The sequence below is a fragment of the Phyllostomus discolor genome, chromosome 12 (genome assembly GCF_004126475.2).
Source record: "Phyllostomus discolor isolate MPI-MPIP mPhyDis1 chromosome 12, mPhyDis1.pri.v3, whole genome shotgun sequence".
Lineage (NCBI taxonomy): Eukaryota > Metazoa > Chordata > Mammalia > Chiroptera > Phyllostomidae > Phyllostomus > Phyllostomus discolor.
In genome coordinates this window covers 65,119,668-65,260,467 of record NC_040914.2, presented here as the reverse complement: position 1 = coordinate 65,260,467, position 140,800 = coordinate 65,119,668, and the positions used below count along the sequence as shown (strand labels likewise).

At 47.5% G+C, this 140,800-nt stretch overlaps 4 protein-coding genes and 3 non-coding genes across 10 annotated transcripts in view; 5 read left to right on the top strand and 2 right to left on the bottom strand.

The window, feature by feature from the left end:
- ST3GAL2 (ST3 beta-galactoside alpha-2,3-sialyltransferase 2) overlaps positions 1-40,497 on the bottom strand; it is a 42,852-nt gene extending 2,355 nt beyond the window's left edge. Inside the window, exons 1-6 of the mRNA XM_028501767.2 lie at positions 40,276-40,497; positions 8,099-9,482; positions 5,854-6,047; positions 2,666-2,845; positions 1,066-1,111; positions 652-771 (exon numbers count right to left, since the gene is read on the bottom strand). Of these exons, the coding sequence (XP_028357568.1) occupies positions 652-771; positions 1,066-1,111; positions 2,666-2,845; positions 5,854-6,047; positions 8,099-8,437 (879 nt within the window). The 5' untranslated portion in view covers positions 8,438-9,482; positions 40,276-40,497. The remainder of the gene's footprint in view (positions 1-651; positions 772-1,065; positions 1,112-2,665; positions 2,846-5,853; positions 6,048-8,098; positions 9,483-40,275) is intronic.
- An 11,812-nt stretch (positions 40,498-52,309) lies between these two features.
- Positions 52,310-69,263, top strand: FCSK (fucose kinase). Of its 3 annotated transcripts, none has more exons than XM_036012195.1 (23): positions 52,310-52,369; positions 56,046-56,150; positions 56,492-56,643; positions 56,757-56,807; positions 57,580-57,705; positions 58,017-58,089; positions 58,500-58,597; positions 58,972-59,052; positions 59,585-59,704; positions 59,881-60,052; positions 60,421-60,533; positions 61,393-61,494; positions 61,615-61,785; positions 62,272-62,336; positions 62,751-63,121; positions 63,795-64,005; positions 64,185-64,351; positions 64,439-64,660; positions 65,025-65,168; positions 65,328-65,447; positions 67,252-67,623; positions 68,137-68,360; positions 68,503-69,263. In XM_036012195.1, exons 2-23 carry the CDS (start codon positions 56,069-56,071, stop codon positions 68,587-68,589), a joined length of 3,324 nt encoding a protein of 1,107 aa, XP_035868088.1. In that variant the 5' UTR covers positions 52,310-52,369; positions 56,046-56,068; the 3' UTR covers positions 68,590-69,263. The 3 variants fall into 3 exon arrangements, with proteins under 3 accessions (XP_035868088.1, XP_035868087.1, XP_028390532.2); XM_036012194.1 differs by lacking the exon at positions 52,310-52,369 and adding an exon at positions 52,779-53,300; XM_028534731.2 differs by lacking the exon at positions 52,310-52,369 and having other exon boundaries at positions 56,025-56,150; positions 67,252-67,439; positions 67,524-67,623.
- Positions 69,264-69,556: 293 nt separating this feature from the next.
- Positions 69,557-95,121, bottom strand: COG4 (component of oligomeric golgi complex 4). The gene is made up of 19 exons (XM_028534733.2): positions 94,936-95,121; positions 93,224-93,306; positions 92,369-92,483; positions 90,073-90,247; positions 88,546-88,739; positions 87,056-87,161; positions 86,395-86,552; positions 85,413-85,468; positions 83,369-83,502; positions 81,191-81,309; positions 80,532-80,698; positions 79,532-79,697; positions 75,206-75,268; positions 72,604-72,720; positions 71,909-72,001; positions 70,989-71,072; positions 70,657-70,758; positions 70,309-70,437; positions 69,557-70,122 (listed from the first exon to the last, which is right to left on the bottom strand). The coding sequence occupies exons 1-19, from the start codon at positions 95,104-95,106 to the stop codon at positions 69,988-69,990; spliced, it is 2,367 nt and encodes a 788-aa protein (XP_028390534.1). The 5' UTR covers positions 95,107-95,121; the 3' UTR covers positions 69,557-69,987.
- Positions 95,122-95,351: 230 nt separating this feature from the next.
- SF3B3 (splicing factor 3b subunit 3) lies at positions 95,352-137,618 on the top strand. 2 transcript variants are annotated; one of them, XM_028534729.2, is made up of 26 exons: positions 95,352-95,484; positions 98,887-99,021; positions 100,715-101,041; positions 101,756-101,928; positions 102,490-102,631; positions 105,526-105,638; positions 107,763-107,900; positions 108,032-108,135; positions 111,394-111,559; positions 113,180-113,275; positions 116,567-116,639; positions 122,016-122,167; positions 122,412-122,567; positions 123,329-123,484; positions 124,042-124,185; positions 125,664-125,786; positions 126,475-126,629; positions 128,116-128,290; positions 128,827-129,032; positions 129,122-129,278; positions 130,530-130,655; positions 133,321-133,533; positions 134,071-134,169; positions 135,013-135,156; positions 135,762-135,866; positions 137,032-137,618. In XM_028534729.2, exons 2-26 carry the CDS (start codon positions 98,952-98,954, stop codon positions 137,170-137,172), a joined length of 3,654 nt encoding a protein of 1,217 aa, XP_028390530.1. In that variant the 5' UTR covers positions 95,352-95,484; positions 98,887-98,951; the 3' UTR covers positions 137,173-137,618. The 2 variants fall into 2 exon arrangements, with proteins under 2 accessions (XP_028390530.1, XP_028390529.1); XM_028534728.2 differs by having other exon boundaries at positions 95,378-95,683; positions 137,032-137,500.
- On the top strand, positions 101,332-101,411 carry LOC114488492. Its single transcript, XR_003683807.1, has one exon. It is a non-coding gene; the product is annotated as a small nucleolar RNA SNORD111 (small nucleolar RNA).
- LOC114488493 lies at positions 107,437-107,527 on the top strand. The gene has a single exon (XR_003683808.1). It is a non-coding gene; the product is annotated as a small nucleolar RNA SNORD111 (small nucleolar RNA).
- Positions 115,366-115,501, top strand: LOC114488487. Its single transcript, XR_003683802.1, has one exon. It is a non-coding gene; the product is annotated as a small nucleolar RNA SNORA21 (small nucleolar RNA).
- Positions 137,619-140,800: the final 3,182 nt, after the last annotated feature.

Here is a 140,800-nt window from a genome sequence, read left to right as displayed (position 1 = left end):
ATCCAGGCCTGGGCTAAGGACACGAGAAGGGAGACTGCTGCTCCCTCTCAGCTGTCCTTCCACCCACCCAATTGCTTCAAAAACGACGTCCCAGCTTAGAACCAGTTCAACCCTAATTTCTTATTCTTTCTCTTTTTTTGTTATACTTTGATTTGAAACTTGGTCAAGTACCCAATACCATACACTGAAGAATTTACTGGCAAAAAAAAAGTAGGTGTGCTGGGCGTGAGCACTGAAGTGCATAGCACAGTAGTAGTGCTGCCCACCAGCGAGATGCGGCTCCTTGAAGGACTAACCTCTGTGCTTAACACACAAACTGGTAGGCCTGGGCCCCATAGCTATGGGAGACAATCACACTATCTCCATGTTTTTAGTTACTTTATGGCGAGTAATATCAACTATGGTAGTATTCCATTTCCTTTGTAAATAAACTTAACTTTTAAATGAAGTGGTTTCAGATTTGGTAAAATCATTAAAGTAGTAAGTTTGGGAAATGCAGATCTATACTGCCTAAAAATGGGGGGAATCAAAGCCATTTGGCTTTTGCTCACAAAAGCACATGCCTTTTGAGGCGCTGCTAAGCTCCGAGGAGGGCTGCTTTCCTCCTGTGCCATGGGTCCCACTCTTTTATCCCCAGACTGGGCTACCCACCTCGTCGCACACATGCAGGGCAAAGAAGAGCACCAGCATCCCTGTAGAAGGGTACCGCCCGTGATGCTCTGTCCACCTGTCGTGGATGTATTTGAAGAAGGCTGGGTTGTAGATCTGGACCTGGATGGAGACAATATGACAGGCACATGAGGTGCTTTTGGGGTCCAAAGACTCAGGCCAGGCTCTTAGCAGCTTCTGCCGGTTACTCCACGCCCGCCCGAGGACCTATTCGTCTGTGTTCCCCGGTTCCTTGCATCCTCTGTGGAGGTCAGGCATACCAACAGATGGGGACACTGCAGGTTCTGGAAGGGGGCTAGGAGACGCCTGAGCCACAGGACCAGGCACACCAGGAGTCGAGCCTGCACTGTTTCCATGGAGGTGGGAATAAAGAAGGGGGCAGAGGCGGGAGCTCACCTTTTCTTTGTCTACCCGAAGGAAGGACTTCACTGGGGCATAGGTGCTGCAAGCAAGCAAATACAACAACAACAAAAAAGTCAGATGGCCCTGTGGGGCCCAGGGATGCCTTTCCTCCCACTCAGGCCTGAGTGATGACACCCTCGAAGCAGGCCCCCTGCTTCCAGACTGCTCTCCCACACACCACTGCAGTACCTCACTCGGAAACGCTGCCCTCCGGATAAAATAAGGATGTTTTAGACATGCATGGGGGCCTTCCATAATCCAGCCCCGACCCTTCTTCCCATAACTCTCTGCTGTCAACTCTCCGCTTGAATTAGACGATCGCCTCAAACACACTGTGTGTGTGCTCTTACCTGTGCCCACACTGACCCTCTTCCTCCTCCCTGTTAGCCAGCCTTGGCACCCATAACCTACACTCCCTTTTCTAAGAATATGTGGAATTTAAACTCGACAGCATTTATTTCAGCTTTTATGTCTCCTAAACATAAAGTCAGGACACTGGAACTTATACTTCTGTGTTTAAAAATACATGATGACCACAGGCAAAAGGGGTAAACAACCCTATTGTCCATCATCAAATGAATGAATTAACAAAATATGACATATGCAGTAAGCCTTTAGAATGAATGAAATCCTGATACATGCTACAACATGGATGAAACTAAAAACATTATGCTAAGTGAAATGTCAAATATAAAAGGACAAAAACTGCATAATTCCACTTATATGAAGTACCTAGAATAATCAAAATATAGACAGAAAGAATAGTGGTTATTCTGGGCTGGGGGGAAGAAGGTATGGAAAGTTATTACTTAATGGCTACAGAGCTTCCATTTGAGATGATGAAAAAGTTCTGGAGATGGGGAGGGGTGATGTTTGCACAACAGTGCAAATATACTTAATGCTACTGAATTGTACAGTTAAAATTATAAATTTTAAGTTACAAATATTTTGCTGCATATACATAAAACCCAGGGTGAGACAGGGCTGATCAGCGGCTGCCTTGGGGGTGGTATAGCAAGTGGGAGTGAGGACTATGGTATACAGGGGTATCTTTAGGTCTTTAGATTTTTAGATTAAAGGTGTTCATCTTTAGAATATGAAACTGTTCTAAAATTAATTGTGGTGATGGTTATACAACTCTAAATAGACTAAAAGCCATCGAATCGTATATTTTGTGTCAATTGTATGGTATGTGTGTTATATCTCAATAAAGCTATTAAAAAAATACTTGGTCTGATTGAATTTTCTGAGACTCCTGACTGTGCTGGGCAACAGGCCCAGAAGAACGTTCTCGGAAGGCAGAGCTCCCACAGTCAGGAGCCACCCCTGGAAAGGAGACTAAAACTAGATTGTTCTTTCCTCACCTTTCCACCACCAATACACTGGCTGTCGCCATGCAGGAATCGACACAGAACACGCTTGGGCCTCAGCTAATGCCCCACCTGGGGCCCTCCCTACGACTGCCTCCCTCCTCACCAGCCCCCCTTGGCCAAAATATTCTGTTACAGGGATTCTAAGACCCAGTCCCCAGGAAGACTCCTCCCAAGGTGGCCCTGTCACCCATACTGCACTTCCAGTCAGTGGGGCGGCTCACAATCGGATCTGCCCTGTGGACAGGGCGCTGGCGATCCACAGCAGGTCCAGGGCCTTGAAGGGCACCAGCACAAAGCTGACGTTGGCGGGCAGGTTCTTGGCGCTCTCGGGGTACATGAAGTGGTGGGTGGTCCGGCTGCCAACATCCTGCTCAAAGCCCACGGTTGGCGCCTGATTCATTCTGCAGGAACAAGAGGTTGGCGTGAGAAGAAACTGCCATAGAAACGGCACAAGAGTTTTAGAGGACAGCTTTGTGGTAATCATCAAAAATACAAACAGGTGTACATTTGATCCAGCAATTCCATTTCCAGAAATCCAACCTATGAAAATGGGTGCGTAAGTGTGCAAAGACATGTGTACAAGGATATTCACTGGAGTATCACAGTAGTGAAAAGTAGAACCAATCAAACAATAAAGAACAGGTTAATACACTTTGGCCATTCAAATACTGGAATACGGCCATCAGAATGAATGAAGTAGATTTACATGTACTGGTAAGAAATAAATCCAAGAGCTATTCAGTGAAAAAACCTAGTAGTGTGAGGTAACCCACTTTTTTTCTTATAATATACATCTCTTGAATATCTACCGTGTGCAGCAAGAGGGAATTGCAACCCAGAAAAGGGAAACTTAAAACTAGATAGTATATCATTTTTCACTAAAGAAAAAGTACTTTTGAATATTAATAGAAAATCTAGAATGGTATTAAAATCGTTAACAATTCTTACTCTCGGGAAATGGGGTTGGGGAAGAGATCATTCATTTTTTTATTGTGTACGTTGTTGTTTTTTTCCAGTCATATCTCACTTCTGTAAGGAATTGAGCAGGGTGGAGAAGAAGGCTTAAAAGGGATGGCCTCTCAGCTGCTGGGGTACAGGAGAGGGTAGCAGGCAGTGGAAGTCTTGGTTGGTGAGGCTTAGGTTGGCTGGGCCCTGGGCTCAAGTCTGCATCTTGTGAGGACTCAAGAAACAAACCTCATGTCACCAGAAATGAAGAGACCCAGCTGATCCTGCACATCGAAGGGCCACAGATGATGCCCCAGGTTGGCTTCTGAAGACAGCCCCCACTGCCTTTCCACGGAATCGGCAGCCGGGGCTTTCACTAAGTCCCTTCACAGGCCTGTCTGCCAGCACCACTGTGCCTCCCGCCCCTTGGCGGGCCCTGCTGCAGAGCCTCCACTCCCCCAGGTGCCCCCCACTTGCTGGGCAGGCACCAACTTTCAGAAGCTTGGGAATGAACCAAGTAAGAAGTTCAAAAGATATTTCACAGTCTCCAAGACATAGTGACAGGGGGGCACGGTGTACATCTGGAGACAGAATTTTGCTTTGAGGCTCTGCTTCATCATGGAGCAGCCAAGCCCTAGAAAGGGGACAGAGCAGGACAGAGAGGATGAGCTGTATCCCTGAATCTTAAGCGCAAAGCATTCTAGAATTCTACCTGCCCCTGGCTGCCTCCGGCTGCTGAAGAAGCACGTAGGGGCAGGAGCCGGGTAGATAGGCATTCGTGCTTAAGGTCTGGTCTCTGGTTGCCTCGTCCCTTCCGTTCATTCATGTATTTCTGGCTGGGCTACGATAGGCCAGGCACTGCTCTAGTTGTGGACCTGTCTGCTGCACAGTTACGGCAGGACCAGCTCCACTCCATTCGGAGATGTCGGCAAGGCTCAGAAGACATTTTGGAGGAGGAGGCTGCTGGGGGTGGGGACAATTGAGCCATCACATTATAACTCAGCTAGGTCCTCCCAGTGGGGTCTTATATTTGGTCCTGCTTGCAGGACGGGAGGCCTCCCCACCAGTTCCAAACCAAGATAAACTAAGAGTCACCTCCACTGCTAACTGGCCCTTTACAGGTCAGCAGACAGCCAATTACCATCTGAGTCACCCCTTCTACAAATTGATTCTGGGATCCACTGCAACATACCACATCTAGCCTGGTCCCTGTGAGGGAACACCTGTGAATTCCTCTGTGCAGCCTGGTCTGGCCAGGTGCCACCCAGGTGTCATATTGGCCAAGCCTTTTTTGCTTGTCTGTTGTGCTTCTATCCTGGAGCTTCCCAACCATCACCGAGGTGCAGATAGCAAGGCAAGGGAGGCGGGGCTTCAGGCAGTGTAAAACATGTCCCTGGGCTTCTTGAGTGTTCCAGAGCTGCATGGGAGTGACTCCCCAATGTCAGCCACTGTCTCGGAGTAAAGAGAGGTCCCTCTTCAGCTCCTACCTTGCCTCCCTTGCATTCTGGGTGCCAGCAATTGGACGATGAGAAGAATCCCAGGTGGCTCTGAGCTCCTGATGGGAGCCTAGCATCCCCCACCCTCTCCCACACCCCACCATTCTCAACATAAGAAAGGTTTTGCAAGGAATGTTAAAAACCTCAGAGACATTGCTGCCTTGGTGTTGCTATGGAGATAGCAACAGTTTCTAAGACGAAACCCTTCCTTCCTCCTCCTGGGAAACCTGGTCTTTTTGTGACGCTCATCCTAAGAGATGCTTTGTGAAAACCAGGCATTTCCAGTATCTTATTTTTCAGGCTCTTCCTTCAAGGAGTGGGGCGGCATCTCCTGTTCCCAGTTCTAGTGAAGTCGGAAAACAGGTTCAGAGCAGAAGCAGCAGCCTACGCTCAGCTCACAAGTGCACGCTTAGTCCCTGTTCGCCCCCAGACTCCTTGCCCTGCGTCTCTGTCCTTGAGGCACTCCGCCGACGTCTTACTGAATGAGTGAGACCCCACATAATGAAAACCTTGAGATGCAAGGGACAGAAACTCAGAGCAAGCACCAGACAGCTTCTTCTCCTGCCCAGGACACAGTCTTCCATGAGTCTTCCAGGAGGAATCGCCCGTGACTATTAAGCAAGATGCTGGTTTGGTTTGGGGGCCTCACCCCTGGCGCGACCACTGAGGGGGCCAGGCAGTTTGAAGGGCCTCTGGTGGGAGTTCTCACCAGCAGTCAGCCAAGAGTCTAGTTTCAGCTTTTTTCAGAGTACTTCAGAGCTGGAAACTGAGTACGCGTGTCAAGCAAAGCCTAGAATGGGAATTCTGCCTCCCCCTCTACCTGAACAAAGGTGAGAACCTATCACAGGTGGTTCTGGGTGTTAGACCTACAGTGACCCCAGCAGCTCCTACAGTGCCAGGTAAGGCCGAGTCGTCCAGGCCTCCAGAAGGCCTGTCCTGGGCCTACCCTTGGGCTCCCCGCGGCTCACCTCATGATGAAGTTGTGCCCATCCACATCTGGCCCGTAGCCAGAGCCCCGCAAGTTGCCAGAGTTCCCCACCACGGCACAGCGCCGGCACTGCTGGGGGTCCCGGAAGCGGTAGGGGTTCTCGCCTGGCACTATCTGGAACAGCTTCTCCAGCACCTCATTGGTGTTGTGTGACTTGAACTGGGGCTGCAACATCTGCAGAGGGGAGGGGAAGGGAGAAGGTGTACGCAGGGAAGGTCTCCTGCCTGCCTCCCCTCCTCCGCCCTCCCCCTCCAGCCACACAGGACTCAGCCACACGGGACTCCTAACCAGGCTGCCAGCGAGCAGGAATTTTCTGAGCAGAGGACCCTCCCCTCAACAACAGTGAAGCCTCCCTTTGAGCTGCTCTCATGCACTGGAGGGGGTTCAAGAGTCAAGGCACAGTCTCCAGGGACCTGCAGGAGTGTGCCAGGGGCAGAGAAACTTCTTGGGCGGGCTCCTTGTGCATGAAGAGCCCCTGCCTGTCTCCTCGGGGCACTTCTGGGTCACATAGAGGTCATTTCCAGGTGCAGGTTATGTGGGAAGTCCAGCTGAGCTGCAGGGGCTCACTCCTAATCGGTCTACAGGGGGTGCACCGGGAACTGAGCCTGCAGGCTTGGGGTGACAGAAGCCATGTGGGGCAACGTTCACAGGATGCATGAAGCCGCTCCCTTTGCCCCCTGGAGGAGGCAAAGAGGCACAGAAATTCTTTCAGTGCCAGCACAGCTGGTATAAAACCACATGTTCCCTGCATGCCCCCCACCAGTCACTGTGAAAAACCACAAAATGAGACCCTGGCAGCACTCAGATGCCTACGGGGCCAGGCAGATGCACACAGGAATGAAGTGACAGTTGGGACCTATGGCAAACAGGAGGAGGGCACACTTGTCAATAAGGGATAAGTAGTCAGTTGTTGGTGGGACTGAGAGCCCAGAAGGATCAAATTTTCTAATTTTTCAAGAGAAGCTGAAAATGTGGACTTCATGTGAGACATCCTGGTTCATAAATGCTGATAAGTAATGCAAGTATTTAAAAAACACTGAGTGGACTGGGCTTGGCCTACGGGCCACCAACTGGTAAGGTTAAAACTAGGGCTTTCAAGTACCCTGTGGTCTGGGCCATAACCCCTCAGGTTTGTGGCCCAGCAGGAGGAGGTGCTCAGGGGACAGAATACACGGAGGGGTGGGGTGGACCTGCTTCTCTGCTTCCTGAGCACAGGACAGACCCCTGGGAACAAGGACATGAACCCAGTGTAGAGATGGAGCTTAGCTCTGAGATGAGACTTCCCCAGTTCATGACAGTTAAAGGGGGTGACTGTGCGGGGCAGGGAAACAGCAGCTTCTGCTGTGTCTCGCCGAGGAACATGCTTGGTACTTAAAAAGCCCATCCTTGCAGGCAGGAGGCCTGGCTGGCCCACAGGGCTACCCCTGTCCAGCGTCCTGTCCTGGTTCTAACCGGCCACCACTGGGACCTGGGCCTTGGACCAGCCCTGTGCTCTCTCTGAACTTTGACTTTGCCCATAAAAGGCAGACTGTGACCATGAGCAGCAGGAAGACCCTTCAAGGCTCCAGGCTGTCATAGGAAAGGCCTGTGGAGCTCCTGGTGACCCCTCCGCTGTAGACGCCCACCCGTCCTTAAGATCTGACAGTCTGGGCCACGAAGCAGGATCTCTAAGTTGTTCTGATAAGCCTGCTCACTTGGGCTCATCCTCACAACTTCCCTGAATGTGAGGAGGCGGGGGTGGGGTGGGGGTGGGGAGCTGGACTTCCAGGCTTTCTCAATGGTCAGAAGATCCGGCAGTGAGGAGTCACATCCTTATACTGTAACATTCCCAAAGCTGAGAGCAGCTGCCTCCTTATAAACAGCAGGCCTTCTGCCTGTTGTCTTGGTCCTCACTCTCCACCCTGTTCTCACTTGGACCCCTTCTCTCATCTATGGCACCTGCCTGGTCCAGTAGGCATTTCTGGTCTAAGCTCGGCCCCTACAGGCACTAGGGAATGTTAGTTCTCTCTCCTTCCCTGCCAAAGCTCACTCTGCCCTTCAGAACCTGTGATCCCAGGAGATGGCTCTGGTTAAATGGGCCTCCTGCTTTGTCAAGGCTCTGGGGGCCAGGAGACGGACAGCCCAAATCCAAGAGGGGGCTCTAAGAGTGACTCCCAAATGGGGTAGGGGACAGACCCCTGGAGAGGAGCAGTAAAAGTAGGCAGGAGAGGCCACAGCTCTCTCACCATCCACCACCTCTGGACATCAGGGGGCAGATCCATGTTTTCTCGGGTCCAGACGGGGGAGATGTTGCTGTCGAAGTGGCTGTCAAACCAGTCGGAGGCACCGGTGTCGCCCATGCAGCGGCGGCAGGCACAGGTCTTGCCAGTGAGCCCCTCCTTGCTGAGGCGCTGCAGGCCAGCATAGCCAGGCACCAGTTTCACCCGATGGGTGCCCCCCAGGGTCCCCGAGTCCAGGTAGGGCAGGGCGGCCATGCTGTGGTGGGAGTAGGTGAAGAGCAGGGACATTATGAACACCAGCAGGAAGGCCACGGAAAGGAACCACACCCGCAGGGAGCACTTCATGGTGCGAAGCCCCTGAAGCTGGACACCAGCCCGGCGGGTAGCCGGGTGTCACTGTGGCCCCTCCTTTCCCAGCCCACTGGCAAACCAGCCACAGTCGTAGCCTGCCTGTTCTAGGGCATAAGGGCGTGTACTGCAGAGGGGACAGCAGCAGGAGTCCCAAGCCACTCCCTCTCTCAAGGTAAGGAGAAAGCACGTGGGCAGGAGTGGCTCCCCTGTCCCTGAGCCACTTGGGCCCCTGACTATGGCTTCATTGGGTCTCTCCGTCACTAGCTAGGCCACAGGTGCTCTGCCTCTCCTGCTGCCCTGGCAAGGGGGAGGTCAGTCCATTGCAGCCTTCTAGTCCATTGGGGTTGCTGGCTGCCAGCTCTGGGGGCCCCCCTCTTTGGCGGCTTGAAACAGTCCAGTCTGGAGTAGTCGGGGCCCTTGTGGTTCATGAGCAGACGCCGAGGCAGCCCCTCGTCCCCTGCAGCAGGGAAGCCTTTGAGCGCCAATCACAACGGCGAACATGTGGGCTTCAAGCAGTCTTGATTCCATGCAAGAGGCATCCACCCCTCAGGTGGTCCTCCCGGCCCAACCCCTCTGCCAGGGGAGGGGAACCGGGCCCCCACCCTGAGAGAAGAAACCAGGATGCTCTGTGGGTGTTACAAAACTGCTGTAGAGACCAAGATCCTTCTTGCGTTAGGTTCTGCTCTTCTGCTTCCCATCCGGGTACAGGTCCCTTCTTCCGACGGGCACGCCCCCAGCTGCAGTTTCGTAAGGGTTGGTAGAGCTTCTGCTGCAATGGAGTCCTCTGGGGCCCGGGCACAGCTGCTGCTCAGCAGGGCGCTGCTTTGAACGCAGTCTGGGTCAGCAGAGCGTGTGCCAAGCTCGCAGCCGGGGCCCAGGCCTCCTTCCTGGTGCTGCTGGCCCGGACTTAGAGGCCGCTCTGCCCATCCCTGCTCCCCAGAGGCCAGCAGTCCTGCCGTCTCACTGTTAGTTCCTGTTAGCAGCAATGCCCTGGCAGGTTCCCCTCACTTGTCAGGCGCCAGGCTGCCTCAGCATGACCCTGAAATTACAGAGAGGAAAAACAATATGCAGATAAAATTGCACACAGGCGCACACGTTCTCCTCCAAGTCTGCCCCCAAGTCCCAGAGGGACAGAGGTGGCAGTAGAGGCAATGCCCACATAACCACACAGTGGATAAAAGAAAGGGCTCTCGCCTCTCTCCACAGACAGCACTGTTCTAACTTGGGGCCTCAGAGGATGAGATCAGGCCACCATCCTCACTTGTTAGCTAGAAGGCAAGAATAGAACGTGATTTGTCTAGAGTCTTAATAAGAACAGGCCCTGGCTGCTGTGGCTCAGTGGACTCAGTGCCGGCCTGCGACCCAAAGGGTTGCCGGTTCAATTCCCAGTCACGGCACCTGCCTGGGTTTCGGGCCAGGTCCCCAGTTGAGGGCACAGGAGAGGCAACCACACATTGATGTTTCTCTCCCTCTCTTTCTCCATCCCTTCCCCTCTGTCTAAAAATAAATAAATAAATAAATTTTAAAAGAAAGAACAGAAGGTGATTTCTCTAGAGTCACTTAGCAAATCACCGCAAGAACCAGGTCCAGAAGGTCCCTATCCCAGTTCCCCTCACAGGGCCCCCTGCCGCCCCCAGGAGTGCGCCCGCCAAGGCACCGCACTCATCTTGGCCCTCCTCAGCTCCCTGCCTGTTTCCTGTAAGGAAACAGTCCTTTCATTTCCTTGTCGCTTGCGGAACACATTTATAATAAGCTCTTAATAGAATACTTTTTAAAAAACAGAAAAGTTCAGGTACGTGAGGTACTTCCAGGTGAAACCTAACTGAAAACCATCCCGGAGAAAATCTCGGGGAACTGAGGCGCCCGGCGCCTGTAAGAAGGCCCTTTCAGTGAGACGGGGGGGGGGGGCCCTGGCCCCCCTGGCCCTGAGGTCTGCCCTCTTCCCTCTCAAGGGCATATCACAGACGAGGCATTCCTGGGTTGGCTCAGTGAACCATTAACAACTCTAGCTCCAGTGTCAGGGAGAGAACATGACTGTCTGGACCCGGGGGTGCAGGCTCAGCACCGCCCCCACCCAGCCCGCCCTCGGGCTGTCTCCATTTCTACGTCTGGGATTAAATGAATTCCAGGGCCCCTGGGGGCACCGACAGCCTGAGGCCCTGTGCTGCCCTGGCTGACGAGAGCAGGCAGAAAAAGCTACTTGCCAGCTGTCTGGGGCTCAGCTATGAGGAAAGGAGCCAGGGTCACGGACGACACCACGAGTGGAGCCTCCGGGCCCTGGCCCCAGCACCAGGAGGGTTACTTATTCCTGGCTGCCTGCCTCTCCCCGCCAGCTCCTGCCCAAATCTGGCTAGCCCAGTTGTGGCCGGAGCCCTGGGCCTATGTCAGGGTCCTCTGGCTGCTGCCTGCAGCTGCAGAGAAGGCCTCTCCAACTCCTGTGTTCAAGCACCTCAGCTGCCCCATCATGGCAGCTCACATTTCTGGGGTCGAGCCAAACCACAAAGCTGTCAGGGAACGGAACCAGCGCGTTCCAATAAGGATGGCATCATTCAGGGGGAGGAGGAAGACTATGCTGACAGAAGTGAAGGCCATGATATCAAGAGTGGAGGTGGGATTTGAGTACAGACCTGGTTCAAAGCCTGTGGTTGGCCGGGGCACAGAAAGAGGCCTGAGAGCCTCCCTGAACTACCCAGAGGCTCAGGGGTAAGAGACAAGGAGACACAGAAGCTGGATCCCCAGGGTCAAGGGTGAAGCTTCAACCACACGCCTCACCCAGGGCCCCGGGCTCCCATCCACGGGGGCTCCAGCAGCACTGGCCATGGTGTGCTCCTTCCAACTTACACTGCCATTTGGCAGGCCAGACTCCAGGCGGGACACTTGGCTGCATGGTCTGTAGACAGGAAGCCAGGTCATAGCCTCTTCCAGTGCCCCTCTGCCTGTTCCCATGCCCAACATCTCAGGAAGAGAGCACCTGGCTCTGCAAGGCCCTGCTCCCAGCATTCCATGACCCGAGGAGGGCCAGCTGTGAGACAAGTGGCCCTAAGGGGCAGTGACATTCCAGGATGAACAAAGAACGGGAGTGAGGCACCTCGCCGGGGTGACCTTGTTTCTGGTAGGCAGCCCACAGCAGCCACTGCGGGCAGGGGCCAGGCAGGAGCTGGCCCAGGAGGCTCCAAAGGAAACGTCCCTTATCGGGGATGTCACAAGAGGCACCTGAGGTAACCGACTGCACTATTGAGGACAGGAAAAGCCCTACTTGCAACAATGTTTGGAAAGAGCACAGGAGTAGAGGAGCCAGCAAAAGCCCTGGCTTTGGGGACCCCGTGGCTGGGCTGTTCCTGGGAGCTTGAGCTGCTCAGCTTGCACTGAGTGCAGCTGGGGGCGCAGGGCTGTTGCTAACTGGGACTAGAAAAGATCAGAGGTCCCCAGACAGCGTGAAAACCAGCAGAGGTTGTCCACTGCTGGCCCTCACTGAGTGCTTTCACAGTCTTCTTTTCTCCGGGGAAAGCCCCATCCCTCCAGGTGCCCGCGGCCTGATTCTGGTTTCTCCCCTTCACAGCCGCTCTGGCCATTCATGTCAAGTCCGTGCATAAACCACAGCATGAAAGAGTCGGGATGGGGGAGCGCACATTTCGGCTCCAGGCCCCACCTCCGCTGCCCAAAAAGGAAAGCAGGCCAGCCTTCTGAGGCCCCCTGGGGCCAACGGCTGGTGAGCCTCCTTTACACATCCCACAGGCAGGTGGGCGCCCCCCCCACCCCGCAGTATGGTGGGGGACGGGACACACCAGCTCTCCCCACGAGGCACTGCTAGTCTTGTTTGTTTGTTTTTCATTATTGTTTTTATTGACAAAGTTTGTAGAATGGGCTTTTAAAACCAAAAGCCCATTTCTAGGTCTCATTTAGTTTACTCCACTCATTTGTACCAAGGGTACCTCTTCCTAATGTCTTAACAACTCTAGCAAGAAATGAGTCAAAACTGTGAAAATACCTGTTAACAGTCAACACGTGTTTACACAGTTCTGTTCTGTGATGCAGAGGTGTGTTTGTTTTAAACACCCAGCTGGTTTATCTGAGGTGACTACAGAGTGCAGGGCAGGGAAACTGCAGGGAGCCGAGGGTGAGAACACCGAACGCAAAGGAGGTCGGGAGGGAGGAGCCTGACCCAACCCGCTGGGAATGGTGAGCACGGAGGGCGCCCAGCGGAGGAGGCCAGGCCACCAAGGGCTCAGAGAGGATTAGGATTTACGGTGAATGTGATTGGGAGGGTTTTCCGAGGAGAGGAGCGTCATCGCCGGATGCGTACTTTACAATGCACCCTCGGAACAAGTGTTTTAAAACCAACGGTACCAGGAATTTGGAAAGGGTGTGGAGTATTAAGCACACTCATACACTCGCCAGTGGTGGGGGAATAAATAAACACAATGCTTTGGGAGATAATTTGGCATTAATTAATAAAGATGGACATGAGTATACTCCAATAGTGTTTTTTTAAAGAGGAATTAAAAATCATCTTTCTCACTGAAAAATGCAGCGACATTTTGTGTGGCAACTGGAAAGTTCTCTGCGTCATCCTAGGCTAATTTATTTTAAGACTTCCCATGTGTACAAACTTCCTCACATTGTAATTCCCCGAAGGTCTGGGTGGGAACGAGTGGTTTCTCACCCAAAGGCGGAACGGAATGGCTGGGCTGTGATTCTGTGACAGCCTGTGAGTGCAGCCTGCCTGTCACACTGAGCAGGTTTGAAGCTCAAGTGGAACTCCGACAACAGGCTCAACATGCCGTTTCATTTCCCCCCCGAATTTTACCCCCACATGGGACAATATTTCCCAATAACGTTTAATTAGTGTATTTTCCCAATATTGTTATTTTCCAAAAACGTTACTTTTCCGGTAACAGTTAATTAGCGTATAAGGAGATGCAGAAATCTCTCCATGTAAAGCCTGATGAGTTGTCACCTGTGTGCACACCTGTGCACCACGTGGAGCACTCCCATCACCCCAGGAAGCTCGCTGTGCTCTCTCCACTGGATCCCCACCGCTCTTCTGAGCGCTGTCTCCACAGACCAGACCCACTTGCTCGTGAACCTCACATAAACACACGCTGTGTACTCTCGTGTCCGGCCTCTTCTGCCCAGCTCAGTGCTTTAGAGATTTATCCATTAGTGTGTGTGTGTCAGAGATTGTCCTCCTGCATGTCAGGACATGTCACTGTTTCCAGTTTCTGGCTGTGAGAAATAAAACTGCCATGAGCTTCCTGTACGAGTCCTTTTGTGGACACTCCATCTCACAGCTCGTGGGTAAATATCTGGGAGTGGAGTTACCAGATCGTAGGGTAGGTGTATGTTTTAACTTTACTAAAAATGACTGTCTAGTTTCTAGAGTGGTTGTAGCATTTTACACTTCCATTAGTACTGTATGAGAGTTCCATTTGTTCCATGCCTCGATAGCTTCTCTTTTTAATCTCAGGTGTCCTGGTGGGTATACAGTAACCCCGGGTATCTCCACCACAGGTACATACGAACACGTGCACAGAGATGCAAGAGAATGCTCACAACGGTACTGGGCAACACCTGAAAACCACAAACAAGCAAACTGTCCACCAGGATGGAGTGGATAAATTGTAATACGTTTCTGTCACATGGTAAAAATGAATGAAGTCCAGTTTTAGACATCGACAGGGATGAATATGACCAAAAAACTACCATGTTGAGCAAAAAGAATAACTCATGAATAAATGCCTAAAATACGAGTTCATGAAAAGTTCAAAAGTACCCAAAGACAAGTAAGAAACTGTTTAGACTTCTATATGTAGATGATAAAACAATAGATAAAATCAAGGAAACCAAGCCAATTTCAGGAAACTCCTCTAAAGGGGAAGGAAGGTAGATAAAATCAAGGAGGGGCCCACAGAGGCTTAGAAAGTATTGGGTAAGGTATTAATTACTCTTATATACCCCTGATCAGGTAGCTCAGTTGGTCAGAGCATTGCCCCTATACTCTAAGGTTGCAGGTTCGATCCTTAGTCAGAGCACATATGAGAATCAACCAGTGAGAATAGAAATAAGTGGAATAACAAAACGATCTCTCTCTCCCTTTCTCTAAACAATCAGTCAATCAAAAAAAATCATATATGTGATATGTCACATGTTGAATGGGTATTTCATAATAAAATCTAATTTTTTTAAATATGAAAGCCCTGGCTGGCGTAGCTGAATGGATTGAGCACGGGCTGTGAACCAAAGTGTCGCAGGTTCGATTGCCAGTCAGGGTACATGCCTGGGTTGCAGGCCATGACCCCCAGCAACCGCACATTGATGTTTCTCTCTCTCTCTCTCCCTCCCTTCCCTCTTTAAAAATAAATAAATAAAATCTTAAAAAAATATTAAAACATTTTTTACGAAAAGATCAACTGTGGCTGCTGTGGGAGCCTAGCACGGAGACCAGAGAAGAGGGCCTGTAATATCCCGGGCAGTGCAGGTGGTAAAAAGGGGCTGAATGTGTCCTGAAGGATTTAACTGATGGGCTGGAATGGGGTGGAGGTGGGAGAGGTAGACCCCAGTCAGGGTGGCACAGAGGCTTGTGACCTGAGCGACCCGGTAGCAGGGGTGGCATCCACTGATACAGAAGAAACAGGAAAGGGATAATAAGTTTGAGTGAGAAAAAGCAAGAGTTCTGTTTGTGGCTTATTAAATTTGCAATGCTCTTTAGACATCCATGCGGAAATGGCAAGAGAAAATTGAACACATGTATCTGAAGCTCATGATGAGGCCAGAGCTGGAGGGATGCATTTGAGGGTCATGAGAGTTTATTTTTAAAACGACAGGACTGGGAGGAATTACCTAGGGAGGGTCTGACACAGATAAGAGAAGGTGGCCCAGGAGAGAGCCCTGAGGCACTCCAAGGTCTGGAAGAGGCCAGTAGAGAGACAGGAAAGAAACGGCCAGTGCAGCAGAGGAAAATTGGCCCTGTATCTAGGAAGCCAAGAGAAGAAAGTGTTTCAAGAACGAAGGAGAATTCACTGTGTCAATTTAAAAAAAAATGAATACAACATGACTGAGAACCTACTGTTCTGTGGTCAGACAGAGGTCAGCAGTGACCTTCACAATGGCTGACCCAGAGTATGGTAGGGGTGAAAACCTGGCTGGCTGTGAAATGGCCAAAAGCAGATGAAAAGGTGTGCAACATCATTAGCTATCAGGGAAACGCAAATTAAGACCACAATCAGGTATCACCTCCCAGCCACCAGGATGGCTATAACGAAAAAGGACATTGACAAGTGTTAGTGAGGAGCCCTCAGACAAGTCTGGTGGGATTATGAAACAGTGCAGCCACTCTGGCAAACAGTCTGGCAGTTCCTCAAAAAGTTAAACACAGCCCTGGCTGGTTTAGTTCAGTGGACTGGGCACGGGCCTGCAAACCAAAGTGTCCTGGTTGGATTCCCAGTCGGGGCCCATGCCTGGGTTGCAGACCGGGTCCCCAGCAGCAGGTGTGTGAGAGGCAACCACACATTGATGTTTCTCTCTCTCTCTTTCTCCTTCCCTTTCCCTTTCTCTAAAAATAAATAAAATATTTTCTAAAAGGTTAAACATAGAGTAATTACCATATAACTCAGCAATTCTGCTCCTAGGTATATACCCAAGAGAAATGAAAACACATGTCCATGCAAAACTTGTACACAAGCCCTGGCTGGTGTAGCTCAGTGGATTGAGCGCGGGCTGCGAACCAAAGCATCGCAGGTTCGATTCCCAGTCAGGGCACATGCCTGGGTTGCAGGCCATGGCCCCCAGCAACCGCACATTGATGTTTCTCTCTCTCTCTCTTTCTCCCTCCCTTCCCTCTCTAAAAAATAAATAAATAAAATCTTAAAAAAAACAAACTTGTACACAAATGGTTATAAACATTACATCAGCTCCGATGTGCAAACAACCCAACATTCCATCGACCGGTGAACTAACCAAGTGTGCACCACCCACACGCTGGGACCTTACTCAGCCGTAACGAGGAAGGACACACACGATGACGTGGATGAACCCTGAAAACACTGTGCTAAGTGAAAGAAGATAATCATAAAAGAATATATCATATGGTTCCATTTATAGGAAATGTTCAGAAGAGACAAATCTCTGACGTAGATTACTGGCTGCCTAGCGCTGGGGGTTGGGGGAAGTGGAGAGCATTTGCAAATAGGTAGGGAGTTTCCTTTTGGGGTGACGCAATGTTTTAAAATTGCGGTGAAGGTTGCATAAGCATGTGAATAGACGAAAAACCACTGAATCGTATACTTGAAATGGGTGAACTGCATGATACGTGAATTCTACTTCAATCAAGATGTTACCAAAGGAAAGGGAGCGGGATAAAGTGGACTGGAGGTTAAGTTGAGAGATACCGCAGAATGTTTGGAGAGGAACAAGTTAATGCCACAGGAGAAGGAAAGAATGGAGAAGCAAAGGCCTTGAGTAGCAAAGGGGCAGGAGCCGGCACCTACTCAGGCAGGGCCTACCTGTGAAACAGGAAACACAGCAGAGCACAGGGCACTGGAACACAGGGTGATGCATTTGGGGCAGAAAAATGAGAAGGGTCTTTTTATTGTTGAGGCTGCAAATTTACAGAGATCCGCTGTGAAACGGTTCTCTACGAGAGAAGGGTAACAAGGAAAATGTAGCGGGTGGCAGGGCCATGCTATGTATGGTCTTTGTAGGTTTGTGGTCAAAGGTTAAGCAAATCTGGTGAGGCCATTTTAACCATAAATGTCCCTTGAGTGGCTGGACGAGCTTGAAATACTGAGAGAGAAGAGAGGAACCAACGGCCAGAATCCAGAAGGTCAGGGGCAGCAAAGGCTCTGAAGAGTGGATAATTTCCCTCCTCCTAGGGCCTTCTGCCGAGCAGGGGATGCATGCCTGAGCAGACACAGGAACTAAAGGAAGCTAAGAGCCCTAGTCAGGTCACAGGTAAAGGAGAGGAGAAGCAGGTCTACGGGACTGAGCAGCAAAGGCCGCCCCCAAACAGGAGAGGCTAGGGCGGTTTTAGGGCCACTCTCTGGTCCGTTCCCAGGAGACAAGCCATCAGATTAACCTAATGGAGCACAGGATGATAGCACAGCCTCAGACCAGTGCAGCTGAACACGATCTTCTTGGCAGGCAGAGAAAAGACATGTCAAAACAAGGCGCAGAGGATGGGGGGTGGGATAAGGCGCAGGGACAGAGGCTGCTTGAATCTGAAAGGGATGGGGAGAAGAAAAAAAAAACCCAGCCCAAGATACCGATGAAGGCCACCTCTTTCCACCCACTGCCATGGAGCCTGAGAACATGTCCCAGAGCCACAACGTAAAGCCATCAAACCACGGATTATTGCTCCCACTGCATGATTTGGAGGGTGTGCACGAAAGTCCCAAGACGGGCTAAACGAGGTCGACTGAACAAGGTCAAGCTGAACGTCAGCCAGGCAGGAAGTGACGTAGCTTTAACGCCACTCCAGGTCTGGTGGTTCCAAGGCCCATGCTCTTTCCACAAGTGTCTACTGCCTTCCAAAAGGGTTTACTGTGCCCCAGATCCCTACCTGCCTAGCAACTCCCAGCCTCCTGGGTGAGCCAAGAGCAGAGGGCAGAAGGTGCCCTGGGGAAGGGGGCAGTGCCAGTCATTATCTTGAGGGGAAACCCGACAGCCCCTCCTTCACGCGTCTCAAACCCAGTGAGGCATGTCCTTCAAGTGGCTGAGAACCGGTTGCACCCCCTCCACGTGCTTAGCTACCTGAAGTCGTGGCACAGCAACGTCCTGGCAGCAGCCTCCCCCACAGACCCTCCAAGTTATCCCAGTGACCAGGCCTCCCTGTCCCCCAGTTAAGTCCCCTCAGGCAGCCTCTGCCTCTTGAGCCCTTGCCTTTGTGCCGGAGACCTCACCTTGCCCTGCCACCCAGTCTGAGATTGCAGCTCTGGTACTTCTGATGCTGCCCGTTCACCAGCCAGGAAACCAGAAAGCAAGAGCTAACAATGTTTTCCAAATCTACGATGGTCACTCTGGCTAACTGTCAATGAAGTCCTAGAGAAGTATTTATTGCCAGAGAATCCGTGGTGTACCCTAGGAAATGGGCTGCAAGGGGAGGATGCTGGGCTCTGAGGCATGAGTGGGCGTGGGCCCAAGGGAAGAACTAGGATGTGGGGTTGCCACTCTCCCACACCGGCTCGAGGAGCGCCGGTGTGGCTGGTTTGTGTCCAGGGATGTGCTAGGCAGACGAGGCCAGGCAAAAACAGTCGGGGAGAGAGGGAAAATTGGGGCAAAGAACAGAAAGTCAGTTAAAGAACAGCACCGCCTGTGATGATGGCCAGTGTGGCTCTTGTTAATCTCTGTGTCCTGCTGACTAGGTCTGTCCCGGCAATGGTCGATTTCTTACTTGCTTTTTACCCAATCTGGTAGTTTTTCTAACATGTGCATGTAAGCCATTACACGTACTATGTATTTGGACTTACGTTACTATCTTACTTCGTGTTTTCTCTCCATTAATTTTTCTTGAGGACTTCCCCCCCGCCGCTGCCCCCAGCAATCCAATGCTCTCCCCCTCCTACCACTTTTCCTCCTTCCTGTTTTGGAAATGACATTCCTCTTCTTTTAGTGTTTATCTTACAATGTTAGCACACGCGTACGTACATTTTGGAAATGAAGACTAGTGTTCAGCAGTGCTAGTCTCTGGACCAGGCAGAAACTTGGTGTGACTTAACAATGAAATTCTCTACTTTATTCTATCTTACTCTTCCTTGACAATGTGGTTAGCAATTTGTTTTTCTTTATAAATTAAAAACCAAATTAGACACTGGATTTTTGTGTGTTTTGCCATCTGTGGCAGATGCTGTTGGTTGCCTACCAGCAACCACTCCCCCTTCTTTCCTGCCAACAGAATCCTGATTCTGTTCAGACAGCAAAGAACTCAGTCCCAGGAGAAAGGGAAAGCCTGCTTAAAGCTAACTACAGTGAGCCTGTTCCCTTTCATCAGGAATTGCTCTAAGGATGGACCAGCTCAAGCCAATGAGACATGAGGAGATGTCTGCTGGGGTCTTCTTAGATTCTCCTAGAAAAGGAAGCACCTTAGACAGCTTATTTTCTTCTAGCATCTCCCTGCATGGGGAGCTATGAGGTGATGCTGTGATGCCTGGAGCAGCAGCAGCCATTTCACAACCACAAGGAGGCAACTCTCACACCCTGAAGATGGCAGAGCAGAATGGTAGAATGATTTGGAGTCTTTCGTGCCAATACAGGACCACTACCCCAGCCCCAGAACTTCTCGTTATAAGCTGGTTAAATATTTTTTAGAGTTTAAGTCACTGTGGGTTATTCTACTACCTGTAGCAGAAAGCATCCTGATATACTGTCTAGAGTTAATTAAATGTGCCAATATGTCAGTTTCTGTGCCCAATATTAGTGCTAGGAACCTGTTCCTTCTCCCTGATTTATTTTGTCTTCCTACTGAAGTGCACCTTCAGTAGCTCTTTTAGCAAGGGTTTGCAGGTGACAAAGCTGTCTTAGCGTGTCAAGAAACACCTTTCTTTTACCTCATTCTTGAGTGACAGCTGGATCTAGGGTTCCAGCCTCCCCGATACTCCTCTACCATCTCGGGCATCCAGTGCTGATGAGATGTCTGTCAGCCTAATTGTCAGCTGGTTGAATTCTTTTTCTTCTCCGGTAGTTTTTAATATTTTCTCTTTATTTTCATCTGCAGTTTCACTATTTTATGTCGGGGTATCTATTCTGTTTGGTGTTCACACTGTTTCTTCAGGTCTGGAACTCCTGCGGGGCACGGGCGGAAGCCCGTCAACCTGTGCTCCGTGTCTGTCTGCGCTGCATTCTAGGCAGACCCCTCAGCATCAGCTCCCAGCTCACGACTTCTCGGGGTCCAGGCTCCTAGAGACCTGTCTGTTCTTCCAAACTCAAATGACACTATGTTTCACTGCTAGAATTTTTTATTTAAAATTTTTAATATTCGCCCTGGCTGGCGTAGCTCAGTGGATTGAGCTCGGACTGTGAACCAGGCATCGCAGGTTCGATTCCCAGTCAGGGCACATGCGTAGGTTGCAGGCCATGGCCCCCAGCAACCATACATTTGATATCTCTCTCTCTCTCTCCCCCCCCCCGCCCCTTTCCTCTCTAAAAATAAATAAATAAATAATAAAAAAAATAAAGAAGAAAAGTCAAACTTTAAAAAAAATTTTTTTAAATTTTAATATTCATATATCCTTTTCTTTTCTCTTTCATAATTTCTTTCTTTAATGAATCACGTTTCCTTATCTTTTTGCAGATCCTAAACCTACTTTATATGAAAGACTTTTCTGACTGTTATTTTCATTTCTTCTGGGAGAAATTTTTGATTTTGTTCTTTTTTTTCCACATTAGTGTTTCTCATGTGTTTCTGAATTTCACTATGCAAGCTCCTCTTTTCTCTAGTATTTTACTTTTCTCTCCCTGTCAAAGGGTTCTCACCTTTGCTTCCCCAGGGCCTTTGGGTCTCCCAATCTAGAATAAAACCTTATGGCACCAGCTCTGCTTGCATCCAGGCTGTGAGGGCCCCAGGGGAGGGCTGGAAGCAACTTTTTTCCAGCCTATCTTCCCAGCCCTGGGTCCGGCAGTGAACTAGTTCTAATTCCACGCTTCATGTACAGCACTTCATAGCTCTGTTACCCCCGATTTCTGGCTACCTCTGCCTGCTTGCAGACTCGGACCAGTGGGCCTGCAGCTTCAGCCCTGCCCTCTTCTTTGTGTCCACGTCCCATTTGAAATCAAAGAGGTGTTTATCACATTGTGTGGGGGGAGGGAGGGGGTGCATGACTTTGTGTTTAGAATTTTATCTCTTTACGTATGACTGCTATGTGTTGAGAGTATAAATTTACAGTGCCATCTTGACAGGACGAGTTGGACTGAACCATTCGTACCAGGGAACAAGGGACCCCTGCCAGCACCGTCTCCAGGGAAGGCACATCAAACCACCTCCAGTGAGATTCACGGAACTCCAGCCAGCACACGGAAGCACGCAGACTGCGAGAGCCTGGGGTAAGCTGGTCAAAAGCCCCAATTAAAACAGCTCTCCCGCCCCCACCCCTCTCCACTTCAGTCCGCACTGCGGTGAGGGCAGGGTGGGCACAGGTGGTCTTAGCAACCTTGGCCGGGGAAGGCCACCCCAGCCTTCAGCTCCTCTTCCACGCCGCTTTACCGTTCCACAGGGAGAAAGGCATCTTGGCCACAGGGACACCCTTGATGAAAGGCCCAGCCGACTCTCCTCCCATCCCCACCCTGCCTTCAGCAGGCCCAGCCTTCAGTTTCCATTACATCAGAGGAGGAACGGGATCCAGAGCCAAACTCCAGTCCAGGCCGTCACCAGGCGACAAGCTGTTTTTCCTTCCAGGCCACGAATGTTTAACCATGAGGAAACCACCCTCTTCCTCTATGATCATCCCCACCTGCTCCTGCTGACCAGCACTCGGACTTCCAGGTCTCTGCGATCCACTTTCTGGACGCAGACCTTCCTCGTGGGAGCTGCTAAGGCACCTTGAAGGTTCTGCCCTCAGCCCCTTTTTCTTCTTTGCTTCTCTACTACGTACCCCTTTCAAACCTAACAGCCTGCCCTTCTGCCCTGGGTTCTAGACCCACGTTCTCAACTGCCTCTTCAGCACATCCATTCGGCACGTCAGACATGCACTCGCCACCTTCCTGCATTCAAAAGCATCCCAGATGGCAGTGGGTACCCTTATGCATGGGGTCAAGGTCAGGCTCCATAACACTTGCATCCAGAGATCCCCAAATCAGGCCACCCTCTTAAGCCTCACCTCTCACGATACCTTACCTTGTAAGGGTTATACACTGATTGGGACCATAGGCTAAATCTGGCCCATATATACAGGGTCCGGCAGAAGTAACGCCTACTTGAGTGTGGTTGGTAGGGTAATAATATGGGTGTAATGATTTAGTTCTGATTTGAACACTTCACCTAAAATGTCATATGGTGTGCCTGAGTGTGATATTGTTATTTTACAGAATTACATGCTTGTGATTTTGTAATAAAAATTAGGGGTGTTATTTGTGCCAGAACCTGTATTACGACCCTACACAGAACCTGAAAAGATGTGTCTATCTCCTCCACTTAAAATACAAACTAAGTGCAGAGATCATGTCATTTGTAATTCATCACTTCTTATCACTACAGGACCTGGCACTCGCCGACACGCAGAAAGCATCAACACAGATGTGTCCCAGGACCACCTCTCTATATAACCCCAGGGTTGTAACAACAAAAATAATGGCAATGGAAAAGTGCTTTGAAGCCATTTTTATAAATCATTATGTAAGTGTGCAGATGAAAGGGATCATGACATTTTGCCCCCACTCTTCCAGCTCTGACATTCCAGAAGTGAAAGCTTTCTCTACCTTCTCGTGGACTGCCAAGAACCATGAGGCCTCAGGTATGAACCCGATTCCACACATCGGAGGCAGTGGGAAAGGTACGTGTGTAAAAGCGATGGAAGCTGTCTGGGCTGTGGGAATGGACGGAGTGCCCCACTCTTAATATTCTGTCAGCAGGGACTCATTGGGGCTGCTCACGTGGAACCCCCTCTGGGCGGCCCCCCGGGCACTGCAGGCTGCTGGCTGCAAACCCTCCCTGGTCAGGACTCGTGGGATCTCCCATCTGTTCACCCCAGCTCACAGCCCCCTTCCAGGCAAACCTCCCCAAAGAAAACACCTAGAAAAACTTGAGTTCACATCACGGCACTGCCACTTGCCAGCTGTTAACCATTTAACCTCCCTGATCTGTGTCCCTATCTGTGAAATGGGAATGTCACCCATCTCGGAGGATTTCTGTAAGGATGAGAAGCATAAAGGATGAGAAGCTAGGGTCCCATGACCCTAGCTCAGTGCCTATGCTCCAGGTTTTCACACATTAAGAACCACAGTTTTGCCCTGGCTGGTGGGTAGAGCCACCTGGCTGGTGGCTCAGTGGATAGAGTGCTAGCCTGCGAACCGAAGGGTCACTGGTTCAATTCCCAGTCAGGGCACATCCCTGGGTTGTGTGCAATATCCCCAGTAGGGGTGCATGAAAGGCAACCGCACGTTAATGTTTCTCTCCCTCTCTCTCCCTTTCCCTCTGTCTAAAAATAAATAAATAAAATCTTTAAAAAAACCCCAAACCACCACCCTCAGGTTTGTTAGCCCCAGCCCCAGTTTGGGCAACTCTTGTGGGCTGGAGTCCCACGACCCTGAATAGGCATCACGGTTCCTCGGCACCCGGAGCCCCGCCCCAGCCTCCCCCAGGGCAGCGAGGCCGGGGTCTTGCAGCAGGGCCTCTCCCTTCCCCGCAGCGGCAGGCAGTGGCTTCCTGGGGGTGTGGTGGACAGCACAGACCTGAGGTTTCAGCGTCAGCTCTGCCCCAGGGACCCTCACCCCGAGGCTGCACAGAAAGGAGTGCCACGTCCATCTTGTGGCAGGGCTTGTGGGTCACAGAGCCTGTCACCTCATCAGACGACCCAGAGTTTGTGTGCCACGGTTTGGCAGAGTCTAGAACAGACTGTTAATGAGGGGCTTCTGCACAGGGTTGAAAGCCTCAGACATTAAGAGAAGCAGGAGACAGTGAAAGACCTTGAAGGTGGGAGACCGGGAAACAAATCTAAATTTCTTTGGGGACTTCTTTTTATTTAATTAATTTCCAGACAAGGGAGAGGTAAACAGAGGGAGAGAAACATCAATGTTCAGTTGCCTCCTGTGCACCCCCCAACTGGGGCCCTGGCCTGCAACCCAGTCTTGTGCCCTGACTGGGAATCGAACCGGTGACCCTCTGGTTCATAGGCCAGCACCCCATCCACTGAGCCACACCAGCCGGGGCTCTTTGGGGACTTCTAAAGAAAGCAGGGAGTGGGATAAGTGAATGGTGGCCCAGGGGAAACCAGAGGGGAATCTGGAGAGCTAGGGGTTTAGCCCTTACTGCCCAGCTCTGCCTCCCAGGGTCAGGGACCTGGGTGCTCACAGTCTGCTCTAGTTCCCTCGAAACACAAGGTTAGAGCACCAGGTGGCTCGGCTATTCATCCCCTTTATGATTTAGATCACACTCCTACTGCAGGCAGAGAAGATGCCCAGCCCTCCTCTTCCTCTGCCCGTCTAAATGTCTGGGCTATGATCTGCATCCCAAAAGAATAATGAGAAGGCGTTGGTTCAGCAACTATTTATCTCTACCCGGAGTGGCAGACAGCACGGGAGAGCCCCAGGCCTCCCCCTCCTTGTATGCAGCTACCTCGCTGCCCTAGAGCAGAGCCCTTCTTTCCAGGGCCTTGAAGCTCCTGCTCTGCTCTGGGCCTCTCCCCAGCCCCTCCAGGCTTCCCACCACCCAGGGGTCCCCGAGGAGGGCTGCCCTTCCAAGGGTGTCAGGGGGCAGCTAACCTCAGAGACGGGCATCCCAGGTCCCGTCTGTGGGCCTTGCCTTCTAAAGAGACAGGAGCTGGTGACAGGATTCCACAGCCCACCCCCGAGGCCTGCCGACGGGCACAGCCGGCCAGAGCACCAGTGGAGGGCAGAGGCGGGGCTTCCAGAAGAGGGGGTCAATCCTCGATTTACATACAGCCCCCTTGGGAAAAAGGATCATGGTCCCGGCCAAACTCACTCTTACCAAAGGGAACTCCCCTTTGTAACTCTTCTCAGAGCAGAGTTAATCCGTGGGTTAATCCAATCCTCCCCAACGCTGGCCCCCCAAACACACACACACACACACACACACCCTCCCTCCCCTGAGGTGGGAGGACCAGGGTGACCAGGGTGGGTCTAAGACGATGTGTAGAAGAGAGTGTCACTCATTCCATCACCCTGGTTGGAAGGGGGTTAAAGAGAAGTAAATGGTTTCTCCAAGTAACCTTCAGCCCTCTCGCCCCCACCTCGTGCACCCACGTGGCAGGGGCTCAGCCCATGAAAACACAGCCCAGCACACCCAGACAGCTCCCTGAAACACGCAGGGCAAGGCATGCAGACTGAGGAGGAAGCACGAGGGGCCGGAGGCAAAGAGCAAGTGCTCTCCTGAAGGAGCGGTGACTCATACAAGACGGCAGAGAGGGGGCAGGGCTTCCCCCTTCCCTGCAACTCCCAGCGGCCCTCTTTCTCCCAGCCCTTGGAGAGCAACACCAGGAATTCCCAAATCTGATCACTCCTGCCCTCACCTGGGGGAAAGGAACAGGACAGGTGTTTCTGCTTTCCGCCACCGCCCTCCTCTCTTGCCCCTTCCAAGCCTGGCCCATGACAAGGGGCTCTGCACTGGGCCCCCCTCCCTCTACCTGTCAGCACTGGAAGTCTGGCCCCCTGCCGGCGGCCAGGGCCCGCTGGAGCCCAGAAGGGGCTGACGGAGAAGGGCTGAGCCAGGGCACACGCGAGTCCTACCAACGCACACCTAGGGAAGGGAAGAGCTATGCTTCTAGATTACAGACCAGTCTCGGTGGCTCAAAACTCTAGCCAGGCCTCGGCCCAGGCCCAGAGTCGAAGGACTCGACCTAAAACTCTAGCATCTACCCTCCATGGGAAGGCAGGGGAGTATGTAAGGGGAGAGGTCATTACCCAAGCCCCAGAACTGTGACGTGCAAGAAGGAGGCCCTACAAGCAAGGTGACCGCTGGCCTCACTGGCAGGGAGGCCGCAGGGCTGGGGTCTGTGCAGTCAGTCGTGGCACACGGCCCAGCAGGAGTCCTGGCGGCAGGCCCCAGGTCTTCCTGGGGCACATCCTAGGATGGGCTTGGCCAGAAGTGCTGACACACAGGACGAGCTCCAGCCCCAAGAGGGCTGATGGGGCCTCTGGGACGTGAGAGTCCAACAGAGCCCCTCTCCCACCCAGCGGCTGGGAGTCAGGAGCAGTGCGGCTCCCTCAGCCGGGGCCAGTGTTCGCCTGCAGGGGCAGGTGAGAACAAGGCTGTCTGTCGTCAGCCCCAGCGAGGCCCCACTGGGCTGGTAAGACCCCTGGCTTACCTTTTCAGTCTTCATGGCCAAGCCACTCAAGTGGAACGTCTGCCAAAGCTCCTGGCACCACGCAATGCCATGAAAGCGACAACCAGGGCTGCAGGCAGAGGGGCCTGCTTTGCACGGGGCAAATTTCTCAGCAGGGCTTCAGCTGTGGCAGCGCAGGGACAGTGGACTGTGACTGACAACAACCTCCCTTCTGCTACCCCCACAATTCCCTGTGGGGCGGTGGTTTTTCTGACTTTTTTTTTCTGGCGACTGAACATTTGGTGTGAAAGGGGAGCGTCGTGCGTGCTGGAGGGCAGCGGTCTGGAGTGTGGAGACCTGGCTCCTGAGCACCACTCAAGCGCCGGACGGGATGCACCGGCTGGCGGGGGCCTGGATGCTCAGTTTTGCGGTCAGGTTCTTACCTACTTCCTTCAACTAGACTAGGTGACTTCAAAGTGCTTTTTAAAGAAACAAAACAATCTTTCCCCCGACTCATCCCCAAACTTCCATCAGCCAGGACAGCTTATCAGTTTCTAGCTTTGTGGCCAGTGGGAGCAAGGGACCAGGTGGGGAGACTTGTACAGTTCCTGCCAAAATCAAATGTTGGAGAACCACCAGCCCTTTCATAGCCCACTTAGCCCTTGTGGGCTAAGCTGGGGCCTGAGCACTGTGTCAAGAAATGGGTCCCAGAACAAGGATTACTAAGAATAAATGGCACTCCTACAAGGTATAATCATGTAGGTACCGATCCCCTATGCGGCCTAAGGAAGGAGCCACACTGCCCCCTCCAACCAGTGAGCCCTGGGTAGAAAGGAGGGTGGGACAGGCAGTCAAGCAGGAGGGGGAACAGCTGTCCTGGAGCGGATTCGTGGTGGGTTGTGTGCTGCGGGTGCCTTAGACCGGGAGACAGGTCGGAGCTGGGAGGCCAGAGACTCCAGGAGCAGAGGTGTGCTGGCCCCAAGGGCAGGTGTCTCTAGTGGGGTAGGGTATTTTAGAGACAAACCAGTAACCTGTATGTTGTGAGCCGGACTGTTTTTATTCTGCATACACTCTATCTTTAGCTTTCTTTTGTTCCTCTTTTATCTTTAGTCGTGTCTTTTGAAAAGGTCAGCCCGTGGCAGCTATGCTAATGGAAACCCAAAGGTGTCTGTGTCCACGCTTGGACCAGGAAATTAAAAGGAAGCAACGTCCCCTCTCTCCCCCGGGAGTTCAGGTGGAGACAAGTGAAGTAAAAAGATGGAGGAGCTCAGAGGCAGCCCTCTGCTCGACTGCTGTGTCGTCTGGACATCAATTTTCCAACGGAGATCTTGGAAGTTCCAGTTAGAGGCCCTGCTCCTGCCCAGCCTGGTGCTGGGTAACTCCCTGCTCCGACTCCTGCCCTGTGCCCCGCTCTTCCTTCTGTCACTGCTGTTCGTCTCCAGGACGGAGAAGGCAGGTAGCTGGTGAACTGAAGAACACAGCTGCAGGCTGGGTCACGCCCAACACACGCCTGCTTTCATTTCCCCTTGCTCTGGCTGAGCCATCTTCCTCTAAATTGAGGAGCTGATCATATGCCAGGACTGCCTCTGGCAGGGCCCCTGGGAGGAACAACCATCCCCAAGGTTGCTAGGTAATCCGCTTTGCCACCTCTGGAAAGCGGCGGTACCAGCTGCTGTGAGTAGGCACAAAGGCAGCCTTCCCCTTTCACTGCCTCTGACCCACCACCCCAGGGGGAAAGGAGAGGGAGAGGGTATGGGGCACGTGTGAGCGAGAGGAACCCTTCCCAGTCCCCTCAGCCATTCCTCCTCCCGGAGCTGGCCCAAGTTATATTTGCTCCCTGCAGAGATGATCCGACGTGACAGGCATTATTGTCGTCAACTCTGGGGAAAGCGGGAGGGGATAAATACAGAGACTGGGGTCCATTATGACGGTCCCCATGGAATGGTCTCTGTTGTCGGGCTCTATTATATACCTTTGGTCACATGGGGATGGCCCACACGATGGTGCTTGTTTGGGACACAGGTTGTACAGGGGCGGCCTGCGGCTGTGAAGGGGTGGGGCCAGGGCCTGCTTTCATGCCCCTGGCCTTGCTTGGTGAGACTGGGGTATCCCCAACCCAATATGTGCCTATGAGTTAACATTTTACCGCACACCCTGGACTAAACCTGGACGACCTCAACTGCAGGACTTGCTCTGCTATTTGCCAGTTGTGTCTTTGGGCAAATCATACCTCTCTGGGCCTCAGGCCCTCCATCTGTAAAATGAGCATGATAATGCCTGCCCTATTTATCTCGCAGTCCCTGCCAAGATGAAATAAGCAATGACTGTAAGCTGCAAAACACTATGTACCCGAGGTCCTACCGAGCTGCAGCCTCCCAGAGAGGAAGGGGGCAGGGACAAGAGCAGACGACGTGGCTAAGCCCAAGGGAACAGGGAGGTCTGGCCCAGGCTCAGGACACAGCCGCAGACAGAAAGAGGCAGAGTGGAGACCTCTGGGGGCTGAGCAAGAAGGGCAGACAGAGCACGCTGGTCAGTCTGGGCCGCCAGACAGTTCCGGAGAGAACTGGCTGTCAGCACATATCTGAGGGGCAGGAAGAAATGTGCCTGAGGAAATAGGTGGTCGGAGTGAAAGAGGACTTTAGCCCCCACCTCAGAAGAGCCCACCTCACTCCCAGGGCACCTAGGAGCTGGTGAGACCTGCCTGCCAGCTTCCAGGACATCTAGCACTTTGTTTACTTGTCGCTCAGATTCTCGATAGCCTGAAGCCCCTCACCTCACAGGGAGAGCGTTCCCTCACCTGCCCACAAGCCCAGGGAGTGACCCACCTGAGGCAAGAAGCATGTGTCAGACTGAACGCAAGATCTCCTCTGGCTAAACCTTGGGCCCGAAGCCCAGTGCTCTTTCTACAACACCCCACTCCTGGCTCTGCCGAGCTGGGTCAAATATCTGGACCCTCACAAATTGGGGGTGATGGGAACTGAGGCCAAAATCATGCTCTGTCTGTGCCGGAAACTAGCACCACTGTGCTGGGCACTCTGTTCCAAGGGAGAAGACGGAGCCACACACCTCTCCCCCACAGGAAACACTCCAACATAATCCAGAGAGCACAGCAGCCCTGGAGCTGCATCCGCACCCAGGCCCTGGCAGGAAACAACACACAGCAGGAAGCATTCAAGGAGCCAAGAAGATGGAAGAGACCGAGAGGGCACGGAGGCGGCATGAGGCAGAAGCTGGCCAGGATAGGGTCAGTGCCTCTTCTCTTTACTGGGACAGGTTAAGTAAGCCACAGTGAGCGTCTCCCCCATCTCAGACAGACTCCTGCCTAACACCAACCACCATGCAAGGGGCCAGGGGCCACCACAAAGAAATGGCATTTGCAATAGTCTGCCTATGTCAGCTCTCTGTTGAAGTGCAGGGGATGAACGGCTTCTTGTGGGTGGCAGCCTGGGTACCTGAGGGGCTCCTCCCTACAAGATGCTGCACATCATTCTGGAGAGAGCCCTCGGCCTGCAAGTCAGATGACCTGCCTTCTGTTCTCAGGATATACGGCAAACTTCTCAGCCGCCACTTCTGGGTCTGTAAATGGAATGACTCAGTGATTCTAAGTTCCATTCTACACTCTAGCATTTAGTTTTTAACGAGGTAAATTAATAAATGGCAATAAATCCTTATTAGTGTGTCTGCTGGGTGTTTCTGACGTGTCAGTCAGGCTGGGAGTCACCAGAAAGTCTCCCAGGGCCCCAATGCACGCCCTGCACTGCCTGCTGCCCCCATACATGGGGTCTTTAGACTGAATGGCACCCCATTTTCCTTTCGGGAACCATGTCTGTGCTGTGAAACGCAGGCCTGGCCAACCAGAGCACTGAACGCACCCAGCCACCACGCTTGGTTCAAAGTCAGGCATGGGACACAGTTCCCAGTGATCCCATGACTCCTGCGGGAATCCTGGCGAGGGTTGCTCAGGGGGTGGGGACTTGCACAGGCGGCGGGCACCTTCTACCACAGGGAACTGAATGGCGTCACCACGGAGAAGGGCAGGGTGACAGGGGTGTCGTCTGAGCCCCTCATCTTCTCTGCGTGCAGCCAGCAAGTCTCTCAGGCACGAGTCAACAGCTTCCCTTTTATCAAAGGGCACTCTAGATTTTTGGCCTTTGTAACTGAAGAAGTCCAACTGATACAATCTTGTACACACATATAACCATTTTCCATTTCCTTTAAAACAATTTTTTAAAAGCCACTCAAGACAGTATCGCTTGCTATCTGGGCAGAAGGGCTGCCCTGAACTTGTCCCTAAAAACCCCCTCCTTGAGAGGTCAGCCCAGCTTAGAGGCCCACGAGCCCACAGGAACAGGAGTGGCTCTGGGATTCCCAGCAGCGGCTGGGATCTGGGTAGGACCCAAGTCCCTCTTCAGCCAGAGACACTGCCCAGATGGGCAGATGGTGGGGGAGGCTCCAACGCACTTGGCTCTGCCTTCCTGGGAGGGCTGGGGTCAGCAGTGCCCACCATCAGAGCCCCCACCCACAGGGAAGACTACGCAGGGCAGGGTCTTCAGCTGAAGTTGTCAGGGAAGAGGAGCTGACCCTGGAGGACAAGGAATGCAGTGGAAAGTCAGGAGCCCAGGTTACATTACCTCTGGCAACGGATTTTGGGAGGAACCCTTTCCAAACCTGTTTCTCAGCCTCTTAAGAATGGTGCCTGGTTTTGCAAAGAATGCCTGACTCACCCCTGCCCTCCAGACCCATCTATCCCACTCATTTCTGGATGCTGCCCCCAGGTGACATACCTTAGAGGCACCCCAAAATACCTCAAACTCAATCTGCCCCAAACCAGACTCATCCATCCAAACCTGAAAGGTGAGAGTCATTCTCGGCTCCTTCTTCCTTCAGCGTCCTGTTCAGGCAACCTCTGACCAAGTCCACCTGACTTTTACCACCTGAACTGCTCATCTTTCTGCTTCTTTCCACATGTACCATCACCACATCATCCAAGGAACTGGCATCCTTCACTACAGTGGCCCTAGATCTACCCCAGAGACCCCTCCAATTCAATCTACTCAGGGAGGCCAAAGCGACCCGCACAAACTCCATCAGATCCCCGTCCCCACTCCTTCTCGAAAAACAGCTGGATCTCCCAAGGCTCTGTGACAAAGGTGGAACTCCCCAAAAGCCCCACGGCCCCAGGTCTGGCTGGCTGAGCGGCAGGTGACCCTGAGACCAAAATGGACCGACCGGGTCTGGGAGTTGCTGCTCTGCCTAGAGCCCTGGCCCCACCCTAGATGGCTTCCCACCCCGAGGTCAGGCGCAGAACTGGCTCAGTCTTGCCAGGACTGACCCTCCCCCAGTGCGGACCTCATCTGACCACAGATGGGAAGGGAGCTGGCGGGCAGGCAGGGGAAACCCAGCTGGGCTGAAGCCAGGGCCTGTGCATTTCAGGAAGGAGAGGAGATAGAGCAAAAGCAGCACAATAGACTGTCAGTGCCTGTGGGGCCGGCGGAGAGAAGGCAGCTGTCAGGGGGATAAAACTCAAGGAGTCTATCTCCTTCCTCTTATCAGACTGACCCTTGGCAGCCGGCAGCCTGCAGCCTGTGGAGGACAGTCATTAACAACCCTTCCCACACTTCTTGTGAGCACAGTCCTGTGTGACCAGTCCAGCCAGGGGTGAAATCCTGTGCCTCCCTCCCTGCCAGGGTGAGCCTCAAGGCCCGTCTCTGGACCAGACTACCCCATCTTACCCTTCCTTCTTTGGCCATGATCCAAGACACCTTACGCTCTGCCCAAACTCGTCTCCTCAAGGTCCCCAGTCATCCCCTGCCCTTCCAGCTCAGGCCTCTGCATCCCCTTCCAGCTCTGTTCTCAACTCTTAGCCAACCTGCCACATGTCTGTGCTAGTGACCTGGCCCTGTCCTCCCAAGATCAGCCTTGGCTTTGAGGGCAGAAAAAACCTGGCTAGAGCAGAGCCCAGGGCACGGGGGGTGGGGTGGGGACACTGGGAGCACAAAGGGATGGGAACCCTGTAAACAGTCACCCCAGGGCCTAACTGGTGGCACGCAGGAAGGGAGGAATGTAATGAGAGCCCAGATGGGCTTTCCTGCCTGAACCCGGCACACAGCCAGAGCAAGGGCTGAGGGCGTGCGGACAATGGGAGGCGAGGGGACAGCTCCGCTGGCGTCAGGGAGCCCAAGTTCTCCAGAGAGACAGCAGAGCAGGATGGCCGCCGATCAGCGCTTCCAAGCAGGTTAGGAGAGCGGTCAAAGTGATTCCCGTGGACGTCAGGACCACACTGTGGAATCCGGTGGCCCCAGCACTACCTCCCCTCTCAGATTACGGTGCGCCTCTGCCGGGTCTACCATGCATGGTTTGAGAACAAATCCCTGAGCGGGTCTTCAAATTCTGTATTCACAGATGAAGACCCTGAGGCCCAGAGCAGGGCAACAACTTGCCCTGGGTCACGCAGCACCAGCCTCCCTGTGGGTAGCTAGGGCAGTGAGAACTCTGCATGCATCCAAGCACAGTGGGCCTTGGACTATGAAAACCACGGAGGGGACACCTGATCAAACAAGCTGCTTCCCTTTCGCAAGAGCCAAACAGCCCCACCCGGAGTCCCTTGGGCCCTCTGCCAGCCCAGGCCTCACCTCGGCCTCACTCACTGCCAACAGAGGACCTGATGGCTTCTTTTCTTTTTGCAAAGCATGAACGGCAGGGCAGGCCCACAGATCTGGCCCAGGACGGGCAGGAATCGCTAGGATGGGCAGCCTGAGTGAAAGAAGACACCCTCTAAAATACATCACCCAGTTTGAGGGGAGGTGGGGTATCTTCTGTGTTAAGGACAGGAAATGCTACTTGAGAGACTAGAATTCACATTCACCCTAGAAGTTTGCTTTAGGGTCAAGCTGTGAACTGCTTTTCAGGACTGTGGAAATGCCTTCACCACACAGTTGCCACTTTGTCCTGTGGCTGAACCGGCTTCAAATAAAATTGCTCACCCTACTCCCCATCGCACAGCACTTTCCTATCCAAGGGAGTGCCAATGTTGGCTCCCCAGCGCTGGAAGGGCTGGAACAGGGTCCTCATTCTTCCCCTCACCCCCTTCAGGCTTTTCTGTCCCTGCTACCTGTGGTGCCTGGGGTCTCCTACTGAGCTCTGCTGGAGGCCCCCGGAAGCAGTCAGAGGCTCGACAAGCACGGATCCAGGGAAACACTGAACCCTCTGGGACAGGGTGGAACAGAGACAAGGCCGACCCCTGAAAACTCCCTAGTGGCCTGGCGTCCACAGGCGCACATGCCTCCCCCGAAAACCCAAGGGAGATGGGAGTGAGGAGGAGCTCAGAGGCCCTCTCCCCACTGTTGCCTCGTCCACACGCCTCACTCCCTTTGGCTGCCGTCTCCTCCACCTGCACAGCCGAAGCACGCGGCACAGGCCTGCTGAGACTGTCACTTCCTCCTGACTCTGGCTGCAGTTCGCCACCAGTATCAAATGACCGGTATCTTGTCTGTAACTAAACTTGAGTGGCAACGAAGAGTTGTGCAGAGCTCTACTTACGGAGAGGGGAGATTCCAGTTTCTACTAATGTCCCTTTGAAACCCAAAGGGACTCTGCAAAGGAAGGAGGGAGTGGGAGTGGAGGAGGAGAGGAAAGCTGTGGGGGCTATAGGAGCGGCGGGGGGTGGGGGGCTCACTCCACCCCGCAATTCCCTCACCTGTGCCTCTTCCGGTAATCACCTCTCAGCTTCCCCTCTTCACTACCCCTCCAAATTCCCTGTGGCCACACAAATAAATAACTTGTTGGTTTTCCCCCACCAGAGCAGTTCCCTGTAGACCTATTAGCTATTTGCATGTGCTGCTGATTTTCTCCCTCAGAGGCTGCAGATCTGCTCAGGCTGGGAGGCGGCTGCTGGCCGCACGGTGCTTGGGCTTTCTAGCTGAAGGGCTCCTTGGAGAAAAGCTGGAGCAGGGTGAGGACGGCTCTCTGGGGTCCCTGGGTCAGGCCCTGACACCACAGGGCCCCCTGCCTCCTCTGGAGCCCTGCAACTCAGCCCTTTTGAGAGCAGGAGGGCCCTCGTGCCCTAACTGTGCAGAGGTGGGGCTGATTTCTGGGTCCCTCTGGCCTGTTTCCTGCCCTGACCCTAGAGAGGAAGAGGACAGAAAAGGGAAAAGGATGCTAACAAACAAAGATTATGATCCAAGAAGAGAAATCCAGGACTACAAGACAGAGAATAATGCCGCTCCAGGCAGGAGACCCCGCCCCCTGTGCAGCGGGCTCCCCTCCCACCGCAGCAGCCAGCGCTGTCTGTCAGCTACCCTTTCTGGGATCCCTCACTGGCAGGGCCCCACCCCCCTGAAGGAAGCAGCAGGGTTGAGGATGCTTATCTACACTCTATCCCAGAACAGATACTCAACCGGCTGGGCTTTGACATTTCTTTTGTTTTAATATTACCGTTATACAAATACCAATTTAGCATTGATATAACAATTTAAATAAACTGTATTTTCCTCCAGACTTCCCTCGTCCCCAGCTCACCTCATTGCACATGGTAGTATGCTCTGCATTCATAGATGGCAAAACATCACGCATATTTGAATGCCAAGAGCTAGAATTGAAGGGAACAGTCCTCCTCACCCCAGGAAGATGACCGTCCCTCTGAGACTCTGTGGGGATACATTTCCCTTCAGCCTAGCTCCTCCTCCTCCTACCCCAGAGAGGACGTGGTCCCTTCCTCCCAGTTCCTGTTGGAAGAAACTTCCCCAGCTCTCAGCCAGAAAGTCCGGGCGGCTCAAAGACCAGCTTATGCCCTGGAGTTTTAGGATAGATCTGCAATGACAACACGAAAGCTCAATACACAATATGTTGTAATTACAATAATGAGTTATAGATAAGTACCAAGTGTTCTAGAGTGGCTGGTTAGGGACGCACATGGGCATCCCCGGTGCGCGCTGCGTGACTGGAGGTAAAGCCTGCTTTCCCCACACAGCAAGCAGAGTTCAGGCCGTCTCTTCGGGAAATGCCACTTGGAGATGTTTGTCCTGGTAGTAAGTAAGGACTTACTGTCGACAAGCATTCTGAGCAGAGAGAGAGGAAAGCCTCAAACTAAGGTCCCCGCTGAGCTGGGCCAGGCCCTTTAGTTGGCAAGGGCTTGGGTATGCGGAACTTGGGGCGGGAGGAGTTGGGACGTGGGAACTGAGAGCAGGGAAGGGGAAGCCCATCCGGGGCTGAAGTGTGATAAGATGTTCAGACGTGCTGAGCCTCCTCACGAAGCCCCAGCTGCTTTCTGGAAGTACAGGGCCCCCGGGGCTTTGGGTGCCACCTCCTCAGGGCTGCAGGCAGCCCTGAGGAAGTGAGAAGGAAGGAGCTCACCAGGGTTCTGGGTGTGCTGTCGGCGCCCTTCACACAGCGCCCTTCACACAGAGCACAGACACCTCACTTTCCCCTGCAAACTCTCCCTCCCCTGACTGCCCCTTTTCAGCTAAAGGAGCCAGCCTCCCCACTCAGGCACTGAAATGTCAAACCCCAGCCAATTACGTTTCTGTTCCAGAAGATGATACCTACTTTCGCAATCTCTCTAGAATCAGTTCCTTCTTTTCCATTTCTACTGCCAAGTTCCAGCTTTCACTAGGTCTCACCTGGACGCTATCTATAGTTTTCCGACACCTCCCTCCCTTCTTTTTTGGGCATCCCCTTCTGACCGCTGGTCAGCCATCCCCTGCTGCAAGTCTGCCCTCTGCCCGCTCAGAAACTTGCCAGGCCTAAGTGCTCCCTTTCCCGCTGGCCAGTTCAAGTCGTCCGAGCACATGTGTGGACTGATCTTTTGCAGTGTCCATTTTCTCTCCCTTGAACTCTTGTGTTCGGATATAGTCTGGGGGGACTACCCACTATGCCACCAGCCCTTCCGGGACCAAGAAAGAGAGCATGGCCCACGCTGGGCCAACCAGGCATTTCATCCCTTGGAGGTGAATCCCAGGTGGTGCTGACAAAATTACTGAGCACGGATGGAGCGTATTTATTCTGGGGACAGTGGTATCATGAAGAGGCTGGCCTTTGGTTGCTATGTACTCAACTTAAGACCCTGAAGGGGACCTGGGTCCTAAGTCATCTCATTGATTCTGGGAGTTCCCATAGCCTTCCAAGGAAGTTCTCTCCTGCCGAAGTCGGCCAAGTTGTTGCTTGTAACCAGACAGGACCTTCTCACTGGTTTCTGAAATACATCTCCTATGCTCCAACCAAAAGGGAAGACTCCCTAGAAGTGCCGTGATGGCCACTCTCAGCACCTGTTGGCCTGCACACCTCTCCGGCCCACAGGCACTACCGGAACTCACCTGCCCTTCCAGGGCCCAACCCAGAGGCCTCTTCTGAACCCTCTGTGGAGATGACGTTCACCTCCTCAGAATCTATAAGCCACTGGCCACCACTTCTGCCCTCCCCTGTAGCCACTGGTGTACTTGTCTCAGCTCCCTCCCAGGAGACAGTGACTTGGTCATTGTCTCTTCCACACCACCCAGCACAGTTCCAAGCTCAGTAAATTCATGAGGCTCTGGGGGCAGACAACCCAAGAGACAATGGAAGGTGTGCTGAGTAAGGCAGACCGTGAATGACAAAGAGCATGGGGTGTGCCGTCAGAAGGACCTGAGTTTGAATTCCAGGTCCTCCACTTACTAGCTGTCTGAGTTTGGGCAAGTTTCCAAAGTTCTCTAGGTGTGACCTCTTCGTCTACAAAACAGGGACAATATGCCAGCCTGACAATGTTTCTGCTATGAGGATCTCATGAACTAGCATGGCGAGCATCCGGCATGGTGCCTGGCTGGTAGAAAGTGCTCAGTGAACAGCAGCCATTATTCCAGCTGCTCTAGCTACTGGTTTAGCAGATGCTCCGTCTGCTAAAGGTTCGAATCAGGAGCCCTGGGGCCTGCTGTGTGACCCAGAATGCATCTTACCGCTCCTCAGTAACCCACCTATATCTATGTGTCTTATAAGCCCCCCGAAAAATAACAGGTAGGAAATGCTCCGCAAATTAAAAGCACAATGTAAGAAATTTCTTCCACTTTTCTAACTTTCAGGGATCCTTAGGCCTCCTCTCCGTGTGCAGCCACGGCAGGACTTCACCCTGCAGGAACCCCAAACTGCTTGGTCTGGGAGGCAAGGACAGGGCAGATGAGGGCCTGGTGCAGTGTCTACTTCCCCACGCACACGCCCCTCTTCCAAAGCCCCAGATCTTAAGCATCCTGCTTTTGTGGGGCCTTCCTTCAAAAACCATGGGGCAGTGTCTGCTGTGTGGTTACAGTGGGGCTGGGAGCTCAGGTACCCACAAGTCACCCCTACCATTCACCCAGCCAACACTGGGCAGCATGAGAGTGAGAGGAAAAAGCCAAACCAGTACAGCTGCAAGAATGAGACCGGGTGGGGACAGGCACAAGGTGGAAGGTAGTAACAGCCCTCTTAAGACTTTACATCTGCCTGGATTAATCCCAAGCAACTACTGACGGCCCCAAACTGGGGATTCTCAAAGTGTTCTCTCCAAGGAGCTGGGCTGAAGTGCAAATTCTAGACCCCACCCAGAGTGACGGAATGGGAAAACCACTGGAGTGGGGCCCAGAAATCTGTGCCTTAAATAGCGCTCCAGGGGATTCGGACACCTGGTCAACCACAAGGAATCCTGACCTAAACTCTTAATCAGAAGGCCCTCAAACATTTCCTGAACACCTACCACGTGCTAAGGACCAAGCCGGGTTGCGTTAGTTCGGAAATGAGGACACATTTGAAGAACCTCCACGGTCTAATAGGGGCCAAAATCAAGTACACAGTACACAAGGCAGGATGTGGTACAGAACAAGGCAAAGGAATCAGTTTCCCGCCAGTCTCCCCACACCCCTACCCCTCAGATCTTCTCTTGCCATGGCTGGGGAAAGGGGAACACACCCAGTGCTGTTCTCTTGAACTCCTCAACCACAGGTAGACAGATTTCTTAAGAGTGGTCCTTGCCCTGGGGTGTATCTCAGGTCCAAAGTCTTGGCATGTGGGAAAATGCTGCCATGCAGCCACGCCCCATGATCCCAGGGGCTTGGAAATTGGCCCTATCTGGGATTTGGGCTCATAAAGTTCATAGAGGGCTGTGAGCATGCCACAGCACATCGCAGCAATACAATCCCGAACGCAGTCACTCCCACGGGCCCCTGGCAAGCTTGCACACGAGTGTGTAGATGCAGACATAAACATACACAGAGACAGTTGGCCCCCTGGCCTCCCTCCCTCCATTCTCAAGTTACAAGGTTAAAGGCATCCTACTCTCAGCCAAGAGGGAGGGATGAGAGAGGGGATGCTGGAGCAGGGAACCATCTGGTTCAGATCAAGACTGCCTGTTCAGGACCCCAACACACTCCCAGAGCCTCCTGATGGCTCAGAGATTTCCCTTTCTCCCTCCACTTCCCACTGGGAAACTGAGCACTGGGCCAGAAAGCAATAACCCAAAGGCAAATCTGCTGAAGGAAGACAAGAAAACAAAAAACTGAATTATACAGACAAGTCTGCACCACCTCTCTGAGCCCTGGTTCTCTCTGTTCCTCAAATCCTAAACACTACAACTAAACATGAAATCACCGCCTACATCTACAGACACTGTGTCTTGGTCCACAAAGAGCTCAGGGCACCTGGCAGGCACGCTTTCCTGAACCGACAACCCCCTCTAAAGTTAGCAGCTGAAGCAAGATGAGGCCTAAGGGTGTGGTCTCCCAGACTCCTCTTATGCCACCATCACCACCAATGCCATCTCCAACGTAGGTGGTTCCCTCCATCTCAGAGGGACTTTGGAGACCACCAGGCATAACCAGAGGAAGGGACAGGGACCACCAACCAGCTTCTAGACAACTGTCTCAAAGACAAGACAGGAATGTGAGTTACTGGCTAGGAAGGACTGTTTCCCTGAACCCCTCTCAGCAGCTTTGGCCAAAAGTGGCTGCCAATTCCTTTCCACCACCAGCACTTCTCTCCCCTTTCCCCTGACACCACCTTAGACTGTTCTACAGTGTCTTACGCAGCTCTAAAGCAAGAGGCAAAATGAGAGGTGGACGCAGTTGGCAAGACAGAAACGGAAAGGCTAACTTGAGCAAACAAACAATGGGTGGGTGACTCTCTGCAGGCAGAGGGGGCCAGAGGTGGGCTATGGAGAAGGATGGGGAGCAGGGGAACAGAAGTGGTAGAAAACTAAAGGGGAGACTAAAGTGAGATCAGCCCAGAGCTGCAGCATGGGGCCGGGAAGTTTGGTCCAGTCACAGAGGTATGACTGGAAGGAAGAATACTCTTCCATTCTGAGGGATGGGTCCGGGCCAGACTCCACAGGAATGGGGCATGGCCTTGGCCAAGTTCCTGGCTTGTGCTGTGCCTCAGTTTCTCCAAAGTAGGAAGGCAGTCAAGCTCCTTAGGTCTTATCAGGGAGAACTGGGTTTTTGGGGGTGGCCAGGGGGTATTGCCAGGAAGGGGAAAGGGGAGAGGTGCTGATGGTGCAAAGACAGCTTCTCACCAGGAAAAGCGGGGCAAGGGGTCTCCAGATGGGGCAGAAACCAGGAATGGCGGGGTTGGGGGTAGAACTAGGTAATGGACTGGAAATCGGGACTGAGGCAGGGAGTGCCTTTCAGGGCTGGGGCTGAGGCTGGGAGCAGACTCCAAGGAGTGGAACAGTTGAGCCTGGAGGGCTGGGAGCGGTTTGATGTGCAGAAGCAGAAGGCTGGGATGGGGATTGAGGCCAATGCAAACGGACCCGCGCCCGCATGGGGGAACCCAGCGCCCCAACCCCGGGGAAGTTGCCGGGGTGGACCCGGCCGGTCTGGGCCCCTGGGCCGAGCCAGCTGCCGGCGCAGAGAGGTTCAGAGCAGCTAGGGGCCCCGGGCATCCAGCATCCCGCCCGCCCTCATCCCGCCCGCGCACCTCAATCGGCGCGGGGCGCCGCGCGGGCCATGCTCGCCACTCCGGCCGCCGCCTCCACCCAGGCAGAAAGCCACCGCTGCCGCCGCTGCCACCGCCGACGTCCGGACCCGTTAGCTCCGCTGCTCCTCGGTTCGCCCGCAGCGGGCCAGTCCCGCCCTTGCCTGCCCTGCCCTACCGGAGCGAGCAGCTGCCGCCGCCTCGGCCCGGCCCCTCCCCCCACCCCAGCCCGGCTCGAAGGGAAGGGTGGGGGAAAGGGGGGCGGCTGCCCCCTCCCCGTTCACATCCTCCGGTCTCTCCCCTCCCTCCTCCTCCCCCCGCGCGCGCATGGGCATGCTGGGATGTGGAGTCCAGCTGCCGCTGGGTCGCTAGGGGTGCCTCGCATCCAGAACTACCACCCCAAAAGACAATGCGCCTGCGCCCCAGGGGTTGTGGGCTTTGTAGTTCGGCTCGGGTTCTGGGGGTCTACTTCTCATTAGGGGATGGGGGGATGGGAGGATGGGAAATCATCGGTTCCCAGAAGGCCGGGCACCCAGCACAGGATGTGGAATGTTTGGGGCCCCGGGCCGGGTTGAGTATCTAGATTCCCAGGAGGTGTGAACTAGCCCAGGATGCCTCTCAGATGCGGCTGTGGCCAGCTGCGGCCGAGTGCGGCTGGAGGAGAAACCTCCGCCCCGCGAACCGCACTCGGAGCACCGTTTCCACTCGCGCTCGCGAAGAGCTATGACTTGAGGCTAGTGTGGCTTCATTCCCGGGCTCTTCCAGGCGGAGCTGCGGATGGGCTGCTACCTCGAGGCCCGAGTGGAGATCGCTTGGGTGGCTGCGTGGGCGTGGGGTTTTACCCACCGGGAATGGGGGCCCGAGGGTCTGTGGGTTTGCTGGAGCGCTCACCCGCTGGGGCACTTTCTCATTCCATTCTCATCTCTTTTTCTGTTAGATACCATCCGTTCCCTACTGTTTAGGGTAAAGTGCACACATTTTCAATATTTTTCTGTTTTCTCCTTTCCCCGCTTTCAATTCTAGCTCAAATCCTTTATGAAAGCCCAAGCTAACCTCAGTTTTACCCTCCACCGTTTCATCCCCTACAGCAGAAGAAGGGCCTGTAAGTCAGTGGTTCTCAACTTTGGCGTGTGTCAGATTTTCCTGGAGATCTTGTTCAAACACAGGTTACTGGACAACCCCCCCCACCCGCCCACACTTCCAGCCCCCACTTCTGTTCCATCAACTCTAGAATGGGCCTGAGAAGTTTCATTTTTAGCAAGTTCCCAGGCGCTGCTGCTGCTGCTGGGCTGAGGAACCACTTGGACAACTGTTTCTGTTGGCGTTGGTTGGGTAGGGTTCTGACAGAGTCAGCTCAGTGGAATCTGCTACTTCTGGGTGAGCTCTGACCTAAAACGGGGGTGGGGGGGTGGAGAGTGAGAGGTAGGGGGGTGGATTCCTGATTTGTCAAGTATCAGAGTGACTCACACCTACCCAGGTAGACCCTCCTTACCATCTGCTGTGCAGATGTTCTGGGAGCTACAGACCTCTGAAGGGGAAGCTTGGTGACCATCACCCTCAGCCACAATCCCAGACTCCTCAGCTATAAAGTGAGAAAGATTCTCTGCTTGACCAAAATTTAGCCAGGCTCTTCTGAGAGAGACCTCTTCCATACACCTCAAAATTACACCCTCCACACAAATTATTTCATCCACCCTCCTCCCCCTACATTAAAAGACTTAAAATAGCAGCTCAAGACCACATCCCTAGGATGACCTAGTCCCCTTTAAAGCCCCTGCCTGATAAAGCTCAAGGCTGCCGAAAGAATTTCCCATTTGTTCTAGCCAACCCTGCATGATAGGCTCCTGAGCACTTCTTTGAGCATTTACTAAAAAGGACTTATAATTGTGACTCCTTCCTTTGTCCCTTTGAGATGTATGTGTACCTCCTACAACTCAGGAGTGTCTCTCCCAAGGACCTGAAAGCCATTCCCTTGAAATGTAATCTCAGAAAGCAGAGGGCCTCTGTCTCCCGTCTCTGCAGGAGGTTAGAATCCTAACCTCAATAATTTCCAGCAAGCAGACACGGTTGGACTAATCAGCATTTACAGTGACCAACCCTTTGTAATTTTTCACTTCCCTGACCTTACTGAGCCCCTGCTCACCTCTTTACTCCCTCATTCTCCTTTTCAAATGCTCCTTCACCTCTGGATGAGTCCGAGTTGATTCAGTCCATGCTGGACTATCTTCCTTATTGCAATAGTTATTACGGGTTAAAACCAGTCCTTACCACTTTCACTAGTGTCTGCTTCATCTTTGACGAAGGGATATCTGCTCTGGGTCTTGGGAAGCCAGGCTCTAGCCTTCTGCCTATCCACCACGTGCCAAAAGGATGGGTGAGTTATCCCTACATCCCTGGGCAAGAAGCCACGTGACCACCAGAGGCACTGCATGCACCTTGGCTAAAGTTGACTCTGGAATGCTTTTCTGTCTCCTTTCGATTTGTGTTTGTCAGTCATCCTATCCCAGGCATATGCCCCAACCAGGAACCGAACCAGCAGCCCCATGCTTCACAGGTAGGCAATCAATCCACTGAGTTATACCAGCCAGGGTGATACAACACAATAATAAAAAAAAGATGAGATTCTGTCAATTTTTATTTTACTTATTTTTTAAAGGTTTTATTTTATTTGTTTTTAGAGAGAGGGAAAGGGAGGGAGAAAGAGAGAGAGAGAAACATCAATGTGTGGTTGCCTCTCATGTACCCCAAAGTGGGGACCTGGCCTGCAACCCAGGCATGTACCCTGACTGGGAATCGAACCAGTGATCCTTTGGTTCTCAGGCCAGTCCTCAATCCACTGAGCCACACCAGCCAGGGCAGATTCTGTCAAATTTTTAAAAACCACATCAAATAATTGCAATGTATGGACTTTATTTGACTCTTAATTCAAACAAACTGAAAAAAAAATTGTATCAGAATAGGGGAAATTTGAACACTGACCATTGGATACCAAATTATTATTCATTTTAAGTGTACTAATGGTGTTATGGTTAGTTTTGTTGTTGTTGTTTTTTAAATGTTTTTTTTAATTTTTATTTTTGAATATTTCATTTATTTATTTTTAGAGAGAGGGGAAGGGAGGGAGAAAGAGAGGAAGAGGAACATCAATGTGTGGTTGCCTCTCACATGCCCTCTACTGGGAACCTGGCCCACAACCCAGGCATGTGCCCTGACTGGGAATGAAACCAGAGACCCTTGGGTTTGTAGGCCAGTGCTCAATCCACTGAGCCACACCAGCCAGAGCATGTGTCTTGTTTTGTTTTGTTTTTTAAAGAGACCTCACTTAGTGATATATACTGACATCATATTTATAGAATGATAAGATATTGGAGTTTGCTTCAGAATACTCCAGGGATGGGCTCTGGTGGATGTCGCTCAGTTTGTAGGAGCGTAATCCCATAAAGCTCCCCATAAAATGAAAGGCTGTGGGTTTGATCACTGGTCAGGGCAAATACCTAGGTTGCGGTTAAATCACCTGTTGGGGTGTGTACCGAAGGCAACTGGTTGATGTTTCTTTCTCTCTCTCATTCTCTCTCTCTCTCCCCCCCTTTCTCTCTCTTTAAAAATGGAAAAAAAGTCCTTGGGTGAAGATTAAAAAAAGTAACAATAATCTAGGGTTGGGGTGAAGGTATAGATACAAGGTTGGCTAAACTGATAATTGATGGATGGATCTGGGAGATGATTGCTTGGAGTTCATTATAACATCTTTTTCTGCTTCTGCGTGTACTGAAGTCTTCTCTAGTAAAATGGTTTTAAATTTTTTTCAGTCAGAGTGTGACAGGATAGTTCAGAAACTAGGAAAATTCCTGGGTATGTGGAATAGAGAAACTGAGATAAGAAAATTAAACAAGGCCAAACAGTTTGAACAATTTACAACCAGCTGGCAAATCCCACCACCTTATCTTCCTAACCTATGGCACTTGAGAACAAATGGTTTATACCTCCCCTCCCTAACCAGAGAACAAACAGCTTAAATCATCCTGATATGTGTGTGTGTGTGTGTGTGTGTGTGTGTGTGTATGAGGAGAGGGGCTGGGGGGGGGGGGGAATAGAGAACAGAGACCCAATTAATGCCATTTGTGCCAGTTAAACCCAAGGACAGATGAAGTCAGGGGAACAAATAACAAAAACCCCATTAGAGCCAGACAGACCCAAGATAAAAGTAAAACAGTAAAGCAGACCAAAGAATAATCCCAATGCCCCTCCCCCCCCACCCCCACTACTCTCACCTTGATGCATCAGCATATTAAAAATGCACCTGGAAAGCTGATGAATGTTCTGCTGAAACCCTCCCCCAAGATTCTTACCTGCAGAAGAGAGATAAAAACCCACAGGACAAAGACTAGGGGCGGTCTCTGCCCTTTCCCCAGCACCAACTTTTTACTTCCTTCTAAACTCTAAGGGTCCCCAGGACACCTGCAGATAAGGGACAGCAGGCACAGCAGCTGGCCCCAGGCTTATCCCGCTCATCCCCATCCCATCTCCAAGGCCCCCTTCTCTCTGACTCCCCAGTGAGCTAAAAACAGCCCCACTCTGGCTGGCTTCGGTCACTGTGACCTTCCCTTCCCAGCGAGCCAACAGCAGCCCCGCCCCGGCTCACTCCTTTCCTATAAGGTTTCTAGGGAGCCCAAGCAGAGCAGCGCCTGGGCTCTCTCGTTAAGTCTGTGGGAAGCACTTCCTCCTTTCCCTGTCCCCAGCTTTAATAAACATCCTCTCAAAATCACCTGCAGGCGTGTTGTGAAATCTTTCCTCCACCAAGTCGGACCTGCACATTACAGGCTGGCCGGAGCCACGGTAACAAGAGCTCTGCCTACAAACCTACCTACAAACCAAAACCAACAACACCCGACAAAAACAAAGTCAATAGGAAAATGGAAGAAATGTATGCAATTGGTGTCAGAGGTAAAAGGCTAACACAAAGTGCTTTTGCAAATCAGTACGATGACCAAGAGACCAAAGAAGACTGAAGAGGATATCAACAGGCAGTTCACAGAAAAGGAAACACAATGGTTCTTACATGAGAAGATGCGAAGCTTCATTTTTAAAAAATGGTAAAATACATATAACATAAAATTTACCATCTTAACCGATTTGAAGTGTACGGTTTAGTGGCATTAAGTACATTCACACTGTTGTGTTACCATCAGCATGATCTATCCACAGAACGTTTTTCATCTTCCAAACTGAAGATCTGAACCCATACCCATTAAACAATAACGCCTCACATTCTCTCCCCCCTCTGTTCCTGACAGCCACCATTCTACTTTCTGTCTCTATTTGACTATGATATCATACAAGTTTGAATACAGCATTTGTCCTTTTGAGTCTGGCTTATTTCACTTATTATAATGTCCTCAATGTTCATCCATGCTGTGGCATGTGTCCGGATTTCCTTCCTTTTTTAGGCTGAATAATATTCCATTGTTTGTGTATACCGCATTTTACCCATTCATTCGTTGTCGGACACTTAGGTTGCTGTATCTTTTGGCTATTGTGCATAACCCTGCTGCAGACACAGGCGCACAACCATCAGTTCAACTCGCTTTCAGTTCTTTTAGTTATATACCAGAAGTAAAAATGCCAGATCATGTGATGATTCTGTTTTTACTATTTTAAGGAACCACCATAATGCTTTCCATTGTGGCTGTACCATTTTACATTCCCACCGACTGTGCACAAGCGTTCCAATTTCTCCATCCCCTCCAACACTCATTTACTCAGGGCTTCACTCTTAATAAAAGAAATGTAAATTAAAACTGCACCGAGATATCGTTTTTCACCTATCAGATTGGCAGAAATCAAAAAGCTTGATAACTATCTTGGCAAGAGTGTGGGGAACAAGGATTCTTGTACACTGCCAGTGTGACTGAAATAGCACAGCCTCTGTGAAGAACAACTTGCTAATAGCTTCAAATTACACCTGTACACACCATTTGATGTAACAGTTTATAAGAAAGTATCCTATTTGTATGTGTTCTTAGTTATGTAGAGAGATACATAGCTGTAACACCATTACAAAAAGAAAAAGAAAAATGATCTAAATGTTGACCCTAGCTGGTCTGGCTCAGTTGGTTGGGCTTTGTCCCAAAAAGCTAAAGGTTGCAGGTTTGATTCCTGGTAAGCACTCATGCCTGGCTTTTGGGCTCAGTCCCCAGTTGGGGTGTAGACAAGAGGCAACTGACTGATGTTTCCCTCTCACACCGATGTTTCTCTCTTTCTCCCCTCCTTCCCCTCTCTCTAAAAATACATACAGAAAATCTTTTTTTAAATGATCTAAATGTTGATGATCCCAATTAAAGATTAAATGAGTGGAATTGGGGAAGCTTCAATTGATGGTGTCTTTTTTATCATTACTTCATTGGATAGTAAACTATTGGAAAGGAGGGGACTGGCTTCTGCAGGTCCAAAGAGACCTTTAAGAATCTATTGATTAGACCTGGCGGGTGTGGCTCAGTGGGTTGAGCACCAGCCTGGGAACTGAAGGGTTGCTGGTTCAATTTACAGTCAGGACACATGCTTGGGTTGTGGGCCAGGTCCCTGGTTGGGATTGTGAGAGAGGAAACCAATCAGTGCTTCTCTCCCTCTCTTTCTCCATCCCTTCTCCGCTCTCTCTCTCTAAAAAAAAATATGCATGTATATGTATGTGTGTACATATATGTATCTGTATATGTGTACATGTATGTGTATATGTCTACATGCATATACATATATATCCTAAAGTGTGTGTGTGTGCATGCTTTGTATATACATATAAAATCAGTGAAAAGTCACTTGGCCTCTGGCAGGAGTCCCCATTGAATGGAGAATTGTCAGGCAGCTCAGAAAGTTTAAATGGCTTGTCCAAGGTCATCTGTCTAATATGTGCTACCTCATGGTAGGCACCATGAAATATACAGAAATCAAAGAATTGGACCCTACTTTCTGAGAGCTTGAGATCTAGCAAAACATTAAAAATACCAAACTTTTAAAATTGTCCTTTCAATGTTGATGGAGACCCTTGTTCTGGTGGATAAATTCATGCATGGGTCAGAAAAGCAGTTTCCCAAAGGACACACAAAATGACAGCAGACAGGTGCTCATTAAAGCAGAAGTCATCCACCCATGTGTGCTCCATCCTTAGTGCCCGGGGAGACTCATCTCAGAGGCCCCAGTTCCCACCTATGTCCTGTACACCGGAGCAGCCTTCTCCGAGTTGTGCCGCGTTACAGATCCTGAGAGATGCTCTTCTAGAAGAGGACTCCCTAACCTAGCGTGTTTGCTGAATGCTTTGTGTGTTGGCCTGCAGTTCTTCAGGCATGCAGGTATTTTTCCCCTGGCTTTGTCCACTGAGAAGGCCTGAGAGCAGTGATACCCCATTAGCACCAAGTACACTGAGCTTTTTTTTTTTAAAAAAGGAAGTGATAGTCACATAATATAAAAACCAACGTTTTAAAGCACACAATTCAGTGTATTTAGTACATTCACAATATTTTGTGACCAACATCTCTAGTTCTAAAACATTTTTACCAGAAGCAAACTCTGTGTATCCACTAAGCAGCCACCCCAGCCCCTGACAACCACTTATATGTTTTCTGCCCCTGAGGATTTATCCATTCCAGGCATTTTATATAAATGGAATCATACAATCTATGGTCATTTGCGTCTGACTTTTTTCACTTAGCATGATGTTTTCAAGCTTCGTTTGTGTGGTAACATGTATTAGTATTTCATTCTTAAATTAAATTTTTTTTTGTTTATCTTAGAGAGAAGAAGGGAGAGAGAAAAAACACATCAATTTGTTGTTCCACTAATGTATGCATTCATTGGTTGTTTCTCGTATGTGCCCTGACTGGAGGTCAAACTTGCCACCATGGCATTTCGGGACAAGGTTCTAACCAACTGAGTTACCAAGTCAGGGCTATTTCATTCTTTTTATGGCTGAATAACATTCCATTGTATGGAGACACTACATTTTGTTTATCGACTATATTGATTTTTAAAGTTGTAAGAAGAAAAGAAACCTATCTACCATTGTTTAATGATTGTGCACCCTCCCTGCAGCAACACTTGTTAACATCTTAGAGAACTCTCTGGGAATTACTGCATGAATTGTCTCACAGTCATGGCCATCGGGCTTAAGGGAAGAGGGGCCAGTTAATGGTAAGAGCATGTAATAGCTCTCCAGAAGGGGTTCACTGTTTGCGTATTCTTTCAAGTCTGTGTTTTAATTTTTTAAAAGATTTTTATTTATCTTTAGACAGAGGGAAAGGGAGGGAGAGAAAGAGAGAGGGAAACATCAATGTGTGGTTGCCTCTCATGCACCTCCTACTGGGGACCTGGCCACAGCAACCCAGACATGTGTCCTGATTCGGGAATCTGAACTGTGACCCTTTGGTTTGTAGGCCGGCGCTCAATCCACTGAGCCACAGCAGCCAGGGCTGTGCTTTAATTTTTAAAAACCATACTGGCTGTTTCATTTTCTCCTTGGAAGACCCAGCAGGAGAGTTTAATATCCTTTTTCCATTTTCTTTACCCAGTTTCTATCTCTTTGCCAGTCCTCCTATGGTAAATGCTGTTGGCCCCCGACTTTCCTTGTGTTGGCTGCTAATGGCTCACAGCTTCACCCTTCTCCAGAGAATGGTCCTCAGTCCACATAGTCCATGTTCCACTCAGAAATGCCTAGCAAATTACGCTGCTCTGTTTCCCACCTCGCAGTGGCCTACAGTACACAAATCTCCCTTGCTTTTGAGGGGGATAAGCCTTATGGTGCATTATATGTTCCAGAGCTCACTGTAGGATCAGACTGAGGCAACACTTAGATCAGGGGTGTCAAATTCATTTTCACGGGGGGGCCACATCAGCCTCGTGGTTGCCTTCAAAGGGCCAAATGTAATTTTAGGACTGTTTAGATGTAACTACTCCTTAACGGTTAAGTGAGAGCTTGGCGCTGCCACCAGGTAGAAACAAGGTGCTGGGCTGGATAAAACAAGGTGGAGGGCCAGATTCAGCCCACGGGCATTGTGTTTGCCACCTGTGACTTAGATGAAGCCATGTCTTTGCTTGGCTTCATCCCCTGCTCTATCCTGCTTTCCTCTGCTCTAAATCATTTGCACTGGAATCCCTGTCTCAGGCTCTGTATCTAGGGGACCCAATGTAAGATATCCCTGTGGGCAGCAGTCCTGGCTCCCAAGGGGATTTCCTGCTACCAGCAGCAGCTGCACATCTCATCCAGGGCCCTGCAGATTGGACCTCCTCCAAGAAGCCTTCCTGGGCCCTTACTCACTGGCAGCATGTTTGTTTAATAAGAAGGAAGTTGGGTGCTTACTCTGGCCAGGCACTGTGCTAACCCTTTTATGTGCATTAGCTCACTGAATCCTTCCAACAACCTAATTAGGTAAATACTATTCTATTCTTATAGATGGAGAAACTGAGGCTCACAGAGGGACAACGGCTTGCTCACACAGTAAGAAAGTAATGGGAACTGATTTTAAACCCTTGTATTTAACCACTAGATTCTACCCTATACCACAGACAACTTTGGAACATTTTTTATGGCTCCGTCTACCCTGCTGCAGACAGTAGGACTAAACACGGAGCCAAAAGCTTGGTGTTTTTTGTGTCTGCTGCTGACGGATTGCACTGAGCCCTTCCGCTTATCAAAAACTCTCCTCAAATATCTTTGCCTCTCAGTCTGAGAAGTCCATGTGGCCTTGGAACCACTCCCTACCCCTCCAGCTTGTCTTCCCAAGGAGGTGGGGTGAAGCTCTTGACCTCTGAGCTCCTTAGGGCGTGTTATTTTCCTTGAGCCCCCACCAAAGCTGTGGCTGTAGGCATCCGGCTTCCCACTCCACTGCAGAGAGGGGATCTGCATTGATGAGAACAGCAGCAGTGGGAGGCAGCTGGCTCATCATTTCCCCGGAGGCCTCCTGGGCTCACAGAAGAAAGCACAGGCACTGAAGTGTGGGAAGGAGGATGAGACCTGAGCCAAATGAAGAAGAGGAACGAGCCCAGTGGGAGAAGACCGAGGGAAGGAGAGAAATTTGAGGGAGGTAGTGAGGTGGTAGAAGCAGAGCAGGGGACTGCTCATTCATTCATTCATTCAACAAACTGTTTTAACCACCTACGATGTCCTAGGCACTGTTCTAGTAGGCAAAACAAAGACCCTGCTTTAACGCGGCAGCATGAGAATATCAACAACAAACAGAATCATAATATGTTCAACAAGAAACCTTTGTGGTCAGAGGCCTTCCTAAAAGAAAGGGTTTATTGAACCATATGCTAGCCATAAAAAGGACCACATCCTGGAACATACAGTCTAAACCAGCAGTAGCAGGCCTAGACGGAGAAGAATGTGCCCTCAGTCCTGGAACTGGGGGCGGAGGATCCTTCTTATACAACGGGGTTGGGGAAGAAAGATAGAAGTTGTTCTGGAAGAACTTACACTGGCTATATTTAAAGAGGGGTTCTGGGTTGGTTTGGGGCAACAAGTCAGAGAGCTCATGCATAAAGTGGATGAGGTGGCGGCTTGTGGTTCACTATTTTTTTTAGATAGACCCCGAAGTTCATTGCAAGTTGTAACTTATGTTCAGGAATGTGCACATTCCTTTGCCGGTTTTGGCCTGTGGCTCTGTTAACTGACTAACCTCTTACCTCTCTCTTCCTCCCCTTTGGCCTGCTATAAATTCATTCAGGATAACTCAGCATTTTTCTCTTGTCAAATGGTTAATATGTTCAGCATTTACCATGGAGTCAAGCATGTATTTTACCCTCACAACAATCTCAGCATTTGATATTATTATTAATCCATTTTTACAGATGGTGACAAGGAGACTCAGAGTAACCAAGTGACTGGCCAAGGTTACACAGGACTAGCGTAGGGTCCCCAGTCTCCTTTGAGACTGAAGGCAGGACCTCTCAGGCTCCCCTATTAATGACAGACTTGGAAAGTATGTTCTTGTAAGAAAAAAACAAACATACGGCTAAAGCTTAGGTTCTCCTTGCCTCTCCCCATTCCTAGCAGTCTCTGCCCCAGGGTGTGTTCCCTTCCAGTCCTGTTCCTGCACATACTATGTGTCCATGTACATTATTTTTTTTTAAGGGGAGGGTAAGTTATTTTTTCAAGATTTTATTTATTTATTTTTAGAGAGGGAAGGGAGGGAGAAAGAGAGAGATAGAGAAACATCAATGTGTGGTTGCTGGGGGCTGTGGCCTGCAACCCAGGCATGTGCCCTGACTGGGAATCGAACCTGCGACACTTTGGCTCGCAGCCCACGCTCAATCCACTGAGCTATGCCAGCCAGGGCCATGTACATTATTTTTTACATGAGTGGTTTCCCATACGTAGGGTTGGATAGCGTGCTTCCTCTCCCTTAACAAAATGCCTTGAACACCGTTTCCTATTGTACATAAAGTTCTACCTGGTTCTAACTGCTGCACAGTATTCCATTGTATGGATGTGCCTAGTTTATTTCTCCAGTACCCTAAAGAGAGAGTGGTTCCAATTTCCCACTATTACAAACACTGCTGCCATTCAAAACTTATCAAAAAGCTCCCTAAATCTTCTTTCCACTGCAGAGCCGGAAAGTTTCTCCCGGAAGGATCCCTGTGCTGAAAACCCCGAAAACATTACTAACTGCTAATCCAACAGTAGCCGCTTATTTTCGGTCAACATCTAGGATTCTCCTTTCCCCCACCTCCCAACCCGGATTTTTTTTTCCCTCCGGATTAAAGCAAGTGCTTCAGGTCCCGAAAGGGGGGGGGGGGGGGGGTCAAACCCAAAACCTGCAACCTGCTCTTTGTCTTTAAGACGCATTGGTTCCTCTGGGAGTTGTAGTTTTGCTGGCCAACGGAGTCGCCTTCTCGCTTCACCTTCTTTCCGGATCTGAAGACTGACCGCTCTTTCAGAAAGCGTTGTCCTGACTAAATTCGTCTGCCCTGCTATAGCGGGGAGCTTTTTTCCCCCGGAGAGGACGAGCCGGGGCAGGCGGAGGGGTGAAACTACATTTCCCAGGGTGCGCCGCAACGGGTCGCGCAGCCCCCGCGTTCGAGGGCCGGCCGAGCCTAGCGCCGGCGGAGTCAGGTACGTGGGTCTGCGTGAGTCTTTGCTTTCCTCGCCTCAGTACCCGGTCGGCGTTTCCTGGCGGATCCTTTCCCAGGCGCAGGACCGAGGCAGAGAGTTTCCAAGAACTCTGTTGGAGCCCTTGGGCGCCCGCCGGCTGTAGGAGGAAGGGGGAGTCGCCAGTCCTACTACCCTCTTGCTTGGGTCTTTCCATGGGAGTTCGCAACCTGGGAGCGCTGGGGGCAGGCGGGGAATACCGGCTCCAGGGTCTCCTCACCCCAGAGGCAGGTGGGGTGCTGAATACCGGCGCTGAGGATTTTGCTTTGAGGCCGATTTTCCTGCCCCAGTGTGCCCATGGGGGTCTTGTCACTATGCACAAATCTCAATTACACTAGTCGCCCCACCTTTACCCGCGGTTTTCCTTTCCACGGTTTCAATTACTTGAGGTCTTCCGTCTGAAATAGCAAATGGAAATTTCAGAAATAAACAATGCGTGTTATAAAATTGTCTGAAGTTCTGAGTAGCCCGATGACATCTCCCTGGACCTGCTCCCTCCTGCCTGGGGCGTAAATCAGCCCTTTGTCCCGTTTATCCAGGCTGTATAGGCTACCAGTTGTTTTGTCACTTAGTAGCCATTCTCGGTTATCAGATCCGCTGTCAGGTGTCTCAGTTCAAGTAGTCCTTATTTTACTTGATAATAGCTTCAAAGCGCAAAGGCAGTGTTGCTCAGGATTCAGATATGGCAAAGAGTAGCTGTAAAGTGCTTCCTTTAAGTGAGAAGATGAAAGTTCTGGATTTAATAAGGAAAGGAAACAAATCACATGCTGAGGCTGCTAACATCTATGGTAAGAACAAATCTATCAGTGAAATCATGAAAAAGGAAGAAAGTCCGTGCTGGTTTTTCTGTTGCACTTTAAACTGCAAAAGTTACAGCCACAGGGCGTGAGGAGTGATAAGTGCTTGGTTAAGATGAAAAATGCATTAAATGTGTGGGTGGAAGATATGAACAGAAAATGTGTTCTGATTGATGGCTACCTGTTGAGCCAGAAAGCATTGAGCCTACATGAAGACATCAGCAAGGGGTCCCCTGAAAACAGTGACACCAGGCCACTTACTGCAAGTAAGGTGGCAGAGTTGACAAGCTGATTAAGGAGAAAGGATACCACCCAAAACAAGTTTTCATAGGTAGATATGGTTGTTATTGTTAATGTCATCCCACTTCATTGCCACCTGTACGGAGCCCTTTACATGTATTTACCCCTTCTGTTCTTTTTTTCAGTCCTACACAGTAGGTTCAGAGTAGTGGTTAAAAGATTGGACTCTGAAACAGACGTGTGTGGGTTCACATTTGGCTCTGCCACTTGATAGCTGTGTGACCATGGACATATGACTTAATCTCTCTGTGCCTCAGTTGCATTAAAAAAAATTCTCACCCAAGGATATATTTATTGATTTTAGACAGAGAAGGGGGGAGGGAGGGGGAGAGAGAGAGAAACAGTGATATGAGAGAAGAAATATTGATCGGTTGCCTTCCACATGCACCCCAACTGGGGATCAAACCCACGACCTAGGTATGTGCCCTGACAGGGAATCTAACCTGCAGCCTTTTGGTGTGTGGGGTGTGGTTCTAACCAACTGAGCTACCTGGACAGGGCTGTGCCTCAGTTTCTTCATCATGTATTCTTTAGGATAAAGACATACTTCTCACACAGTAACTTAGAGGTTTGTACGGTGATTTTTCTTTTGAAGGTGCCAAAGGGGGATAATGTACTCTCCGTGTTGGTTGAGGTTCTTGCAGAAGCTAAGACAAAGGTAGGATTAGATTTATTGGGGGAAGGAAAAAGAGGAGGGAGCTGGAGGAAGCAGGGGAAGCTGTTCGTCTGCTCCCTGTGAAGGAATACCAGAAGTAGGGAGGGACGGGTAGGGAGGGTCTCAGACTGCAGTGTGGTTGTGAGACAGTGTCTGTTGGGTGCGTGGAGAGTCCTGGAGCCAAGATTGCCTGGCAGAGGATCCCCAAATTGCCAGAATGGCTCTGTCTTCGTGTCCCTGCTGCACTGAGTCATTGGCTGAGAGCTGTTGGTGGGAAGCATGTGAACAAGCTGGGAGCATCAGTCAATTCTACTTCCTGGCTCAGGAGGCCCGAGAGGGTTAGGGGTGCCAAAGGTCATGCAGGAAGGTGGGGGCCAGGCTGGACTCCCTTGAGGCCTCTTTACTGGGAAGGCCCTCCTGGGCATCCTGGGGAATGCCTTTGCCCTCAGATGTCTGGCCAAGATCTCTAGCTCAGGTTTCCCCTCTGGATTTCCCTCCTGGGCTGGGCAGGGAACAGAGCAGTTTCTGTTAGTGGCGGAGGCTTTCCCTGAAAGCTCGTGGCAGCGTGGGTGTTGCTAAGTGGTGGTGCCTGTCAACCTTAACCACAGGACTGGTGGCAGAGGTGTCTGGTCCAAGAAGAAACTTGCTGTGGTTCAGGTTTCCTGATGGCTTTGGCCGGGGCATGGGCAGGACGTGTGTTCTGGGCACCTCTAGGAAGGCAGGCAGCCAGTTCCACCATCTCTCTGACACTGAGCTTTGGGGGCTGGAGGAAAGAGGTGGGGGTGGGCCACTTGGTAGGACAATAGCTGGGACTCTGCCAGAGGTAGATGTCAGGGCACTCCTGGGGACTTGTCTGCCGAGGTGTTGGGCGGGGATGCCCTGGAGTCAGATTGGTCTTCCACCTGGCAGGAGAGAAGTGTTGGGGAAGACCCGAAGGGGTGCAGCTGTAGCTTTGGCCTCCTCTTCCCCTCACTTGCTCAAAGTGCCCTGGAGGAAGGTGGCTGGCAGGTAGGGCTGTAGCCTCTTTTAGGCTTAGAGCCTCTGGAAGGGGAGGTCCCCTCTGAGGTCCCTGGAGTGGGCGCTGTTGGCACCCTGGCTGGATCCCTTGAACAGGCTGGTACGCCCCTCCCACAACTGCCCCCTTCTCCAGGGAATTCCCTTCCACCTCAGGAGCCTGGGAGGTTAGGCCTTACCTCCTCCCAGGTCACAGCCAATGAACTGAGTGATGAGGGGCTGGTGGTACAGAAAGGGCAGCCCCTTTCTTTAAGGTGGGACCCACTGACTACCTCACCCTGCTCCTTTTACTTCCTCTCCTGAGGAAATCACATGCACCCAGAAAGAGAAACTCAAAGATATACTTAACACACGACATGGCAATCCCACAGTGAGGTACCCACCTGGGGAGATGAAGTCTTCCATTCACCCTGCATTTGCACGTGAATGTTGATAGCAGCTCTGTTCTTGGCTGTCAAAGCCTGGAAACAGCCCAGTGTCTGTCCGTCTGTCAGTGCACGGTTGGAGAAACAGACCGTGCAAGGTCCATGCAATGGAATGCTGCTTGGCCAAAAAAAAAGAAAAAAGAAAAAAGAAAAGAAAGAACTGATATACACAGCCAACTTGGATGACTCTTAGAGGCATTATGTTGAGTGAAAGAAGCCAATCTCAGAAGATTTCAGCTGTACTGGAGCTGTGAAGACAAGATCAGTGGTTGTCAGGGGTGAGGGATGCAGGAAAGCGTCACTGTAAAGGGGTAGCACATGGGAGTTTTTTGGGGTGCAGATGGTGGTGACCACAAGAATCTATACATGTGTTAAATTTCATAAAACTGTACACTGAAAAATCAATTTTAGGGTATGATAATTAATGTACACCCCTGTCTCTGCCTCAGGAAGCCCCTCAATTTTGTCCAGAATGGAGCAGCCCAAAGGGGTTGATTGGACGGTTGTCATCCTTACATGCCAGCACAAGGACAGCGTTGAGGTCTTCCAGAGAGGTAGGGGATCCTCCCTGCCCACTCAGCCCTAACTCCCACCACACCCCTATAACTGCAGGAGTCGGGCAGTCCTGGGTTCAAACCCAGGTAGCGCTTCTCCCTAGCCATGTGACCCTTAGTATACAGACACGTCATGTCACTTCACTGAGACTTGGTTTTCTCATCTGTAAAATGAATACTTGTACTTACCTCACAAAGTTGGGTAAAGCTCTAATGAGCGACTACCTGAAAAGCTACTGAGTCAAAGAAGATAAAATAATAATGATCAGTAGGTTGGCTTTAGGTGCTTGGGACCAGGGCTGGGAAGCTGAGGGCAGGGACCCGCCATGTTCTGACCACAGAGCTGGAAGTGCGCCAGAAACGAGAGCAGATCCCCGCGGGAACCTTGGTGCTGGCCGTGGAGGACCCCGAGACTCGTGTGGGCAGTGGGGGAGCCACCCTCAATGCCCTGCTGGTGGCTGCCGAGCACCTGAGTGCCCGGGCAGGCTTCACGGTGAGTGCTCACATTGTTCCTTTGGTACCTGAGCGGATTTGTGTCCAAGGTGCCATCCTTGGGCCCCTTCTGCCCAGGCCTCTGCCAACAGGGCTTTTTCACTTTTTCCACAGGTGGTCACATCCGATGTCCTACACTCGGCCTGGATCCTCATCCTGCACACAGTGAGTGAAATGCCGGGCAAGGTGCCGTGCAGAAGGCCGGTGCCATCGATCCTTGGGGCTGGACAGCACCTGCAGGGGCTGGGTGCAAGGTGTTCATTGTGCAAATCCAGACGAATCGGAATCAGAATTGATCCAGCTGTCCAAAAACAGGCAACTGGCTAAACATAAACAGCTTATCCTCCTGGTGGAATATTAGAGAGTGGTTAATAGGCCCGTCTAAGTCTGTGGGTTGCCTGGAAAGACACTGAGCAGCTCTGTGACTTGGGCAAGTCGCCTGACCCTTCTAGGCCTCAGTGTCCGCATCTGTGAAGTGAGGGTGGCGACGACACTCAGTGCCTGCTTCCGGCGGACATGCTGAGATGCTCCACTGAATGCTGAAGACGGGGCCTGGCTTTACGTAGTTCCCAGTTTTATTTCCCCAGTTTTGTGTGTGTGTGTGTGTGTGTGTGTGTGTGTGTGTTGACTTCCATTGTCGCTACCTTTTCAGAATCTCATTTTTGTTAAAAAAAATGAAAGAATATATGAACACAAATCTGAAAGGCTACACCTTAAAATGAGAGGAATGGTTATTATTCCCGAGGGGTTGTTGTTCTTTTTGCCTATCTACATTTTCTAGCCATTTACTATAATCATGTAATTGAAAAATACTACACAAGAAAACACTTCTTGAAAGTCCTGTAGCTTGATGACTTCCACCCTTGCACAGCCCATGGGGTGTCCTCAGGCTCTCTGTCCCAAGGGCTCTCTCACCTGTCCCTGCTTCCCCACCGAGGGCCGAGACTTCCCCTTCGATGACTGCGGCCGGGCCTTCACCTGCCTCCCTGTGGAGAACCCGCAGGCCCCCGTGGAGGCTGTGGTCTGCAACCTGGACCACTTGCTGGACATCATGAGCTATCAGGTGAGGCCAGCAGTGCCTTGGGGCCTTGTCCCCCTCTCACTGCACTGCCAGCTGTGGTCTGTCCTGGCTCAGACAGGAAGCCAAGGAGAACAGCTTTGGGGTTTGCCTAGAGTTAGAGCTTCAGGAAACTAGTGTTGGTAAAACTGGGGGAGGTGTGACCCCAGGAGGTAGGCAGGAGGGTCTGGGGAGACCCCTGTTCCCTCAGCAGCCAGAGTCTCCCTAGAGCATGGGGACAGGCTCTTGAGGCTGGGCTGTGGTGGCTGCAGAGGAAGGGCTGGGCCCGTCCACCAGCTGCACTCTCTCTCCCACAGCTGGGCCCAGGCTCCCCGCCAGGTGTGTGGGTCTGCAGCACGGACATGCTGCTGTCTGTTCCTTCCAACCCAGGTGAGCAGGAGAAGGCTTGGGACCGCCTCCCTGGCCACTGCCCAAGGGGGGCTGTGCTCTTCCAGGTTCACCATTTCTGGGCCCGGCCCACTGCCACGTTAGAAGGGAAGCTATAGGGTGTGGAGGGTGAAGTCCAGACCCGGAGGCAGGGCTTCCCCTGCTGGGCCTCCGTCTCCTAGACTGAGAATGGAGACACCAGCCCTGCCCCTTCTGCCCCAAAGGGCTGGGGTAGAACTTTGGGAGGGGAGGCGTTGTCATTCTCCCAGAGGGATGTCCACGTGGCTTGGAAACCATATTTTCCTTTTAGAGGTGCCCAGATGCCCCTCCCATGGGCTCTTGTTTTTATCTGGCTGGGGTCTCCCTGCCTTGGGCTTGGGCTCCAGGGAGCCTCCTGACTGCCCCACCCACAGGGATCAGCTGGGATGGCTTCCGGGGAGCCAGAGTGATCGCCTTTCCAGGGAGTGTGGCCTATGCCCGGAACCATGGCGTCTACCTCACTGACCCCCAGGTAGTGGCCCTGGGGCAGGGGAGCAGGCAGCTGAGCCGGCCTGCCGTGGCCTCCAGGTCCTGTGCTCTGCGCAGCCTCTTGCCCTGGACTTTCTGGTACAGTGGATTTGGCGGCGTTTCCTCCAGGGCAACAATGCTTGTACTCACTTATCTTTTGCCGAACTTGAATGACACATGGCCCTGTGCCAGGCTCTGAGCTTGGGCTGGGGCTGTGAAGACACGCAAAGCCTTCTGCTGTCGGGGTGGGACAGTGCCCCCTGGGAGCGTGCGGGCCCCTGTCAGACATGCATCCTAGGCTTCATTCGGAGAACACCCTTGCTGTGTCTGTTCCCTTCCTCCCTGCTCCCTCCCCTAACTGTTTTCTCCCCGACACAGGGCTTCGTTTCAGACATTTACTACCGGGGCACCGAGGCGGAGATACAGCGGTGCACCAGGCCTGATAGGCGGGTGCCACTGGTATGGCTTTGGGGACCCCAGGGAAAGGGAGGGTTTGCCTTCCTGTTTGGGGCAGAGCCCCATTGCTTCTAGAAGACTCCAGGGCAGGGTGGAACCAGAATCTGTGGTGGAGGACCAGGTGGAGCCAGAGTCTGAGGAAAGGGTCTTGTCCTGAACTGGAAGGGCTAGAGCCAGTGTGAGCAAGCTCAGGAATGCAGTTGGGAGGCAGTCTGAAACCCAACTCGGGGATCGCTCTAGAATGAAGGATGAGGATAAGAGGGGTGGTTAAGGGTCTGGGACCAGCCCACGGGGATGATGGAGAACTAGGTTTTGGAGGAGGCCTTAAGATTGGAGGGGGTTCCAGAAGGTGCCTTTCCGGGGGACTTGCCCTCCGGGAGGCCTGGAATCCAGGTGCCGGAGTGGCCCCGAAGATGAAGGACCTTGCCTGGTGGAGCAGCCAGCCTGGCCTGGCCCATCTTCATGTGTCTTTCCCACTCAGGCCCAAGCCTGGCCCCAGGGTACCCCCGCCTGATCCTCGTGGGGGCTCCTCCAGGTCTCTGGGATCGCCTTTTTCTCTGTGGAGACTGCTGAGCACCTCCTTGCCACCCATGTGAGCTCGCCCCTGGACGCCTGCACCTACATGGGCTTGGACTCTGGAGCCCGGCCTGTCCAGGTGACTGGGGGTGGGGCTGCGGGCCCTGGCCTTGGGGAGAGGCCCCGACACTGGCAACCTGGCTGTGTGACCTCAGGCTAGCCCCTTCCCCTCTCGGGGTCAGTGTCTCCGGGAATGGGACTGCTGTAGTTCACCTAGGAACCCCCTAATAGCTCTACTTCCCACCCTTGCCCCAGCTGTCTCTATTTTTCGACATTCTGCTGTGCATGGCCCGGAACGTGAGCAGAGAGAACTTCCTGGTGGGACGGCCCCCAGAGATGGGGCAAGGTGATGCAGACGTCGCAGGCTATCTTCAGGGTGCCCGGGCTGAGCTGTGGAGGCAGCTTCGTGACCAGCCCCTCACAATGGGTGGGTGCTGCCTCTCGGGTCTCTGGGGTGGGGAGACCGCAGGAGTGAGGACCTGCAGAATGAGGCTGCCGCCTGCCTGGTCCCTGGGCTCCTGGACCAGGCAGTTCCCCTCTCCCAACCCAGAGTCTTGACACTGCCTGCCCACCAAAGACAACTCTCCTCCTTTTGTCTCATTCCTGGGCTCCAGGCCCAGTCTTTCCATTTTCTAGCTGTGTGACTTTGGGCAGGTTGCTGAACCTCTCTGGATTTCAGCTTTCCCATCGGGCACTATGGGTTCATTGCCGTGCCTGCCCTCCCAGGCCTGATGGAGGCCTGGCATCAGAGCAGCCACAGGCATAGGGTTGGGGTCAGTGCTTGTATCTTTACAGCATATATCCCCGACGGCAGCTACAGCTACATGACCAACTCGGCCAGTGAGTTCCTGCACATCCTCACGTTCCCTGGGGCTCTGAGGGCCCAGGTTGTGCACTCCCAAGTAGAGGTAAGACCTGCCTGGAGGTAAGACCAGCAGAGGTGCCTTAGGACAGGTGGGACAGGGGCTCCTAGGAGGGAAAGGACTAGACCATGTTTGGAAGAGATTAACACCTATGAATGTAGGTGCTATTATCCCCATTTGACATGAGGCAGTGGCAGCTCAGATCGGTTAAGTAACTTGCCTGAGGCCACAGAGCCAGTAAGTGGCCAAGTCAGGATTCCACACCCAGGTCTGTCTGATTGAGAAGCTAGAGAAGACCCTATACCCTTTCCTTGGGGTCTGCTTGGGGAGACACACACATTTGAGGTGATGGGCCTGGGTCAGTGCCATGGTGCTGAGGAAGGGGACAGATAGAGTTCAGAGGTGGCCCTCAGAGTGGTGGGGGTTCCTGGACTCGGGGGAGGGGTTTTCTGGGGGAGCTGTCATCTGGTGGGACCTCTATTACTGAGTTCAGATTTGCTCTAGAGCAGGGGTGTCAAACTTGTTTTTACTGGGGGCCACATCAGCCTCAAGGTTGCCTTTGAAGGGCTGAAATAATTTTGGGACTGTATATAGGTAACTACTCCTTAACTGTTAAGAGTTGAAATTACTTTTGGCCCTTTGAAGGCATCCAAGAGGCTGATGTGGCCCCTGGTGAAAATGAGTTTGACACCCCTGCTCTAGAGGATTGCAGGGAGAGCGGAGAGCGGGCCTGTGGGGGAACAGTGTGAACAGGGTGAGATGAGAGCCGGCCCGAGGCTGGGGCCAGGGCCTGTGTAGAGAGGAATCTGGCTCCTGATGGGCATGGGCTGGGACCTTGGCTGTGGTGGAGGGTTGGGGCAGCCCCTGGCCCTGGGCCCTCACGAGCTTCTCCCTGGCTTCACAGGAGCCGCGGCTACTGTGGGCTGGGAGCTCCGTGATCAGCTGTCTGCTGGAGGGCCCTGTCCGGCTGGGTCCTGGGAGTGTCCTGCAGCACTGCCATCTCCGGGTGAGGCCTAAGAGCAGGGGCAGAGGGAGAGCAAGGCTCTTGGGGGCCAGGTCCTGTGTGTGTTGGGGGGCTGCAGGAGCTGCACCGTCCACTCAGGATGCCTGCCCTCTCTCCTGCCAGGGCCCCATTGACATCAGCACTGGTTGCTTCCTGAGTGGCCTGGACACGGCTCAGTCTGAGGCCCTGCATGGCATGGAGCTGCGTGACCTTGTCCTGCGGGGCCACCACTTGCGGCTGCACGGCACCCCTGTCCGTGCCTTCACCCTCGTTGGCCGTCTGGACAGCTGGGAAGTAGGTGCCACCCTCCATGTTCCCTCACCCCGACTTCAGGCTTTGGGGAGCCCTGGGGTCCCAGCTCAGCTCCCACTCCACAGCAGGGCTCGCTGAGTGCTGGCCCGAGGAGTAGGCCATGTCCGGCAGAGTATCACCGTGTCTGTATCTGCCCCCTTGTCTGCTCTGGCAGGCAGCCTGACCGGGAATTTTTAACCCCACTTTACAGGCCGGAGACTGAGGTTTGGAGAGGGAGGTGAGCAGCGTTGGGCAGCAGAGCCAGCTGTAGTGGTTTGGGCCTAGACCTGGGATTCTGCGCCAGGTTCCAGGCGCCTGGCCTGGAGTGCCGAGGCTCCAGGGCTTGCCACAGTGTTTCAGAACTTGCTCTCGTGTGTGCAAGTCTTTCCTCCTGCCCCTTCCTGAGCAGGTCGCAGCCCCCTGGTCTCAGTGTCCCTAACCCCTTCCTGTGGCCTCTGAAGCCCTGACTGCTTCCTCTTCTTTCCCCAGAGGCAGGGGACAGGAACGTATCTCAACATGCCCTGGAGTGAGTTCTTCCAGAAGACAGGCATTCGGTGAGACTGGTGGCCTCCACGGGCTCCGTGGGCCTCGCCAGCCAGGGCGGCTGCTGCTTGGGGGCTCCTCCCTGCCTCTGCCCCAGAGCAGCACCTACCCTCCCAGCAGCCCAGGGGAAACAGGGGTAGTTTTGGGCAGCCCGATCCTCCCCAGCACCCCCCCCCCACCCCCCCGCCCCTTCCTGGACAACTCCTAATCCCTGGCTGTGCTCAGCCTTTGGGATTTTGCTCAGAGGCCTGGGAAGGGAGGCAGGGTGGTTTGCCTCCCTCCCTAAACTGCCTGCTTGTGTCACCTCGAAGAACTTGTCCTGCCCTCGGTGAAGTAGCCAGCCCCCTGTTGACAGGTGGTTAGGGCTTGGTGAGGAAGCAGGAGTCCTGCTTCCATCCAGCTAATGCGCCTTCTCCCCACACCAGAAACTGGGACCTGTGGGACCCAGACACGTCCCCCACAGAGTGTTGCCTTCCCAGTGCTCGCCTGTTTCCTGTGCTCCACCCCTCAAGGGCCGTGGGGCCCCGGGACATGCTGTGGATGTTAGACCCCCAGGAGGATGGGGGTGAGGCCCTGTGGGCCTGGAGGGCCTCCTGGCGCCTGTCCTGGGAGCAGCTGCAGCCGTGTCTGGACCGGGCTGCCACACTGGCCTCCCGCCGGGACCTGTTCTTCCACCAGGCCCTGCATAAGGCACGCAGCGTGCTCGAGGCCCAGCAGGACCTCAGCCTGCGCCCGCTGATCTGGGCCGCTGTCCGTGAGGGTTGCCCTGGGCCCTTGCTGGCCACGCTGGACCAGGGTGAGTAGTCTGGATGTCTGTGCTGGGAAGTTAGACCCAGCACCACCTGACCTCTGGATTGATGACCTGAGGGTACTAGGGAGCCATGAGACTTCAAAGCAGGGAAGAGATACAGTGGAGCTTGCCTTTAGGTTTCTGGGAAGCCTCATCCTTATCAGTGGGGAGTTTTTGGTGAAAGGCTGAGGCCTGGTCATAGGCCTCTGAGTCCTATGAGCACCAGTAGTACTGGGTGCCGAGATGTAGGTGCCAGAGTCCCAGGGGGATGTGGCCGGCTCCACCGGAGGGCTCAGGCACATTGGCTGGGGCTCAGGCAGCACCTCATTGATGGTGCCAGTGACTGGAAAATCATCCCTATTGAAGTTGTTCTCCTACAGCCACACAGCTAGCTAGGGGTGGGGTTCAGACTGAACCCAGGTGGTTTGACCCCTGAGTCTGAGATATTAACCACTCTGGGCATCTTGGGTGGTGATGAAGAGGCACAGCTGGGCTGGGCTGGGGCTGTCAGGGCGAGCAGAGAAGTGGGGCGTGCATTTGCAGGTAAGGATACAGCCTGGGCAAAAGTGAAGACGTGTGAGGGATCTAGAGTGTCTGGGGACTGTTGCATAGTCTCTCGGGGAACAGGGCACCGAGGGTAGGTCCCAACCCTAACCACCCCTGGTCTCTGGTCCCTCAGTTGCAGCTGGCGCAGTAGATCCAGGTGTGGCGGCCCGAGCGCTGGCCTGTGTGGCAGATGTACTGGGTTGTATGGCAGAAGGCCGAGGTGGTTTACGGAGTGGGCCTGCTGCCAATCCCGAGTGGATTCGGCCCCTCTCGTACCTGGAGTGTGGAGAGCTGGCTGAGGGTGTGAAGGCACTTGCCCAGGAGCGGGACAAATGGCTGAGCAGGTGAGTGCTAATGATGTCAGAGCCCCCGAAGAAGCCCGTGGTAATCCTTGTAGGTGGGAACCCAGAGAGAGGTGGGGTGGGGTGATCTCGGGTCACCCAGGGCAGGCAGGTCCCCAAACCCAGGCAGTCTGCCTCCAGCCCGGGGCTCCTGCCGATACCTCTCCCTTCCCTCCTGGCAGACCGGCTTTGCTAGTGCGAGCTGCTCGCCACTATGAGGGGGCCCAGCAGATCCTGATCCGCCAGGCTGTGATGTCAGCCCAGCACTTTGTCTCCACACAGCCCGTGGAGCTGCCAGCACCTGGGCAGTGGGTGGTGGCTGAGTGCCCGGCTCGCGTGGATTTCTCTGGTGAGCCCCTTGGAGCGGGGTGAGGGTAGCCAGCCTGGAGCTGGGCTCTTAGCCCCGTGACCAGCTTAGTCTTGTCAACTGCTGCAGGAGGATGGAGCGACACGCCACCCCTTGCCTATGAGCTTGGTGGGGCAGTGCTGGGCCTGGCTGTGCGAGTGGATGGCCGCCGGCCCATTGGGGCCAGGGCTCGCCGCATCTCAGAGCCCGAGCTGTGGCTGGCAGCGGGGCTTCAGCAGGATGAGATGGCCATGAAGATTGTGTGCCGGAGCCTGGAGGACCTGCAGGACTACTGCCAGCCCCAAGCTCCAGGTCAGGGCACCCAGGACATCTGCCAGTAGGGATGGCACACACAGCTAGCTGGGGGGTAGGGGCAGAACCCTGAAGATCCTGCTGGCAGTGGGGGTCTGGCCCGAGGGCTATAGTCAGTCTGGTTGAGGAGCCCTGAGGTCACCTTGCCAGGTGCACGCAGGTGCGGGAGGTAGAACTGGCACAGTTGTCCATGTTGGGGAGCCCAGATGTCTTTTCGTGGCTTGGGGGTGGGGTCTGCACTGCTACTGGGCTTTTGTTCCCCACATGAGCCCCATGCTGGGCTGGGAAATAGTGGAGGTGAGGTGGTATGTCTTCTTCTGTCTTCGGAGACCAAATTCCTTGCTGGGTGCTGATCCTTCTGTAGGGGCCCTGCTGAAGGCGGCCTTTATCTGTGCGGGGATTGTGCATGTCCACTCCAAGCTCTCGCTGAGTGAGCAGTTACTGCGCACCTTTGGGGGTGGCTTCGAGCTGCACACCTGGTCTGAGCTGCCCCATGGCTCTGGCCTTGGTGAGTGGGCCCTGTACCCCTGTTGCCTACCACTCCATGCCCGCCCTCTAGCCTCGCCTTGCATCCTCCTCACTGCCTCTGCCCCAGAAGGCATGGGTGGGGCAGGGCTGGGCTGGGCAGGGCTGTTTCAGGCCTGACCCCTTCCTCCCTGCGGTGCAGGCACCAGCAGTATCTTGGCAGGCACTGCCCTGGCCGCCTTGCAGCGGGCGGCAGGCCGGATGGTGAGCCCAGAGGCCCTGATCCACGCAGTGCTGCACCTGGAGCAGATGCTCACCACAGGTATGGGGCTTCCCTGGCGGGACGGCGGTCACTGGCACTCACCCAAGAGCTTCCAGGAGCTCCTTGGGCTTGCAGACAGCCACAACACTGTGCTGCTCCTTCAGATGGTCAGAAATATTGAAATATTTCTTGAAATATTTCTTGAAATATTTCTACCTCAAAGAAGCTGACATTTTAGCAGCACCTACTAAGTGTCAGATTGTGTGCTGTACTTTTTATGTGTGTTAGGTACCTATGTTTACATGTTTACTCCTCATGACTTTGTCGCCATCCAGGGGTGTCTCTTAGGTTGGAGCTGGGGACAACTGGAGTCTGGAGTAGGGGACAGGACCTTCAGTCTACCTTTCCAGCCAACTTGCCTCTTCCTTGGGCTACAGTCATCTGTGCCCACCTCCCCTTCCTGCCAGCCACATGGGGGGCACTGCGGGCCCAGAACATGGCTGTGCTCACAGAGGCGTGCTACTAGCACCAAGCTTTACCCTCCTCTCGCCACCATGGCCCCATGGACTCCATGCACAATGGGGGGCAGCCAGTTTTGTCTGATCCTAGGATGCCGTGGCCACCCCAGGATGCCTGGCTTCATCCCCATTGTGATTCTGGGCAGGAAACTGTTACAAAGATGTACGGGTGCTAATTATGCTCTTTTCTGGTCCCTTTGCAGCCCACCTTCCTCCTTTCATTGTAATGACTCATCCCTTAATAGGTAGTTATTAGCAAGAGGGGCAGATAGGGAGGCCTTTCCAGTTTTCTTCTGAGATGTACGTACCGCTCAAATCCTTCATTTGGTCAATTGACAGCTATTGGAAATCCACTCAGTGCTGGATGTGGGGGATAAAATGAGCAAAAACAGGGCCCTTGCTCTCAAAAGTAGTATGGTCCATTGGGGACAGACAATCAATAACCATCTGAATACAGAATTACAAGCTGCGCTTGGTGCTTTGAAGGAGAGGCAGCCAGGGAGCTGACATTTGGGGCCTGCCATTAAACACCATGTTTTGGCTGTAAAGTTCCAGATGCCTCCTGCCATTTGCATTTTATATATACTTTAAACCACAGGTGACAAACACAAGGCCCACAGGCTGAATCCGGCCCCCCACCTTGTTTTATCCGGCCTGGCACCTTGTTTCTACCTGGCAGCAGCTCGGAGCTCCTTGCCCCTATTTAAGGAGTACATTTATACAGTCCTAAAATTACATTCGGTCCTTTGAAGGCAACCATAAGGCTGATGTGGCCCCGGTGAAAATGAGTTTGACACCCCTGCTTTAAACCCTTGTAGGCCCTTCCCCAAATATTAAGGGTCTGTCTCAGAACAATCTCAAGTTTTATTTTTTACAGAGCTGCAGGAGAAAAATAGACCCATACCTTTCATTACTAAAGCAAGATATGAACAAGCTCTTCCATTTGAAAAGCGAGGCTGAAAGCTTATTTCCAGAAATGCTAGGGTGCAGGGGTCAGTGAGGCTGCAGGAAAAGTCCTCTATCACCTCTCCTTGGGAGAGAGGTGAGTGCAAGGTCTTACCCTTCGATGTGGTTTACCTCGGCTCCAACTACACATGAGGTCTGCAGTATAACTTGGCCTTGTGCAACCCAAGCTCGGTTCTGGAATGAAATCCTTTCTCTTGCCGCGCTCATCCTGCTCCCAAGGATGGGGACAAAAGTCGAGACAGCTCACTTGGCCCAGCTTAAGTTGGGGGAAGCTGTCTTCCACACTGGTCCCTGCCAGGATGTAGGGGGCCAGGAGCCTGGGCTGGGAGAAGGAAGCTGGGTCGGATAGGCTCCAACAGTGATGGACCCTGGGCTCACAGGAGGTGGCTGGCAGGACCAAGTGGGTGGCCTAATGCCTGGCATCAAGGTGGGGCGCTCCCGGGCTCAGCTGCCACTGAAGGTTGAGGTGGAAGAGATCACTGTGCCTGAGGGCTTTGTCCAGACGCTCAATGACCACTTGCTCCTGGTGTACACTGGCAAGACCCGCCTGGCTCGCAACCTGCTGCAGGTGAGCCCCAGCCCCAGGAGGAAGGGAGGCAGAAGGCTCAGCAGGGCCCAGATCCTCATCACACCCCTACTGCCCCATATGCAGGATGTGCTGAGGAACTGGTATGCCCGGCTGCCTGCTGTCGTGCAGAATGCTCACAGCCTGGTGCAGCACGCAGAGGAGTGCGTGGAAGCCTTCCACCAAGGTGAGGTGCTCCTTCCACCATGGCGAGGTGCTCCTTTCCCGAGGGCAGGGCACCAGGAGTGAGTGCCTTGTCACTCATGCGTCTGAGGCCAGGGGGCTTTGCAGGCTTGGCCCAGGCCCTAGGTGTTAGGCCCCCAGGGACAGAGGCCTACCATCTGTCTTCCCTAGGGTCTCACTTAGGTGGGAGCCCTACCTCAGGACAATACTTGCATCACGGGGAAGGCCTCGAGCCCTACCTATCAAGAAGCAGGAAGAGGTTTGGCTCCATAACCGAGTGCCAGTCGGAGCTAAGCAGGGTTCCAAGTGAGTGGCTGTAGTTTACTGAACACTGCTGTGCACCACATCAGCTGCTCTGTGCGCATTAGCCCTCGGACAACCCTGTGAGGTGGTCTTCATTACTCCTGTTTCCAGCCTCTGGTTAACCAGTACCTCTTGGCACTTTGTCATCAACAAACGGGCACTGACAGAATATTCTGGCTTAGGCCTGCCACTCCCCTCTCTGCCCCCACCCCAGGAAGCCTGCCTCTGCTGGGCCAGTGCCTGACCTTGTACTGGGAGCAGAAGAAGCTCATGGCTCCAGGCTGTGAGCCCTTGGTTGTACGGCGAATGATGGATGTCCTGGCCCCCCACGTGCATGGCCAGAGCCTGGCAGGGGCAGGTGGTGGGGGCTTTCTCTACCTGTTGACCAAGGAGCCAAGGCAAAAGGAGGCTTTGGAGGCTCTGCTGGCCAAGACTGAGGTACCTGATGGTGCTGGGTTCAGGATTTGGTGAGCGGGTGGGAGCCTTCACTGTGGCCTACTGGCTAACCAAGGGCTGCAGCCTCTGGAAGGCCAGAGTTTTGCCCCGAGTCCTCTAAATACCTCTTGTCCTTTGCTCCCAGGGCCTTGGGAACTACAGCATCCACCTGGTAGAAGTGGATATGCAGGGCTTGAGCCTACAGCTGTTGGGGAATGAGACCGCAACCTGATACCCCTTCCTGTGAGGCCCGTCCCCATGCAAGAGAAAAATGTGGAGCAACAGCAGCCCCCCCAACCCCCTGCAGAGCACTCAGCCTCCCACTCCCTACCCACCTCTTTATGAATCTGCTCCCAAAGGAAGCTGACCTGAGTTTGGGCCCAGCCCCTTCTGAAGCCTGGTGAAACGGAGACCGTGCTAGGGATCAGGGCTGTAACCTCCTGGTTGACAGTGGCCTAGGCTTGGCCTCTGCTCCATCTGGACAGAAGGTCCTAAGCTCAGTGTCCCTTGTGGCCTTTACAAATCCCATGGCCCAGCTGGAGCCTTGACTGTTTCACTCTCCACGAAGGCCCTGGAAGAAGGGGACGACAGCCTGCCTTAGCAGAATGCTGGGTGCCTTGGGAAGGCTGACACTTTTGAGGCATTTCCTGTGTCCTTCCTTAGAGGCCAGCTTTTGCCTGAGTAGAGACTTCATATTTAACCTCCCAAGCTGACTTGCTGGGAGAGTGGAAGTAGGGGTGCGGTCTGTACCCATGTCTGTGGTGGCGAGCCAGTGCAGGCTACAGCCAGTCACTGCCAACTCAGACCTTACCCAGTAACGTGGACTGTGCCCGGTGACCCAGAGCCTGTGGGCAATAGGTTTTCAGGACCATGATCTTCTTGGAATAAAGTCAATCTGCCCTTCAAGGTTGTCCTCATAAAGCTGTTCTGTTTCTGCGGGAGGAATTCTCACCTCTCCTGGCACTGTGGGAAACTACCCTGGGGATGACGCAGCTTCTGGTGCTGAGGACCCCAGAGCGGGGGTAGGCTCTGGGATCGGATGAGTCACAACCTATCATGTGGGGCCTGGCAGTAGCTGTGTGCTGCTCTGGGTGTGGGAGGAGGCTGAGGCTTTAGGTGTTTGTTTTCTCATTTCAGTGCAACTGGTACCTGCCTTCCCCGCAGTACCCAGCCCTCCCTGAAAACAGCACACTGGCATCTCTCCAAGGAGTCTCCTTTAATCAGGGTGGTCATAAATATCACATCCTCCTCTTGGAGTAACCCTAATTCCCTAGGTTCCTAGATGCACCCAGATCCTTTAGCGCCTGCAGGGAGGCAGTCTGTCTGCTGCGGTGTCCAGGGATGACATCATGACCATCATGGACAAGGCTGGCCCAGGTTGACTTTTGTACCTCATCAGGAGTCCAGGGGAACCCACGTCTTGGTGGGGAGAGGCTGCTCCCAGAGCATCACTCAGCTAGGTCTGGGTGCAGAGACGAGTCAGTCAATGCCTTATTTCTGTTGTCAGTGGTGGAACGGTCTGGGCTGTTAGACCTCTCCCGGTGCCAGCGAGCCTTGCTCATTCCTCGGCTATGGCCACTTAAGGAACGGGCCCTGAGGTGTAATGGGCTGGGTGGGCTCACCCTGGCAGCTATAGGCGCAGCCTCTTGATGTCCTCGCCGCGGAAGTCGATGCGCAGAGCCAGCACCTGGCGTACTTCAGCAGGGGTGAGGCGCCATGTCAATGGGCCAGAGTTGGCGCCCCAGTAATCTAGAATCTCCGTCACCTGTGGGAAGAACAGAGACAGTCAGCAAGGAGGGGACTATCCTGAGAGAAGGCCTGGGCCTCCACCAAGTTCAGAGCTGTGGTGCCCAGAAAGGAGAAGGTTCCGGCAGGATCCAAATTTGGTTTATGCCTCTCGCCTCCCTGCCCAGATACCTTTCCCTGGCTAGGCAAAGGGGGCCCTGCATACCCGCTCCAGATTGAGGATTGTAGCCATCTGGGAGAGCCGGGCAAACTTGTCTCGGATGGTCCAGGTGGTCACCGTGGTAAGGTAGGCAATGAGTGACCTCAGCTCCTTGTCAAACTGCAGACCGCCCAGCTGCAAGGAAACACAAGCCTCGTCACTGTTCAAGGCTGGCCCTGTGGCCCATCAGAGCTTTAGGTGGTTGCAATCAGCTCTAAGGCCTCAGAAGCCATGGAAGGACTGGGTCTAGATATGCAGGGCCTGGGAGTAGCAAATAGGGTATGCAAGTGATAGGACTCAACTTCCGCGGAGGAGAAATGACACAGCTGGGGACCTGTGCTCCTTGGACCTTACCCGGTTGAAGGTGGACTTCAGCACCACTCTCTCCAGTTCCGCTGCCACAAAGCTGGTCATGAGGCTGGTCAGATTGTCATAGATGACTGGAGACAGGCTGGCCTGCACACAGAGGCTAGGCATCAGTGGGAGTCCTACCCACGCCTCTGCCTACATGGTGGGGTCTTTGGGGGATAGGGATGGTTACATGAAGCCATTGGGGAGCATTTCTACGGACTGGGACTTGGAAGGACTTTCAGGGTTCCCAGCAGGAGTATGATGAGGAGCTGTAGGCTGCTGGTTTGGGCAGGAGTGGGTAATTCCATAAGCTGGTCCCCAGAGCCCCTGCTCACCTTGAACTCTGCCATTTGCTGCTCCAGGTTAAGGATGAACTGTTGCACCCAAGGGTCATTGGCCTCATAGTCGTTGAATTCTTCCTGTTGTTAGGAAGTGAGATGGGTCACGGGGCTTCTCCAAGAACCATTCATCCTCACCCCACTTCCACCCCTCTAACAGAAGGGGTCCTTCTTCCCCTGTAGCTTCTGACTCATCCACCTTAAAACCAGCTCGGACACCCCAGTGGGCAGTGACTGTGCTGCTTCTGCAGCACCCTTCCCACTGGCAAACGGCCCGGGCTGTGGCCGTGGCTCACACAACATGGGATCCTGGCCTTTACTTACTCTAGCGCCTCATGTTCTATAAGAATAAAATCCTTAAGTTAAAAAAAGGCTAAGTTGATGATAGGTAAGGTAAAAAAACAAAGCCTCAATAAAAGAGGATGTATTCGTTCAAGGCAAACTCCCTGTGAATATTTTTCTGACCCTTCTGACTGTGAAACAACCTGTCTCCTGGGAGGAACCTAGGCCACAAGGGTGTGAGGGAAATGGGCCTTTGAAGCACTTAAGGACAAGTCTGTTTAGACCAGCAAGTTCCAACTCTCCTCATCTCATGTCACACATAAACTAATTACTAAAATTCTGCAGCACATCAAAAAATTCACTTTTTGCTGATCTGACAAAAAAATAGGTAAAATTTTAATTCATTTATACCAGATATCAATTGCTGTGTTAGCTGTTGTCATTTTTCAATTTGACAATCTAAGGTAGGAGAGGTCAATGCCCCTGACTCAATAGTCAGGTATTGTATGTTGTAAAAATTCTGGCGGCGCACTGGGGAACATCACTGGTTTAGGCAGCTGCACTGCCCTCCAGCTGAGGGCTAGGGGAACAAGGAGATAATCCTGTGCTCGGTGGCTGCCAGTGGTCAGGCTGACCTCCTCAATGTTGTGGGAAACAGAGAGAAAGGTGTTGATCCAAGGCTGCACCTGCGGCTTGATTGCTGTGTTGTTTAGCTCTGTCAGCCCTTCCTGCAAAGGACAAGGTGGAGACGCGTCAGACCACAAAGCACAGCTCTCCATGCCTTTCCTCTCTCCTACCCCATCCCCTGACTGCCAGGGCATTCTTCCAGATCTGAGACCATCTGCAGACTGTTTGAAGTGAAACAGAAAATGCTGATAAAAGAGGCCAAGAACAACCAGTCCTCTCCAGATCTATGCCAGCTGAGGTCCAGGTCAGAGATAAGGCCTAGAGGTTGGTGTGTACACTCTCAAAAGAAGAGACATTCTGAGTGCCCGGTACTGGCAGCACCTGTGCCTAAGGCCAAGCAGCGGGTCCGTGACACCACGTGGTTCCATTCCCTTAGAGCACCTTTCTCAGGGATCTCAACACAGTGGGGCCAAGTGGAGATTCCAGAAGACCAGAACGCTAGCCTGTCAATGTGATAACTGCACTGCTGAAGAACCAACGGGCCTTTAGTCTCAAGGGACGTGCACAGTTTCAGTGGCTTGCATGCTACCCCCGCACCCCTCCTCTCTGCTTCCTTATGCACATAGCCCACAGTAAGTCAGTAATACTCTTCTCAGCAACACACAGGCACAGGATTCGGCCAGCTGTTGAATCTGGGACTTACCTGCAAGAGGTCTCGAAATTTGTTGGACACGGCAGCCAAGTCCGAAAGGCAGCTGTCAAACTTGGCCTGGGCCTGCTCCCCTCCAATGCCCTGGCTGAACAGCTTGGTACAGTCGCTCTAGGGGAGAACACCAGTTTTCGGGTTTCTGTGCATGGGCCACAGGACAGTGGGGGGGGCAGCAACCTGCAACCAGCCATTTCTCCTACTTGGGCCTTCTCTGGGCACAGCTAAGGCTGATCCTAGGCAAGAGCCCTGGGTGGGTTTCAGAAACCTGGATTCTGTCCTGGTGGCTAACTGCCTGGCTCTGACTTCCCTCTTTGTAATCTGGAGGTACCAGTTTAAATTCAAAGGGCTGAATGTAATTTCAAGTCCTTAGCAGTTAAGAAGTAGTTACATTCATACAGTCTTAAAATTACTTCGGCCCTTTGAAGGCAACCACGAGGCTGATGTGGCCCCCTGGTGAAAATGCTTTAGAACCATTCCTAGGTTAAATCCTGGCTCAGCCACCTATTAGTTGAGTGACCTTGGTCAAGTGATTTCAAGTTTCTGAACTTCAGTTTCACTGTCTACAAATTCCTGATTCCATGGTGCTTGGATGAAATGATGCACAAAGTGCTTACTTAGCCCAGTTCCTGGCACATTGTGTACACTAAGGACATGCTAGCTATTGTTGTAACTCCTGTTTTAAATCCTGTCACCTGGCAGCCCAAGAGAGATCATCATGATCACAGGTAAAATTTATCTGTTTACGTATGCCAGGCCCTGTTCTAAGCACTTTGTTTTCATTAACTAAAGTACCTATCTTATGAAGTAGGTATTATTATCCCTCTTCTACAGATTAGGAAACTGGACACAGAGAAGTGAATAACCTAAAGCCACAGAGCAGGAAGTTGTGGAACTGGGATTCAAGGTGGGGATTCCGGCTCCAGAGAGCTTGTTCCTAATCCCCACACTACAACCCAGCTATACAGAACTCCGCAAGGGGAGCTGCTTGAAGCTCACCATGTTTGGGCTGCTAGCTGCCCACATTTCTTGTAGCCTCCTTAGAAAGTCTGCTTTTGGCTACAGCAGGAGTAACGTTGTGGGAGAGGTGCAAAGGGACTGATCTAGCATGCAGAGGTCCTCCAGTCCTGCAGCAGCTCCAATCTTTATTATCTTTAGCTGTTTAACCTCATCTGTAAAATGGACATCATGCCAGCTGACCTCATGGGCTGCTGATGGATTAAGAACACACGTGAAATGCAAATCTAAAGCGGGGAGGCCTGACCTTAAGTAAATCCTACCTGGTAGGATTTATGGGAATTGTTTTTTAGCTCATGGCTATCCCTTTTCCCTTCACTTGGCTAATTCTACCAGCTCTGTTCTGCATTCCTAGTATTTCCTAAAATTTTACTTCAAAATCCAACAGACTAAGTTAAAGATGAAGTCAGGAGTATAATCTCAGATGCCATGACTTAAAAACGACAGTCACCCTGTTGAGTACACACAGTATGACAGACACATTGCTACTGGTACTTTGTATCACTCTTATGTTACTGCACTCTAAGGCCCTTTTGGGGTGACTCCCTAATCTAGCCAGTTCACAGTACTACTGTCACCTCCCACCTGACTGTTCTCTCCGAGCACCCAGAAACCCGGTCAGTGCCAGGGCCTGCTTCCCTGTGTGCTGGCCCCCAGCCTCCTCAGCCCTAAAGCCGACACTCACCACTGGTCTGCACATTGAGCCCTGTGCTTCTGCAGCAAGGCAGCCTCCCCAGTACAAGTGTCACAAGGGAGGTAGGACCCTGGCCTCCCTCCAGTCCCAGAGGCAGAATTGGGTCCTTTGTCTTTTAGCACTTAAAGTGATTGGTCCATGAGGTTATTTGTAACTAGTAATACAATTTATTATCACTGCATCCTGCTCATGTACCAGGTGCTTTATATTGTCTTGTTCAATTCTCACAGTTGTCCGGTGGGGTAGAGATCATCCTCCCTGTTTTACAAATGAGGAAACTGAGGCTCAGGGATGTTACAGAAGTTGCCTCAGGCTATACAACTGGTCGGTGGTCAAGTGGAGATTTGAACTCAGGGTTATCTGACTTACAAGTGCAAACAATTTTCATTATACTATGCAGCCTTGCTTTAGAAACTGATAACAGCAACCAGCTTTACACAATGTTTGGTGATCCTGTCTCAACTTAATCTCTTATAAATATTATACAGGGCTTTATAGTTCTTACAGTGTTTTCAACCCTGTTTTTTATTAGGCTATCCAGCAAACCCGAAGTAGGGTGGAGATATGTACCTCATTTAACAGATGAGAGAACTATAGCTTTGAGAATTAAGGGATTTGCCCAAGGTCACGTGCTAATGTGCTAGAAGATCTAATCTGAACTCTGATCTTTCAAATCTTGGGCCGGAGCTCTTCACGTTGGTCGAGATGCCCTGTTACCCTTGACTCATTAGTCAAACACTAGTGAACCCCCTCGAGTGCTCTGAAGCAGAGCTGGCTCAATGCCAGGGCATGCACAGTCCCCGCCAGGATGAGTGCACAGGCTCCCTCTTGAAGTGAGGCCAGGGAAGGTGGCAGCGGCTAAAAGCTAACAGGCAATTTCCTCCATACCTCCAGGGTCTTCTTCAGAGTAGAGATGTTTTCACTGCAGATTTCCACGTTGTTCAGAGTCACCTGGGAGATGAGACAAAAGAGTGTGACTTCTTGCTCATTGGTGTTTGTGCCCAGCCCAGCGCCAGAACGGCTGGCAGCAGCTCTCCTGAGGCTTGAGGAGGGCTAGGGACGGCCCACAGCACTGTCATCAGGCAGGGCCCCCAGGTCTTGGGGTGGGCGGAATAGTGAACCAGGCTCGCCCTTTCTCCTCTGCCTGACGCCAAGGCAGCAAAGCCACATGACCTCAGAAGTAACGACCCAAGGATTCAGGTCTTTCCCCACGTGTTTCGGCACACAGGTCTGGGAGAAACCCTGAGGCTCCAAACCTCCACGTCCAGGTCAGGGACACAAAGGCTGACACATGTTAAAGAAATCCTTCCTGAGAGCCTGGCACCCAGGAAGCATTTTTCTCATCCAAATACCCTCTGCGAAACAAGTATTATCAAGCCAGCTCATAGATGGGAACAAAACTGCTTGGAAAGTGGAATGATTCCCCAAGGTCAGTACAGAATTCATTCAGCAAGTATTTACCTATCACCTGCTACCTGCCAGGCACTGTTCTAGGCACCAGGGAGAAAGCAGTTAACAAAACAGATAAAATTCACCCCCTCATAAACTTGACATTCCAGAAGGGAAATCTGATAATAAATATATGTATTTTATAATGCCAGGCAGTGATAAACATCATGAAGAAAAATAAAGTATGGTACACAAGACAGCAACTCAGACAGCGACAGACCACAGAGCTAGAGCCAGATTTAGAACTCAGGTCTTCTCAGTCTAGGCCAAGGGCTCCTTCTCTCATGATTCAGTGGACTTTTAAGCTAGGTGCAGAGATACCAATCATAAAAAGCAGCATGCGATAAAGTGATAATTAAAGCACAAACTGCTATGGACATTTTGGAGAAAGAAATGACATTTTGGTCTGAGGCATTCAAGGAAAGCTCCATGGCAGATTTGTTAACAGAGCTGAAGTTGAAAGGCTGGAAACAGCCCTAACTGGGTAGCTCAGTTGGTTAGAGTGTCGTCCTGATATGTCAAGGTTGTAGGTTCAATCCCTGGTCATGGCATGTACAAGAATCAACCAATGAATGCATAAATAAGTGGAACAACAAACTGATGTTTCTTTCTCTCTCAAATCAACTAAAATATTAAGAGGCTGAAACATGGCTGAGAGGAGACAACAGTGAGTACCTTTCTCTACCCCCACCAGCCTCTTTCTAGCCCACTGCTCAGTTCAATATTTTCCTAATGTCTCTCAGGATGATCTGATATTGTTTGTTTCTTGCCTGCCTTTCTCACTAGAATGACAGTCCCTGAAGGCAGGGATCTAGTCTGTCTTCTTTACTGCTGTGTCTCTAGTAGAGCATTGTTCAACAGAACTTACTTGATGATGAAAATATTCTAAATTTGAAGTATCCAGCATGGTAGTCTCTAGCCATGTATGGCTACCGAGCCTAGAAATGTGGTTAGTGCAACACAGAAACAGATTTTAAAATTTAAACTTAGCCACTTGTGGTTAATAGCTATTATACTGAATAGTGTAGCTCTAGAACCAAGAACAGTGCCTGAAGTTTCTCAATAAATATTTATTGAATGAATGAATAAATGAATGTGTTATGGAGAAGAAAGAACATAACCAAATGCAGACTGGCAGAAAACTGCAGGTGTTCGGGGATCAGCAGAGGCAGTGCGCAGACAAGTGTAGGAAAACGGTGAGAGGTACTGCTGCAGAGGTGCGTGAGGTCAGAATGGAACTTGGTGCCATGCTGGCCTGTGGACAATGGGGTGACACTGAGGATTATTTGAAGCAGGTGAATGCCCCAGGAGCACAGCTGTGGGGTGGGAGTACTAACCTAGAGGCCGTGTAGGGAAGGAACTGAAGTTTGAGAGGATCACCCAGTCTCTGAACCGGTGTGCTGGTGGCATGACCAGGGAGGCAGAGGTGATGCAGGGAGGAGCCAACTTTCAAGAGATGAGTTAGGAGTTTCGGGATTTCAGGGTAAGAGAAGAATCCCAGAACCCCAGGGGGTGGAGTTGAGGTTAGGATGTTTCTCTTGTCTCCCAAGAATGTTTCCTAACTGGTGTCCTGCAGCCGATACTGGAAGGTCACGCTGCTGACCATGCTAAGGCTGTGCTGTTGAGGACGGGTAAGGTTCAAGGCCTTTAACTAGCATGCCTCAACACTAGGCTGTGAACAGCTGCTCTGGGGAATTAACTGCACTGTCATGACAACTCAAGGATGAAGATGACAATATAAATGTTTCTAAGGCACTGAAAGGCACCAACAGTAATGTCAGGAGAGGAAAATGGATTTGGGTTCAAATGGTATTGATTTCAAAATTTCCTTGTACCGTCAGCCCCTGTAAGCAAGGACTCAATGGGCTTATCCCAGCTCACAGTGAATGATATGTCAGTGCCAGTGGGGAGTTCATCTTGACAACCAAATGAATCAGGGTGACATAAGAAATGGGCCCTGTGGTGGGAGTGATGACATTTTAAGTACTTGGCGTCAGAAAAACTAGAAACCTGTCATCAAGCATTCAGCATCACCTTTCTTTCTTTTTTTTTTACCCTCAGTCAAGGACATTTTTTCATTGCTCTTAGAAAGAAAGGAAGGGAGAGAGGGAGAAACATCAATGTGTGAGAGAGATGTCAATTGGCTGTCTCTTCGTACACGCCCCAATTCGAACCCACAACCTGCATATGTGCCCTGACGGGCAATCAAACCAGTGACCCTTGGGTGTGCTGATGATGCTCCAACCAACTGAGCCACACCAGCCAGGGCAGCATCATCTTTCTCATTTGCCTTATCTCCTGGGCCTGCAAACAGTGAAACTGCCTGAATGGGGGCAGCCAATGCACGAATGCATACAGGTATTAGCCCAACGGGGACTTGCAGGCCAAGTGGTGGACAAGAGGACGAGTGGAGGGTGGATCAGGGGGCCTTGAACAAACCGCCGGGCAAAGATGCCTAGTTTTGTTGTGGGAGGTTGCAAGAAGTCATTTCTGAGCAGAGAAAGGAAAGAATGAAATACGTTCTGTAAAAAATGGAATGGATGTAAACAAAAGGAAAAATTTAAGTCAATCCATGATCATATGAAGCTGGCTGCCAGACATTTTGGCCAAGTTCTCCCAAAGCACCATACTCAGAAGCAACAGTTTCTTGGAGCTGATACTTTTTTGGCAACAACCATGACATTCCAGATCGACAGAACCCCTGCCCAGGGAAAACATTCTCAATGACAAGAAGAGAGGGCGCTGCCTAAAGAGCCTGATCCCGGATCTGGCTGAGGACTAGTTACTGGGGTTTCCTTGTGGAGCTGGGATAGATGGTGGCATGTTTACATTTCTCTCTGACAAAGTAACTGCTCTGAACTCTTTTGGGAGTTAAGAATCTAAAATGCTAAGGACCCTGTTTCTAGAAAAAAAAAATACATGTATACACTTTTGCATCCAACCCCAGGGCGTTCAGAGACCCTGTCTGTGTACTGACTGAGAGCTCTGATATTGCGTCTCCTCCAGCCTCTGACCCTCAGGAGGCAAGAAGACCAGAGTCGGACCAACATAAGGGCGAAGCAGAATGACCTCTGGCAGCGCCGTTCCCATTTGTGCCAAGACAGCAAGTGCCAGGGAAGCCTGGATGTGAGCTCAGGACTCCTCTGTGTTCTTTTTAGCTCATCACAAACTAGCCGCTACCTTTTGTAAATCCTCTCACCCTCCCATGCTTCTCCTGTGCCAGCTATCCCACAACTGGGAAGACTCGTGGCTTCATCGCATCTGTCATTCTGGGTAGTTAAGGGCTTTAATAAGGTCACCTTTCTGAGAAAGCTGAAAGCCTAAGAAGTGTGCTAGAGAAACAGTCCTGGGAGGCTTAAAGCAGTGGCACCCCACCCATGCTGGGGGACTGTCCTCAGAGGAGCGTTCTGGGGGCTTGGCACACACACTCCAGCTGGTTCTGTGGCAGCTGCAAGCCAAGCTTGATGCTGGCTAGAGCCCTGAACAGCTGGGCAGTGCTGTTAGGAACGAGCACTCCCGAAATCTGGAACACCCAGGTTTCCAGGCAAGAAACAGTGCCTGTCCTTGCTCAGGCTCCTCAGAAATACATCCCTGGGTAAGAAATGGTTTCAGAACTTTTTAGAAGGAGCTTTTCTTAAAGGAGTTTTCCTTCTACACAGACACTAGAAGAAAAGGCTCCAGTTGAAGGCTATACTGTTGCTTAGAGGTCACAGTTTAACCTCTTGAAATTAACCAACCCAGCTCCCGGCCAGTGGGGCGACCTACCAGGAAGGACAGCTTGGCCTCGTCAGTACTCTCAATGCCTTTTGTGTCAAATTTGCCCTGCTGGAGACTGCTGTGCATGATGTTCACGGCGCTCGTCACCCCACGCTGGATGTCCTGGAAGGTGGTGGCGGGGAAGCCCATCCGCAGCTTGTTACACAGGACGTCCCTGGGGGGCAGAATGGCATGTGGGGGTGGATGGGGACTGACAGTGCTCCACGTGGCCTCCTGGACAGAGGACCAGAGGGCCCTCTACCCTGATCCAGCAGCACAAGTTGCTTTTTGCCGGGCATAACCAGTCCCTGAGACAACCGTAAGAGACCCTGAAGAGCCAGGGTACGAGAGACCAACACCCCTCGAGGGCACTGAGGATGAGCACAGAGAAGACCAGCCAATTCTTGTCTTCCTGTGAGGCTTTCAGTTATTACCACTGAACTCCAACAACCTCAGCAGTCCAGCTTAATGAAAGGGAGAGCTGAGGAAGAGCTGCAGAATGGGTTTTGAGACATTGGTTTCGGACTCTAGTCCATATTCCACCACGTATAAGATGTGGTATCTTTGACAAGGGATGGAATCTCCTTAAGCCCCAGTGTCCTCATCTATAAAACAGAGCTAGTAGTTCCTACCTCACAGGGTTGTTGTTAGGACTGAACAAGAGCAGGCAATTAGCGTAGTACCTGGCCTGTAGCAATGGTAACTATGATTGTTACTATTATAACTACTGCCTTCCTTCGTTTGAGCTGCCTGTTCTTCTGTAGGTCTGAGGGCCAATGACCCCTCCGATCCAGCCCAGGGAACAGAACAGGGACTTGGCCCATGAGCTATGTGGCTGCCGTGCAGCTGCCTGGAGTCAGGGATGTTGTGCTATGGATAAGAGGTTATATCCTGTATACAACTGAACTATTATCAAAAGGAAAAAAAAGGAAGAAACAAATGCACCTTAGAAGCAGTCACAGTTAGGACCCTTGTGCCTCTTGGAAACGAGAAAGAGCGGCAAGCACACCTGAAGTCGGACTCCAGTTCCGTGGTGGCGAGGTTGATCATGGCACAGAGACAGTCGATGCTGGAGCTGGACAGAGCCCGCCCAATGCACTTCTTAACAATGTAGAAGACGTCGTCCACCATGCTGGACGTCAGCTGGCCCTTCTCATAGGTGTCCAGGGCCACAGCCTACCCAAAAGGCAAAGCACCCGGTAAGGGCTCCAGTTCTGCATGTCACTGTTTGAGCTGGTTCTGGAACAGGCCCTGTTTTCTTTTCTATACCTTCCTTGTCCATGTTTTTCCCACAGGATTTATTCTGGTCACAGCTGGGGGCGGATCCTCCTTATTAAAATACCTCACTTCCCTATTGATCACTATGTTAAGAAATTAAGTATTGGTAACCCCTGCTTTGAGGACAAAGCAAAGGTTACCTGGGATGTAAGGCTTCGGAGAGGACCTTCTTTCCTGAGGCTCCTCACCCGCCTACCTCTAGGGAGGCAGGAACAAGGAGACTCCCTGCGGAGCTGAGGCGTTCTAACCATACCAAGTAGTGCCACTCAGTCTGCATGCATGGGTATTCTCAAAGCAGGACCAAGAAATGTGACATGCCTGGCCAATTCCTGCAGCCTGGCTTCTTGGACAGAAAGACCCCATTTCCAAGGGATGTGTCCTCCGTCCTACCTTATTCACAGTCTCCCTCATGAAGTACTCCTCCATGGTAATATATAAGCCAATCAGCTCCTGCATTGTGCAGCTCAACAGGCAATTATTGAGGAGTTTGTCCAGACACTTCTGGTGCTCTAGGGGACAACCAGAAAAGGATACTCACCTTTGTTCCTCAAGGGAAACAGATCAACCGTCTTTATTTTTTCATGTTCCTTTCTAGTCTTTACTTCAAATTTGTACATAATTTACATGGTGATAAGCATAGGTATGATTTTGTACTGTACTTTAAAAATTATATCATAAATATTTTCAGTGTTTATACATAGCATTTTTCTTCTTTTAGCTTATTTATTTTTAATCACTATGATATTTTATCAGGTAGAGAGCCTGTATTTTTAAAAACTATTCTCATATATTAAGACACCTTGTTATTTTCAAATATTCTGCAATTATTACAGATAGTTAGAAATCAGAATAATTGGAGATTATAGTGAACTTTTTTAAATAAAGATTTTATTTCTTTATTTTTAGAGAGAGGGGACGGGAGGGAGAGAGGAAGATAAACATTCACGTGTGGTTGCTTCTTGAGTGCCCCCTACTGGGGACCTGGCCTGCAACCCAAGCATGTGTCCTGACTAGGAATTGAACTGGCGACCCTTCAGTTCATAGGCCAGCTCTCAATCCACTGAGCCATACCAGTCAGGGCATATAGTGAACATTTTCGTACAAAGAACTTTTAACTTCTTTTTCATTATTTCCTTAAAATTAATTAGTAAGACTCAAAAGATGTAAGTTTTGGGCAAAGAATAAAATATATTGGGTATAATACATTTCATTCTCTAAATGAGTAAATTTCCCGTGATGATGGAAATTGTTCTATATCTGTGACGTCTAATATAGTAGTTACTATTGAACAAGTGAAATGTGGCTTATGTGACTGAGGATCTGAAATTAATCAATTTATTTATTTTTAGACAGAGGGGAAAGAAAGGAGAAAGGGAGAGAAACATCAGTTGTGGCTGCTTCTCAAGTACCCCCTACTAGGGACCTGGCTCACAACCCAGGCATGTGCCCTGACTGGGAATCGAACCGGTAATACTTTGGTTTTCTGGCCTGTGCTCTATCCATTGAATTTTTAATGTTATTTCATTTTAATTAAATTTAAATTGTTAACATGTGGCTATGGCTACTATATTGGACAGCACAGCTCTGAGTAGTGAGTTATAGTTGGTCTCAAGTCTCCAATTTGGGGAATTTTGTAATAGTTCCCCAGCAGGAATTAAATATTCTTAAAAACCTAGAGAGTAGATTTATAAATAAAATAGAACTGTGTATGGCCCTGGCTGGTGCAGCTCAGTGGATTGAGCACAGGCTAGGAAACCAAAGGGTCACTGGTTCGATTCCCAGTCAGGGCACATGCCTGGGTTGCAGGCCAGGTCCCCAGTAGGGGGCGTGTGAGAGGCAACCACACATTGATGTTTCTCTCCCTCTCTTTCTCCTTCCCTTCCCCTCTCTCTAAAAATAAATAAAGTCTTTTAAAAAAGAACTGTCACCGTTTTTTCAATGTATTTATCTCTTCAAAAATTGTGACTGAGAGAACTGAAACACTAAGGGAGAGGGTGAAAGCCTTTTTACACTATATACTCTTTTTGTGTACCCTTTCTTTACACTATACACTGTTTTCTCAATATGATACCTCGATACTACATTGAGGTATAACTTATGTACCATAAAATTAACCCAGTGTATGTATTCAATTCAATGATTTTTTTAGAAACTATAAAGTTTTGCAACAATTGCTATAATCCAGTTTGGAATATTCCTCTCTCCTAAAAGTTCCCTCATGAAGTTATACATTTCTTTCCTCCCTCCCTCCCTCCCCCCACCCCCACCACGTGCACATTATCACACACTGAAATACCAGTCCCTAAAACAAAGCTGGTCAGGAAAAGAGCAGAGGAAAATAATCTAATCATTCTGGGCATTAGCCTTCCTCCTCTATAAAGTGATTAGATGGCTTCAAAGGCCCAGTCCAATCCCTAAATTCGGTTAAGTCTAGATTTTCTCCTGGGAGTCATCTTTCCATAGATACCCCCACCTTATTTCCTTATTAAGAGATCTGTGGCTTAACTGTGAAAGAACAGTGCCAACCATGCCCCAGGCCTCCCAGGGAATATGGGAAATGCCTTTTACCTTGCTTTACTTCTTCGGAGGCCATGGAGTCTCCCACCTCAAAATCAGAGCTGATCCTCTTCCTGAGGAAGCTTAAGTACAACTCACTGCGGGCATTCATCAGGGTGACCTCAGTCAAGATGGGGTCCAGTTCCCTGAGACACATGAGGCAGAAGAAATAAGCAGGACACTGGATTCCCTCAGACAACAGCAAAGTCCCAAACGCTCCCTCCCCACCGGGACCAGGTTTGCCAGATGGTCATCCTGGCTCTGCTGACCCAATTATAATCAGAGACAGCTGTCAACCACATGTTCCACTTCCATGTTTCACCGAAATCACCTACCCCCTAAAATCCTGCTGGGGCTGAATAAGAGATTGGAAGGTGCGTTTTTGTTCGCAGTTTAAGAAAGCATTATCTATGCCTCATGAGAAAGAAAACACACCTCCCCCACTTCTAACTTAGCTGTGATGAGATTTTTGGGGACATGTCATTAAACTGTCCCACACCCATTCATAGCCAAAACAATCTAAAAACACAAAACAAAAACAACACTAAAGAAAAAAAAAACTGAGTTGGAGGACTCCACTTCCCAATTTCAAAACTTACTATAGCAATCAAGACAGTGTGGCACTGACATGGAGACACATCTACAGGCTGACTGAGAGTCCAGAAACCTTCACACTTACAGTAAACTGATCTCCAAGGGGAGTGTTAAGACAATTCAGTTAGAAAAGAAGAGTATTTTCAACAAATTGTGCTAGGGTAACTGGTATGTACATTTAAAAAGTACAGAGGCTGAACCTCTATTTCAGTTTACATACACAAATCGACTCATTTTCCACACTTAAGTCCAAAAGACCTTTTCAAAACATAAATCTGGTCGTATCATAATCAAGATTTCCATGGCTCTTAGGACACCAGACCTGGAATGGCCTAACGCTAAAACCTTCTTCAGATGCATCTCGTACCAGGCTCTCCCCAGCTCTCTGTAATTCAGCAACACAGGCTTTCTTCCATTTTTTCAAAAACAATGCCTTCTGCACACACTTTTCCTGCTCTACCTGGAACACTGTTTACCTCTTATTCCTACTTACTACTTTTAAGGTCTCAGATCTAAGGTCATTTCCTCAGGAATTTTTCCTTGAACTTCATCAGCTTAGATTATATTCCTTCATTAACCTGTTCTCCTGTGCCCTACCCTTAGTATGTCACAATGGTTAACAGCATGACCCCAGAGTCAGACTGCTTGGATTCTTTTCCTGGCTCTGCCCCTTTCTAGCTGAATGACCTTGGGCCAGTCACGCAACCTCTCTAGGCTTTGGCTTCCTCATTAGTAAAAACTGCTTATGGATTAAACCAGTGATCCTCAGCTGAGAGGACTCTGCCGGTGTCTGGAGACATTTGCAGTTGTCTGGAGTGTGTTATCAACATCTAGTTAGTAAAGGTCAGGGATGCTAAATATCCTACAATGACAGCACAGTCCTCTGCAACAAAGAACTACCAGCCCAAATGCCAACAGTGCAGAGGCTGAGGAAGCCTGGATTAAATGACTCAATATTTAAGTGCTTAGAACAATGTCTGGCACATGGTAAACATCACGGGCCAGAGATGCCACAAAGAAAGAACCAGGTTTGTTTTGCTCACTTTGTTTGCTGCCATGTTCCCAGTGCGAAGGGCCAATGCCTGCCATGTAACGTATGCGCAGTAAAAATTTGCTGGTTGAATGAATGCATTTTTATAATGTTTGGATTTTCTTTTAACATGCACGGATGATTTTTATTAGAAAATGTAAAAGTTTAAAATTTTAGGATAGTAGTCACCTCTGGGGGAAGGAGAGGAGAGTCACTTCGGGAACTTTAAAAGTATTGGTGACCATTTATTATTCTTTATGAACCATGTACTATATATACATGCTTTTGTTTGTATGACATAATCCACTAAAGAAAACCAACAGCAACAGATAAAATATTTTTAAAACACAGAGCACATTGTAACACTAGTTTCTGGATGATATATGACTGCCAATTCAAATACCTGTGGGCCAAAGAAAAGAGGATTATTACCTTGGTTCTATTTTTTCTGTGGCAGAATTTCTCAAGTTGCTCTGGACATGCCGAAACTGCAAAACACCAAAAATGTGAATTGTTTTCCCCACTTTCCCCCATCTGCCTTTTGCTGGTGATATCCAAACTTCTGGCATACAAGAATGTTTAGGTTTAGTCTGCTTAACAGGCAGATCAAAAGTAGGCTTTCAGGATGATGAGCCAAAGATTTACTTGATTTAGATGGTAAAGCTCACCTCTATTATTGCATTTAAAATGATGCAACTGGTGCCCCAGCTGGTGTGGCTCAGTGGATTGAGCACCACTAAAAGCAACAAGTTTGTTTGTGACTGGGCACACGCCCGGGTTGCAGGCACATGCCTGGGTTGCAGATCAGGTCCCCAGTTGGGGGTGTGCGAGAAGCAACTGATGGATGTCTCTCTGCACATTGATGTTTCTTTCCCTCTTTCTCTTTCCCTCCCCCTTCTGTAAAAGTAAATACAATCCATAAGGTTATGCTAATAGTGTTCCAATGGACTGCTGTCTAGATTGTATGGGGCTACTATTTCTAAGTCCTGCTCTTTATTTTCTCTACTCAAAGGAATAGGGAAATAAAGTTCTGAAAAAGCAAATGTTACTTTCAGCACTTAAGGGGACTAAGGAGAAATGTGAGCTGTATAACTTGACACTTAACAGGGTCTTCGCAAATAAAATTCTTATCATGCCACTGGAAAGCACAGTTGCACATTCTGTGATAAAGAACTGGTTTAATATTTCTGTGGTGCTCCTTTCAGGAAGCCCTTTCCAGTTCCTTCTCGACCTAGTACCGAGGCCATCGTCATCTTGAGAACACCTCAAGTCCTGATGGGCAAGATGCAGGCCGGTGTGCATTCGGCATTTAGTTTTCTTCTGTCTGCATCTTTTTCTCTTTTCCCTCCAGTTTGTTCCGTTCAGTGTTCCTGTTAATCCCGCTTCTAAACCACTTGTAGCTTCCCCTGCTCACCTGCTGGTGGTAGTTCCTCTGCTTGATGAACTTGTCTACCACTTTCTCCACCTGTCTGTCACATTCCACCTGCAGGTACTTTATCAGGGTATAAAGTCTCCCTGGCCCGTAGTACGTCTCCACTATTGGTTGGTGAGTTTCCACAATGCGGGCAATCCCTAGAAAGAAGAATGTGAGAGGGTTGAATTCCAAATATTCTTCCCACAAAATACACTCCTTTCTTCCTTCCAAGGCTGATCCAGGGTCTAACTCAACCCCTTTTGGTTGTTGTACCTCCTAAAATGAGTACAAATGGTTCTTGTCAGTGCTGGAAGTTGCTGAGCAAAACTGTCTGGTAAATATGCTCTGTGCCTGGTATTCCAGAAAACCTTTCCTAAGTTTCTATAGGAACATCTTTAAAAACCAGCATTACTCTCTTCCCAGTAATGTATTTTAATGGTTAAATTTATTCTTAGAGTTTGGTCTTGAGGGCTAGGGAGGATCAGACTAATCTCTGCTAACCTGATACTGAACTGGGAAGTTAATTCTCCAATAAACCAGTATACAGCAAAGTACAGGATTAAATTAAAGGCATCAGGCCGTGGGGAGAGAAGAAAGGCCAGGAAGCAGTGATCAGAGAGGACAATGTCTGAAGTCTCCCCGGGTGGAGAGAGCAGCTTGCCTTCGAACAGGAGAGTGAGCGTGTCTGCAAAGATGATCGCGGCTCTTCGGTCGCTCATGTCCGTCCCTAGTACCAACAGCAGATTCTCCTCAGCCTTACTGGCCACCTGAAGAAAAACAAAACAAAATAAAACACATATATTTCTCAGACCAAAGGCTAGCCTTAGTTTTTCAAAAAGAGTTCCCATCGCCTTGCCTTTCCCACAGCTCCCTGGTGCCTGACAGCTTTGGCAGCACAGAGGAACTTCACTGGAGAGCTCTGGGCTGTCTAAGCCTCAGGCAAGACAAGAAGCTCAGCACAGTGGTAGCAGCTCTCCTTCCACTCAGGGGCATAAATAATGCTTTTCTTCTCATCAGAAATATTGTACTGCCACTAGCCAAGGGAGAGAGCCCCCCATTTCAATAATCGTGTTAAGGTGCAATTCAGAGTTATCATTAATGGTGTTTCATTAAGCAGCACAAGGAATCTGGGCACTGCTGAAGGGGCCTGTAAAGGATTCAAAGTAGAAGCCATTTCAAGGTCCCAGATGACAAAGTAATGACTTAAAAAAGTACCACAGAGCAGCTGTATTTTTTTATTTTTAATTAATTATTTTTTTTAGAATGGGTAAAACACAAAGACTTAAATGTTCGAAAGGAACAGAAGAGTGTTTGGTAAACAGTGGTTCTTCCTCTCACCCGTGACTCTTGGTCTCCTAACCCCGTTTTACAGGTGGTTACTGTTAGCCCTTCCGGAAACACCCAATGCCTATGCAAGCGTACACCTTTATGGCCACACCCCTCACTTAAACAGGAACGGTAGCATACTGTTGACTTAACAAACCATATCCGTTAGAGAGTGAAATCTGTCAGCACATATGGGACTGTCTTACTTTTCTTAATGGCAGATGACGGCTCTATTAGAGAATTTCGGGGGAAAGGGCAGGATGCACTCCGACATCCAGTTTTTAAAAAATGACTATCTTCTGCTCACATGCCTGCTAGGATTTGCTTCTCTCTATCTAGGGTGGGGGAAGAGGGCTGAGACTTTAACTGGAGCCTGCTTCTTTTTCAGAATTTAACCTTAAGTGATCTAACTTGCTTCATGTCACTGTGGCTTATTCTGAGACTCAGTCCTGGTTATGAAGTCCTTGAACCACTAACTAACAACTCAGAATGCTTTTAAAAGAAGCCAGTTCCTGGCTGACACTTGAAAAGGTTAAGTCAACTTGTCAGAGAATTTGCATTTTAATTTTCCTTTACGTTCACTTGGTCTGTTGGAAATAAATGTGCACTGGCAAGTGTCTAGGCCATCCCTGGTACACAGCAGACTGGCAACAGACAAATGTTGAATGAATGCATGCATCCAGTCCTGCCAAGCTATAGCAAGAGCAGAAAAGGGGAGTCAAATCCAGAGGCGAGAATGTATCCACAGACACTGGATCTACTCAGTGCTCCAATCTGTAGGCAGAGAACCATATCATTATCCTGCCAAGCAATCAGGGGACATACCTGCTTGCAAAGGTACTCTGAGAACTTGCTTAATCCATCCTCATGCAAACCCAGTAGTGGAAAGATCTTGAAGAAGCGCTCCACCTGGGGCAGATCCCCTTCCTTAGTGGCAACAGCAAACTTCTCTGTTACAATGGCTTTGAGACGCTGTTCAGCTTCTTGCAGCAATTTCAGGTTGGCATCAATCATGCTCCCTGTGCAATGGGGAGAAAGTGAAAATTAATGCCACTTTTCATTAAAAAAAATACGTATTAAGCATTTACTCTAAGATACCATCCTAGCAATATGGATGATTAAAAGCTAAATCAGCCACCATCCTATCATCACAGAAGTTGTAATTGAGTGAAAGAGATAAGCTTTGTACACAAATAACTATACTAAAATTCAGTATATGATAGGTGTCATAATAAAGGTGCCCACAAGTCACATTTCTGGTTGAGCTAATCTGAAAAGCCTTCCTAAAGAAGGTGACATCCCATCTTTCAAAGATGGGCAGGATTTTGAGTCCTGCTCAATCCTTAGTGGATTGAGCACTAGCTTGCAAACTAAAAGGTCGCTGGTTCAATTCCCTGTCAGGGAACATGCCTGGGTTGCAGGCCAGGTTCCCAGTTGGGGGCGTGTGAGAGGCAACTGATCAATGTTCCTCTTCCTTTCTTTCTCCCTCCCTTCTCCTCTAAAAATAAATAAAATATTTTTTAAAAATTACAAAAAAATGATAGGCAGGATTTTGATACCTGAACAGGAAAGGGAATAAAATAAGCAAAGGAATATAAAGAGAAAGATAAAATGAGTATTTGCACAGTATTGTAAGTAGTACTATAGTTACGTGAGGATTTTCAACTATGTGGGAGGTTGGTGCCCCTAACCTCCATATTGTTCAAGGGTCCACTATATATGCTCTGGCATTTGGAGCTCAATAAATATTTGCACAATGCATGGATGTATGAGTGAACAGCATGAAATAAGGCTTGAAATAAACAAGGCTAGAAAGGGTGAGTTGAGATTACAGAAGGCCCAGATTACAGGGTTAAGAATTTAATTTAAGTAGGCAACATGGGCAAGTGGAAAGAACCCACTGGCCAGAGAACAGTATTTCTGGACTGTCTCCTTTTCCAGAAAATAGGAATAAGAACACTGCCCTGGGATGGTCTAGGCCCCATACAGGGTCTAATGCCAGATAGGGACATTTCCTGACAACAAATGCCCTTTTTGCTGTGACTGGTGTGTCTCAGTTGGTTGGGCATTGTCCAGCAAAGTGAAAGGTCGTCAGTTCGATTCCCAGTCAGGGTACATGCCTGGGTTATAGCTTTGGTCCTTGGTCAGGGTACACATGAGAAGAAACAGATTGATGTTTCTTTCCCTTTCTTTCTCCCTCCCGCCCCCCTCTCTAAAAATAAATAAGTAAAATTTTTATTAAAAAACAAACTAAAAAATCCCCCACAAATGCCCTTCTCCTGGTTGAGTGTGTCTACTTCAGATTACAGATGCTTGTAACTTAACTAGAGATCAACAGTCTGGGATGCTGACCTTCTTTGCCCTGTCGGCTGAGCTCAATGACTGACTTGTCTAGGCACAAGTAGCGATGAATGTGGGCTGCAGCCTGCTCATAATCTTCATTCCTCAAAGCAGTCTGAACGCCATCCATGCAGAACTTCAGGTCCAGGATATCATCAGCTCTCTGAATAGCTTGATAGAGGCGGTTCTGCAAAAAGACTTGGTGCTCAGAAACAATGTTCTGTTCTTTCAAAGACATCTCTTCAGAAGGTAGGGAGATTAAGGTTAACCATGTCCTTCACAGCCCTCACCAGCGAACTAAAAAACATGGCTATTCACAAAACTGTTGTTGCTAATGACCGAAACCCCTGACAAGTATTGTGCAATTTATGTGACCAGATCATTCAACTAATGGAAAAACAGGGATTATCTATATTTATATTTGGCTTATATTGTTAAATTTATTTTTTTGTTTTTTATTTTTAAAGATTTTATTTATTTATTTTTAGACAGGGGAAAGGAAGAAGAAAGAGAGGGAGAGAAACATCAACGTGTGGTTGCCTCTAACGTGCCCCCTACTGGGGACCTGGCACGCAACCCAGGCATGTGCCCTGACTGGAAATTGAACTGGTGACCCTTTGGTTCACAGGCTGGTGCTCAATCCACTGAGCCACACCAATCAGGGCCATATTGTTAAATTTATAATAGAATCAGAATGTATTTGAAATTTTACTTATAAACATTTTTCTTTTTTTTTTTTGAGTTCTGGTTCAGAAAGAATTCAGAGCCAAGACTCAAACTGTAACAAACGTTTATTTAGAAGTCACAGAGGGAGAAGAATTGGGCTCAGCAAACAACTTACAGAGGCAAAAGCAGCTTGGCAGAGAGAAAGGTAAAGATGATGAACCTGGAGCAGGAAAGAGAGGGATGGGAGAGGCACGGGCATGCTCCCTAGAGGGAGAGCTCCTGTATTTGACATTTTGGAAATGTGACATTGTAAACCAAGTTATAAGACAAATGAAATTCATGGAAAGTGTTTTTCTTTTATAATGAGCAAGAATGCAATACTTAAAAGTAACCTCTAATACATGAGTTGGTGTCTGTGTTGCTTAGTTTTGTGATTATTTTTGCAGAATCTGAACAAACAGATCAGGAAAAGTTATGGTATTTCGCATGGCACACGAAGGCGGAGAGTGACTTCTTCAAGAGTCCAGACTTTGTGCTATTTTGCTCAGTATGGTAGCCGCTAACCACATGTGGCTACTGGGAACTTGAGATGTGGCTAGTCCAAATTAAGGTGTGTATGCATAAAATACACACAGGATTTCAAAGATTTAGTATAAAAATGAAGATAAAATATCTCATTAATACCATTTTCTAGTAACTATATATTTAAATGATCTTGTAGATAATGAGTTAAATAGAGCATATTTAAAAATTGCTTTCATGTATTTGTTTAACTTTTTAAAAAATGGCTACTAGAAAATTTAAAAGTACATTTGTTGTTGGTATTAAATATCTTCCAATCCAAATGATTTTTATTTCATTTTCTTGTCTAATTGTCCTGGCTAGAACTTCCGGTAAGATGGTGAAGAGAAGCAGCAAGAACCAATATCCTTGTTTTGTTCCTAATCTCAGTGGGAAATCAACCAGTCTTTTACCAGTAAGCATGATGCTTTCTATGAGTTTTCCACAGATGCCTTTATCAGGTTGAGGAAGTTCTTTTCTATTCCAAGTTTGTTGAGTGTTTTTATAAAGGGTATTAAATTTTGTAAATTACTTTTTTTGAGTCTGAGATGATCACATGGTTTTTGTCCTTTATTCTACTGACATGGTATATTAGATTAACTTTCATACATGAAAGCAACTCTGCATTCCTGGGGTAAATCCCACTTGCTCATAGTATAGTCCTTTTTATGTGTTGTTGGATTCGGTTTGTTAGTGTTGTTGAAAGATTCTATGTCTATATTCATAACAGCAATTGGTCTGGAGTTTTCTTATGATATCTTTGTCTGGTTTTGGTGTCTTGTGTTAGATTTCTATTGGATGTTGCAGCTCTATTTTCTAATGTGGTGGCTTTTCTACGGTCCTCTTAACTCAAACATCAGCACCATAATGGGTTGGCTGGCATAGCTCAGTGGATTGAGCACAGGCTGCAAACCAAAGCATTGCAGGTTCGATTCCCAGTCAGGGCACATGCCTGGGTTGCAGGCCACAGCCCCCCAGCAACCACACATTGATGTTTCTCTCTCTCTGTCTCCCCCTCCCTTACCTCTCTAAAAATAAATAAAATTAAAAAAAACCCCACAAAACACTATAATGGGATTACCTTGGCCAGGTCAAGCTGACGAACTTTGCTGGACACATTCTCAGCTAGGCTGCAGGTAAAGGTGATCATTCCGGCTAGCTGCTTTGCATCACCTTCAATCAACTGCAGGTTGGGACTAGAGATAACACATTGTCAGCACACACACATATGTCCATAGTGGCAGAGAGTAGGAATAAGAGATGGAAGTGTTTTTGCAGATGGAGACTATGTCTTCTACTTCTTTTGTACCTCCCGAAATTCTTAGCTTAAATCACTCTACTAACAGCTTTTCTTCCCTAAGAGTGTTTTACTATAAACTCAGGCCTATGCTTAATAAACAATTAATTTCTATAACTACTAACAACACTGCTAAATAGGTACTGCCAAAGAATCAGCGAACAGATTCTCCAAATTGTTTTTTCCCTCTCAATTAATAAGTGAGCAAAAAATACACTAACCAACAATCTGAGAGGATGATGAGAACACAGAGCAATTTTTATGACTGGCAAATACACAAAATTTGTAAAAACAGTGGTTCTCAAACTTGAGCCATGTACCAGAACCTCCTGGTGTGCTTGTTAAAAATACAGATTCCTGAGAACCATCCCCAGAGTTTCTGCTTCCGTAGGTTTGGGGTGAGGCCCTAGAATTGCATTTCTAACAAGTTTTCAGGTAGCGTGGGTAATGTTGATACTGCTGATCAAGGTCACTTTGAAAACTACTTAACTATACCCTTAGGTGTCCACTTTACCTTGAGGAAATACTCCTCTGTTTCACACTCAACTGGCATTTTGTAACATAAAGTTAGGGAAAATAACTTATACAGTGGACAGCGTTGCAATTCCCAATAGCTCTTGCTGAGATGAACAGACTCACCCCATTCGATGGAGAGTGACCATTTTACTTTCAACGGTGCTTTGCTGTTCCAAAAGTGCATCTAGCTCTCTTTCCACCACTTTCTGAAACACAAAGAAACATCCTGTCATCAGAATGCTCAGAGGAACTCTAAGAATTATCTAACCCAACCACTTAGCTGAAGGGTGAATGCCATTTCAAATGTCTTCCTTCCTTCCACCAAGCTCCCTCAGAACATCAACAAACAATACATAATTTCTGCACTTATCACACTGCATAAGATTATGTGCATCTTATTTCATTTAGCAGAAACCACAAAGAAAACAAACCTTTATTCGATATCATTAGCATAGTGCCTAACACAGGAATGCCTTTAAAATACAATGGCTAAACAAAGGAAACCTCCAAAGTGGCAGTTACAGAAAGTCTCTCCATAGTATATAATTCTCTTTCAGCTAAGCCATTTACTGCATGACCTCAATTAATGTAACCTGCTTATGCTTAAGTTTTTCACCTGTAAAGTAGGGCTAGTAACAGATACCCCATAGGACTGTTGTGTGAGCCAAACAAGGTAACGAAGTGCTTAACACAGTATGTGACTTATGGTTCAATAACAGCCATTAATACTAGCTATACATTTCTATTAAAATAGTCCAGTAGGATCCAGACAGAAACTTCATTTGACAGTTATCAAATACAGAACTAATATTGCTCTGTCTGTAAGATTGACTTAATTTCCCCCCAAAGTGCCGACAGACTCAATGAATGCAAGCTTAGGAATGTTCAGTCAAGAGTACAGAATTTTACAGAGCACATCTTGCTGAAAAACATATCAGAAACTGCTATAGCTGGTGCACGTTAATTATTGAAAATATTCAAAAATGTCAACGATCCCCTCTTCTCCCGCTGAAACTGCCTTTTGTGCTCAACCTTATTTAAATGTTTGGTTTTAGGGAATAGCCACTAAATTTCTTGATTAGGGATTAGATCTCTTTCTTTTGACCGGCAGGAAACCCAACTGAATTTAAAAAATGTATTGACACAATCGGGTTGCCATAGAAAAGTGAAGGCGGCAGAAAGGAGATAAAACGTTAGGTGCTGAAAGGAATCCTGGCGAGAACAAAGTCCACGCCCCTCATCTGACACAATGGCAGTGGTACAAGAGATGAAGTGACTTGTCTAAGACTAGGCAATTGTGCCTGAGTCTTAAAACCTCACGCTTCTACAAAACTCTGCATTAAACCGAAACACTAAAATTATACCCCCAAGGCATCCCCTACAAGAGGAAGTTTTAAACCGCTTCACCTTTATTTGCAATGACTACTGGTTAAACAAGATAACGGGGTGAAGGCATTTCAGTTTTTAAACTCCTAAGCCAAAGCAAGAGAACCTTTATTCTTAATTTAAGAACCAGGAGAACTGGTTTATATTCTCAATCTACCTTTACTCCCGATGAGAGTGGGAGGCACCAAGTCATTAGAAGCAAGAGAAATCAACAGGGTCGGGGGGCGCATCAACCAGGTAACAGGGAAAACAAGCTTGGAAGCATCATATACAGTGAAGGGAGATGGCAGGTCCCAAGAACCACATTCAACTACACTCCTGCTTCTCCAGTAGGTGCTTGTTGTTTCCCTCGGCTGGGAGAGAGCTCTCCACAGCCCGGATTTCCCTGCTGGCGTCTCCTACGCCCACTGTCCCTGGATGCTTCTGAAATAAAGGCTCAGCCCTCCCACCTCCTCGCCGCAGAGCCGTTCGTACACAGCCTCCAGCTCCTGCAGCTCTGTCAGGGAGCGAATGAGCTCAGTGGAGATTTCGGAGCAGCGGCCTCCTCCCGCTCCCTCAGGCGGCGGAGGCACCCCTAACACCTTTTGCGGGGAATTGAGATCCGCCATGTCGGTTCCCATTCTGTGTTTCCGGCTCCGCGAGGTCCCCTCCTGTTGGCGTGCGGGTCTGTGGGGCTGCCCACGGAAGTGCCCGATGAACTCAATTTTTTAAATATCTACTTTAAAAAGTCTACCCATTTTCTATTCTTGTAGAAAAAGTGACGGCCATTAGGTATGTTTAAATAATTTCTAATTCGGGGTGGCTGTAAGACCGATGCGTTAAAAAATTTTATATACATTCTTCGGGCGCGGGTTGGGGCCTTTTCCGCCGCGCGCCAACCGGAAAGTCCCCATTTTGCGATCTGATGGCTGATGCCGGCGGTTTGGTGTTGGCAGTGGTTTAAACCTTGGAGGATCTCTGCATCCGTTGGATATCTACACCATCCTCCTGGCTGCAGGGTAAAAGGCGGACCACCCGACTTCCCCCGGCCCGTAGTGGCGTAGAACGGCCATATAAGAGTGTGCACGGGGTTTTTGCTGGCGGGGTCTCTGAAGCAACCTAGGCCTGGGAGATCTGGCCAAGAAACGAAGAGGTCGACGAGAACGTTTGGGGCGTGAAAACCGATACCAGGAATTATTCCCTGTTTTTGTGTACAAGGTGGGAAGGAGACCTGGCTTAAAATAAGCCTTTAGGGATTGCCTAGATTTTAGGCCCTGGCGCCACTACGGACTTGGGGGAGGTCTCCTGGAGATAGTGAACAACACGCGGAGGTGAAGGTGAAAAAAAACGCAGTGGTGTTAAAAGCGTAAATAACGGAAAGTCTTTGAAGCTAAGACCCTGTTTTGAATTTGCGTTTTGGTAGTTGATCAACTTGTTTTCCTCTTATCCTCAGTGTTATTTGCAAAATGGGCAATACTATCTTGAAGACTTCGCAGAGTTTAAATGCGATGATCTTCATTTGGCACAGGAGAAGGAATGGCGGGCGTGAACAATCGCACGCTATTTTTCTAGTAATCACAGACAGGGGAGAGAAATGGAGGAAGTCACAAAATTTACCAGGTTTTGGCAGTTGATCGTTCCTGGTGCATAGTTCTTGTAGTATTAGAGTGATCCGAAATGCATCTTCCTCCATTCCCCAAGATAGAATAGCTGGAGAATTTGGGTCCAACTGGGTTTGGGGAAAATGAATTCCAAGGATGGGAATGGATGGCATCAGTAAAAGAACTTAAAAGTAGGCTGAGTTCTTCAGCTATAAAGAATGAAAGCGTGGAGGGAGCTTTTCTGGCATTCAGAAGTGGCCAGTGGTTTCCTCTGCCTTTTTAAAGCAAACAAAACCCCTCACATTTTTTTACTTTTAATATATTGGGTTGGCCAAAAAGAACGATACCTTTTTTTCTGTAAGATGGCTCTAGTAGTGCTTAGTTGTCTTTAACAACTTTTGAAACAATTTTGTTAGATTGTATTAGGACAGCTGTCCTCGTATCAGTATACATTAAAAAAATAATTAGTGAATTTTTGTGCAGGCTTATTTTTTTTAGATTTTATTTATTTTTAGAGGGGGAAGGGAGGGAGAAAGAGAGAGAGAGAGAAACATAAATGTGCGGTTGCTGGGGGATGTGGCCTGCAACCCATGCATGTACCCTGACTGGGAAGTGAACCTGCGACACTTTGGTTTGCAGCCTGCGCTCAATCCACTGAGCTGCACCAGCCAGGGCTTGCAGGCATTTCAATATTGAAAAATATGGAATATTTTTGGCGTATTATGCTTCGTTGTGTCAAGAAAGGTGGACACACAATTAAAACGCAAAAAAAGATTTGTACAGTGTGTGGAGAAGGTGCTGTGACTGATCAAACATGTCAAAAGTGGTTTACGAGTTTCTTGTACTATTGATATTTGGGCTGAATAATTCTTTGCTTTGGGGCTGTCTAGTGTATTGGAAGATATTTAGCAGCACCCCTGGACTCTACCCACTAGGAGCCAAAAGCAGGAGACAGCCAACACTACTCCAGACATCCAAATCCATGAAGTTATTGATGAAAATAAAAAATGTGTCTTTTATTTTATGGGGAAAAAACCATATGGACTCTTTGGCCAGCCCAAGAGTTAATCTTACAACATGGATCAGGTTAACAACAGGATAGGGATTTCATTATCAATTCTGTTGTTGATACCTGCAACTTTAAAATTATGTTTGAAATTTTAAACCAGAGCAAGATGCCAGGGTGCAGATGTTTCAGTGTGTTTAAGAATTATGTTTGCTGCTTTTCAGTTGAGAGCAGTTACAACATACTCTCTGTTTTTGCCCCCCTAACTCGAAGCTGAGCACAGTTTTCCTTGGACCTATCGTGGTGTCTAAGCCTCTCTCTCTCCATGTGTTTTGTCTTGTAGGTCATTTCTCTCCCTTGTTTCACCTCAGACCTTCTCCTCTTTCCCTGTCATCTGAGAAGAACATTAAACATGTCCCTTAGTTTCAAGTAGGAAAGTTCATATCCATCTCCAACCTGGAGGATTGATCTTTTTCTCCGTCATCCTGCCCAGAATGATTATTATGCATAGAACATTCAGTTTTCTTCACTTAAAACTAAATTTGTATGTTAATCACACAGTGATTACTTGGATTGTTCAAGTTCCCCTTTTCATCTCTAAGTAATTGAGGTGAAATAACTCAGTTTGTTTTCCAGCAGTAACTGTATATAGGTGTAGTTTGGGGTAATTCTCTTAATGGTAGAGGGAAGTTTGTGCTCTTGAGGTCTTGTATGATGAAAAGAACTGTTCTGTGTTTGCTCCTTTGGGGGGCCTTCTGAAGTGGCAGGAATTCAGTTTTGTTTTTGTTTTTAATGGTGAGTAGGTATAAATTTTTAAATTCTAATCACTCAGATACAGAGCTATAGAAGAGATGCAAAGGAGAACTACACCAAGTTATCAGTTTTTATCTATTAGATGAGTAGAGGTCTGGTTGTGGTGAAATAGGGACTCTTACATTGTTGGGGCCGTAGGTTGATGAGTTTCTCTGAAAGGTAAGTTGGCAGTATTTATCAGAATTTCAGTTGTATGAATCCCTCAGTCCGTAATTACACTTTTAGGAATTATGGAGCTATAGTCATGCATGTATACGTGATCTATATATGAGTGATTTTCTTTGCAGCAGTGTTCATAATGACGAGATTGGGAACAACCTAAATGTTCATCAGTAGAGTGTTGGCGAAATGAATTCTGATATATCCAATCAGTGGAATGCTCTGTGGGTGTAAAATAAAAATGAGAAAGCCCTTTATTGCTGTCTCTAAGCTAGATAAAATAAAAAATAAATTGAAATATAACGTGAGTGTACAATACATAGGGTCCAGCCTTTACTTTTAAAAAGGAGATAAACTACAGTATTGTACATTTTTGCTTATCCATACAGAAAATATCTGGAAGGACCAGATAGATAGAGCTTTTTGCTGTGCTTTTGAATTCTGAATCTTGTGAACAGATAGCCTATTCAAATACAAGTACAAATAGACCTACTTAGCTTATGTGACAAAGCAAATACAGTGTTGCAGTAATGGTCCAGATCCTAGCTCCCAGCATTTTTACCACCTGCTACTGTGACCTCAGACACGGGATTTAATTTCTTAGCATTAATTTCCTCATCTATAAAATGAGTTTTTAAAAGATGAGTTTTAATATTAACTAGGTTTTGCATGAAATTAGAGCCAAAATGTATGTAGTGCCTGGCGTGTAGAAGGCACTCTAAATATGTTGTGCCTCAACGGCCTCAGTCTGTTTCTGCTGCCTTAAGCTAGAAATCCCTGTACAGAAATGTCTATTCAAACAGCAATTTCCCAGCTGATATTTTTCTTTTATGTGTTCTCAGCTTGCTTTGACTTGATACAATCAGCGCTTCGATTGTGGAGTGGTGGGTGGCTCAGTGTTGCCACAATGTTCCTGTACAATTTGACCTTGCAGCGAGCCACAGGTATCAGCTTCGCCATTCATGGCAACTTCTCTGGTAAGTTGTCCAGTTACTATCTTCTAAAGATAACTTTTTTGAAAAAAATATTATTTATTTTTAGAGAGGGGGCAGGGAGGGAAAAAGGAAGAGAAAAATCTATTGCTTGCTCCTTGTATGCACCCTGACCAGGGTCTGAACTGGCAGCGTAGGCATGTATCCTGACCAGGAATTGAACCAGCGACCCTTCACTTTGCAGGATGTTGTTCATCCAATGGAAGTACATGGGTCAGGGCTGAATATAACATTTTTATTTATTTTTTTAAAATTTTATTTTTTTATTTTTAGAGAGGGAAGGGAGGGAGAGGGGGACACACACACACACACACACACACACACACACACACATCAGTGTGCGGTTGCTGGGGGCCGTGGCCTGCAACCCGGGCTTGTGCCCTGACTAGGAATTGAATCTGCGACGCTTTGGTTTGCAGCCCGCGCTCAATCCACTGAGCAAATATAGCATTTTTAATATTACTAGTTTTATGCTTCATATTTTTCAAAATAAAAAATTAGAAACTTACGGGAAAATTTTTAATCATTAGAGAACACTAATTTCTATAATGTTTTATGAAATTTTCAGAGCACTTTGGAATAGATGGTTTTATCAATACACAAATGACCTTTGGAAAGTAAGGTGGCCTGGTAGGTGGTGGCATTGAGCAAATGAGACTGGGCTGGGATTGGGGAGGGTGGGATATGAGGTAGGATAGGAAGCCATTGAGACAATGAAGACCTGACGGGCCGGGGGGTGGTGTAGGAAGAGAGTGAAGGGTAAGAGTTTCCAACCTAGGTGGCAGAGAAAGTCATAGTAACATTGATGGCAGGCTAGTTGAGACCAGAGTGGGATTTTGGTCAAGGAGCAACTTAGTTGTTTTAAACATTTATTTTAAAGTTGATGCCAACTTATCCAGGTGGAATTATGTAGATGGGGACAAGTTGATTATTATGCATTTGGAGGTATCAGTTGCAGTTGAACTTTTGAAAGCAATTGAACTTTTTTTGGGTATCAGTTTAGAAATAAACAGTGTATTTTAGATAGCTTTAAAAGTTCTTTGAGACATTACATCAAACTGCACAAAATATTAATATGATTTCTTACAACAATAGCCTTAAAGGTAGATTAGAAAGAACCCTTGGAGATTTTTAATCTTATGACACTAAACATACATTAATACCATTTATGGACAGTGCTCAATTATATAGATTGATGGCAAATGTTGGCAAAATAAAAAGTTTTTAAAAAGTAACTTGTATGACCAATTTTTAAAAAAGATTTGTTTATTCATTTTTAGAGAGAAGGGAAGGAGGGGAGGGAGAGAGGGAGAGAAACATCAGAGCGTGAGAGAGACATCCATCAGTTGCCTCTCTCACACCCCCAGCCAGGGACCCTGCAACCCAGGCATGTGCCCTTACTGGGAGTCAAACCAGCGATCCCATGGTTCACAGGCCAGCACTCAGTCCACTGAGCCACACCAGTCAGGGCATATAACCAATTTTTAAAAAACTTTTATTTGATACCATTTTTGTTAGATCATTTTAGTTCAGTACCTTTTCAAATAGAATAAATTAAATTAAAATACTGAGCCCCTAACCTATTTAATTACCTCTGTCTTTTAGTTGCATGACTCATCCAAGTTACTTTTTGGATTAGTTCTGATTTCTCATGATCTTTGTTTTTTTTGTAATCTAGGAACCAAACAACAGGAAATTGTTGTTTCTCGTGGGAAGATCTTGGAGCTCCTTCGCCCGGATCCCAATACTGGCAAAGTACACACTCTGCTAACTGTGGAAGTATTTGGTGTTATTCGGTCTCTCATGGCCTTTAGGCTGACAGGTGGCACCAAAGACTACATTGTGGTTGGCAGTGATTCGGGTCGAATTGTTATCCTGGAATACCAGCCATCTAAGAATATGTTTGAGAAAATTCACCAAGAAACCTTTGGCAAGAGTGGATGCCGCCGTATTGTTCCTGGCCAGTTCTTAGCTGTGGATCCCAAAGGGCGAGCGGTTATGATTAGTGAGTGACTTGCTCTCTTGAGTGCTTCTCTGGCTATTATAGATTCTCATTTTGGGATGATAATGCTATGATCTGGGAAGTGTGTTAATAAATCATAACTGGGTAAAGTTTGGAGCATATATTGATTAACTCCATGGCTTAAAGTTTTTTCCTTTTAAAACATTGGAAAGTCTTAACATACCTTATCTACTTCTTGTCTAGTTGGAAGTAGATTGTTTCTTTATCTTTAAGCAAAAAGACAACAATGGGGTGATTTTATGTTATTAGACAGTGAATATGGTTGCTTTCATCAGCCTGAAGTGATGATTCCCATTCATGTCTCTTCTCTGACAAAGCTCTTGAAGAGAATTTTGTGTATCTGATCAGGCCTCTAGAGGGCAGCCCTCTTTGACCAGTCACCAAATCACTAGATCTAATCGAAAGAAGAAAGCTGGCAATTTTATGAGTTACTGTTTAGTTTCCCGGTATCATTAAATCTAGGGCACACTAAAAAATTTTGAAGTTATTGAGATAGTGTGGTCTTTCCGGGAAAGAAAGTGGGTATAATTGTGCTGTTGCCTATTTCAATGATAGAAAGCAAATCTAAGTATACTTGTAGAGTTTGGGCTGGCTCTTAAGGGTTTTCAGAAATAATTGTGATGAGAATCTAGCTGCTCTTTAAGCCCCTCTGTTCATTGTCTGGAACTCTTGTGTGTTTTGTCTCCTTCAACTCAGGCGCTATCGAGAAACAGAAATTGGTGTATATCTTGAACAGAGATGCTGCTGCCCGGCTCACCATCTCATCTCCCCTGGAGGCCCACAAAGCAAACACTTTAGTATACCATGTTGTCGGCGTAGATGTGGGATTTGAAAATCCAATGTTTGCTTGTCTAGAAATGGATTATGAGGTAATGGGGAGTGTGTATGGCGGGGGGGTCTGTTTCTTTCTCGCCTTTTTGTTTTTCCAGTCTACCTCAGAGCTTTCCTAAGGTTATTTTCTTCATTGTTTGAATCTCACATATGTGCTGCTAACAAATCTTTTCCATATTCCAAGTGCATTACTAAAATTTGTAATGTTTCAGAGCTTATCTGACTATCTTATAGCACTTTTATCTAATTTGAACAATCTCCCTGTGGAAACAGGGTATTTACTGAGAAAAGCTGCCTGAAAAAGGAGGTAAACTGTATTTAGGATATTTTTTTTCACAGGGAGATAATAAAAGGTGGAACATACCATTCTTCTTGAGTGGAAGGAAAAGATGAGAGCACCTTGATTCCAGAATTAGGAGACCTGGGTTCTCATTCTAGCTTTAACCTCACCTAGTAGTGTGAACTTGGGCAAACCATTTGGCATCTGTGGACCTCTGCTTCTCCATTTGTGAAGTGGAAGAATCCTGATGTCCTTTCCAGCTCTGAAAGTTTGATTTTATGGTACTGATGAGTCTTTGTGCCATTGTACTCCTCTGTAGGAAGCAGACAATGACCCAACAGGGGAAGCAGCAGCTAATACCCAGCAGACGCTTACTTTCTATGAATTAGACCTTGGTTTAAATCATGTGGTCCGAAAGTACAGTGAACCTTTGGAGGAACATGGCAATTTCCTTATTACAGGTACTTTTCTCTCAGACTTGCTCTGTACCATTTTGCCTGGTCCATTTTATGCCCGAACTTGGGAGGGTTTACTTAATAGGGTCTGGAAGCTAATTTATGTATAGTAAACCTGATTGATTACCTTCTCTGTATTTTGTCCAGGTTAGAAGTTCGTGTGATGGTTAACTTACCCTCTAATGGGGGCAGAGAAGAAAGAATGAGGAGAGTATTTGGCTAGGATTGTTTAAGATTTTATTTATTTATTTTTAGAGAGAGGAGCAGGGAGGGAGAATGAGGGAGAGAAACATAAATGTGCATGAGATGCATTGATCGGTTGCCTCTCTCACGTTCCAACTGGGAACCTCGCCTGCCACCCAGGAATGTGCCCTGACTGGGAATCAAACCAGGGAACTTTCAGTTCATAGGCCGGCACTCAAACCACTGAGCCACATCAGCCAGGGCTCAACTTGGAATATTGATTTCTGTTGGTCATTGTGATATTTTGACTGTAGTTAGTCTCTAATTCTCATTGAGAAAATAAAAACCTAGGTTTTTGAAAAGACAAACCCAGTAAGATAAACTATAAGTAAATTTTAAAACTTAGATGAATTAGAAATGCTTTTGAAAACTTATTTGATCCAAGAAGAAATTAAGAGCCTATGTAGGCCTAAAGAAATCGGAATAGTAGTCAAAAATCGCTTTCCTCCGAAAGACTTAAGGACCAGCATTTTCAGGGACCTTAAAATTTCTCCAGAGACTAGAAAAAGAATTAAAACTAATGTACCACTTTATGAACCTATTAAAACTTCATTGTCAAAACTGAGGAAGGAAACTAATAAAAGTTTACCTGTTTACAAAAGTATACATGTGATTATAGATACAAATATCTGTAAGTTTAGCAAATCAAATTGAACAGTGGTTGGGTGTTTTTTTTTGTTTGTTTGTTTTTAGTGGGGTTTTTTGGGGTTTTTTTTTTTTTTTAGTCTTTTTAAAAATATTTCTTTTTAGAGAGAGGGGAAGGGGGGTAGAAAGTGAAGGAGAGAAACATGGGTGTGAAAGGACACATCTGTCAATTGCTGCTAGTATGCACACCATCTGGGGGCTGAACCTGAAGCCCAGGCATGTGCCCTAACTGGGGATTGAACCAGTGACCTTTTGCTTTGCAGGATGATGCTCAACCAAATGAGCCACACCGGTCAGGGCACAACACCGTTTTAAATGCATCATAGCTAAGTAAGATTTTTGTAGGAGCTCAGAAATGTTTACCATTAGAAAATCAGCATCAATTTAATTCATTAAATTAAAACACTACAGGAGAATAGCTGTATTTGTGGTCATCTAAATTTTGGCAGACTTGGGGAAGACAGTAATTCAGTCCTTTCTGTTCTGAGCCATTTGTACTTGGATTAATGTCTAACATGAAGTATATTGGTTGATAGAGGATTTTAGAGAATAATATGACAGCATTTGTCTTTGAGCATTAAATCTTAGGAAGATACTTACTATATTATGCAGAAGAACCTTGGACATACTACCATACCTTTCATTCATGAGGAAGGCTTTATTCTTTCAACAAATGTTTCTTGAGTCTCTACAGTCAGTATGTGCAATGTCAGTCTACTGGATCCTGGGACTACAGTTGTGAAAATTAGATGCAGTGTCTCCCTTTATGCAAGATTGAAGTTAGTGGTGAATATGTATAAATAACAAAAAAAATTGTCATTTGCCAAGTGCTGTGACAGTGCAGAGAAGGGGTCTGAAACCCACGGAAAAGAAAGGAATTTGTTGGAGGAACTTTGGAGAAGGGTTCTGTAAGCTGAGATCTGAGGACTAGTTAGTAATTAGCGAGGTATAGTGGGGGTGAAGGAGGATTTTCTGTTATGGACAAAGGAAATAGCATAGGAAAGGCCCAAGTGAAAGAAAGAACATAATTCATTCAAAGAATTGAAAGCTCATTGTGAGTGGATCATTATGCTAAAGTCTGGGATAGAGGTAGTGGTGGAGTGGTAGCTACTGAAGGATTCTAAGCAGGGAATAATAACCTGAAGGTTATAGGCATACCTCAGAGATACTGCAGGGTCAGGCCCAGACCACCACAATAAAGGAAATATGCAATAAAGCAAATCATATAAATGTATTTTTCAGTGCATACAAAAGTCTTGTTTATACTATGTTTTAGTATACTAAGTGTGTAGTGGCATGTCTAAGCAGTGTACATAACTTAATTAAAAAATACTTCATTGTTCAAAAAAAAACTTTTATTATTACAAAGTGACCATCATCTGAGCCTTCGACAAGTTGTAATCTTTTTGCGGTGGAGGGTCTTGCTTTATGTTGAGGAAAACACAGTATCTGCAAAGTGCAATAAAATGAAGTATGCCTGTACTTGCTTAAATTTTAGCTAGTGGATTGAGGGATATTAAGACTGGTCAGGAAGGCTGTTTCACTAAATCAAGAGATTGATAGCATGCGTGCTGCTAAGGAGGTAGAATAAATAGGGCTTTGTGAGGGGAGAGAGTTGGCTTGGTCTTTTTATTGGTGGTATTTTCTAAAGTATGGAATCCAGGAGGTAGATAGGTTTGGGAAAGAACTTGAGGTTGTGAACACATTGCATTTTGAAGGTGCTGGTAGAATATCCATGTGATTGGATTATAGATCTGAAGCTGAGAACTGAGTTCTAGACTTAGAGCTAAAAATTTAGATTTATTGTCAGATATGTAGACAGGCTGAATCACGCAAACTGGCACCCTTTTGTTCTCTAGCATAACTTTCAGGGAAACGCGACACTTGGATTGTTTCTCAGCTTTAGGCCTACTATATCGTCATCGAGTTGTGCTAAGGAAAGAAAGAATTGAAAGCTAAATTGTAATTCATGGTTATTTGAAATCATTGCTAAGTTTTATTTTCATCGCCAGTTCCGGGTGGGTCAGATGGTCCAAGTGGAGTGCTGATCTGCTCTGAAAACTATATCACCTACAAGAACTTCGGTGACCAACCGGATATCCGCTGTCCAATTCCCAGGAGACGAGTAAGGTCTTTGTTTGCCATAAGAGATATTTGTGTTTGTGAAATGAACTTAGTTTTTGTAATCACAGTGTAGTCTCTTAGTTTATTTGTTATCAAGTTTTAGTTTCTTTGTAAATGTTATCTTTAATAAAGCTGGTACAATGTTAGTAAAAGCAAAATAAATTCCCAGGGAGTAGGAATTAAAAACTAGCACAATTTCCATTTCAGAGGAACCTGTAGACACAATCAGTTTGAAATTCTGGGAAGTGTTTAGTTTGAAGAAGCCAGGCATATTTGTTGGGGATAAATTATCTTTCAATCAGGGGTGTTCAACATTTTGGCATCTCTGGGCCACATGTTAAATATATTGTGACAGGTAATCACAAAATAAACTCATAATATTTTAAGTAAATTAACGATTTTGTGTTGGGTGGCATCCATAGCTATCCTGGGCCTCCTGCGGCCCATGGGCCGTGAGTTGGACACACCTGTTACCTTCCGTTACTCTCCCCCCATTCCAACATACAGAAAATTTTGAAAGACTAGGCCAGGGGATTTCAGTGTGCCTTTCACTTTGATTTACCAATTATTAATATTTTACTGCATTTCCCCTTTTCTTACAGTGTGTGTGTGCGCAAATGTGCATATAAACTTTTTGAGGCCAAACCATTTGAAAATAAGTTGTAGGCATCGTGACACTGTGAGAATTTAAGATCTTGGCTCCTAAGAATGAGGACATTTTTGTATATAACCTAACTACCAGTATCATGCCCATAAAACTTAACGGTTTGGGTAATATAATTATTTTATGTATATTTCAGTTTCTCATTGTTCCCAAAAATTCCTTTATAATCTACTTTTAGTCTCCTTTAGTTGAGAATATTTTCTTCTCATTTTTGTTTGTTTGGGTCTTACGATAACTGACATAATTTAAAGGGCTGGGCTAGTTTTCTTATACTCTGTCCCATAATCTTCCTCATGACAATATCCAGGTTAATAGTTTTGATAGAACTGTTATGGAGGTAGTGATAAATATTGCCCCCTAGATCACGTTAGGGGTACACAATGTTGGTTTGTCTCATTTATTGGTGATGCTAAATCAGTCATTTTGTTACATTGGGGTGTCTCTGCTGTTCATTGTGAGAATCTCGTGGTGAACTTTGAAACTGTGTAAATGACCTTTTCCTCAACGTCTTTTCACCCAGTGGTTTCCCCCTTAATTAGCTACTATTTTGATGTTGGGAAATGGTGTTTTATTGCTTTTAATTTTAACAGTTTACTATGGAAATGATGAAGCATACACAAAAGTGAAATATCATTAGCTTCTGTGTGCCCAGCTTCAGTAGTTACCAACACACAGCTAATCTTGTTCCATTTGGCTTCTTGCATCTCTCCTCTCAGCCTCAGATTAGGTTTCTTCTTAATATTAATTTATAGGTCCTGGAGTTAAACTTTTTAGGAGTTACTCTCTGGAGTACGTGGTGTCTAAGATTCCATCAATTTTAGAAAACCTGAGGAGAAATTTAGCAAATTAAATTCTTGGTAACGGGTAGAAAGTAATTTAGTTGAGTTGGTCAGACATTTATTGAACATCAAACTGCCAGGCATTGTACTTGGCTTTGGGGCTACAAAGAAGTATAAAACATGTTTTGCCCTTGGAGAGCTTATTCAAAGAGAGAAATAGAAGATGTTGGAGACAAAAAAATCCAAAAACCGTAGCCAAGGGAATGCCTCTTGGGAATCAAGGCAGTTGATGCAGCACAGGGCTGACGACGGGTGGTTTGGATGGTAGTGTTGGGGCTGTGGACGAGTTTTATCCATGGCCTGAAATGATTAGGTTTTAAAGTTTGTGCCCTTTTCTGACATTTTTTTCTGGAGATAGTTTTTTGCCTTACTGACCTGATTAGGCTGTAGAGTGGAATTATAGTGTTTTTTTCTAGTACCCAGGCTTTATTATATTCATAGCAGATAAGAATTCTTGGGTTTTTATTTCCATGGCTAGCAGGCTGCTCTAGGTCAGAGCTTGTACAGAGGGGCTCCAGGCGCCTGGGCCAGGGGTAGCCTGTGCAGTCCCTGTTGGACAGGTGCTGAATTCTAGTGTAAGGGTTCATTTCTAAGATGTTGGTTGTATATTTGATTTTTCTAGAATGACCTGGATGACCCTGAAAGAGGAATGATTTTTGTCTGCTCTGCCACCCATAAGACGAAATCGATGTTCTTCTTTTTGGCCCAAACTGAGCAGGGCGATATCTTTAAGATCACTTTGGAGACAGATGAAGATATGGTAAGCAGACCATGTTCAGAGGGGGGTAAAGACCAAGTGCAGTATTTTATTTGCTACTCTGCGTAATACTTCCATGACCTAGCTTTGCTTCATGCCTACACACTAGACTTTTTTTTTTCTTTTTATTCCAGGTTACTGAGATTCGGCTCAAGTATTTTGATACTGTGCCTGTTGCTGCTGCAATGTGTGTACTTAAAACAGGCTTCCTTTTTGTAGCATCAGAATTTGGAAACCAGTGAGTAATCCTTTTATTACCTTAGTTCACCCTGGGTACGGTAACAGTTGCAAGAAGGAGATGTGGCTTCAAGGCCAGGGAGCTTTTTAAAGAACCCTTTAGCTCCGGCTGGTTGGTTCAGTTGGTTGGAGTGTTGTCCCATATATACGCCAAAAAGGTTGCAGGTTTGAGTCCTGGGCAGGGCATACACCTAGGTTGTGGGTTCATTTGACTCCTGGGATTGGCATGGATACAGGAGGCAACTGATTGATGTTTTTCACATCGATGTTTCCGCCCCCCCCCCCCCCCCCCCCAATCAATAAACATATCTTTGGGTAAGGATTTTAAAAAATGTTTTTGTTTCTTTAAAACAAAAGTTTTGCCTTTTCCTTTTACATTTTTTCTCTTGATTATTTTCTTCTACTTCAGGGGCCTTGCTCTATACCTGTGGGTGACTGCACGGCTTTAGAAGTGATCTCCTGAGCTTTTTGCTGGATATTTTATTGAATAAATATTGAACTACTTAGTATTAAACAGATGTTCCACAAGTATGTTGCTTGTACAAATCTAAAGAGAAGGAAAGAGAAAGCCAGTATAAGGATGTGTTATTGAGGTTCCTGCTGTGGGCCGTGGGAACTCAATTCCAGGAGGACCTGTTGAGCATGAAGCGGATTGCCTCTCAGATTACCTGTCTGGAGGTTAACATCACCAGTTCCTCTCTCTTGGGTTCAAGGTTCCCTGGGGCCATGAACTCTGTCAGACAACCTCCCATGGGGTAGAAGTTCTTAGGACAGAGTAGAAAGAAAGACTGCTGTGTACAGTTGGGATGTTGATGAGTGAGATGTGTTTGATTTTGTAAGAAGTTACTCATTGTGCTGCAGCTGAAATTTTGAAGATGTGAGAGTGGCAGTTTGGGGCAATAGAAACATGCTGTGGTGTTAGGTCATTTAATCTGTACAACAACCTATTTATCAGTCAAACACTAACTTACTATTTGCTAAGTTCTAAGCACTATTCTAAGTAATTTACAAATATTAATGCATAGCATTCCCAATATTACAGTACCATTATACATGTATCCCATTTACAGTTTAGAGAACTGGGTTACAGAGAATTGAAGAAACTTGATCACACAACTAAATCTGATTCAGACCCAGACAACCTGATTCCCAAAGTCCCTGCTCTTAAGCACAACATTCTAATCTCAGAAATTATTTACAGTGTGATTCAGCCAAAGCCACCTTTCCTGTGATCTTGATGATAGCCCATTTTCTTCATTTATTAGACACCAAAAGTATCTTTGACAGGTGGTCTTTATTGTCTGCACATAGGTATCTTGCCTGAATAAGGAGCTCATATTAATTTTTTATGTGTATGTTGTTTTCTCAATGCTTTTTGTAAATGGTTGTAGGATAATAACCCTATTTGCTTTTTCATAGTTTAGCATAGACTGTGATGTGTTTACCAAAAGTGTTAAATGCTGAGGTTTATTATCTTGTGTATTTAGTCAATTTGCTTCTAAGAAGCTGTATTGGATATTGTTCAAAGTGCTCTGTACTTAAGGGCCAGCATATTACTTAAAGAATAAATATGATGAGTAGTTTGGTGTTCTATATTATTTTATTTTTAAATTATATATTTTTTAATTTTTTAATTTTTTAAAGATTTTATTTATTTATTTTTTTAGAGAGGGAAGGGAGGGAGAGGGAGAGAGAGAGAAACATCGATGTGTGGTTGCTGGGGGTCATAGCCTGCAACCCAGGCATGTACCCTGACTGGGAATCGAACCTGTGACACTTTGGTTTGCAGCCCGCACTCAATCCACTGAGCTACGCCAGCCAGGGCCATAAAATTATATTTTATTGATTATGTTATTAGAATTGTCCTGATTTTTCCCCCTTTGCCCCCCTCCTCCCAGTACCTCCCACTCTCTCAGGCAATTCCCCCCACCATTGTTCATGTTCATGGGTTATGTGGGTAAGTTCTTTAGCTGCTCCATTTCCTACACAGTACATCCCCATGGCAATTCTGTAACTACCTATTTGTAATTCTTAATCCTCTCACCTGTTCACCCATTCTCCCACATACCCCCTCCCATCTCTTTACCTTTAACCTTTGGCATTTTAATTATGATATGTCTCAAAGTGGGCCTCTTTGCATCTGTCTTGTTTGGGACTCTGCTTCCTGCACTTGCATGTCTATTTCCTTCACCAAATTAGGGAAGTGTTCTTTCATTATTTTTATCAAATAGATTTCCAATTTCTTGCTCTATCTCTTCTCCTTCTGGCCCCCCATGAAGAAAATGTTGGATTGCTTAAGGTTGTCCTACAGGTTGCTTATACTATCCTCTTTTTTTTTTTTTTCATTCTGTTTTCTTCTTATACTGATTGGTTGTTTTTTGCTTTCGTATGTTCCAAATCATTGCTTTGATTATCAGCCTCATCCACTCTACTGTTGTTTCCCTATAAATTGTTCCTTATTTCAATTAGTGTATTCTTCTTTTCTGACTGGGTTTTTTATGCTGTTGAGGTCCTCACTAAGTTCCTGAGCATCTTTATAACAAGTGTTTTGAACTCAGCATCTGACAGATTGCTTATCCCCATTTGTTTAGGTCTTTTTCTGGAGTTTCAATCTTTTTTCATTTGGCCCATGTTCTTTGACGCCTCCTTTTGGCAGCCTCCCTGTGTGTGTTTCTGCATATTAGGTAGAACTGCTATGACTCCATGTCTTGGTCATGTGGTTCAGTGTAGTAGGTGTCCTGTAGGGCCCAGTGGCACAGCCTCCCCTTTCACCCAAGCTGAGTAGTTGAGGTGCACCCTTTGTATGAGTTGCGTACAGTCTCCACTTCCAATTGAAAGCCTTGGTTGCTGTTGGCAGATCAGTGAGAAGGATTTACTCAGCCCAGTCAGCTGCAAGGATTGGCTGTGACCACTGACCACCAGCCTATGCTCTCTGTGGATCAGCTGTGCAGGGCCAGCATGGTGGTGCTCCAGAGTGGTCTAGCGGAGGCCCAGTGTTTATAACCACTGTGATGTTGAGGTTCTTTCACTGTACCACTTGGAATACAATAGTCTTAGTTTTTTTTTTATCCCTTTTCTATTTAAGAAAGAGAAAACTCAGGTAAGCAGAGATTTCAAACTACTGATACTAACTCAGAAATGCATGTTGTAATTTGGGTTAGATATTTATAAAATACTTTCATGAGCATTAATGTTCATGTCAAACAGTATCTTCAGACAGAAAATACTTCTAACTAAAGTCTTGTTTGCTTCTCTCTAGTTACTTATATCAAATTGCACATCTTGGAGATGATGATGAAGAACCTGAGTTTTCATCTGCCATGCCTCTGGAAGAAGGAGACACATTCTTCTTTCAGCCAAGACCGCTCAAAAACCTCGTGCTTGTTGATGAGTTGGACAGCCTCTCTCCCATTTTGTTTTGCCAGGTGTGAGTCTTTCCAGTCACCTCCACAGTGAGCAGTGCCAGCCAGTTGTTTTGAATCTGAATGAATTTAAAGTTTCAGTTCCAGTTAAATCAAGGTTTAGTCCAAGCACCAGGTTTGTCAGCACGTCTTTAGAATTACCAGAGTTGTAAAGATGAAGCGGCTTAAGGTAGAAGTTGGGGAACTAAAAACTGTTGTATAAATTCTTGAGCTTGTTTGTTTGTTTGTTTATTTAAAAAACCCTCATGTTCAGTGTAAAAATTCAAACCATACAATAGGTTAAAAATAAAAGTCTTATCCCCAGTCTTTTCAACCCCCACTCCACCGAGGCTGCTGCTATTGACCACTTGTGTTCGCTTCCAGGCATAGTCTCTGCATTTGTAAGCACACACACGTACATAAAACAAACGTGTGTGTTATAGTTTTCTTCATAGTGTAAACGGGCTCAGGTACTTCATAGAATTCTGAAATTGACCTTTTTAGTGTAGTGTATGAAAACCTATATTTATCTAATTTTTAACACTGATTTCCTCCTTAAAATTCTTCAGAGATACCTGGGATCAGTCAGTAACAGGCACTTTTTAGTCACATCTTCCAGGAGGAACCTGGGGTGACTCTGGATGGGGATTGTGTCCCCTACTACTGACACTCAGCTGAGCAGGGATTTTACCGTGCCTTTACATCCTGAATTCCCGGGGGTCGAGTGGCCATTAGGGATCTCCTACCCTGTCTAGTTGGTCACACTTCCAGTGGGAGAGCAGTTTGCTCGTGGGGTGCTGGGGAAACAAATCAGCATTCAAGCACTCTTCCTAGTAAAATTGATCGTTCTGAAATTAACTCCTTCTGTTGTTTATTTCTGAGAAAGGGTCGTCCTCAGGGCAATAGAAATTAAGTATTAAAAGATCTGTGTGAAGGCTGTGTTCAACTGACAGGCTCGTCAGTGTTAAAGTAGGGCACAGAGCTCCGTAGACTGTCAAGAGTTCTCATTTAACTGTCCAGTTTGAGAAAACTACAAATCAGATGACTGAACCTCTTTCATATGTTGACCAACAAATAATTGTTCTGGAAACCAGCAGCTAGATGTCTAGGATGCCAGCAAAAGAACGTGGCTTCCCCAGTGGGTGGCGACCAAGTGCAGTTACCCATTGGTTGGTGACATCATGGGAACATCTGTAGACAGGGCATCCGTACACATGTACAGTGTTATAGTAGATTTAATAAATACAATTTTAAAGTAATGAGGGGAATAATTGGAGGTATTTGTAAACTTTTGTGTTACATAAATAAGATTTTACTGGTGAGAAAGTCACAGAGACTGAGAAGATTATAGTTTGTATTTTATTTGGGAGGAAATGCTAAATTTCAGTTAGAGATTATAAAATGCTTCTATCACTAACTGTAAAAAAAATTCTTTGCTAGCTTAACTGATACAGCCTTTTGTTGATAAAACCTGTCTTCCAACTGGTTTGCTTTTGGGAACATTTAGGCTTTTTCCTTCATATCCTCAAGGCCAGTAGCCAATATGTAACAAGCTTATAAACTAAAACAGGGTTTGCTCTCTGACAATAATCAGGGATCAGCGTGAAAACTTAGCACAAGTAGACTTATTTTTTTTCCCTGCAGATAGCTGATCTCGCAAATGAAGACACTCCACAGCTGTATGTGGCCTGTGGTAGGGGACCCCGATCATCTCTGAGAGTCTTAAGGCATGGACTTGAGGTAAGATTGGAATTTCTAGATCATCTGCAGAGTTTGGAGGGAAGCATTGATAAAGCAGCCTATGATTGACTCTGATGAGATCTAAGATAAATTTAATGTTTCTATGAAAGAAAAATGTTTTCTTTTCCCTCTATTTCCATGAAGTTTTAAGTTTAAATGTCCTATTCCTTAATATGTTAGCACAAGCATATTTTTTTTTAAAGATTTTACTTATTTATTTATTTTTTAGAGAGGGAAGGAAGGGAGAAAGAGAGAGAGACATCAATGTGCAGTTGCTGGGGGCTGCGAACCTATGACACTTTGGTTCGCAGCCCGCGCTCAATCCACTGAGCTACGCCAGCCAGGGCAATCATATTTTTTAAAAAATGGCAAATGGGGCCCTGGCTGGTATGGTTCACTGAAAGGTCACTAGTTCAATTCCCGGTCTGGGCACATGCCTGGGTTGTGGGCCAGGTCCCCAGTTGGGGGTGTGTGCAAGGCAACTGATCTATGTTTCTCATGCACCTGTTTCTCCCTTTCTTCCTCCTTTCCCCTGTTTTTAAAAAAATTAAAATTTTTACAAAAAACAAAACAAAACAAAACAAAATTGGCAAATGGAGATGAAAGTCAAAAAACATCTCTATTGGTTCCAGGCTCACTAGCCTTAACATGGAAATTATGTTTTCAGACTCTTAACATTTTTAACTACTATATATTCTGTGTATGTATTTTTATATCTTATAAATTTATTCCTCATTATGATGTGTTCTTAAGTCACATCATATTTAATTTTTCTTCCCTCTTCCACTAAAGTGGATGGATCAGAATTTATTTAATGAATGCTTTATGCTGGACATTAAAAATTATCTTTTCAAATGACACCTTATCCTCTTGATGCTAGTGTTGACCTTTTAGCAAATGCTTTTTTTTTTTTTTTTTTAAGATTTAATTCTTTTTTCAAAATTTAAACCTTGGAAGCTACAGAGCAAAGCATGTGTATATATGTGCATGTCCATTTTTTTAAAAAAATGTTGTATGTTTCATAAATTTAAAAATTTGGACGTTGAAAGCAGCATTAGGAACATTCACTGACTAGAGCAAGACTATGGCATGGTAGAGAAAGGGTTTTTAGAATATGCACCACTTTAAGGGATCTGGAGAAAGCCATGTCCACAAGCCACATAAAAGGAACAGTTAACGTCACCACCTGGGGAAAAGAGAGTCATGCACTGCTGGACTCTCAGGGTCTAGGGAGAGTCAGGCCCCACCAGGAAATCCTCTTGTGCTAGCTTTGCAGGGTGCCCCCTTTGGGCATTTCCATGGACTGTTGCAGGAGAAAGCAATGAAAATTTTTCTGTGCATTTTGCTTTCAGAGCTTGGGACTGGCAAACTATTGGTTTCATTGTCTGTTTTTGTAGATTTTTATTGGAACACAGCCAAGATGACCTTGGTTTTGAATTCTGGCTCTACCAGTTAATAACTAAACTTTTTTAGGTAATAGCTTAACTAAACTTATCTTTCCTCTTCTGTAAAAATGAGCTTAATGGCACCTGCCTTAAATAATTGAAGTATGAATTAAGATATGCACATAAAGTACTTACCTCAAGGTCTGGCATATAATTGTTCAGTAAATGTTTGCTATTATTGCTATTCAGGGAATTTGCCTTTTTTTTTTTCCATGTGTTTAACAAATTTTTGACTGTCAAAACATTCATTAATCCACCCTGGCTGATATGGCTCAGTAGATAGGTGCCAGCCTTCGAACCAAGGGGTCGCCAATTTGATTCCCAGTCGGAGCACATGTCTGGGGTGCAGGCCAGGTCCCCAGTAGGGGGTGCATGAAAGGCAACCACACATTGATGTTTCCCCCTCTTTCTCTCTAAAAATAAATAAATCTCAAGAAAATTAAAAATAAAAACATTCCTTAATCCACCAAATTCTTAATCCAAACCCAGTTTGGACCAATAGTTCTTGATTAGTTACTATTCATTGGATGGTTTCTATTGAGCTTCTGATGAAAGCTAGCATTCCTCCAAAGATGCATATATGCATTTACAGGAAATTTTGTGTACAGTATAAGAAACAAAGGACCCAATTAAGAATTATTTTTGCCCCTTTGAAAAGCACTCACTGGGCCTTTCACTAGTGACCCACTGAGCCGTCAAGAAAGGGCACAGTAAAAACACTGCTTTTGGGTGAAGTGGCAGCGTGTCGTGTTGTTTCGCTTCAATCAGTGGTGTGACAAGGGAAGAAGAAGAAAAAGAATTATTTTTAGTCCCCTACTCCTACCACTTTTTTCCATATCTACAAAGACATTTTTTCGTATGCTGTACACCTGAAACTAATACAAAATAATATTGACTGTAAACTACAATTGAAACATAAAATTTAAAAAATCCTTGTTGTTGAATATTCCTTTGTTATGTGTATTTGAGCCTTGTCTGGCTAGAGGATGGTCTCAGTTAAATAGGGTGAGTGTCAGATACTACATTTGATAGAGAATGTAGCATATCTGATATGTACATTTTATTGATGAAATCTTTCAGGACTCTCCTGTACCATGGTCAGGTATTCCTGCTGCTGTTGCAATAGCGAACTAAGAGAAGGGTAATGTCTTTCATGAATATACTTGAGTGTTTCTACAAAATGTAGTTATGCAGTACAAATATATTAAGCAGTCTAATTTATTGTCTCTAGGTCATTTAAAAACATTAAATTTTTTATTGTAGAACAGCTTTGGATTTACAGAAAAATTGCAAGGATAGTATAGATCAGGGGTGTCAAACTTATTTTCACCAGGGGCCACCTCAGCCTCATGGTTGTCTTCAAAGGGCCGAAACAATTTTAGGATTGTATAAATGTAAACTACTCCTTAACTGTTAAGGAGTTGAAATTACATTCGGCCAAGAGGCTAGGAAAGATTTTTTCCCTAAAGGATGTAGCATTTGAAATGGTCCATAAAGAGAGATGAGACTTGGCTTTTGGGAGCCAGGGAAAGAAATGGAATGCTCACTCAGATGGTCTCATTCCTTTCCACATGCTCTCTTTGAGGGGATGCAGGCATGCCATACCCAGAGGAAGCATATAGTTTTGGCTACAACAACTACCCTCCCAGGTGTTTCATCATTTCTTGCTAGTCTGTCATGGGTATTGCCAATACTCCCAGCCTTTTTGGCTCTTATGTTCTTTTTTTTACTAGATAGTTACATTCTTTTAATCTAGCATACATTGTGAGCACTGCCTTTGGGACTTTACTGTCAGAGAGCTCAGTGCCATGCTCACTGATCTGTGGTTCATCTCCTCTCCTGTCAGGTGTCAGAAATGGCTGTCTCTGAACTACCCGGTAACCCCAATGCTGTCTGGACAGTGCGCCGGCACATTGAAGGTAAGGAACCCTTTCCCAACAGTCAGAAGGAGGGTCTGGGTGCCATTAATAATGAAGGCTTAAGAGGCTACATTCATAATATTACTATATCACTTCAACCAGCACCATATACTAGAAACTTTCTGGCCGGATACTATGTTTTGAGGTGCTCCCAATCTGGATGCCTTCACTTACTACTTTCTGTGCAAATGGGTAATATTTAGTACACACACACTTTGGTATCATTGAGCTTTCATGTGTAATGTTCTTTGACCGTATTCATCTGTAAGACACTGGTTCCATCTGTGTAAGAGGTATGGTGTGAGGGAAGGTTTTTGCTTTATTTTTCTTCAACCATGCTCTCCTATTGTGCTGAAACCACAGTGAAATTGATCGTTATTCTACATGTTAGGAAATTTGGTAAGGCTTGTTAATTAGTCCTGCTCAGTAGGCGTAGTTGTGCTGAAGGAAAGTGGAGATTGCATAGAATCAGAATTTTGGAGTGAATGGGAAAGGGGTGGAGGAAAGAGAGGGAGTCTGAGCTCCTACATGAAAATGGTCACCTCACCCTGTGTGCAAATGCTGTGTGCAAATGCATAGTAGTGTAACAGCAGGAGAGTCTTGTGACAACTGAATTTCAGTCCCTTAGAAATAAAACTCAATTCCCATTTTCCCTTTGATTTACTTTGGGCTGTAGGTCATTTCTATTCCAAGACCTCATTTTCCTCTTCTTCCCTTAGGAATGTAGGACTGATGAGTAAGATCACCCTGGCCCGCATACAGCGCTTTTCCAAGAAAACAGCTGGATTTATTCCTGATACTTAGATGTTGTCGTGTGGAACAAATTTAAGGGAGCTGGGAAATGTGTAGGAGGGAGACCTCTTTCTGTTAGCAAACACATTTTGGTGGATTTTGTTTTCAAGTAGGCACTGGAATCAAGTCTGAGTTAAGAAAAAAATAATGTATAGGAAATCAGGTTAATTTTAGCTGAGGGTAATTAAACCACTGATTTTGAAAGATTCCCCTGCTACATGTAATGTCATAAAAAACTGGTGAGTGTTGAATGTTCACCTTTAGCTAGTGGCTCTTTGACTTAATGGCTCTTGAAAACATTGCCTAGATTGTTTGAATTAAAGAGATCCTTTGAGATAAAAACTACTGTGCTTCCCTCCCTTGTTTGTGTATTTTACTTAAATTGTTTTAAAATAGGTTTAGATTTGCAGGAAAGTTACTGCCATTTTTATTAAGGCAATAATCATAGGTCAACTGTCCCCTGATAGTTCACCACGGTTACAGAAATTGAAAGTCTGAATTCCAACCCAGCACTCAGTTGACTGAGCCTGCAGTGGGAGTGTGGTTCTTGCTGGTTTTGTTAGGATAAGTTCTGTACTCTCTTTCTGTAGTCTTCTGAGTGCCCACTGTGTGCACAGAGTAATTAAGAAAGGTCCCTACTTTCAGAGCACTTGCCGTCTAAAGTATACCAGACCATTGTGTGTTTTGATGTGATGAAAGGCACAAACATGTTGCCAAGGAGGGAGGGAATGGGCATGTGTTTGCGAAGCAGGGAAGGCTTTTTGGGCAATGTTTGATAAGTTAGTGATAAGCAGTATGGTGTATGATGGAACTTACAGCTGAAAATTTTTTTCCTCTAAACACCAAAGTCTAGGCAAAGTCTACATACTGATAAATTTTACTCTCTAGAAACCATAATTTGGGTTATTATTCACAAAAACAGATCAGGTTCTATCTGTTCATTCTCTTTCCAGATACCCCAAGTTACTCTTGAGTGAACAACCCACATGCCCACACATGCTACAGTCTTCCAGGCAATTACTAACCTTGGCTGGTACTTGGCGATGCACACTACCAATACCAAGCCTTTTTTTCTCTTCCACAGGTGGCTGGTGAAGGTGCTGATCACCACAGGTGTGTACTTACTGCTAGGGTCTACCATGGGGTCTTAGAGTTTACCCAGGGAGAGGGATCCACACAAAATACTGAGGCTGCCCTGATGGCATCTTTCAGAGGGTAACTTTGCAGTTGGATGTCCTTGTGCATTATAATAATGCACACCCATCTGCCTGTATATTAAATGGTCTGAGGCAGGAATCAGCTTGTCTTATTTTCCCTTATAGAATGTGGAAAATATGACTGATTTGTCTTTAAGCTGAAAGAGCTTGTAGCTAGAAACCTTAGCTTCATATTCTCCCTTGGAGGGTTGTTGTTTTTTTTTTTTTTTCTTTTCTTTTTATGATTTTATTTATTCATTTTTTGAAAGGGGTGGGGGCGAGAAACATCAGTGTGTGGTTGCCTCTCAAGTGCCCCTGCTGGGGACCTGGCCCACAACCCAGGCATGTGTCCTGAGTGGGAATCAGATCGGTGACCCTTTGGTTCATTGGCTGGCACTGAATCCACTAAGCCACACCAGCCAGGGCCCTCTCCTTTGGAGTTTTGTGCATTCCAGGTATACTAACTTAAAAGATTGGACCCTAGAGAAAACTCCTACCCCTTTTTTGAGTATAATATGAGGCAAGACAAACACTGAGCAGTCTGGGTATAAAATGAGAATGAGGGCTTAAGTCATGTGGACGGTCACTGACTTTGGCCTTTTGAGTGGGCTGTTTATTGAGCCTCAGCCACTAAAGACGGGGGAAGAGGAAGAAGGTGTCCTCTCTGTTGGGGTGCGTCAGCAGTACTCAGACAGGTAGAAGTCCTTTTTAACTGAGCAAAGATGCATTCTCAGACCCTAACAAAGTCTTCACTGAGGTATGAACTGATATTTCATATGAAGCTTGCTGCCCCTGGACAAAGGCAATCTGGTTATTTATAGTTTGTAGTCATTACTTGACTGGAGCTTGATTTTGTTCTGAAGTCCAACTTTTAGCCTATAACCTCCTTAAGACACAAGAGCTACTAATCTGCTGCAGGTCCTCCTTGCCGTAAAACAGAAAAGGTATAGGTTATGATGTGCTTAGTATTCACAGGGTGTAATGGCTATCTTGAGAAAATCTGTGATGTTATGCAGCTTTCAGGTATTAGTCCTTGCCCTACCACTTGTTGAATTGCCCAGCACATGTTGAGTTGCCCTATTTAAATCCACTGAACAACTCTTTATTTGGTACAGAGGGAAGATAAGGGACGCAGGTAGTCCTCCCTTCCCCCACCCTATTCTCTTACGTGTGAGTTAAAAGTTGTATGGTCTCTTTTCTGGAAGCCCCCTTCTCCTCATGACCAAAGGAAGAGACAGGAAATCCCAGATAGTTACAGCCCTTCTTGGTTGGGCTTTAATTTGCTCTGGCACAACTTTTAAGGTATTAGGTTTCAGTAATGAGAACATGGGAAAGTATACAATATTCATATAACATTAAAATTAAGCAGTTCCTGTTTTTTTACACACCAGAAGTATCCAGTTCAAAAATTGAGAGCTGGCATAAAGCTTCCAGGTCTGGTGTTCTATGGAGAAGGACCATGGTTTTGTTGTGCACGGTACAGACGGCTGTTCAGGGCCAGCTGTGTTATGCTTAGACTGAGTGAGTGTGAACGGTGCTGTCTTAACAGCCCCATTGTGTAAGGTGTCCCCACAGCATTTGATACAGGTTTATAACAAAGTAATATAAAGTGAGGTATCTGCTTGTCCACTGTCACTCCTTATGATTTGGAAATTGAGTTCTTAGTCTGGATTCCCTGTATAGCCATTAGATTACACCCATTGGGAAAGATCTTTGATCCTTACCTTTCAGCCACCTAGTCAGTACACACATGTATTACTAACAAGCAAAACAGTACTTACCTATGTGTGAGGCAGCTTCACTAATCACGTTTATTTCTATATATCTCTGTTTAAAAGTGCTGATTGCAACCCACCAAACTGATTGTATGTCCTGCTAATGGGTCAGGACACAACTACTATAGGCTGCAGCAATAATACATCTTCACTGGGTACTCTCTTTTTAAATAAAGAATACTGATTCTACTGAACTAATCCAGTAATTTTTTTTTACGTTTTATTTATTTTTAGAGATAGGAAGAGAGAGAAACATTACTGTGTAGTTGCCTTTTGTGGACGCCCAACTAGGGACCTGGTCCACAACCTGGGCATGTGTACTGACTGGGAATTGAACTGGTGACCCTTTGTTTTGTAGGCAGGTGTTCTGACCACTGAGACACACTACCCAGGGCTAATCCAGTAACCTTGGTTCAGCTGAACCACTTTGAGATTGTTCACAACCCAAACTGTGTCCTTGATTGTGGGTGGGGTGGATCAGCCTTCAGTCCTTTAGTTCTCACAGAGGCTGGGATTGGGTAGACAGCTGCTTCTGTTAGTGTCAGGTAGCCACTCCCTATTTAGTACCTTGTTTACCTGTCATTCTGTCCCTTGTTTACCTGGTGTCCTCAAGGGACAGAAGGGGGAATTCGATAAAGAAAATTCAAGTATAAAGTAGGAAAATCTTAAAAAATGCTCCTTTATTTAGTATTTACCAAACTTTATGCTGAACATTGTGCCAGACGTGGAAGACACACAAAAGCTGTTTTATGTTGTAGGATGGAATGTATGGGAAATCAATGGCCTTTAACTGTGGGATCTGCATGAGAAACTTTTGAGTTTGCCTGTATACCTCAGGTCCGCTGACTTCCTTGAGAAACTCATTAGTGTTTGTTTATCCAATTATATTTAATTATATGAAAAGCAAATCCTAATAAGATTGCTCATGACTACTGAATAGTTGTATTTTAAATAGTGAAAAACTAGAGAGGTCAAGAACTGACAATATAAACAATTTCCCCTCCCTACTTCCTGGTTATCGAGTGTTCTAGAGAGGTCAAGGACTGACACTATAAACAGTTTCCCCTCCCTACTTCCTGGTTTTCTAGTGTGCTTATGTCATTTCTATTGGGACATCGGAGGACTCTCAGTTTCCAACACTAGAATGACTTAGTCTTATGGAGGCTTCAGTAACCTGTTTTATTTATTACGTCTTGTGTTCCCACATAAGCTTTATTTGGGAAAAGGTTGTGATTGACATCTGGAAAAACAAGTTTAGTTTTAGTGTATGTTAGTATTGTACTATTCAAATTTTCTTCATGACTCTGATTCCCTTGCTTTGTTCTCTTGCATTTTTCCAGCTAATGTCTCAAGAAAATACTTGTTTTCAGAGGCATTTGATGTGGGCTTATCTACTCAATGTATTTAGGCATTTAAGGAAACAAAGCATACTTGTAGGCTCCAATGACCCTCACGTACCTTTTGGACCATCCCCTGCTGTTTGTCACATGACTCTGATGACTACACATAGAAGTGCCTTGGAAGGTTTCCGAAGAGAAAACTTAGTGTGTCTCATTTGGCTTTGTAACTAGTGACTTACTAGCTAACCAAGTCCTTTCTTTTTCCTTTTTCAGATGAGTTCGATGCCTACATCATTGTGTCTTTCGTGAACGCCACGCTTGTGCTGTCTATCGGAGAGACCGTGGAGGAAGTGACTGACTCCGGGTTCCTGGGCACCACTCCAACCTTGTCCTGCTCCTTGTTAGGAGATGATGCCTTGGTGCAGGTGAGGATTCTCAGAGAGCTGCTTACCTCCTCAACTTACTTGGTTCTTTCTTTGCCCTCATTATGTAGGCTTCTGTGTTCACCTTAATGAGCTTTTTGAACTTCTTTAAAGATGACTTTGCCTGGGGCCTAGCAACTCTTTTGTCATTGACCCAACTAGTGCCTCATGGTGACGGAAAGATCTGATAAGTGTGAGGGTCAGTGCTGCCAGATTGCTGAAGGCAGGTTTCCTTGTGTTACTCCAGGTGTATCCTGATGGCATTCGGCACATACGAGCAGACAAGAGAGTCAATGAATGGAAGACCCCTGGGAAGAAAACAATTGTGAAATGTGCAGTGAACCAGCGACAAGTAGTGATTGCCCTGACAGGAGGAGAGCTGGTCTATTTTGAGATGGATCCTGTATGTTATACTACCATTTACTATGGGACTTGTGTAGGGTCCAGAGGTACAGATGGGAGCTATAGTCCAGCTATCTAGATTGTATTCACAAGAAGGAGAGTTGTCCTTCTTGGACAGGAGGGGAAGTGTCCACAAGCCAATTTGAAACTTTATCGGGGGGAGTGGGAGGTAGGTTAGTTAATGTCTTAATTCTAATCGGAGTTATGAAATCCCATCTTATCAATGAAACACTTGCATCTCCTGCCCTTCACACTCTACTTTTCCACCAAATAGTTGCCATAGGATTAATTTCTGAAATCTGAATCCATTTTATAAATTTTCTTACACTTTTTTAAATGGAAGGATGTTGTGTATACTTAATTATGCTCTCAGGAGGTTTGTGGATATGGCCAGTTTAGAGTCTAACTGTACCCGTGATTGAGATTTCTTTGTTTTTATTTTCCATATTTGAATTCTGTTTCACCTAGAGTATTCATATGAACAGATGAAGTTTTATATATTTTCATTTCCTGAGAGCTAGTTTGGCTTAGAAATTTTGTGGTACATTGTACTTATCAAAGTTCTCTTGATTCTCTTATCAATAATTTTGCTTCCTATTAACCTGTAGAGAATCTCAAGTAGAGAAATTCGTGGTCATTGATTATAGTAAGAGGAGTGAGAGGAAGCAAAAAGGAACTTAAAAGTCCTCCTCCTTTCGCTGGGCCCATGGTTTGGGTGTGAGTTAGAGTGGTTTGTGACCTCTCTTGTTTCCACTCCCGTAGTCAGGACAGCTGAACGAGTACACAGAGCGGAAGGAGATGTCAGCAGACGTGGTGTGTATGAGTCTGGCCAATGTGCCTCCTGGAGAGCAGCGGTCTCGCTTCCTGGCTGTGGGACTGGTAGACAACACTGTCAGAATCATCTCCCTGGACCCCTCAGTGAGTGTTGCCCTCCGCTTCCGAGATCTTCCTGTTGGAACCTGAGTACCTGGCCCACTTCTGGTGGCTGTCTCTGAGATCCGCCGGGCTGGGCCCTGAAACCTACACCTGTTGCTTCTGGATATTGTAGCAGCACATTTCAGGAGTCTTCCGCAGTGCTTTAAAGATGCTGGTCTGAGACTTCTGAAAACTTCGTTGGCTTAAGCCTTGACTCTCTTTAATAGTTTTTTTAAAAATCCCAAGGCTGTCTTGTAGGAAAGGACCTGGACTGGCTCCAGGGCCTTAGATGACTTTTATGGAGGAAGTGCCCTTTGCTTATGTGCTTTACCCCATTATTCACTTTGATTTAAAAAAAAAAAAAGGAAAGTATGATCCTCTGCAGAGCTTATTTTTAGATTCAGTTTAGCTAGTAACCCACTACTCATTTAGAATTCACTCCTCGGGTTTTCCCCGTGCACAGGAAAGTTGTTCTGTACTCCTAGAATTAGATTTCTCTGGGTAGGTTTTTCCCCCAAATTAGGCATTTATGTTTTATTCTTCTCTCTTTTCTCCCTTAGGACTGTTTGCAACCTCTGAGCATGCAGGCTCTCCCAGCCCAGCCTGAGTCCTTGTGTATTGTAGAAATGGGTGGGACCGAGAAGCAGGATGAGCTGGGTGAGAGGGGTTCTATTGGCTTCCTGTACCTGAATATTGGGCTGCAGGTAAGAAATCCACAGAGGCACATTATTGCTGTCAGGTCTTCTTTAGGTTTTGTGCTGCTCTGTGTTCTCGTTTTTCAGCTCTAATTAGAACAAATAAGGATTAGCAAAAAGTATTTTCATAAAGAGTCTGATAAAAATGGACTGCCTTCACTACTCTGGGTCAGGACTAGGTGAGGTCTTCAAGAGTTACCTTAGTTCTCTCAATATGCAGCTTTGGAAACTAATAACCTCACAGTTCCTAATGGGCTCCATTAACAATCAAGGACCTCTAATGTTCTCTGGTATCTGAACAGCTGAGCTCTTTGTGGCATGAAAAGCAGTAACTTAAGGATCAGATAGCATCAAGGTTTTTGACCATGTACATTTTATTTTCTTTAATAATGATTATTTACTCAAAACACATAATCTAGCCCAGGTACTTTTTGCTTTTTAACTTTACTTCCTAATTTAGAAATTGTCAAAATGGCACAAAGTTAGAAAGACCAAGTAATTAATCTCTCATACTCATCACCAGTTTTAGCAATTATCAACTTTGGCTCTTGTTTTATCTATCCCCCCTCTTCTGGAGTATTGAAAGCAAACCCAACAGTAATTCTTTAATGTCATGTGTTGCCTTGTCCTTGTTCCAATTTTTTTTGTCCCCCAAAATGTCTTTATATTTGATTCTGCTCAGGATCTACATAAAGATGTGTAAAGTTTGCATCTGCTGATGCAAACTTTTAATATTTTTATTTCTTTTAATAACTTCCCCATGCTCATTTTTGTTTTATTTTAAAGATTTTATTTATTTTTAGAGAAAGGGGAAGGGAAGGAGAAAGAGGGAGAGAAACATCAATGTGTGGTGACCTCTCATGCACCCCATCTAGGGACCTGCCCACAATCCAGTCATGTACCCTGACTGGGGATTGAACTGGTGACCTTTCAGTTCTCAGGCCAGTACTCAATCCATTGAGCCCCACCAGCCAGGGCTAGAGACCACTTTTAACCATGCATGTATTTTATTTTATTTATAAAAGAGTTTAAATTTTTTTTAGAGAGGGGGGAAGTTAGGGAGAAAAAAGGAGCGAAACATGTCAGAGAGAAACATTGATTAATTATCTCTTGTAAGTGCCCTGAACAGGGACCAAACCCACAGCCCAGGCATGTGCTTTAACCAGGAATTGAACCGCTGACATTTCACTTTGTGGGACAGCGCTCCAACCAACTGAGCCACACCCATTAGGGCAGAATTTAACATACATGGTGAAAAGAGGGGAAAAAATTTAAGGATATACAATGAAAAATACGTGTGCTTTTTCATTTAGTGTATGCTCTATAACTATTAGAGTGAGTGATTTGTTGAGAGAATGAATGAATGGCTGATTGTTAGGATATTCGTTAAACCAAGTCATTTTCTTCTATCTGTACTTAGTATATAAAGTAGCCAAGAGAACTTGCGTCATGGATAGGTTTAACCCTTGCCCCTTCTTTGTTGTTAGAATGGTGTGCTGCTGAGAACTGTCCTGGACCCTGTCACTGGGGATCTGTCTGACACTCGCACTAGGTACCTGGGGTCCCGTCCTGTGAAACTCTTTCGTGTTCGGATGCAAGGCCAGGAGGCAGTAAGTAACGAAAGGGGGCAGGCAGCGTGTTTGGTTGTGAGTAATACCAGGTGAGGTAAATCCTCTTGCTGTCAGCTTTACTTTCATTTCAGCCGTACGTAGTTAGTTTGACATCAGGTCTACCTTGGTGGTTTTATTTCATTCAGGGTTGGAAGTTTTGGGTCCCTTAATATCCAGAGTTTTTTAAATGGGGTTCCGTAGCATTCTTAATGATTTGGTTATAGGTAAGTTGGGACCTTGATCCCTTCAGTCCTCAGGCTGGATGAATGGAGCAGCCTGAGAGTTGGCTGGATGAATACCTCCCATCCAGGGCAATCTTGTATCAATGTCATGTTTTAATATGTAATGAGGAAAGGATCTTTATGACTAAAAATATTAGTGTTTCTGGGTACTCTGCTAGTTCTTTACTTGTTCCTGCATTTAATCCTTGCAACGCTCCAGCCTTGTGATAGTATTCCCATTTTGCACACCTGCAAACAGGCTCAGAGAGATTGAGTGCTTACACACTTTGAACAAATAGTAAGCTATACTGCCTCTTCTGTAGGCTTCTTGTTCTTCAGGTAACCTTTTAGGTTCCTAAAATTTATTGGGGTATTCTGCAGTCTGAAATTTGGGGGCAGGGTGTTTACTCAGTGTACTACAGTTGCATCTTTCCCAAGCTTATTGGAGGTGCTTTTTCTTTCCTTAGGTGTTGGCCATGTCAAGCCGCTCGTGGTTGAGTTACTCTTATCAGTCTCGTTTCCATCTCACCCCCCTGTCTTATGAGACCCTGGAATTTGCATCTGGCTTTGCCTCTGAACAGTGTCCTGAGGGCATCGTGGCCATCTCCACCAACACTCTGAGGTGAGAGAGTCCCACAGTTGAAGCCCGGTAGGAAGCCTTGGACTGCTAAGGCTTGGACTTCGGCAGAGTTTTGGAAGAAGTTACAAAGATATGGCAAAGAGCCGACTAGTGTGTTGCAATTGAAACCTTTATTTGCCTCAGGGTTTAAGTATCTGGTAGCTAAGTTTCGGTGTTTGGCGTTTTAGCTTCTGACTAGATTTTTAGGGCCAAGTTTTAAAAGTTAACAGTACAGTTAAGTGTTCTTGAGATTTAAGGATTTTTTGGTGTGTGTTTTTTTTTTTAAGATTTTATTTTACTTTTAAGAGAGGGGAACATCAATGTTCAAGAAATACATCCATCAGTCACCTCTCACACACCCCCAACTGGGGACCTGGCCCACAACCCAGGCTTGTGCCCTGACTGGGAATCCGACCGGTGACCTTTCAGTTTGCTGAGCCGCACCAGCCAGGGCGTAATTTAGGGTTCTTTTTTTTTTTTTTTTTAAGATTTATTTATTTTTAGAGAGGGAAGGGAGGGAGGGAGAGAGAGACAGACAGACAGACAGACATCAATGTGCGGTTGCTGGGGGTTCTGGCCTGCAACCCAGGAATGTACCCTGGCTGGGAATGGAACCTGGGACACTTTGGTTTCCAGCCCACACTCAATCCACTGAGCTACGCCAGCCAGGGCCTTTAGGGTTCTTGTTTTGCAGTGCAGGGCCACTGGATTAGCTTTGGAGCATGATCACTCAACCTCTTCTCACTCTGTCTTGTCACTTGCAATGTTACATCTTAAATTTCAACCTCAATATAAATTGGTTTAGGCTTTTTTTTGCAAATTGACAGACTATAGTTTACACTGATAATGTTGGCGTTAGCACTATTTATATTGCAAGCTAGAAAATAACCTGTTTAGTTTGACTTTCTCAAGTTTTTGGATGGGGGGTTGTTTTTTTTGTTTGTTTTGACTTTTTAATGCCCCACCCATATTGTTGATGTCCTGGTTATAACTATTGGCTCTTCACCATGGATTCATGGATTTAATAAAGCCTAGGTGATGTTCATTCAGGAGGCCATTTACTTGATTTTATGAAAACCATCAGCACAAATACCACATACATATCTTCAGGTAATTGCAGTGCGTCACAATAATTTTGAAATTGGTGCTCTTTATTTTAGGGTTTGTCAGTCATAAAGAAGAAATTTTAACTTGTCACTATCATCACTGGAGTGAAAAAAAATTCCTTTGAGGATTCTAATGTGGGTTTCACTTGAAAACTAGGATTGTCATGAAACACAGTGGTGGGCTACTGCCAAAGTGGAGAGCCCTTCCCTGTCTTTGTCTCCTGTGCAGAATCTTCTAGATTGTCTGTTGTTTCATGTTGCCTAATGCCAACATTAGAGTTTTAGGGATTGATATGTTTGCTGTTACCATTCATGGATCACTTGAACACCAGATTTAGATTCTGAGTGAGTGACCTATTAACTCCCCATTCTTTTTGACATAGGATTTTGGCGTTGGAGAAGCTAGGTGCTGTCTTTAATCAAGTAGCCTTCCCACTGCAGTACACACCCAGGAAATTTGTCATTCACCCTGAGAGTAACAACCTTATCATCATTGAGACTGACCACAATGCCTACACTGAGGCTACAAAAGCTCAGAGGAAGCAGCAGATGGCAGAGGTAATGAAACTGACCTTCAGGGTTTGGTTAAAAGGTGTTAGTGTGAAATTGTGTTGAAAGTTTAAACGCCTGTAATTATTATTATTTGGTATATGTAAAGATCCAGGCTCTTTCGGGGTCCTTCAGACAGCCCTTTGCCAAAGTCCTTGGCTTTTTAGGCTTTCTTGTGACCCAGGGCTAATACACTGACATGGGTTTATTCTGTATTTAGCCCCCTCTCTGGAGCAGAGTTCTTCAGTCCTTGAGCTACCAAAAGAGTCTGTTATGTGTGTTCTAGATGGCATTTGGGCCCAAAGGAGATAGCTTTCATATTCCCCACAACACTGGCTGCTTTCAGAGTCATTTCCGAGCAAAAGACAAGTGTCCCCAACCATGTAAAACTGTATCTGGTCTGGAAGAGAGGAGACAAGTAGATCAGCAAGATGGGTTAGGTAGAAAAATGGTGTTTTCATTTTTATGTTTCTCAGACAACTATTCACCTATTTGCCACAGCTGATATCAGGTGGGGTTTTGTTGTTGTTGTTGTTTTGATTTAGGAAATGGTGGAAGCAGCAGGGGAAGATGAGCGGGAGCTAGCTGCAGAGATGGCAGCAGCTTTTCTCAATGAAAACCTTCCTGAGTCCATTTTTGGAGCTCCCAAGGCTGGCAATGGGCAGTGGGCCTCTGTGATCCGAGTGATGAATCCTATTCAGGGTAATACATTGGACCTTGTCCAGCTGGAACAGAATGAGGCTGCTTTTAGGTAAGCAGTCCAGAACATCCAGGGTTGGGAGGCTAGAACAGGGATTCTCTGGGCCGTGACTAATGCCTAACTACCTCTTCTTTATGCAGTGTGGCCGTGTGCCGGTTCTCCAACACTGGTGATGATTGGTATGTGCTGGTGGGCGTGGCCAAAGACCTGATACTGAACCCTCGATCCGTAGCAGGGGGCTTTGTTTATACCTACAAGCTTGTGAACAATGGGGAAAAACTGGAGTTTTTGCACAAGGTAGGAATCAGCCGGTGGTTCTACTGAGTCGTAGATCCGACTAGACTCTCACTTTTGCATAAGTTGTGGGTCAGGTCTTTTGGCGACCATTTTTGGAGCCAAGTCACTGATTGTGATCCATCTCTTGGTAGCACATGGAAAACGCTGCCCCGGCTCTCACGGTCCAGTGAGGCTTGGCTGCCCGTGAGTCCCACAATGAGCCTATGTGCTAACCACCCGCAATGGGGAAGTAGGTGCTCACTGAATTAGCTACTTGTTCACTAGTCTTACTAAGCAGGCAGAGATTTGTGGTCAAAATTCAGCAGTTTAAAGAGTTACTGCTCTCTGGAGAGTTACTGTTTAACGGTTGCTGAGTTTCCCTTCGGAAAGGCAAAAAATGCTCTGGGGTTGGATGGTGGTGATGGTGGCACAGCAGCGTGAATGTACTCAATGTCGCTGCATTGCCTACTTCAAAATGGTAAATTTTATGTTACTATATTTTACCACAATTTTAAAACTAAAGAAAAAGAATTCCTGTTGCCTGTCTCTACAGTGACAGTACATGAGTGTGGCTCCTCTAATCCTCCCACAAGGAGAATGCTGTCTATTGTCTATGAAAGACAATATTCATTTGTCATTGTCTATGAAAGTCTATTTATAAAGACTTTATTTTTAGAGTGAGGGGAAGGGAGGGAAAAAGGGAGAGGAACATTCATGTGCTAGGGAAACATCAGCCAGCCACCTCTTGCACACCCTCAGTCAGGGAGCTGGCTCCCACGTGTGTGCCCTGAATGGGAATCAACCAGCCACCTTTTGTTTGTGGGACAATGCGCAGCCCACTGAGCCACACCAGTTAGGGCGGGAGAATGTGTTTTAGGAAATAATTGTGTCTCCCTTGCAGTTGAGATATCACTAGCTCTCCTTTCCCATTCCTCCAGAAACTGCAGTTACTTCTCATACTGAGGCTTCACTGTTAGTTAATGGTGCCTGTTGAATTAGCATGGGCTTTGAATCAGAGTTCACAGGGCACCAGGACTTCTTTTAACTTGGGGCATTGATCCACTTGGCTGGGTGAAATGCTGCATGTGGGATCTGTTTACCCAGACATCCTGTTTCATAGAAAGTGTTGTATGTGCAGTTTATTTCCTTGACGAGCAAAAGATGATCATTTGCTGTCTGTCTTCCTGACGGATGCCTGTGGAAGGCATTTTGGGTGGCGGAGGTGGGGCTCACATGTTCTAATAGCTGCATTACCCGCTTTTCCTCTTGCAGACTCCAGTGGAAGAGGTCCCTGCTGCGATTGCCCCATTCCAGGGCAGGGTGTTGATTGGTGTGGGGAAGCTTCTGCGGGTCTATGACCTGGGGAAGAAGAAGTTACTCCGAAAATGTGAGAACAAGGTAAATATACTAGAGAGCCCCGGATGTAGTGGCTCTGTACCTAGTGAGGAAGGGGGAGGCCGTGGCAAGTTTGTAGGCAGTAACTGTTAAAATCAGGTCTTCATCAGGACCTTGATGTAATCATCCAGTTCCATTTCAGAGTTAGGCCCCTGAGACTTGAGAGGGGCCTGAGTAGATGGGTTTCTTGACTTCTTTAGACTAAGACCAGATTTGTGTCCTGCTTGCTTCTATAAGGAATTTGTGAGACTGAGGCATATACCTCCTGTATAGGCATACCTTCTTTTATGGCTCTTTGCGTGTATTGCATATCTTACAAATTGAAGGTTTGTGGTAGCCCTGTGTTGAGCAAGTCTGTCCATGCTGTTTGTCCAAGAGCATGTACTCACTTTGTGTCTCTGTGTCACATTTTGGTGATTCTTGTGATATTTCAGACTTTTTCATTATTATTATATCACCTACAGTAATCTGTGGTAAATGATCTCTGATGTTACTCTTGTAATTGTTTAAGGGCCCCGTGAAACATGTCCATATACGACAGCTAACTTAATTGACACATTCCTGTTCTGACCACTCCCCTGACTGGCCGTTCCCCTGTCTCTCTCTCCTTTCTGTTGGGCTTCCCTATTCCCTGAGACAGCAATATTGAAATTAGGCCAGTTCATAACCCTACAATAGCCACTTAAATGTTCAAGTGAAAGGCAGGGTCCCATGTCTCAATTTAAATAAAAAGCTAGAAATGATTAAGCTTAGTAAGGAAGGCATGTTGAAAACTAAGATGGATTGAAAGCTTGGCCCCTTTTGCCAGACATCTAGGTTGTAAATACAAAGGAAAACTTCTTCAAGGAAATTCAGAGTGCTGCTGCAGTGAGCAAATGATAAGAAAGCAAAATAGTCTTATTGCAGATACAGAGAAAGTTTTAGTGATCTGGATAGAAGATGAAACCAGCCATAATCTTTCCTTAAGCCAAAGCCTAATCCAGAGCTAGGCCCTAGCTCTCCAGTTCTGTGAAGGCTGAAAGAGGTGAGGAAGCTGCAAAGGAAAAATTGGAGGCTAGCACAGGTTGGTTCACGAAGTTTAAGGAAAGAAGCCATCTCTGTAACAAAAACTGATGGAGAAACTATAGCAAGTTATCAAGAAGATCTAGCTAAGATGATTATTGGCGTGGCTAAACAACAGATTTTCAGCGTTGGTGAAACAGCCTTATCCTGGAAGAAGGTGCCAGCTAGGACTTTCGCGGCTAGATAGACGTCAGTGCCCAGCTTCAGAGGACAGGCAGGCCGGCTGTCTGGTTGGGGGCCAATGCAGCCAGTAACTACATTGAAGCCAGGGCTCGTTTACTCTGGGGCCCTTAAGGATTATTCTGAGTCTGCTCTGCCTCTTTGTAAACGGAACCAAAAAAGCCTGGATGGCAGCACATCTGTTTATAACATGGTTTACTGATTTTAAGCCCATCTTGAGACCTACTCCTCAGAAAAAAAGATTTCTTTCAAAATATTAGCTGTTCATGGACCCAAGAGCCCTGATGGAAGATGAGATTAATGTTGTTTTCATGCCTGCTAACACAGTGTCCACTCTGCAGCTCATGGAACAAGGAGTAATTTCAACTTTCAAGTCTTTAAAAAAATTATTTTTATTTCAAGTGGTATTATTTAAGACAGATTTTGTGAGGCTATTGCCATAGGAAGTGATTTCTCTGGTCGATCTGGGCACAGTAAATTAAAACGCTCTGGAAAGGATTCACCATCAGAGATGCCATTAGGAACATTTGTTACTCATGGGGAGAGGTCAAAATAGCAACATTAACAGGATTTTAGGAGAAATTAATTTCAGGTCTTATGGTGGACTTTCAGGGGGTTAGGATTTCAACGGAGGAAGTGACTACAGATGTAGACATAACAAAAGAATTAGAAATGGAGCCTGAAGATGTGAATGAGTTGCTGGAATCTCACAGTAAAACTTTAACAGATGAGGAGTTGCTTCTTTATGAATAAGCACAGAAAGTGTTTCTTTTCCGATGGAATCTAGTCCTGGCGAAGACACCGTGAAATAACAAGGGATTTAGAGTATTGCATGAACTTAGTTGTTAAAGCAGTATCAGGGTTTGAGAAGACTGACTCCAGTTTCTACAGAAGTTCTCTGGGCAAAGTGCTGTCTAACAGTATTGCCTGCTACAGAGAAATTGTTCGTGAAAAGAGTCAGTCATTGCGTCAAACTTCCTTGTTTTGGTTTAAGACCAGCCACGGCCACCCCAGCCTTCAGCAAACACCACCCTGATCAGTTAGCAGCCATCCACAGCGAGGCCACACCCTCCACCAACGAAAAGATGATGACTGGCCAGAGGCTCAGGTGGTTAGCAGTTTTTAGTAATGTGGTATGTTTAAATCAAGGTATATAGTGTTTGCTTTTTAGACATAATGCTATTGCATACTTAATAGACTACAGCATGTAGTGTAAATAACTTTTACTGGGGAAAAATTGATGTGGCTCACTTTGTGATACAGTATGAAAACCATTTAGCTCTTTTCCTCATCTTTTAGGAATTCACTGATGACGACTGTTCTTTGTGCTGTGTACAGACTGTTTATGTGACAGTCAGGGAAAGTTGGAGTTTCTCTGGATTCTGAACCTCAAGGTCACATCCATTGTTGTCCTTGTTTTTTCCAGCATATAGCCAATTACATCTCTGGGATCCAGACTATCGGGCACAGGGTAATAGTGTCTGACGTCCAGGAAAGTTTCATCTGGGTTCGCTACAAGCGTAATGAGAACCAACTCATCATCTTTGCCGATGACACCTACCCCCGGTGGGTCACTACAGCCAGCCTTCTTGATTATGACACTGTGGCTGGGGCAGACAAGTTCGGCAACATTTGTGTGGTGAGTTGATACTTAACTTGGGTTATAGTTGTGTGTGTGAAAGCTGGCCCAGTTTGTGGTAAAGCCAAGGACCCAGGACTGTGGTTTCTAATATGGAAAGTAAAAATGGGTATAAAATTCAGTCCTACTAAGGCTCGTTCTAAAAAGAAAACTTGGCGTTCTCTAAGCCTTATTAAGTTTTTAGGGTTTTTTTCCCCTTTTTTTACCTCAACTCCTCCCATGGGACATAATTTCATAATAGGTTTAGTTCGAGCTAATGTCTAATATTTGTTTTCACATTAAGATCCATATCACTTCTCTTGTTTGTATTCTGTGGTCTTTGTTTTTGCTCTTGCTGTGTTAGACCCTTGCTCTTGGGTTGATTGTCTTGAGTTCCTCATTCCTCAGACACCAGAACAGGTGCGGGAGACTTGGGCTAGGCCTCTGCCAAAGGTGGTGCCCCCGGGCTTGTTTGCGAGGACCTAGGGCGGACATGTGCTTGGTGTTTCAGGTGAGTGGGTGCAGGACCCAGCCCAGTGATTTGTCACTTCCTTGTAGGTGAGGCTCCCTCCTAACACCAATGATGAAGTGGATGAGGATCCCACAGGAAACAAAGCTCTGTGGGACCGAGGCTTGCTCAATGGGGCCTCTCAGAAGGTAAGACTCAGAAGGGGGAGACCTGTTTTAATGAGTTACCACATTGCGTGTGACTACGCTGTGCTCTTGTGCATACCATTATCTCATTTTTATGCCTGTAGAATAGAAATTTTTCTGAGACATTTTCTTTTTTTTTTTTTAATTGTCTGCTTCTTTCTTTTTTTTAAAGATTTTATTTATTTATTTTTAGAGAGGGAAGGGAGGGAGAAAGAGAGAGAGAGAAACATCAATGTGTGGTACCTGGGGGCCGTGGCCTACAACCCAGGCATGTGCCCCAACTGGGAATCGAACCTGCGATGCTTTGGTTCGCAGCCTGCGCTCAATCCACTGAGCTACGCCAGCCAGGGCTTCTGAGACATTTTCACAGCATAAAATCTCCTTGGAGAATAGTGAGTTCCTTGACAAAGATGGTTGCACGGGTTGATTCTCGATATTATCCAGTTCTTTGAGGTGTCCTGGGCCTTACTCTTTTTCTGTAGGGGTATACTTCTATTGTGGAGCCTCTCTGGACTTCTAAAAAGAGATTCCTTTTAGAGAGCAAGTCCAGTGTTCCGTGTTATGTTTTGTTTTTAATTAGTTTCTGTGATAGCTTTCTTTAAAAGTTGCAAACTTGATAATTTAACAAAATTTTCCATTTTAGTTGTTTATCAGAAATGATCTAATATCAGCATGATTGTGAGGGCATTAAATTCTAAATGTTTAGAACACGTAAAATAAATTGTAATGATCACTGGGTTTTGGAAGATGGTGAAAGCTGCCCTTTGGAGTCAGTGCTTGCTCTTGGGAATCTAGAACAGGCTTCTGAGAGCCCATAACAGTTGCTGGTCTGTTTTTGACTTGCAGGCGGAGGTGATCATGAACTATCACGTGGGGGAGACAGTGCTGTCCTTGCAGAAGACCACGCTGATCCCCGGAGGCTCTGAATCGCTTGTCTACACTACCTTGTCAGGAGGAATTGGCATCCTTGTTCCCTTCACGTCTCATGAGGTGAACTCTCCCACGCTGCTCAGGCTTTTGCCTTCCCGAGGTGGTTTCTTTGTGCTAAATCTGCCTAAGAGGGCAAATCCATTTGTCCCCACCTGCAACTAGGAGTGTTCTGGGAATTTTATAATGTGACAGAAGTGCCTAGGGAGATAGGAGCCCTGATTTCTCTCTCTTCTAGCCATTTGTTTATGTGGCCAGTGTGGGTATAGGGTTGATCACAAGCCAAAGCCCCAGAACCAAACACCATAGACTACAAGTGCTGGGAAGATAAGGAGGACTGGGGCACTTACTGCCTCCTAGAGTCAGCTCGGATTGGCTAAATTTGGTTTATGTCATTCCAGCCAAGGAAGCTGGGATCAAGAATCTGATCTCGCAAACCACTCTTTACTCACGGTGTTCTCTTCTGTGTTCTGCAAATACAGGGAGGTTTGCTGTTTTGTCATAGCAGGAAAACCTATGGTCATCAGAGGAGTGATTTAGATATTAAATATCTGTTTACATGGTAAAAATCAATGGCCTCTCTGTTCACTGTGCTTCTGGAGACTGTAGACTAGTAATTGGAATCACTTTTTTCTTTTAGTGACAGATTCTTTGTTTTTTTCTGCCAGGACCATGACTTCTTCCAGCATGTGGAAATGCATCTACGGTCTGAGCATCCTCCTCTTTGTGGAAGAGACCACCTCAGCTTTCGTTCTTACTATTTCCCTGTTAAGGTAGGTCTTTGTTGGAAATATGGGTTGAAGAGGGGGATCATGAGCCCATTTAACAAAGCCCTTTCTTTGGTTGTTTCACTCCCTCCCTTAAAAAATCAAAATAGTCCCTGTCTCGCCTGCATGGTCCACACTGGCTGCCAGCCCCTTACCCAGCCTGTCCCTTGGGCTGCTAGGTTCTGCCCCAGCCAGGACCCACTAGCCTGTAGGCTCCACCCCTCAGCCTGGCCCTGGGAGGTCATGAGCTGTTGGTGGTGTTCTGGGGGCTGGGGGGCGGAGTATGACCCAGATAGTTGCAGAGGAATGGAGCTGGCGTTTTAATCAGTTGGTGGTTTCAGAACAAAAGATGACTAAGCTTTGGGTTCCGGATGAGTTTCTCATGAAACATTGGTCAAATTTAGCCTTTTAAAAGGATGGTTCAGTGACTATTTGGATGAAGAATAATTATAGTAAGTTAGGAACTTCTCCCTTAAAATTGCTACAGTGATAGTGCATAGTGGTAGAGATTTGCCAGAACTGGAAAAAATTAGCCAAAGCAATCTTGAGGGAAAAAACAAAGCTGGAGGAATCATACTCCCTTGCTTCATATTCTACTACAAAGCGACAGTAATCTGAATAGCATGGTATTGACAGAAAAACAAAAAACAGACATACGGCCAATGGAACAGAATTGAAAGCCCACAGATAAACCCACATGTATATGGGCAAATAGTTTTTGACAAAAGAAGTCAAAAACATGGTGGAAAAAAGAAAGCCTTTGCAGTTTCTTTTTAGTTTTCAAGTATTGCTTCTTAATTATGCATAAATTTTATTGTAATGTGCTTTTGTACTGGGTTATTTAAGAATAAAAGTCACATGTCTAGTACAAAAAAGAAAGAAGGAACAGTCCTGAGTGAAGAGCATCAAGGGAGTAGACTGATGGAGACAGTAACGGGAGTGTAGGTCCTCTCCAGGCAAATGACAGCTGGAGAAAGGTTCCCCTCTGTTTTGTCAGTTTGAGCTCTGGCTCTGGAGGATCAGCTTACAGTAATGTTCCTGGCTCTGTGCGTGGGGCTAAGGTCCTTGTCAGAGAATAAAAAGCTTTCTGTGCAGCTGCTGCTTTTGTTTGTGTCATTGTCTTTGGGCATCTAACCTTTTTTCTTTTGCTCTCATTTTTTCCATGCCCTAGAATGTGATTGATGGAGACCTCTGTGAGCAGTTCAACTCCATGGAGCCCAACAAACAAAAGAATGTCTCTGAAGAACTGGACCGAACCCCACCTGAGGTGTCCAAGAAGCTTGAGGACATCCGGACCCGCTATGCCTTCTGAGCCCATCTTTTCAGTGTGGAGCTTGTCAAAGACTCTGTTTTGTTTTTCCCACTACCTGGATTTGAACCTGTGTGGCAGAAGAAGGGTGGATGGATAATTAAGACTTCCCCTAGAGTGACTGATTTCCCTTAAAATTGGCACTGAGAATCATCAGTATGCTTCTCCCTGCCTGGTACATAATACATTGCCGCAGGTCCAGTGTGGAATACAATGTCCCCAGTTCCCCAGACTTCTCCTGCATTGATATTTCTGGCTCTTGTGTCCACTTTTGTACACACCTTTAATTTTTAACTGGTTTTCCTGTAAATAAAGTTTTGTACAATGTTAACTTTGTGGGAGGAAGGGAGGGAGGCAAGCTGAGGTGGGGACCAGGTTGGACATAGTAGAACTCTTGATCTGTGCCACTCTGGAGCCTAACGAGAAATACAAACCTAGTTTTTAAGGCAGCTGGTGTCTGTGCATCTTTTCTAGGGATGAGACTTTAGGTGGGAGAGTTGAGCCTGGCTGGGAGCAAGAAGAACTGAGTATCCTCCTTCCAGCTTCCCACAGGATTTCTGGCACTCCTTGGTCTCCCTCTTCCAGCATCATGGTCTTTCGGCTTTCTCTAGACCTTTCTGTTATGCAGATGAACTTGGGCTCAGTAATAACTATGGTCATCCACACCTCTTCCCAGTAGATACTAAAGAAGGGTGGCTGATTTTTTTAAAAGATATTTATTTATTTTTAGAGAGAGGAAGAGAACCATGATGTATGAGAGAAATAGCAATGGGTTGCCTCCCGCACACCCCCCACTGGGGACCTGGCCCACAACTCAGGCCTGTGCCCTGACTGGGAATTGAACCAGCAACCTTTTTACTTGGAGGCTAGCACTCAGTCCACTGAGCCACCTGGCCAGGGCAACTTTGAAATCTTAAGACTGAAGGATTTGGCATGAATTCAGCTGGATGGTCTTCCTTTACTTCCATAGCTCCTGCAATGATTTTTTTGCCATATGACCACTAGGAAGGTTCAATAAGTACAGAAGTAACCCAGAATATTAAGCCCTTGGGAACAAAGGGCCTGGTTTGTTGTTGTTGTTGTTGTTGATGCTATTTATTTTGAGAGAGAAGGAAAGGGAGAAAAACGTCAATGTGTGATTGCCTCTCACATGACCCCTGCTGGGGACCTGACTTGTAGACCAAGCATGTGCCCTGACTGGGAATTGAACTAGGGACCCTTTGGTTCTCAGTCCACTGAGCTATGTCAGCCAGGGCACAAAGGACCTGTTTAAAGGCAAATGGGTAACTAGGGGTGCCTGTTTGCCACAGACATCTTAGATGGGCTCTGGGGAGCCTTTGGGGCGTGAGGAAGGAGTGTTGGTATCCTGTCCCTTAGGAGTGACCCAGTCTCAGATGTTTTCTAGCCCACACCTGAGAATTCAGCCTTCCTCCTGCCTGTCTGTCTGTGTGGGAAGCCTTAACCCTCTAGGCAGTCCACTCCACTTCATTGAACCTGGAGAGATCTGAGCTCTGCTGTTCTCAAAACTTCACAAGAGTAAATGTTCTTTCATGCGCATGTGCACAGCCTCTTTGGTTAAGTAGATTCTCTGTGGCTTAGCATTGGGTTAGAATCAGGAATGGAAGTGATTAGATAAAAATTTTCAATTCCAAAACAGCCTGCAGTCCGGTGCAAAGGGTTCCTGATGCTATCTCCTGTGCCCTATGTATCTCTCTCATCATGACTTGGTTTTGGGTCAGTTGATAGAGACGCAGATTTTGCTAGGAATTGAATCCCTAAATAACACTTTTTTTTCTCAGCTCACGGATTTGCATAGTACACAGTACCGCTAAATGACATGCACGGCCTAATGCAAGGGTCCAGTTTTCCTGTGGCCCCCACCTATGCCCATGTCATTTAGTCTGTCAGATTGTGTGATATTGATGTGCAGTAGTGCAAGAAACACCACATAGATGTTTGAGCAGTAGACCTTTGCTATTACCCTCTTTCCTGAAATACTTTGTACAGCAGGCGGGGATTATGTAAAGAAGGAAAACTTGATCTCTGTTGCTGTTCTTTGTTTTAGAATGATTATTAGGTACATAGTCACTGCTCGGGAGGAAGACACTGTATGCCCATGGGGGGTTGCCCTCAGGAACCCAGTAAAAAAATTTAGGAGCTGTAAGAGGCAGGCTTAGTAGCATCAAGAGGATAGGTGCCCCCAGGTTCCTGTAGGAGGATGTGATTGGCTTGTTTAAATCCATGGACTGATAGGGAACTGAGCAGGAACTGTGCCTGATTCTTTGATACGGAAGGTTGTTTAGGGAACCATAGCCACCAGAGCAGACTGTGGAGGGAAACTTGTGTTTAGGTCCTTTGAAGCCCTTCTGATTTTATAGCATATAGTGCGGATTTTTTTAATCCTCACCTGAGGATTATTGATTGATACATATTTTTTCTTTTTTTTTGAGAGAGAGAGAAACATCAATCATTTGCCTCCTGAACGTGCCCTGACCAGGGATCAAACCCACAATCTTTTGATTTACTGAATGATGCTCCAACCTACTAAGCTACCCAGCCAGGGCATAATATTGAATCTTAATTTTAGATCTTATACCACAACTGGGAGTGTGTGGTCATCTGACTACTGCCCTACTGGAGAGCTACAGATAGGCCAGCCAAGGGTGAATTTTATGTTGGATTGTCTTGTGCTTCCAAGTGTATTACCAGAGTATCCTTTTTCATTCCTCTATAGTCCCAAGCCCAGCAAAAGTGATAGAAACTTAGTGGGATTATCATGGGTCCATATTGTGAAAGGTTGATAGATGACAGCAAATTATGAACTAATATTTCAAGCATTGTGCTAAGCTCAGAGAAATTTACAGGGCCTTTTCAGATGAACTTGACATTCTAGGAGGGGAGAGAAAGCTTATCAGCCAAAAGGTATTAATAGTAGAAGGAGAGTTAGAATTGGCCAGCAAAATCGATGGTGGTGTGGCCAGATAACTGAGCGGCTGTGAGCAAGCCATTTAAAGCTCAGTTTTGGTTCCCCTGTCTGTCAAGGGTAAAAGGGGAGATTAAGTCCCTAAATACGTTGCCCAACCTTACTTAAAACAACATCTTTGTTCCTAAGAATCCCAACATTAATCAAAGTATCCAAGTGACCCTGTGTTTTAGGATTACAAATTTTGTATGTTTGGTTTTTTTCCCTCTCAAATTTTCCTAATTAAGGAAATCATCCTTTAGGACAGTGATTTTTCAACCTGTGTGCCACAAGAATTTTTAAAACATGCAATACCTGACTATTTAGTCAGGGACACTAACCACTTTTCCCTTGGATTGTCAAATTAAAAAGTGATGAAATGTTAAAGGGACTTATCTAAGAAAGAAGATAAGAAAAAGAAGATAAAAGACACGTATAGTAAAATGACAGCAAACACAATTATTAACAGCCACACCTAAAACAAAAACAAAAACAAAATAAGCAAACAACTAGAACAGGAACAGAACCACAGAAATGGAGATCACATGGAGGGTTAGTAACAGGGGCGTGGGAGGAGGAGAGGGGGAAAAGGTACAGAGAATAAGTAGCATAGATGGTAGGTAGAAAATAGGGGGAGGGTAAGAATAATATGGGAAATGTAGAAGCTAA

Bases quoted from the DNA above. Each gene is read 5' to 3' on its own strand.
- FCSK (XM_036012195.1), top strand. From the start codon at position 56,069: ATGGAGCAGCCCAAAGGGGTTGATTGGACGGTTGTCATCCTTACATGC. The intron at 58,090-58,499 runs GTGAGCAGGAGA...CCCCACCCACAG, and splicing joins GTCTGTTCCTTCCAACCCAG to GGATCAGCTGGGATGGCTTC. The intron at 60,534-61,392 runs GTAAGACCTGCC...CTGGCTTCACAG, and splicing joins TTGTGCACTCCCAAGTAGAG to GAGCCGCGGCTACTGTGGGC.
- COG4 (XM_028534733.2), bottom strand. From the start codon at position 95,106: ATGGGAACCGACATGGCGGATCTCAATTCCCCGCAAAAGGTGTTAGGG. The intron at 85,469-86,394 runs GTGAGCAGGGGA...GGTGTTTTGCAG, and splicing joins AGAGGAACTACCACCAGCAG to TTTCGGCATGTCCAGAGCAA. The intron at 83,503-85,412 runs GTAATAATCCTC...CATGTGTCTCAG, and splicing joins ACAGAAAAAATAGAACCAAG to GGAACTGGACCCCATCTTGA.
- SF3B3 (XM_028534729.2), top strand. From the start codon at position 98,952: ATGTTCCTGTACAATTTGACCTTGCAGCGAGCCACAGGTATCAGCTTC. The intron at 126,630-128,115 runs GTGAGAGAGTCC...TTTTTGACATAG, and splicing joins ATCTCCACCAACACTCTGAG to GATTTTGGCGTTGGAGAAGC. The intron at 130,656-133,320 runs GTAAATATACTA...TGTTTTTTCCAG, and splicing joins TCCGAAAATGTGAGAACAAG to CATATAGCCAATTACATCTC.